Source organism: Cervus elaphus, chromosome 2 (genome assembly GCF_910594005.1).
Source record: "Cervus elaphus chromosome 2, mCerEla1.1, whole genome shotgun sequence".
In the NCBI taxonomy this organism is placed as follows: Eukaryota; Metazoa; Chordata; class Mammalia; order Artiodactyla; family Cervidae; genus Cervus; species Cervus elaphus.
The window spans coordinates 41,835,614-41,957,509 of NC_057816.1; the positions used below are offsets into that span (position 1 = coordinate 41,835,614).

The 121,896-nt window shown below is 41.8% G+C and overlaps 1 protein-coding gene across 1 annotated transcript; it reads right to left on the reverse strand.

The window, feature by feature from the left end:
* Positions 1–41,335: 41,335 nt before the first annotated feature.
* RAB38 (RAB38, member RAS oncogene family) lies at positions 41,336–102,077 on the reverse strand. The gene is made up of 3 exons (XM_043876408.1): positions 101,554–102,077; positions 77,951–78,231; positions 41,336–42,225 (listed from the first exon to the last, which is right to left on the reverse strand). Exons 1-3 carry the CDS (start codon positions 101,753–101,755, stop codon positions 42,073–42,075), a joined length of 636 nt encoding a protein of 211 aa, XP_043732343.1. The 5' UTR covers positions 101,756–102,077; the 3' UTR covers positions 41,336–42,072.
* Between the last annotated feature and the right edge of the window lie 19,819 nt (positions 102,078–121,896).

Genomic DNA, 121,896 nt, shown 5'->3' on the forward strand with positions numbered 1-121,896 from the left:
CTTAAGAAAAAGGCTCTAGAATCAGGGAAAAGAGGTTGGGATTGCTTGTGGGGATAGTAATTTGTTTTATCAAGGGAGGGAACTATTAAAGAATTGTTGTTTATTCATCGATCTGTCCAACATTATCAATACCCTATAATGATGTGACGGTAACATGAATTGTAATAATCACAGTTACAACAACAAACTTGCTAATACTGCAAATGAGGAAGCTGAAACTGAGGGAAATGAAGTGGCCTGCTTCAGACCAGGCAGCTGTGAAGAGGAAAGGCCAGCACAGACATCCATTTCTGTCTGGTTCACACCAGCAATTATGGGATCACCAAGGGTGGACAGTCAGAGATGCTGCAAAAGACCCAAGTGCAAGCAGTTGGCAGAAGCTTCAGAAGGGAAGTGAAAATAGCAAATTAAGCATGAGTTGCAGTGCCGAGTAAAATAAGAATATTAATCATACATATTTGGAAAAAGCATCCCAGATGTCTGGAGACATTAGCCTGTTTGTGTATCGTAAATGAAGACATTGCTTTGTTTAATAATCATTTAAGAATTAAATTGCAATATGTGTTTGCCTTAAAAAGAGGACTGCATTTAACTGGTAACATATTTAACTAAGGCAAATTAGAAACATTGGGGCGATGGAAAGACTTTTTCTCTACATAAACTTAATTGAAAAAAAAAATTCAAATGATATCACATTTTTTATCCTAGCTTGTTAGCAAACTGAAGCCTCGCTGGCGGTGTTTCTGCCCTTTGTGCCTGTGAAGCACTTCTGCAGGCTCCAGAGAACCGCTCTGAACGGTCCAGCGCAGGTGAGGCCTGCCTTCCTCTCCTGTGATGACTGGCAGTGCAAGGAAGACCTGCCAGGCCTCTGCGCCGGGCGCCCAGCGGGCGCCGCACAGAGATGTTGGTGAGAGGAAGCGAGCGGGCGCACCCTGCTTCCACCTTCCTGTGACAGCGTGTCTCATCTCAGAGACTGTGCGTCCACTCCATCCAGTCCACTCTGAAACACGGCCTTTCTGGGGGGGAATTTTTTTTAGTATAGGGGAAAATCTTTTTTAATTGTTTCAAGAGATGTCATAAAAAATGCTTAATGTACTGGGAAAAAATGACATGAAAGGATGTAACAAAGTTGGGAAATATTTCTAATATGTATGACAGAAAAGGACCTATGGTTTTTCATATACAAAGAGCTTTCATAAATCAAGAAGATGATGATGATTAACTCAATAGAAACAAACAAAAAAAAGTATACAGGAAGACATTTCATGTGAAGAAATGCATTGGCCAATAAATATAAGAAAACCATGTTCACCAACACAAATTCTAAAAATTAAAATGAGATGTGTTATTTACTTATTATCTTGATATATATGATGTATGTATTTCAAAACATATATATAATGTATACATATATATATATGACAAAACAGGGTCAATCTTGCTGTTCTAGAATTTTTTTTCTTTTCAAATTCTCACCACCTTGGAATTGTCAGATAAATTTATATTTGAATAGCAACATTTTAAAGAGGAGAAAAGTTCAATAAATAATGTATAGTAAAAAATTTTTAATGAAATAGATTTGGCAATCCAATACTAAATTTGCAGTGCTTCAATCAAATCTGTTTTGTAATTACTTCTGTAAATCTCATCTCTCCAGAAGCATCTCTGAGCTCCTTATGGAAGGTGGTAGCACATGTTTTCCCTGAAAAGCAGCTGTTTAACATAACTGCTCTTAATTAACTTGAGTAAGACAAAAAGACAACATAGAAGAAGAACTGGACTAAGAATTCAGAGACTGTTTTCTAGTGCCAGATTTTACACTAAAAAGGTTGGTGATCTTCAGCAAGTCCCTGAAATCCTCTGGCTTGCATTTGCCTCACCTGTTAAATAAGTGTTAGACAAATTAAAATTTTACAACCTCACACATAATTGATTTCCCCTAATTCTACATGGCCACCTGATGCAAAGAGCTGACTCACTAGAAAAGACCCTGATGCTGGGAAAGATTGAAGGCAGGAGGAGAAGGGGACAACAGAGGATGAGATGGTTGAATGGCATCACCGACTCAATGGACATGAGTTTGAGCAAGATCCTAGACAGAGAAGCCTGGCATGCTGCAGTCCATGAGGTCGCAAAGACACAACTGAGCTGAACTGAAATTTAACTAAAGTCTAACATCTAGGATTTGACCAGCTTCTGTGACTTCATTGTCCTTCTATTACTGTAGACTTCAGTTCAGCTCAGTCGTGTCCGACTCTTTGTGACCTCATGGACTGCAGCACACCAGGCTTCTCTGTCTAGGAGCTTGCTCAAACTCATGTCCATTGAGTCGGTGATGCCATCCAGCCATCTCATCCTCTGTTGTCCCCTTCTCCTCCTGCCTTCAATCTTTCCCAGCATCAGAGTTTTTTCCAATGAGTCAGTTCTCATCAGGTGGCCAAAGTATTGGAGTTTCAGCTTCAGCATCAGTCCTTCCAATGAATATTCAGGACTGATTTCCTTTAGGATGGGCTGGTTGGATCTCCTTGCAGTCCAAGAGACTCTCAAGAGTCTTCTCCAACACCATAGTTCAAAAGCATCAATTCTTCGGCACTCAGCTTTCTTTATGGTAGCTCTCATATGCATACATGACTACTGGAAAAACCATAGCCTTGACTAGACGGACCTTTGTCAGCAAAGTAATGTCTCTTATTTAACTCCCAATTCCCTCAGCAGTTATATGGTGAGAATAATAGTACCTAACTCATAGGGTTGCCATGTGACTTAAAGACTGTCACCTACAATATGCTCAATAAATGTCAGCTAGTTGCAGCAGTAATAGTGATAGTGCTATTAAATAGCTTTTAATGTGACAACCTTGAACTTTATCATGTTTTAATATTTTCCTTCCTCCCTCATTATGGGATCATAACAGGAAAGATAGTTTCAGTGCAAAAGCAAGAAGGAGGAATTACTACTTCCGTGTACATTATTCCTAAGAAATGTGGAAAAGTGCCTATATTGACTCTCTAGCAGGATTTTTGTATCAGACAAGTTTCTTACGAAGTGGACTCCAAAGGCTTTTTTGCTTTCAGATATTTGGGTTCAGCAAGAAAATAAGCATCCCTTTATGAAACACCTACTGTATATTTTGGCTTCCCAGGTGGCGCAGTGGTAGAGTCACAGGAGACGTGGATTCAATTTGATCCCTGGTTAGAGAAGAGCCCCTGGCTTAGGAAATGGCAACCTGCTCCAGTATTCTTGCCTGGAAAATGCCATAGACAGAGACGCCTGGTGGACTACAGTTCATGACCTCACAAAGAGTGGGACACAACTGAGCGACTGAGTACACACACACATACACACACACACTCACACACATGCACTCTCACACACACACACTCTCACACATGCACACTCACACACACACACACTCTCTCACACACATTCTCTCTCTCACACACACACACACTCTCACACACCCACTCACACACACATGCACTCTCACACACGCACTCACACACACTCACCCGCACACTCACACATACTCACTCTCACACACACACTCATACACACTCACTCACACACTCTCACACACACACACTCACTCACATGCACACACACACTCTCTCTCACACACATACACTCACACACACACTCTCTCACACACACACACACTTTCTCACACACACACTGTATATTTAACACTGTTGTAGACACTAACACAAGATGGCAAAGAAAAGAAAGAGGTGGTTTCTGACCTATGTTGTAAACACTGAAGAGATAGAGAACAAAAATAAATAATGGAAGTATAATCCTTTTGCTATGAAGAGAGAAAAAGCTCTGAAATATAGAGTTTCTGGGAGGACTCACTGAAATAAGTCCATTTAGTGATAATCCAATATGTTCAAAAAACCATGCATTTTAAGCATTTAGAGCAGATGACTATGGGATTTTGACAGGTGTTGCCTGAAAAAGAAAAATTTGTATTCAAGTAACTTGAAGGAACTGTGGTTAAACCTTAAACAGATTCTTTTATTGAAGTGCTTATCAGAGCTTTTATTTACTGACGCACAATGATAGTTTTCACAGGAAAACTATAGAGCGCACCGCCTTCCAATCTTACTTAACTACAGAACCATATTTTCACAAATCACCCTTAGTAGAACAAAGATGACTTGTGCACATATTCTGGGAATTGCAACTTAGAAAGATTATACAAAATTGAAAAAAAAATTAAGTTATACTAAATGATTTTCTAAGAATATTTTTGAAAAATTCTGAAAATTTTTATATGTAATATAGATATACTTGCTGTGAAGAATATTTCCATCTAGTATTTTTGTCTCGTTAATCTGGAATGCCCCGTACTTTACACCCCTAGAGAACCTGAACATATTTATTTTCTCAGTCTTCTTAGTATGCAAACAAGTTGACCTTGACCTGGGTCAGTGCAGCCACAGAAACAAATATAGACAGCAGAGTAGAACAACAAGTGTTTCCAAGTTTAGTGGGGAAAGAATACAATATTTGATTATGGGAGAAAATGGGTAACTAAAAATGCCTGAATGTAGCAGGGGTGGGGCGGGGGATAAATTAGGAGTTTGAGATTAGCAGACACAAACTTCTATCTATATAAGAGGTGAACAGCACAGCCCTACTGTATAACACAGGGAACTGTATTTAATATCATTTAATAAGGGAAAATACTGTGAAAATAATACATATATAACTGAATCACTTTGCTGTACACCAGAATCTAATGTAACATTGCAAATCAACTACACTTCAAATAAATAAATAGGACTGAGTCTTGACTCTCACACTCAAAATTGTGTGATGTGTATCTTTGGGAATATCAACACAGCCAGCTAACACATTTTATTAATTCATGGGTGGGTATATTAATAGTGAAGCCCAGATGGGTGGGGTAAGGAGGGGCAGGAAGGGGATATATGTGTACATGTGGCTGATTCCCTTTGTTGTACAACACTGTAAAGCAACTATATACCAATTTTTTTAAATAAACAAATTAAAAAAAAAATAGTTAGGCCTCATAGGATTGCCATGAGGATTGAATGGATGTATGAAGTTAAGAGTGGGTTTTGCCAGAACTGAAAGAGACACGTGTACCCCAATGTTCATCGCAGCACTGTTTACAATAACCAGGATATGGAAGCAACCTAGATGTCCATTAACAGATGAATGGATAAGAAAGCTGTGGTACATATACACAATGGAATATTACTCAGACATTAAAAAGAATTCATTTGAATCAGTTCTAATGAGATGGATGAAACTAGAGCCCATTATATGAAGTGAAGTAAGTCAGAAAGAAAAACACCAATACAGTATACTAACGCATATATATGGAATTTAGAAAGATGGTAATGATAACCCTATATGCAAGACAAAAAAAGAATCACAGATGTATAGAACAGAATTTTGGACTCTGTGCGAGAAGGCGAGGGTGCGATGATCTGAGAGAATAGCATTGAAACATGTATATTACCAATTGTGAAACAGATCGCCAGCCCAGGTTGGATGCATGAGACAAGTGCTCAGGGCTGGTGCACTGGGAAGACCCAGAGGGATGGGAGGGGAGGGAGGCGGGAGGGGGGATCAGGATGGGGACACATGTAAATCCATGGCTGATTCATGTCAATGTATGGCAAAAACCATTACAATATTGTAAAGTAATTAGCCTCCAAAAAAAAAAAAGACTGGGTTTTGGAGAGTGAACCACAAAGGTTATATAGCACAATAAGACATTTCTCAGTTTACATCCATCATGATACAAAGAGAAAAACACCTCTTTGATTTCATCATGTGTCCTTAAGAAAACTTATATTTCAGGTTTAGTTTTCTGTATCTTTTTCTGGGCATTTTAATGAGAAGTTTGGAGAAGTATCAAGTAAGGTGATTGTAAATTTATAAACTGCTGCCTCATTTACAGAAGAAATAACCCTGAAGTGACCTCAGCCCTGCAGAGTCATGGCAGACTGCTTTGTTCTATAATCACCGAAGCACTCAGGGACTTCTGCTGACATTTCTGATTTGGAAATTTAAGCACACAGTTTCTAACAGATGGTGAGATAATAGGTTCACCTGATTGCTAAAGCTCCATCTTAGACACACTCCCAACTCCTCGCTGGCTCTCTGTAGATGGACACGGCAACATCTTTCATATCAGAGGACTTACTGAGTTATCATTTGAATATGTTGCCTGAAACTATTGCAGCCAAAATATTACTTTCAAAATAGTTGGAAATGCACGCTGATGAGAGAGAGGAAGTGATTCCTTTGGATAAATCCTGGGTCTCATCCTCCTACCTAAACATTTTGAAACAGGTATGTTTTCTTTCTAGAGTTTCATGTAACTCATATCCCCAGTAAGAAGTCAGGGTGTTTGTATGTAATATTCTAAAAGCATGTAATAAAAAAATAAAAAAAAACATAAGCATGTTGCTCTGTCTTAGTCTATGTGACATGGTTACTAAGGATAAAATAGTACAGTTTGGATTGCAGAACATGGCAGGATGCGCCAGGCTCCCAGCAGGAAGTGGGGCCTGGTGGCTAAGTGTATAGGCTGTGCCCTTAAACACACCTGGATTTGGCCTCTGCATAGTCACCAGTAAACGTGAACTGGAAGAAATGACCTGAACATTCAGGTTCTTGGTTTTCTCATCTGGAAAGTAGTTATAAAAATTTCTCTTCTGTAGGATATTTTTAAGAAGCTTAACTTTTCCTCTCAATTTTTCATTCCAGTATAAACTGTCTTCTATGATAGAGCCATATTTGATGTGTACAGTTTATGAGTTTTTCAAACGTGTACCAGCTTTCTTCAAGATATAGCACATTTTTTTGGAGAATCAAACGTAGAGAACAGATTTATGGAGTGGGGTGGGGGAGGAAGGAGAGGGTGAGATGTATGAAGAGAGTAACTTGGGAACTTACATCACCATATGTAAAATTTACAGCCCATGAGAGTTTGCCTCATGACTCAGGAAACTCAAACAGGGGCTCTGTACCAACCTAGAGGGGTGGGGTGGGGAGGGAGACGGCAGGGAGGTTCAAAAGGGAGGGATATATGCATACCTATGGCTGAGTCATGTTGGTATTCGGCAGAAAACAACAAAATTCTGTAAAGCAATTATTCTTCAATTTTAAAAAAATTTTTTAAATAAAATAAATTAAAATTTAAAAATATATACAGCACATTTTTATTACCTCAGAAAGTTCTTTTGGGCTCCTTTTCAGTTAATTCCTGTCTACCTCACCCAAAAAGCAATGACTGTACCGATATTTTTATTACAAATTAATTTTTCCTTTAGGATGACAAAATGTGAAATAATGTATATAAAGTGTTTAAGCTATTTGGGGGTATCTGATAAGCATTCAAAAAATTGAGCCAATTATTATTACTAGTATTTCTCTCTACAAAGTGATGGTTAGGATGACACACATAGAAAATGCTAGAAGAGAAAGTTCCAAATTGACAGGGAATGAATTGTATCTAAAAATCAAGAAAAGAGAAGGCGAAAACTTGGAACGAATATCTAAAAACAGGGTATCTTTTAACATTCGTTGAATGCCTTCTAGATACTATGCCAAGAGTTTGTCATTTTAATTTTCACAAAAGACAGCACTTCTCCTTTCCCCGCCCCATGGAGAAATAGAAACTCAAGGAAGTTAGGTAGCTTTCTAGCATCACAATGCACTGCTAAGTTAATAGGGCTGGAAATCAAGCGTCTGTCCAACTCTAGAGCTGCAGTTGTTCTCCTAGAACACCTTGATTGCTATATTAAAGACATCTAAAGGGAAAGGAAAGCAGCATTGAGTCTTAAAATGGCAACATATTAACCTTCATACTTTTCACTTATTATCTCATCTAATCCCCAGAGAGTACTTCTGCCCTCTCCCCCACTTTACTTTTGAGGAATCAGAGTTAAAATTTTAATCTGGCTTCAAATGCAGTATCTCCCCACTGTTTATCAAAAGAGGGAAGACTTTCTTTTAAATTAGGTCCCAAATCTCCCAAAACACTCAACAAAAGGGCCGAATTAAATCTCAGTATTTTAGATGGAAGGTTAAAGAATGTGATACAATACTAAAGTTGGAGAATCCGGTGATGTCAGATCAAGACAGATAAACCCTTACTCATCGTATACACATTTTAAGCCCTGGGTGAGTGTGCATAAAATATCTAGGCGTTGCTGAGTCATACTTACTTTGGATAACACATCGTCTGTACTTCTGCGTGTTTTGTACTATTTTTAAAAATTTTGTTAACTTTTATATGTGGAGGCATTGTCTGATCTTGTGAACTAGAAATAAAACAATCAATATCTGAAGAACTGTTAGAACCTTCAGGAATCTCATATGAAAACAGTAAATTTGAAAGCTAGGATGCAAACTAGGACTGAAACAGAAAATTAGGGATTTCCAGATCCTCGGAACTGTCATTGTATTTAAGCCTTACGTTATTTCCTTTTCCTTTTTTATAACAACTATTTATTTTTGACTGTGCTGGATCTTTGTTGCTGCCAGGGCATTCCTCTAGTTGCAGATAGGACTACTGTCTAGTGGGGGCGCAAGGCTTCTAACTGCAGCGGCTTCTCGTCACAGAGGACGGGCTCTAGGGCACATGGGTTTCAGTGTCTGCGTCTCCCGGGTCCTAGCGCACGGGCTCAATAGCTGTGGTGCAAGGCACACAGTCTGCAGCAGGTGGGAATCTACCAGGACCAGAGACTGATCCTGTGTATCCTGCCACCACCGGCAGGTGGAGTCACTGAGCCACCAAGGAAGCCCTCTTCCTTTTTCATTTAACTGATATTTGAACAAAACCAAATACAGTGACCCTTTTTATATTAAAAGTCAAGAATTTTTCTAAAGCTATTATAGAAATACATTGACCCAAATCAGCACTTTATATTATTATAAAGTGAAAGTGAAAGTTGCTCAGTGGTGTCTGACTCTTTGCGAGGCCATGGGCTATGGAATTCTCCAGGCCAGTGCATGGAATTCTCCAGGCCAGAATCCTGGAGTGGGTAGCCGTTCCCTTCTCCAGGGGATCTTCTCAACCCAGGGATTGAACCCAGGTCTCCTGCATTGCAGGTGGATTATTTACCAGCTGAACCACAAGGGAAGCCTAATAATACTGGAGTGGGTAGTCTATCCCTTCTCCAGCGGATCTGCCCGACCCAGGAATTATATTAGTATAAGCTTCCCCTAAAATGGCAAGTCAACCTTTTCAATCAGGCTGTGCTAAACGAAGTATTGCTGTCTGTATCAAGGAATTATAAAATCAATATATTGAGGACACCAGTTGAAGTCAAAGCATCTTAACTCTGGCACCAATTCATTCTATTGTTGATGAAAATAAATACACTGAGGCAGTTTCCTCAGTTCACAGATCTCTTGAGTAGGGCACTAGGAGGCAACATGGACCCGACCAACTTGAAAAAACTTTTCCAGAAATTAAAAGTATGACTGTCCTCCTGATGATAGGTAATACTTTCTTAAGTTTTAGTATCGCCCAAGAAAAAGAGAGAGAGGGAGAAAATTTTAAAAATAAAAATAAAAACACTGAAGACTGAGATCAAGAATGATATACTAGTCATCTCTGCTTACCAGACTTCAGGATATCAAGATGAGTAAAATGGGCTTCCCAGGTGGCGCTAGTGGTAAAGAACCCGCCTGCCAATGCAGGAGGCAGAAGAGATGCAGGTTTGCTCCCTGGGTCAGGAAGATCCCCTGGAGGAGGGCATGGCAACCCACTCCAGTGTTCTTGCCTGGAGAATCCCAGGGACAGAGGAGCCTGGAGGGCTACAGTCCATAGGGTCACAAAGAGTCTGACGTGACTGAAGCAATTTAGGAAGCACACGCCAAGCACATTAGACAAAAATTCCACTTTCACTCTGAATGGAGAAAGCTGAAAAAGAATGTTCCTTTCACCACCATCCCTCACCAAAAAAAAAAAAAAGGGTGGGGGGCGGGGAAAAAGCAATATACAAAATTACAGCTTCTCTTGAGCCCATCAGATAGCTGAAGTTTCAAGACAGTAAGACCTGGATTGAATTTCAAAGAGTGATAAGCTCCTTCAAGGAGAGACAGGACAGGTGAACTGTGTCAGTGTTTCTAAAACAAGGGAGGAAGAAGTGGATGCTGTAAAACTGGTAAGAAAATGTCAACTAAATTTTAAATGAATTTTTTTTAAAGGCTGAATATGGACTAGCGTGAAAAGTTTAGAACAACTGGGAGCCCAAAAGACTCAGGAGGAGTTCCCAAGGACACATTTAGAATTCTCACAGGCCTTGACTAAATACTCAAAAGAAAGAAGGAACTTAGGGAAGGGAGTGGAAACAGTTGGTGATGGACAGGGAGGCCTGGCGTGCTGCAGTCCATGCGGTCGCAAAGAGTCGGACGTGACCGAGCGACTGAACTGAATTAAGTGAAACAGCCCTGCGCGGTGGTGAAGACGTGCAAGGCACAATTGATCCAGGCCCCTGGAGGATAAGCACAAGACCTCTCCTGTCTTCCGGGACACATTCCCCATAGAAGGCAAAAACCTGGCATCATTGGGAGGGGGTAGGACAGACTTCTCATCCAGACACACATACGTATACACATAGCCCACCTGGACTTGGGCAGAGAGATATTATTCCTCAGAGAGGGATGGAAGCAAAAATCCACTTGTTCACAGTGGAGGGATGGAAAACCCTCTCCTGCACAGAATCTGCCAAGACTTGCTGCTCCTGGTGCAGTGGCAGAAGAAAAAACCATCTAACCTTGGGAAAGGGCGGGGAATTCTCTATGGCTGAGGATCCTGTGCCAACAGAGAGCAGATCTCTGCTACCCCTGCAGGAGCCGCAGGAAATCTTCTGCACCTAAGACAAGCCACAAATGAATGAGTCCTAGGAAATGAAGTGTATCATTAGGAAAGTAATTGTGAATGACGCAACAGGCAGTTCATACTGTCAAACTGGTTCCCGTGTGAGGTAGTTTGGCTTAGTGGTTGAGAAATAATTCAGTCTTGAATCTGTTTCTCTTTCAATAGCTACATGACCTCTCAGTGTCTCAGTTTGTAAAATGGGGATAATTGGTCCACATCAAGGAGTATTGCTGAGGACATTAAAAGAGATTATGTATGGAAAGTTCTTAGAATGCTTCCAGGTATGTATAAATGTCAACAAAAATGGTAACTATTCCTGCAAATACAGATGAAAACAAAATGTTGGTTTGTAAAAACAACTGAAAAGTCATTATAGTAATCGTCCAAATCCTGAATCTCTGGCTCAGTTTTCCGCAAGTTTATCCTGAGAGCTTGAAACATAGGCATTTTACCTGTTGAATTTGACTTCAGTGGTTTAGACTTGCATTTTTTAAAGTGATTGATTTATTTTACTTTTGGCTCTGCTGGGCGTTCACAGCAGAGGCTACTCCCCTGCAGAGCACCGGCTCTAGGGTGCGTGGGCTTCAGTGCTTGGGGCTCAAAGGCTCCAGAGCGCAGGTTCAGTAGCGGTGGCCCACAGACTTGGGTCACCCCGCAGTGTGTGGAGTCTTCCTGGACCAGGGACCGAATCCATGTCCCCTGCATTGGCATATAGGTTCTTTACCACTGGACCACCAGGCAAGTCCTAGACTTGCGTTTTGAGGTGCAGTTATTTAGCTAAGGGTGGGGCAGTACTCTTGACAAAAGAAACTAGAAAGAAAAACAATAAAATATAGAAAATAGCTGTTAGAGAGTAGCAGAAAGCTTCTGATGCAACTGGAACTGCAGGGACTGAAACTCTGGAAGGAAAAAACCCCACTCACCTCTGTCCCTTCCTTCACCCTGGGAGACACCGTTGCTTCTGGGCACAGACTGGAAGCTCACAAGTCAGGCTTTCAGTCTGCACAGGACACAGAAAAACTGGCAAAGTATTTTGAGGAGACTTGAGGGGCTTCAAACCCATTTCTGGCTTTCCCCTTGAGACTTGTGCTGAATCCCAGGCTACACGGGGCTGGAGCCAAGACCCTCATGGAAAGATTCTGAAAAGCTGAGCAGGGACTTCTGTAGTCTCAAACACAGAGATAACATCTCTGTACTCACAAGGAGGGGGGGTAAGGAATATATCAGCTCCCAGTTGAAAATCCGAGGGGAGTAGGGAGAGGCAGGGATAAGTTATTCACCCTTATAGCAACTGCAAAAACCTAGCCTTTCCTCAGAACGGGCCATTATTGGGTTAAGGCCCCCACCCTAACTGCCTAGAAAGAAAAGGGTGAAAGATAACATCATCTGAAGTCTCTGTATTTTTAATAAGCAATCAAAATTCTTTAAAAATTAATAAGACCAACAAAGGACAGTCTGCATAACTAAAAACAATGGAATAATTAAATCAGCAGAAGCTGCTGGAGTGCAGTAATGAGAACTCACAATGATAAACATGACTGAGCAAGAGAAAACGAATGACGGAGAGATTAAAAATTTAGCTAAAAACTGATCTTATGGAAGATATTCAAATGAAAATTCTGCAATTGAAAAGTGTAATATCTGAAATTAAACTGATTGGATTAGACTGAAATGTTGAACATAGGCCTAAGAAGACCTCTTCCCTCTCATTTGTATGCAGTGAGATCCTGACGCTGGGTGTAGAGTGAATGATGATGCACTGACCTTTTCCCCCGTCGCTGTCCTTCCTCCCAGACTCTGCCACTCAGGCTCTGTTATTAATTCAAAAATAAATATGACAGTCTGTGCCGTATACAGAAGGCCCAAGCTGGGTGACCGCAGGTGGAAAGAGCAGCTAAGAGTTCAAGAGGAAAGATTGCTAAGGCCTGGTCTGCACCCTCAGAGGGGACCACTGTATAATGAAGAACCTGAGGATACGCATTAGAAATGCAGGAGAGGGACTTCCCCGGTGGTCCAGTGGCTAATACTCTGGGCTCCCAACGCAGGGGGCCTGGGTTCGATCCCTGGTCAGGGAGCTAGGTCTCACATGCCATAGCTAAGACCCTGGTGCAGCCAAATAAATAAATAAAAATATTAAATAAATAAATAATAAAACCTACTACTTTAAAAAAAAAAAAAAAAAAAAAGAAATGCAGGAGAGTGGCTTCTCATCCGAGCTGTGAGACCTTAGGAAAGACTGTTTTCTCTAGCCTTCAGTTTCATTCTGTGTAGAACAGGAGAGTGGCCCAAATATCTATGTCTGAGATTCCTTCCAGTTCTGAGATTTAAAGCAAGCTGAGCCAGTCAGACAACCTTCAGAAACCTCCAGATTAAGCATAGGAGAGTCTATTCATGGCTTTCCTAAAGATGTTATAAAATCAGGTTTCTTGAGGTATAACTTAAATAAAACACATTTCATCCATTTTAAGTGTAATGTTTCATACTTCTTGACAAATATACATATAGTTATGTAACTGCGACTGCAGTCGAGATATAGAACATCTCCCAACAACCCCAGAAGTCTTTGTAGGCAATGTCAGCCTCCGGTAACCACTGATCTGATTCATGTCAGTGTGGTTTCACATTTTCTTAAATATCATATAAATGGAATCATTACAGTGTGGAGTCCTTTGTGCCTGGATCCCTCCCTTCAACATAATGATTTTCAAATATATTCATGTTGATGCATTTATCAACATGTCAGGAAGCATTTAACAGGAGGCTTCCTGTGTGCTGTTTTGGATCTGTCAGGAATCCTCTGGTCCTTATTAATTCCTGAATACTCAGGAATTAAGAGGAGAGGCATGCCTTTCCCTTCCCCAGGGCTGAGGAATCCAGGCATTTCTCTTTACGGTGATAAGTACCCTCTTCCTTTTTATGAACCATATGGTAAAAAGTGATTGTTTGCAACTCTCTCTTTGATAGGGATCATCTTATGTTTTCTAAGTCTGGAATTTTAATCTTTATCTTTGCTGAGAATAACCACCTTGTAAGACAGTATATATGCCCACGCCCTGTTGATTAAAACACCTTTGCTCGGTCAGAGCTTGGGTCCCCGTGTCTGTCTTTCCTTCTCTCTCTCTTTCTGGCTAATTCCTTGGAGCGCGGAGGCCCGCTGAGCTCACTTTCTTGCCCGGGCTTCTAAGACCCTCTCGAGAAGGCGCCCTGTGCCTTCACCCACTCGAGAGGGCGCCTGGTGCCTACGTGCAGCAGCGCGGGCCCTAAGAACAGGGCTTTATTGGCTCTCCGCGTAAACCAGGGGATATCAGCCTCTTTCTCTCTCTTGCTTCTTATCGTCGACTCTTTCCTTCTTTCACTCTCTCATCGTTGACTCTGGGCCACCAGGTTCTGGTCCATTAAAGGACCAACATCAACAGTCCACTCATTTCGTACATTGGTGAGTAGTATTTCATTCTGTTAACGTACTATGCTTTGCTTATCACTTTGTCAGTAGACAGATAATTGTGTTCCCAATCCTCAATGGAGTTATCATGCATAAAGTGACTCTGGCCATTAATGCACAATTTTTTTAACCTAGACATGTTGTTTTCAATTGAGGTAAATACACTCCAGTACTCTTGCCTGGAAAATCCCATGGACGGAGGAACCTGGTAGGCTGCAGTCCATGGGGTCGCAAAGAGTCGGACACGACTGAGCAACTTCACTTCACTTCACCCTGATGTGAGATATCTGGTTCACATAACAGCTGTAATTTTTGCTTTATGAAAAATCTACTAAACTGCTTTCCAAACTAGCTGTACCATCTTGCATCTCAACCAGCACCAAAGGAGAGTTTCTGTTGCTGCATAGCCTCTCCAGCACGTTCATGGGGTTTTAATTAGCATTTTTTTAATTGCTACTGATGGTCGCTATCTGTTCATATCCTTACATGCCATGTGAAACCTTTGGTGAGATAAATGACTGTTAAAATCCTTTTGTTCAGTTTTCTAATTTTTAATTGGAATTTGTACTGAGATCTTTATAGATTCACATAGAGCTGTAAGAGATCATGTAGAGTGATCCCTTGTACAAGAGTAACTTGCAAAGCTAAAGTGAATATTACAACCAGCATATTGACATTGACATATCCGCCAATATTTCCAGATTTCCCATGTTTTAGTGTGTGTGTGTGTGTGTGTGTGTGCATTTGTGCAAAATTCTATACAGTCCCATCACTGGTGTAGGTTTGTGTGTCTGTCACTCATGTTAAGGTACTCAACAGCTCCAACACCACAAGGATCTCTCCCGATGCCCTTTCATAATCACGCCTGCCTCTCCCACCTCCTCCTTTCCCATGCCTGTACTTGGCAATCCCTAATCTGTCCTCCATTTCTAAAATAACTTTCTAAAAGCTATATGATTGGAATCACATCATGTGTAACCTTTTGTGATTGACTTTTTCACCTCGCATGTTCCCTGAAGATTCATGCAAGCTGTTGTGTGTTTCAACGGTTTGCTCTTTTTTATTGCTGAATAGTTTTCCACAGTATGGCTAACCCACAGATTGGTTAAATGCTCACCTAAATGGCATCTGGCTTGATTCTAGATTTTGACTATTGCAAATACGGCTGCTGTGAACATTCATGTATTTAGGAGCACAGGGAGAAGAATCCCACTCCACTCTCCCATCAGGAGACACCAGGTGACCTTGCCTGATGAAATCCTTCCACCTCCACCGGCAGCATCATCAAGGTTTCTGTCATCTATGTACAGCACTACATCTTATGGAATGGTTGCTTTTAATTGTCTATTGTAGCAAAGACATTTTTTAAAATCACAAACTCGCCCTGCTTCCTCTCCACTCTTGCTTCACAGCCTTGGCAAAAAATTACCTTGAAACAGAACATGGTCTAAAAGTAAAAGCTAAAACTCTAAGTAAACATAGAAAAGCATCTTTATGAACTTGGGTTATGCAAACATTACTTAGGCTACAAAGCACATGAAACATAAAAGAAAAAATTATAAATTGGTCTTCAAATAAAATGAAAACTTTTACTCTTCCCCAAACACTGAAAACAAGGTGAAAAGGCAAGCTCTGTATTAGGTGAAAATATTTGCAATTCATAAAAGTGATAAAAGACTTATGTTCAGAGTATTTCAAGCATTCTTACGACTCCAAAGTCAGAATACAATTAAATATCGGGCCAAGTTAGGGCTGGCAAGAGGAAGAAGTAAAAACAAATACTTACAGCAAGGACCCAATCCAGGAGGTCTCTTACCCTTGGCCCAATGCTGTCCTTCTCTGCTCAGGGATAACATCTCTGTTTTGAAAGGGACAGGCAAGCATTGGAACTTGAGCTTGTTCCACTAATCCCACTGATGTATCCAAGTGACATATGGGCACCCCGGGGTCCATTTTCTCCCATATTCAGCTGTCTCCTGGGCTGGTGCTCTCTGCAACCCCCTAACCCAGAGGGAGGTGGGGAATATGGAGAGGTACTTACAAAGTGCTCCCTTTCCTAATCCATTAACTCCTTTCTTCTCTTCTTCCAACATTTCCCTGCAACAGCATCCCCTTAAGCCACAAGAGGGAGGTGGCCTCTGATGGCATGGAGTCTGGTTATGAAATGAGTACCAGCCCTAGGGGTCATCCTCAGTGGGGGCTTAGGCTCTCAAGCTAAATCCAAGTGCTGGCATAGTCTTTTCAACAACTGATGCTTGAACAACTGAAATCCATATGCAATAGAATGAAGCTGGATGGCATCCTCATATAATACGCAAAAATTAACAAAATATATTATAGATCTAGACATAAGAGCTAAAAGTATAAACACTGTGGAAAAAATATAGGAATAAATCGTCAGGACCCTGCATTAGGCAAAACCTTGTTAGTTATGAGATTAATCACACAGGAGAGAAAAGAAACAATGAACAAATCAGATATCATCAAAAGAAAAACCTTTTATACTTCAAAGGATGCCATCAAGAAAGTAACCAGATAACCCATAGGAGAAAATGTTTATAAATCTGATATGAGATTTTTATATAGAATTATATAAAGAACTCTTTTACAATTAAATAATAAAAGGACGGTGGCTCAGATGGTAAAGAATCTTCCTGCAATGTGGGAGACCTGTGTTTGATCCTGGGTCGGGAAGATCTCCTGGAGAAGGGAATGGCAACCCACTCCAGTATTTTTGCCTGGAGAATTCCATGGACAGAAGAGCCTGGTGGGCTACAGTACATGGGGTACAGAAGAGTCAGAAACGACTGAGCGACCAACACTTTCAATAAAAAACAAGGGGCCAAGTGAACATGGGCAGACAATCCGAATATTTATTTAAGGAAGATATACAAATTGCCAATAAAAAACATGAAAAGATACTTTTTATCCTTAGAAATCAGTTAAATGCAGACCAAAACCACAACAAGTTACCACTTCACACCCTCTAGGGAGCTATAATCAAAAAAGGGAGACAATAATAATTGTTGATAAGGATTTTGAGAAATTGGAAGCCTCCTGTATTCCTGGTGGAAATGTAAAGTGATACAGCCATGTTGGAAGAGAATTTGGCAGTACCTCAAAAAGTTAAACATAAAGTCAATGTATGAGCCAGAAATTCCACTCCTAGGGTATATATCCAAGAGAACTGGAAACATATGTCCACAGAAAAACTTGTACACAAAGTGAAGAAGCCAGTCGTGAAAGACTGCATATTCTATGATTCAATTTATTAAAAAATAAATGTCGAGAATAGGCAAATCCAAGAGATAGAAGGATTTTCCCAGTGGCTCAGTAGTAAATTATTCCCTGAATCCCTCGGTTGGGAAGATTCCCTGCAGAAAGAAAATGGCAATGTTCTTGCCTGGGAAATCCCATGGAGCAGGAGCCTGGTGGGCTACAGTCCTTGAGGTTGCAAAAGAGTCGGACACAACCTGAGCGACTCAACAACAATGGAGATAGAAAGTAGATTAGTGATTGCTAGCGAATGGGGAGGGAGTATCAGTTGAGAGTAACTGCTCATGGTTATGGGGTTTCTCTCAAGGTATAATGACAATGTTTTAAAGCTGATTGTAGTCATTGTCAAAAGACTTTGTGGATATACTGAAAAACATTTAAAGATATGATTTAAAAAATGTCAGCTGCAACCTTATACACTCACAGCCATTGTTCTTGCTGATTTAGACCCTTGCCAACTCTTACTTGGATTATTATAACAGCATCCTAATTTTTTTTCCACCTCCAGGGCTGATTTCAACCCATCCTCCAAACAACTATCAGAAGTTTTGCAAAATCTAGACCTGATGGTCACTCCTTTGTTTAAAACCAACGGTGACTCCAACCGTTTACAACATGAGGCATCCTTAGCATGGCTTCAGCTTGTGTTTCAGACCCAACTCAACAGCTTCTGTTAATATACTATTTACAGAGTAAGTAAGTGCCCTGCCGGTTAACTCTTCCCTCACAACTCACTTCATTTTTGTACACTTTCTGTCTCTGCCAGATGCCCTATCCGCTTTATCTGTCTTGAAAGATGTATTTATCCTTCAAAGGACTCCCAGATACCTTATCTGAGACGGTTTCTCCAACTCCAACTCTCTGCGCTCTTTCATTACTGTTGCCACGGCTGGTTGATCACACAGAACACAGCCTTAATGATCTGTTTTCTGGCTCTTCCACTGGTTAGGAGCCTGGGGAAGCAGACTCTTTCTTTCATACATGTTTGCATCTCCACTCCCTGAGACAGTATAGACTGGGTGTGTGAGTGAATGAATGAAGAGCCAGCTTGAGTGTTTATCCAACACTCTCCCCCATTCCTGGAGAGACACCAACTTCCAAAAACTACTCTCTTCCTTTGTATTTAAAGATTTTATCCTGTGACTCACCATGACTTTCTAATTCCACCTGTGTGGTAATACTTTTTGTGATTTAAATAGACACACGGGTAAATTTTCTAATAGCATGGACTTCATCTTCTTTAGGGGCTTCCCCGGGGGCTCAGTGGTTAAGAATCTGCTTGTAATGCAGGAGATGCAGGTTCAATCGCTGGGTCAGGAAGTTCCCCTGGAGAAGGAAATCGCAATCTGCTCCAGTATTCTTGCCTGGAAAATCCTATGGACAGAGGAGCCTGGCAGGCTACAGTCCACGGGGTTGCAAAAAGCCAGATAGGACGGAGTGCACACACAGGCGGGCATACCTTTAATACTTCTTCTTACTGTGCCTCAACTCCTCATGTCTTCCCTTTCCCCCTTACCCACTGAAACTCCACTGCTAATTACTGTATGAACTCTCACATGCACTCTGATTTCCATTGTCCCTCTTTTCCTAAGTTTACTTTTGCATTAAATTACAATGCAGGTTGGATCCAAGTCACTTCCTACTCTCACTGAACCTGCGTGGGATGTGCGTCTGGGAAAAAGAAGCACAACAATATGAGCTGACTGACCTCATTTTAAATTCACAACCATCAGCTTCAAATGAGTTCTTTGTGCTGGCAGGCTATTATATTTTTTTAAGCAAGTCATCCTCCTCCCTTCTTTGATTTTTTCACACCTTTTCATTTCTTCTCAAACCTTCCTTCACTGCCACCCTGATTGAAGCCAGCATCATCCCTCCCTTGGATTATCACCACAGTGATCTCCTATCTGGTCTCTCTGCTATTGCCTCTGATTCTATAACCTCTTCTCCATTCAGACCTCAGAGAGCTCTTCTTAAGACCTAACTAGATCATGCCACTCCTCTTCTCAATATTGTCTAATCACTCCCTATCTTATTCCAATCAAAAGTCAAGGTAAAAAGCACTGTATCACCTTCTCCCTTCCCACTTCTTTCTTATCTCCTATGCTACTCTTATCCTTTTGCTCAATATCTTCAATTCACACTGGCCTTTTTGAGGGTTTTTTTTTTGACACTCCAAATATGTACAAATTTCAGTGCTTCTGCATTTCCTATTCTTTCCATCTGGAATTTTCTTCTCTCAGACATTTTCATGGTTTAGTTTTGCTTTGAAACTCTGCTTAAGTCTCTGCTCAATGGTTGCTGCATCATAGAAGACTTCTTTGACTATTTTATGCAAACAGGACCCCAAGAAAACATTCTTTCTCCCTTTTATGTGTCCTTATTTTTCTCTGTGAAACTCATTAACATTGAACATCCCATATATTTATTTGCACATTGTTCACTATTAACCATTAGGGTACAACCTCTAGAGAACAAAAGAAAAAAAATGATCCACAGCAACTCAAAACTGCTGGCAACATGTTGAATAAATAAATTGTGCTTGAAGAAAGAATTCTATTACAATAACAATAATGAAATAAAGAAAGAAAGTGAGGATAAAGTGAAGGAAGGAAGCAAGATTTTCTTTTAAATCTGTTTTTTTTTTTAAATAGGTTCTGTACAGAGAATAAATTATCTTATTTAGGGTAACATTCTGTAAATAACTTGATTGATACCACATTTTAAAAGAACTGCCATATGACCCAGCAATCCCACTGCTGGGCATACACACCAAGGAAACCAGATCTGAAAGAGACACATGTACCCCAGTGTTCATGCAGCACTGTTTATAATAGCCAGGACATGGAAGCAACCTAGATGTCCATCAGCAGACGAATGGATAAGAAAGCTGTGGTACATATACACCATGGAATATTACTCAGCCATTAAAAAGAATTCATTTGAATCAGTTATAATGAGATGGATGAAACAGGAGCCTATTATACAGAGTGAAGTAAGCCGGAAAGAAAAACACCAATACAGTATACTAACGCATATATATGGAATTTAGAAAGATGGTAACGATAACCCTATATGCAAGACAGCAAAAGAGACACAGATGTATAGAAAAGACTTTTGGACTCTGTGGGAGAAGGCGAGGGTGGGATGTTCAGAGAGAACAGCATTGAAACATGTATATTATCAATTGTGAAACAGATCGCCAGTCCAGGTTCGATGCATGATACAGGGTGCTTGGGGCTGGTGCACAGGGATGACCCAGAGGGATGGGATGAGTAGGGAGGTGGGAGGGGGTTTCTGGATGGGGAACACATGTAAATCCATGGCTGATTCATATCAATGTATGGCAAAAACCACTACAATATTGTAAAGTAATTAGCCTCCAACTAACATAAATAAATGAAAAAAAAAAAAGAAAAAATATTTTTAAAGAAAAGAAAACATGTATACATAGAAAATAGTTTAGAAATATATATATCCTAAAATATCACCAGAGTGTATCTTTCAGCAGTATGAATGTGGTGAAAATGGTTTTTTATTTCGCTTGTTGGAGAGGGGTCTATTCTTTTGTCTGTTATTCTGTCTTTTTAAAAGAAAAAGCCGAATTTATACCTGTGAAAATTTTTAAACAGAAAAAATTCTTAAGAATAAAATACAAGAAAGAAAAAGGAAATCGGGATCCCCGTATTATAGAAATTCATTGTCTACACAGAAACCTCAAATCCTGGACAATCTAAGTCAAGATGGACTTGGTTTTACACATAAAGCAGACTTTTCTTTCCATCCCTTTTCCCATGGGCTCCCAGTTTGCCCTTCAATACCCCCCATGAAGTGGCTGTCATTCTGGAGGGGTCAGAGTGTTTCCGGTCCAGTTCGAGCGCACAGCTTCTGCAGACTCAATCAGACAGCGCACCTTCAACACCTCTCTGGCTGTGAGTTGGGAACGGAAGAAACACACCACTCCATCTGTGCCCCAGAGAGTTTGTCAGCTTTGGGGGGGAAAACACTGAGTCTGAATTTGCAAAGAAAAGCAATCTTTTATTGTGAGTAACGTATGTGCCTTGTTCTGCGGGAACACAGGGAGACGAGTGACCAGGGGTGGAGATGCAGCCCTCCGCAGGCGCAGCCGGGATGCGCTGGGGCTGCTGCGACCTCGCAGGGCTGCGGGCGGCAGGGCAGCCTCGGCTCTGTCTCTCAAAGGGTGTGGCGGGGAGGTGATGAACACACCAGGACCGAATGTGTTAAATCCTACACACGGCATCGGAGTTCCTTCATGCTTTCATCCCTCTGTTGGCTCTGCATTCTCATAGCCAACCTCCATGTCCAAACTAAGAGAAGCCTGGGTAGTTAGAAAAGGACTGATGAGGTTTCTGAAGGTGGAGGGTAAGTTCTGATTATGTTTCTGAATAGCTGATATCTTAATTATATTCAAATATCAGAGCCTCAGTTTTCTTATCAGTAAAATAAGTGGTTGTCATACGATTCAGCAATTCCACTTCCTAGAATACAGCCTAAGGAAATGAAACACTAACTGGAAAAACTATCTGCACTTTCATTTCAATAGCAACATTATTCATAATAGCCAAGACATGGACACAGTCTAAGTGTCCACTGATGGATGAATGAATGAAGAAGTTGTGGCATATATGTATATATGTGTGTGTGTGTGTGTGTGTATATATATAATATATATTATTACTATATAATAATAATTATTGGAGGAAGGAAGTCAAAAGTACAAACTTCCAGATATAAGACAAGCAAGTACTAGAGATACAATGTACAGTGTAGATGACTATAGTTAATACTGTAATGTGATGTAAAGGAAAGCTGTTAAGAGGGTAGATCCTAACTTTTCTCATCACAGGGCAAGTTTTTCTCTTTTATTGTATCTATATAAGATGCTGGATGTTAATTAAACTCTTGTGGTCATCATTTCACAACATATTAAATCAAACTGTTATGCTGTACCCCTTAAACTTATTCAACGATATATGTCAATTCAGTGATATATGTCAATGTCTCAATAAGACTGGCAAAAAAACAAACAAGCAAAAATATTTTAAATATGTTAAAACATTATTAAGCCTTCTAAATGATAATACGTAAGATTGTTAACTTTAAGATGTTAAGATGCTGGTATTTTGAATACTATTGTGCTGAAATTGACTCTGTTGTTATTTATGTAAATAAAAGAATAATGAATTATTTATGTAAAAAAAGAAATATTTGTTTGTGGACATTGACTATAGTAAAGATCCAAAACACATTGAACAAACACAGTGTCACTTTATCAATACTCCACTGCTCAGGACTCTTTTGCAAAGTCAGCCCCCCTACATAGCCATCAACTTGCCTTTCTTTCGCTGTATCAAGGAGAACAGCTAAGCACCTTTGGCATTTGCCCAGAGCCCGCTCTGAGCCAGTACAGACCAGCAATGTTAGAGATGCAGACAATACACATTACTCTATAATATATGTTTTTTATGTATGTATTTTTTAAATATATAGGTATCACATATACTCATATTTGCAGGGCCTGCCTGACTTCTTATCAGAAATTTGGTATAAACCAGGCAGAAGCACAATGAAAGATGCTTCAGCAGCTAGAGAGAGCAGGATGGAATAAAGAGGCTGTTGTGAAGGAGATAGGGCAGTGTACCAGAAAGACACCCCTTGAGTCAGAACTGTATTTGAACCCATTTTTACTTTTGTGTGACCTTACGCAATGTATCACCCTCTCTAAGCCTTGTTTCCTGTATTTGTCAAACATAAATTTAAATCTACATTGCAAATTTGTGATGACAATTAAGTAAACTAATGTGAGTGGAATGGCCTGTACCCAATAGACACTCAGTGGCAGGAAATATTACTAGAGAAATGGTGGAGATGTAGTTTTTAGCCATTATTCTGTATCTTACCTTGTTGCATGACCTCATATATGTCTCTGACCTCTCTGAACTTCAATTTCGTTTGTAAAATGAATGGCTTGGGTAAAACCCTAAAGACATCGCCACTCTATGTTTTTAAAGCAACTTAACTTTGGGGGAAAATATAGAAAGAACGTTATAGTTTGTGCTTTTGCTAATGTCTTATAAAAGCACCTCTGGGATGCAACGGAAGAGTCAAACCCAACGCCAGTGCTATTAGCGTATATTTCAGCTGACCTCAGTAGGCTGCTCCTATTAGAAGTCTGATTTAACAGTTAATGACTAAGGACATCTTATGCATTATATTTATTCCTGACATCCCCATAATGTCCTAAAGAGAAGAACAGACCCCTACATTGTGTATAAACAGTCCATCTTCAATTTGTGTCTTCTTAACAGGCATGAAACTTAAAAAAAAAATGTAATAAAATAGATTCTTTGTTGAGACGCTAGTTCTATCCTGAATATTTTCATTGTTTTTGTTTTTAACTGAGCATAGAATGGAACAATAGAAATGAAAATCCTTCCCTACTTGTTTGTTTCAAATAAAGCTCTTTAATCATTTTTATTTGTTTTAATGATTATTAAAAGCCAAATAGAATTATAGCTGATCTAAAAAATCAAATGCAATCTCAGTAGAATAAGAAATTTGTCTATGTAATTTTCTCCTATGCAAACTGATTATGTGTAATATATTAAAAGGCTATAAAATGAAAAATAGACTGGGATTAAAACAAAATCTGGTTTGTTATTAACTATTCAGTGACTTTTACGCTCCAGAGTTCAAGGAAACCCTCTTCCTTGTTATATCATTTTGCTTTTCAGTTTTCACAGAATTCACTCCCTCCTCTTGAGTCTCTCAAGTGGTTGTGTGTGTGTGTGTGTGTAACATTTCAGAAATCACATGAAGGGAAGGAGATAGAGAACTTCAAATTGACACAGGAAATTCTGTTTAAATTAACATTCCATTGCCTTCAGTGGGAATTGTCTAAGGAGAGGAAATAAGCCAAAGTGCAAGCATAGCTAAATTAAAACACAGTACAGGGGCCCATGGGCATGTACACACACACACATACACACACACACCCCTCACAAACTTGGAGCTGCCAGCTAGGAGGTTAACCAACGGGATCACGTGGAAAGGTATGCCAGGTGAGTCTCCCCCAGCATTTGCAGTGCTTGACATCCTCTTAGAATAGGAGTGTTGGGCTCTAATCTCTCTAAATCTAAATACATGTTTGCCACAGGAGACCCTTGAACATAGTATCCAGTTATGACTTTTGCCTCATGACCACTTGAATTTTAATTTGTATCAGAATAATAATAGCTAACATGTCCTTAGTTTAAGATTTCAGACACTGTGCTTCAAGTCTGTGTATGCTCAGTTGCTTAGTAATGTCCAACTCTTTGCAACCCTAGGGACTGTAGCCCTCCAGGCTCCTCTGTCCATGAGGATATTCCAAGCAAGAATACTAGAATGGGGTTGCCATGCCCTCCTCCAGGGGATCTTCTCAACCCAGAGATGGAACCCAGGTCTCCCACATTGTGGGAAGATTCTTTACCATCTGAGCCACCACGGAAGCCCCTGCTTCAAGTAAATCCTCTCCTTTAATCCAGTCAGAAACTCCGTGATTAGGAATTTTATTCTTGCTGTTTTATTAGAAAGTATTTAATCCTGGCAATTTAATCCTGATGGCCTCCCTTAACAATAAATCACACACGCCCCCTCCTCCTCACACACAGACACAAATAAAAGAACTTACCCCATCCTCTATCCCAAATCCTCAAGAATGAGGATAGCATAGTCTCACAGATGTCGTAAACTCTGAACTAAGGGCAAAGTAAATTGAGAAGCATTTGCGGAATGACTGTTTTCTAGGAGGCTAACGTTCTTCTGAGGTTTCTGTGGTGGCTCAGTAAAGAATCTGCCTGCCAATTCAGGAGACTCAGGTTCAGTCCTTGAGTTGGAAAGATCCCCTGGAAAAGGAAATGGCAACCCACTCCTGTATTCTTGCCTGGGAAATCCCATGGACAGAGGAGACTGGCGGGCTACATTCCAAGGGGTTGCAAAAAGGTTGGACATGACTTAGCAACTAAATACAACACAAGCATTCTTTTGAGGGAACAAAAGAAATGAAAGGGGATGGTGAGATGATGCATAACCTGGAAAAAAAACCAAGAGATAAAAAAAAAAACCCAAGAGATAGTATAAGAAAATACTTTAAAATGGTATGTTAAAATTATAATGCATATCCCACTAACCCGTGATGTTTCATATTTTATGTCCCACTAATCTATCAAAGAACCTGGTTCCCTTTTTAATCAAAATAGAAGACTGAATATACTGAGGGGAAAACTGTCATGTCTGTATATATCCTGTTTTTAGAATTCTAGTTTATGCCAAGTGAATGTATGAACAACCTCAGTAGTTTCAGTTCAGTTCAGTTCAGTTCAGTCGCTCAGTCGTGTCCAGTTCTTTGAGACCCCATGGATCGCAGCACGCCAGGCCTCCCTGTCCATCACCAACTCCCAGAGTCTACCCAAACTCATGTTCATTGGGTTGGTGATGCCATCCAACCATCTCGTCCTCTGTCGTCCCCTTCTCCTCCTGCTTTCAATCTTTCCCAGCATCAGGGCCTTTTCCAATGAGTCAGCTCTTCGCATCAGGTGGCCAAAGTATTGGAGCTTCAGCTTCAGCATCAGTTCTTCCAATGAATATTCAGGACTGATTTCCTTTAGGATGGAATGGTTGGATCTCCTTGCAGTCCAAGAGACTCTCAAGAGTCTTCTCCAACACCACAGTTCAAAAGCATCGTTGGCACTCAGCTTTCTTTATAGTCCAACTCTTACACCCATAACATGACTACTGGAAAAACCATAGCCTTGACTAGATGGACCTTTGTTGACAAAGTAATGTCTCTCCTTTTCAATATGCTATCTAGGTTGGTCATAACTTTCCTTCCAAGGAGTAAGCTTCTTATAATTTCATGGCTGCAATCACCATCTGCAGTGATTTTGGAGCCCCCACAATAAAGTCAGCCACTGTTTCCACTGTCTCCCCATCTATTTGCCATGAAGTGATGGGACTGGATGCCATGATCTTAGTTTTCTGATGTTGAGCTTTAAGCCAACTCTTTCACTCTCCTCTTTCACTTTCATCAAGAGGCTCTTGAGTTCTTCACTTTCTGCCATTAGTTTGGGGAAGTATATTCTATGGCCATGGATTTAGAACAAACTAAAATAATTCAGCAGTCCAAATTGTAATGGCACTTTTAGTAGCATAGATGTGCTATAATACTGACTATAAAACACAATGACAACTTATTAATTTTAGTAATATTATGGGCAAGCAGGTTTTGCAAGAGCCTGCAGGTTTCAGCTATTAAGTAGACAAAATACTTCTTAGTAAACCCTGTTTTCTCTTAAATTTATTTTTATTTACTGCCATAATACTTTGACTGTTAGAGAGCAAACTGATCTTTCTCAAGGGTATTGCAGGAGAGGGGGAGAGAAGAGACTCACATTTGAATTTAATCTGATCTCCAATGGAAAGTGACATTGCTGTAATCTGACATCATGTTTTTAGTGTCAGCAAAGCCTTCTCTTCTATTCATGTATTTACTACCCTTCCCCCAAATACATTGGAAGACCTTCTGCAGGGGATCTGCTATGCTTGTGAGTATAAATAGGAGCTATAATCACATCTTATTGTGCTCTTTGGATATTTCAAAATATCACTGACAAGAGTAGAAATTGGTACACACTTTCCAAAAGCAATTATAAGATTGCTTTAAAATTTTGCTTAACTTTTGATTCAGCAATTTCACTACTAGGAATTTATTCTAAGGAATTGATCATGGGTATGCATGAAAATTTGTCTTTGTAGCACTATTTAAAGACATCAATCAGTTCAGTCACTCAGCCCTGTCCAACTCTTTGTGACCCCCATGGACTGCAGCACGTCGGGCTTCCCTGTCTATCACCAACTCCTGGAGTTTGCTTAAACTCATGTCCATCTAGCCAGTGATGTCACCCAAGCATCTCATCCTCTGTCGTCCCCTTCTACTCCCGCCTTCAATCTTTCGCGTCATCGGGGTCCTTTTCAATGAGTCAGTTCTTCGCATCAGGTGGCCAAAGTATTGGATCTTCAGCTTCAACATCAGTTCTTTCAATGAATATTCAGGGTTGATTTCTTTTAGGATGGACTTGTTGGATCTCCTTGCAGTCTGAGGGACTCTCAAGAGTCTTCTCCAACACCACAGTTCAAAAGCATCAATTCTTTAGTGTGCAGCTTTCTTTATGGTCCAACTCTCACATCCATACATGACCACTGGAAAAGCCATAGCTTTGACTAGACAGACCTTTGTTGGCAAAGTAATGTCTCTGCTTTGTACTGTGCTGTCTCCATTGGTCATAGCTTTTCTTTCAAGGAGCAAGCAACTTTTAATTTCACAACTGCAGTCACCATATGCAGTGATTTTGGGGCCCAAGAAAGTAAAGTCTGTGACTGTTTCCATTGTTTCCACATCTATTTGCCATGAAGTGATGGACCAGATGCCATGATCTTAGTTTTTTGAATGTTGAGTTTTAAGCCAGGCTTTTCACTCTCTTCTTTGACTTTCATCAAGAGACTCTTTAGTTCCTCTTCACTTTCTGCCGTAAGGGTGGTGTCACTTTCATATCTGAGGTTATTAATATTTCTCCTGGCAAGCTTGTGCAAACTGAATATGAATATTCAGTTCAGTTCAGTCACTCAGTCGTATCCAACTCTTTGTGACCCCATGGACTGCAGCCCGCCAGGCCTCCCTGTCCATCACCAACTCCCAGACTCATGTCCATTGAGTTGGTGATGGACACAGACATTCAGACAATAGCAGGTGGCAACTAGCAGTCTCTGCCACAGAGATGTTAAGTAGATTCTTCAAGGGCACGTGAATATTGAGTCATAAGGCTGGAATCTGAATGTAGGTAATATCATTTCAGTGAGAAGGGGAAGAAGGAGAAGGGGACAACAGAGGATGAGTTGGTTGGATGGCATCACTGACTCAGTGGACATGAATTTGAGCAAACTCTGGGACATAATGAAGGACAGGGAAGCCTGGCATGCTGCAATTCATTGGATCGCAAGAGTCAAACATGACTGAGTGACCGAACAACAAATATCATTTCGGAACGAAAGCACTCAAACTTCATGCTCTTGAACTTCAAGTGTACCAGTTAAGCCAAATGGGTGTGATGATGCTCCTTAGGTAGGCACCTGATGAGCATTTAGGGCACTATTTCTCCACCTTCCTGAGCTCATGACTGCTCAATCATGTTACATTATCCCTCTCTTCTCTTTCCTTCTTTTAGTCTCACAAACACACATCAGATTCTGATACGTCCTTCTCCCAGTACCCTCTCTACCTTCTAGGTATCACTCCCATCTTCCAGTCCTTACCATTGCAAGTCTATGAGGATTTTTAAATCTTCTGAGATGCCTATCATAAAAATATTAGATATTTTATTTTTCCAAATATAAAACTATTAGATGAAGTATTTTTCCCATTATCACCATCTTTTTGAGGTTTCAATGCTTTACCCATTCTCTCTTCTACCCTTGATGATGACTGATTTAGAGAATCTAATATTTACTGAATATCTAAGTATGTATTGAATACTAAACAGCAGGATCTAAGTTGTATTGATCGTGCTGTTTAGTGCTGTATATAATATTTCTTTAAATCTCATCACATTATTATCAGATAAATATCATTATCTTATATGATACATAAGTTCATTAAGACTCTGAGAGGCGTAGCAACTTACACAAGGTTACCGCTAATAAGACAGAGCAAGCATTTGTCATCTCATTTGGCAGAGACAAGCCAAATGTTCACTCTCCATTGTTTTTTTCTCTAGTTCATTCCCAGCTGCTCTTACAGATAGATGGCGTCTTCTAAGTTACAGTCAGTCCACTGTAGGCAAATGTGATATAACAATGTACAGGATTGGCTTGAAAGCATGGTCCTCAGCCTCCTATGTTTTCTTCTTCCCATTTGCAGAAACAAAAGACGTCCAGGAGATGGAGCTCCAGAAGGGAAGAAGTTGAACTAGCTGAATTTCTGCTTATAGAAGAGTAACCTTGTAGAGTCTCTTGATCATGATTTCAATGTCATGATCATTATTATTGTGAAATTGACTTTTTAGAGTTCTTTGGTCTCACAGTTATCATGACTGACCCTAATTAATACACTGTGCCCATTATCAATATATTGCCTTGGTCCTCCAAATCCACCCTGTTTCCCAAGTTTTTTGATTCTAGATCTGGATGTTGTAAACATTTCCCCTTTTCACAGGCAGCACAGTATATGACTTTGTCAGTGGAGGGTGCTAGAGGAATACTGGAGGAAGAATGGGATTCTGTGCCTGGAATCAGCGCTTTTATTCTTGCTTGTATGGTGCACTGTCAGAGGGCAACTTCCTTACCAGCAGACAGGGGTGTTTTTTTTTTGTTTGTTTGTTTGCCAGAAAGCATTGGCAGTGATGGAGAGCAGGTAGTAGATGCCCTCTGTGAGTTTCAGTGGTACCCCAGCAGACAAGTTCCCGGGGACCCGATTCTTGTTCACCAGCTCGGGCATGAGGCACCTCAGTGAACATAACCATCCTATAGGTCTCAGCAGTACCTTCTCCATCAAGGTCTGGATCACAGCCAGAGTCAAGAGGCGGGGAGTGGGGAGAAGGCCAAGTGTTTTCCTTCTTTGGATGCTCTTCCTAAGCCACAGAAGTGATAGCTTTACCCTGCCCCTTTGACTTCAGTATTCTGGTGGGTTCTTTTAAATTTTTTTTTAATTAACCTCTTTCACTAATAATTCCTTATATTAGATATTCTTTGTTCAGTTACTGTATTAGTCGCTCAGTCATGTCTGACTCTTTTCAACCTCATGGATTATAGCTTCTGTCCATGGAATTCTCATCTCTTTGCTCAACGTTAACTGATACATTCACAAAATAAATATACAACTTAAAAATTGGTGCCATCTAAACTATGGTGGTATGAAAATATGGTCACATCAGCCAGTCTTAAGCTTGACAGTTGGCTCTGTCACTTGCTAGCTGTGTGACTTGGGGAGAGTTTTTAAATATCTCTAACCTCTAAAGTTGGGTTGACTCTCATTTGTAAAATTGGGTTAATAATGATGATCTTGTGGCATTATTATGAAGATAAAGTAGCATATATACACTAGTGGGCACAATGTAGTTACTAAATAAGCAGCATTTTAAATAATAATTTACTATGGTAGCTTTTTTACTTATTTATTTTTGGGGGGCTCCAAAATCACTGCACATGGTGACTGCAGCCATGAAATTGAAAGATGCTTGCTCCTTGGAAGAAAAGTTATGACAAACCTGGATAGCATATTAAAAAGCAGAGACATTACTTTACCAACAAAGGTCTGTCTAGTCAAAGCTATGGTTTTGCCAGTACTCATATATGGATGTGAGAGTTGGACTATAAAGAAAGCTGAGCACTGAAGAATTGATGCTATTGAACTGTGGTGTTGGAGAAGACTCTTGAGAGTCCCTTGGACGGCAAGGAGATCCAACCAGTCAGTCCTAAAGGAAATCAGTCTTGATTATGTACTGGAAGAACTGATGCTGAAGCTGAAACTCCAATACTTTGGCCACCTGATATGAAGAACCAACTCATTTCAAAAGTCCCTGACGCTGGAAAAGATTGAAGGTGGGAGGAGAAGGGGACGACAGAGGATGAGATAGTTGGATGGCATCACCGACTCAATGGGCATGAATTTGAGTAGGCTCTGGGATGGACAGGGTGTTGGTGATGGACAGGGAATCCTGGCGTGCTGCAGTCCATGGGGTCGCAAAGAGGCAGACATGACTGAGCGACTGGACTGGTGGTAGTTTTTCAGTTCCTGTGATTTAGCATTAATTTATTTGTCATAGTCAAGTGATTGTGTTCCCCCATAAACTCCCTGTGGTTCTTTGTGTGCTATGTCCAAACAAAGCATTTCTGAATGTAACTTAATCTTTGTCCTCTCATTTTTTTCCTTTGCTAAAGGGGATAACTGAATATCACTTTTACTGAAGTTAACCAGAATTTGAGTCATTTATCAAATTCCTTCTCATGCTTCTTTGGGGAGGGTCCATGATCCCACACTATTTTGCACTTTCACAACATTTTTATTTTCCATGTTTTTTGGACTCCTCTCAGTGATCTCTTTCTCTCTCTCTCTGTAAAATAGAGATTCCCAGAACTTATTTTATGGAATTTCAGTAATAACTGTCTCCTGATTCTTGATTTGCAAACACCATCTGGTTAAAGCATTTTTTAATTTAATGTTTTATTGAAGTGAACATAGTTGATTTACAGTGTTTCAGGTATACAGCAAAGTGATTCAGTTATGTGTATACATACATAATAAATATATAATATATATTCATTCTTAGGTTATATATCTCATTCATTTTAGGTTATTTCAAGATATTGAATATGGTTCACTGTGTTATATAGTAAGTCCTTGTTAGTGTCCTTGTTAGTACCATGTATCTGTTAATCCCAAATTCCAATTTAAATTAGAATTTTTTAAAAAGCATTTTTATATTACTTTCAAAATATTAATTTAAATACTACAAGTGGTATATTATGCCCATTAGAACTTCATCTACAGTAATTTCACAATGGCATCTATTCCCAAAAAGCATTTGTATGCTTTATTTTTAATCTATAAGCCCCTTGTCACTATTTACCTATTTACTTTGGGGATACTGACTATTTAGTTACTATTAACATAAAACATTGTTCTTCCATCAGTCATGACTCTACCTATTTCCCTACTAGTAGAATATTTGAAGTAAAGCCTCCAATGCTTATAAAAATCTCCTATTTAAGTGAGAGCTATTATTTTAAGAAAACTTTAGACACCTGGAGGAATCCTCATCTAATTTTGCTGGGAATGTAAATTGATGCAGCTAGTATGGAAAACAGTAAGGAGATTCCTCAAAAAATTAAGAGTAGAACTGCTATGTGATTCTGGGTATTTATCCAGAGAATGTGAGAACACTAATTTAAAAAGTTATCTTCTCCCCTCTGCTCATCATTGCATTATTTACTGTGACTAAGATATAGAAACTGCCTAAGTGCCCATCAATGGGTGAATGAATAAAGATGTGGTATGCATATATATATGTATAAAATATAATACAAATCATCCACAAAAAAGAAGAAATCTTGCCGTTTGCAACAGTATGGATAGACCTTGAGGTTATTGCACTAAGTGAAATAAATCAGGTGGAGAAATAAGAATACAGTATGAGTTCACTCATTTGTGAAACTTAAAATAATTAAAGAAACACAACAAACACATAGATACAGAGAACAGAATAGTGATTATCAGAGGAGAAGGGGGATAGCGGGATGGCGTGGGTAAGGGGATCAGCTGTTTGATGACAAATGGAATCTAAACTTTTGGTAATGAACATGGTATAGTGTTGGAGAAGGCAATGGCAGCCCACTCCAGTACTCTTGCCTGGAAAATCCTGTGTATGGAGGAGCCTGGTGGGCTGCAGTCCATGGGGTCGCTAGGGGTCGGACAAGACTGAGCGACTTCACTTTCACTTTTCACTTTCATGCATTGGAGAAGGAAATGGCAACCCACTCCAGTGTTCTTGCCTGGAGAATCCCAGGGACGGGGGAGCCTGGTGGGCTGCCGTCTGTGGGGTCGCATGGAGTCGGACACGACTGAAGCGATTTAGCAGCAGCAGCAGCATGCTATAGTGTAGAAGTAAAACTATAATGCTATATTCATAAAACTTATATAATGTCATAAACCAATAAAATTAGTTAAAAAAAAAAACATGGACCAGTACACAAATACGTGCGTACAAAACCAGTTTTAATTGTGTGGTTGTATTTTCAGCAGAGTCTGAGTTTCAAGTGGCAAAAGAGCAATTCAAAATGTCTCAAACAGATGAACAAAGAAGCCAAAGAGGATTTTACTGCTTCGTGTGAAGTGGCAAGTTAAAGTTTAAATCAGGGGTCATACACAGCTGGACCAAGTGCTATCACTTCTGCCTGCCCTCCTCTCTCAAGCTGGCCTCCACATCTCTCTGCGTATTGGAATGAAAGAAAGTGTGAGTCGCTCAGTCGGGTCCGACTCTTGTGGCCCCATGATCTGTAGCCCGCCAGGCTCCTCTGTCCACGGGATTCTCCGGGCAAGAACACTAGAATACTGAAGTGGGTATCCATGCCCTTCTCCAGGGCATCTTCCCGACCCAGAGATTGAACCCATGTCTCCTGCACTGCAGGTGGATTCTCTACCATCTGAGCCACTGAGGCTCATCCAACTGTCATCTGTCACATGTCACATGGCGTGAGAAAATGACGGCAATTTCCTGTGGCCCCCTTTCCTAAAGCACTGATGGGAAGTGGCGGGAGGCACAGCAGAGGACTCTGCGGGTCGGTTGGATCACAGGCTCATCTCTAGATCTGCCACTTTAGCCAGGAGGGATGAGGGCCTTTGCTTTGGAGGACATAAAGGAAGATGTGTTGACTGGAAATCCTGCCAGAATCACGTAATATATGTGGATATTATTTTTTATCATTCTCTTTTCTTATCCATAAAATGTGAAATCACTCTCCCCCAATAAGGTGGTAGTGATGATGAAATGACGTTATGTTTGAAAGTTTCAGTATAGAACTGAGCAATAGATAATAACTATTAATAATTATTATAATAGTGAAATAAAAATGAGGACTCTTTATGTAATGGAAACAGAAACCGTCTTCATTTCTTGATCTGTAATGGTATCTTTTGCCTGTCCCATTACTCTCCCCAAGGAAAGAGCAAATTTAAAGAGCAGGGACCCATGACTTTTATTCCTCATGTTTCCATGACAACAGCTATCACAGAAAAAGGAAAGAAACTAGCATATATTAAGCACTCTGCATTTTAGTAGAGACCTTAACATGTGATCTACTTAAATGCACAGCAACTTCCTCAAGCAGTCATATAACGGTTCAATGAATGCAAATTGATTGATGTTACACATCTGGCATAAGGTAGCTTCTTAAAAGTTCAGTTGAGGATGAAACATACACATTGTATTGTATTAGAAGTAATAGCAACTCTTTGATATTTCACATTAAAATAAAACTTTCATCAGGTTTCTCTAAGCTCTTTTGAAACAAAATTTTGTCCTAATAGAAAGCATAATCTGGGCCAGCTGGAGTTATGAATTTCAGAATTTTATGTCTACCATTACAGTCTCAGTGAGCATATCACACTTGCATGCCATGTGCTCATTCGTATCTGACTCTTTGCTCCTCCTCTGTCCGTGGAATTTCCCAGGCAATAATACTAGAGTGGGTTGCCATTTTCTCCTCCAGGGGATCTTCCTGGCCCAGGGGTAGAACCAGCATTTCCTGTGTCTCCTGAATTGCAGGTGGATTCTTTACCCACTGAGCCACTGGGGAAGTAGGTATATACTAAAGCCTGTGCCTGAATATTAACATTCCGAGAAGCTATCAGTCAGTTAGTTCAGTCACTCAGTCGTGTCTGACTCTTTGCGACCCATGGACTGCAGCACGCCAGGCTTCCCTGTGCATCACCAATGCTCGGAGTTTACTCAAACTCATGTCTGTTGAGTCAGTGATGCCATCCAACCATCTCATCCTCTGTCGTCCCCTTTTTCTCCTGCCTTCACTTTTTCCCAGCATCAGGGTCTTTTCAAATGAGTCAGTTCTTCACATCAGGTGGCCAAAGTATTGGAGCTTCAGCTTCAGCATCAGTCCTTCCAATGAATATTCAGGACTGATTTCCTTTAGGATGGGTTGGTTGGATCTCCTTGCAGTCTGAGGGACTCTCAAGAGTCTTCTCCAACACCACAGTTTAAAAGCATCAATTCTTCAGTGCTCAGCTTTCTTTATAGTCCAACTCTTACATCCATACATGACCACTGGAAAAACCATAACCTTGACCAGATGGACCTTTGTTGGCAAAGTAATGTCTCTGTTTTTTTAATATGCTGTCTAGGTTTGTCGTAACATTTCTTCCAAGGAGTAAACGTCTTTTAATTTGAGAAACTATCAGATTGAACAAAATAAGTGGGTTTGTTGAAACAGAAAATTTCACTTGTCAATGCAGTGAAATACTGTTCGTTTGCTCCTCAGAGGCATTTGCCTTCGTCTTTGACAGTTACTGTGACCAGTCCGTCAGCACTTCAGACCTGTTTATTGGGATTTCTCTTGCTCTCTTCTCTTACAGTACTGGGGAGTTGGGTGGTGCTTGGGGATCCCAGAAAGCCAAGAATATTTTCAGACAGAAAAAACTGAGAGGCATCTAAGTTTAAACCCACGTATAATGCTAGTTCCAACATCTGAACGTGAGTCATGGATGGAGAAGTGATGAAAAAATAGGTAGATGACAATAGTGGTATAAAGGATTCCTGGGATTTCTTCCTGCAGAAAAACACCAGGACTACGCTCCGTGGTGCCACTAATATATTGCAGTGGGGGAAACAATAATCTCATACTGCTTTCTCCCATGGTCCTAATTTTTTTCTTGTCACAGTTTTATTCCTGTGTATGTGCACACTACACGTTTCGCCCATTTAAAGTATGCTGGAATTAGGCTGCTGGTTCGGAGTCCTTGCGTTGCCAGTTGGTTTCTGTGTGAGTTTTGGCAAATTGTTCAACATCTGTGTACTTCAATTTCTTCATATATAAAATGAGGAGATGAATACTTTTGTGTAGCGTTGCTATGGGAATTGAATGGCATAATAAAGTTGCACATCAGTGATTGTCCTATAGTATGTGTTCTATAAATAACAGTTGACACAGCACTATAATGCAGTATATGAGTGTTTGATGATAGCATCAATCAAGAGCGGTGCAAATTGTAAGAAAATTGGCCTCATTTACAGAGACAGACAGGCTTCCCGGGTGGCGCTAGTGGTAAAGAACCCACCTGCCAATGCAGGAGACATAAAAGACCCAGGTTCAATCCTTGGGTAGGGAATGACAGGAGGGCATGGCAACCCACTCCAGTATTCACGCCTGAAGAATCCCTTGGACAGAGGAGCCTGGTGGGCTATGGTCCATTGGGTCACAAAGTGTTGGACACAACTGACTCGACTTAACATGCACCCACAGAGATAGACGAGACTAAAAGGTTGTGTTACAGTGCTCATCTTTAAGGAATGGGCAGGATTTCCAGGCAAAGAAAGGAAAAGAATATTGCAGGCAGCAGGAAAGCTAACTGAACAAAGCAGTCTAAAGTGGCTAGATTCCAGTGTCCCAGGAAGAATGTATGTAGGCACATATATTCTGTTTCCTTAAATACATTTGGAGCTGCAGCCTCTGTATTTAGAAACAAATCATGTTTTCAGAAGAGATATCTTGGTTTGGACATCTGACTTCTTTCTTGATTCATGGTGAATTATTTACATGTTTGTGTCTCCTAGGTGATCATAACACTTTAAGATCTGAGACCACGACTTAGTTATTCACATGTCCACAACAGTATCCTGCCAAGTGTGGGAATACAGTTACTGTTCAATGAATATTCGTCAAGGGAGAGAAGGAATCCATGAATATTCATTTTGCAAACAGTATACGTAACAATTTCCTGTGATGAATGAGGGTTATTATACTTGGTTCTGCTCTTACCATACATATCTTAGACATCACATTTCAGTGCATGTTTAGCTGCAAAAGCGGTGGACTAGCGATTGCATGGTAATAAGGGCTATTGTCTCGATGTTCAGACATGTTAAGAGCCACCAGCAACTGTAACTCAATCAAACATGAAAATCTCTGAACTGGGAGGTGATCTTTGGGAGCATGATAGAAGAGCAGTGAGACTGGGAAGGAAAGGAAAAAAAGGGGTGTGATAATGCTCAGGTTGCCCCTGAGTAAAACTTGACTCAGCTACCCTGAGGGTCTCTGAGTGAATACAGCGAGGCTCAGGTGCATCCCGCCTGAGAGGTGAGGAAGCTGAAGTACTTATCTACCCGTTTACATTAGTCTCAGATGAGGCTGCTCCTGAAGGCATTAACTCTGTAGCACTCGCATCTGTCCAGCGTGCGAGACAAATATGCTTCATGCACCTAGAAGAACATGTTAAGGTAGAATCGCGGGGGATGTCAGGGGATTGCAATGGATTGTTCACTTCCTCTGCTATTGCTGTTGTTGTTATTCTGTCGCTCAGTCCTGTCTGACTCTCTGCGACCCCATGGACTGCAGCACACAGGCTTCCCTGTCCTTTATCACCTCCCGGAGTTTGCTCAAACTCAAGTCCTTTGGATCCATGAGGCCATTCAGTCATCTCATCCTCTGTCGCCCCCTTCACCTCCTGCCCTCTGTCTTTCCTCTGCTATGGTCTACCATAGCCCACTGCACGCATTACCCAGATTCACTCATGTTGCAGGTCAAGTTCATTCTGTCTTCTCACTGATTTTTTTTTTTTTTTTAAGATCACTTGTTATAGTTCCAAAAGAGAGACCAAGAAAGAGAGAACTTAAAACAGGAGGCCTGTAGTCTCCTGCTGTGGCTAATCTTGAAGCCATAACTGATATTCATCATTTCCCTCCTTTATTACTTCCACGCCCTAGACCAGGCTGCTTCTCGTCTGGGTTCATCATGTGGTGCAGTAACTCAGTCTTCGAGCCCTTAGAGGATGAGTCCCTGGTTGCTTGTCCTCATCAAGATGTTGTAGCGGCAATTGCCCTCTCGTTTCTCACCAGGGACACATCAAGACGCAGGCCAGTGAGTCCCATGATTTCCAGACATACTCCTTCCTGCTCCATTATTTAGCAACAACTCTACGGCCTCGTCCCGATCAGGATGAATTACCCTTGTCCACACAGTAACTGCCTTCTCTGACTGCTGGCCCCGGGGCATAAGAGCCAAGAATGATCAGGCTGCAGCCGAAGTTGTAGATTTACTGTGTCCCCTGGTAGAAGTATCAAGAGTTCTAACCCAGCAGAACCTGAAGTTATAAAAAGGGGAAGGACACTTTTCTTTTTCTTTTTCAATTTATTATTTTATTGGAGCATAGTTGATTTCCAATGTTGTGTTAATTTCTGCTATACAGCACCGTGATTCAGTTATAAACATATATATATATATTATTTTTCATATTCTTTTCCATTATGGCTAATCACAGGATATTGAATATAGTTCCCTGGGCTACAGAGTAGGACAGGAAGCCCACTTTCTTAGGTGGATTATTTAAAGGGATAGTGGAAGGCTTTGTGCTCCCTTTGATGCTAGCTATATAGGACTCAGCACTACATATACCATATCACTTAGTAGTAACCACATTTTGAACCATGCAGGGTATCATTCCTAGCAAACCACAAGAGCATATTTACAGTCTCAAGTCTGGTCTAAGGGGAACAGGCACCACTGCCCCTCTCTCTGAAGTTGGCATCCCTCTTTAGGGGATTGTTGGTTTTTTGGGACTTCCCTGGTGGCTCAGTGGTAAAGAACCCAGCTGCAATGCAGGAGATGTGGGTTTGATCCCTGGGTGGGGGAGATCCCCTGGAGAAGGAAACAGCAACCCACTCCAGTCTTCTTGCTGGGAAATCCTATGGACAAAGGAGCCTGGCAGGCTACAGTCCATGGGGTCACAAAAGAATTGGGCGTGACTTTAGTGACTAAACAACCTTATTGTTCTAGTGAAGCGAATGTCATCTTGGCTCTCCCAGGGAACATAATCAGCTGGTAGTTTCTTTGACATTACAAAATAAACACATTATAACATGCCCACCTCTCTGAGACCTTGGAACTCTTCTCCAATACTCTGCCAAGGTGGTTCTGGCATAACCACATCATTTGTTTTAGGCCAGCCTCATTTCCAAGCTTTTAAGGGCTATTCCAGTAGCACGTCAGGACCAGCTCCAGGTGTACTTGCCAGAATGTTAAAAATTAACTCACATAAGAGTGCTCTCCAACAAAGAGATTGTTATGCGATCTTAAGTTCTGTCCTCTCTGATCCAGTATCTCAAGACCAGTTCCTCAGAATATCCTCCTGATTCCTAGTAGCAATCATGAGCCAGGTTCAATAGTTCATTTCATTAATAATCCGTCTCATCTTGAAACATGGATCATACTTTCCCACTCAAGTCATACTGAAATTTGATCCTAAGTATTTGTCTAGAAGCAATGAAGGGAGATGGGAGCAGAGCTTCAGAAGGGAAACATCACCTTATAAAACGTCCTGCTGAGGTGGGGTTTTAACGTGGTCACCAGCCATTCTCCACAGGAAGGGGTAAGGGCCTCTTTATCTGGAGCAGAATTTCAGAAGACTCTCTGGGTTCAAGACTCTTAAGAGCATCTACCTGAATGATTCCTCCCATGCTTCGTGTCTCTTTCCCTATAAAGACCCTGATTTTAGTGGAAAAGCCTTGCTAGCCCTGTGAACTTGGCCTCCTTTATATTTTTCCTTCTCCTAAAATCACATCTTAGGCCTGATTTTCAGCACAGTCTATCCTGTAGCTGAAGGAAGTGAGGGTCACTTTGATTGCTGGTTGGAAGTCTTTAAACTTTTACACCAAATCTCGAGTCAAGTGTTGACTGACACAAGCCTGTAATTTTTTTTTCCCTATAGAGTTTCATGGAAGTTAATGAACTCTGCTATTGCATGTCTTTCCAACACAAGAGCAGTGTAAGATTTTACTTCTGACTATATTCTATCTCAATCCACCTGATGAAAGTCTTAGTAATTATGGTACTATAGCTGGCCAGGGATGAGCTCCCCCTTATTATCCACCAGTAAGGGGGTCCTTGCTACCACCTAGGTAGTTAGTCATTCAATTCAAAAGCTGGTGTCAAGCCCCAGCTTCCTAAATCACTTCTGTTCCAAGTAACTTGGGCAGGTTTTGGTTTCTACCATAAGATCCTGAAACAAGGATTTGAGTGAAAGTAACTTATCTAGAAAGTGACCCAGGAAGCCCTTATAGAAGAGTGAGGCGGTGAGGAAAGGAGAAAATGAAGCTCATAAGGATGAAAGCCAGTAAGGATGAAATGAAGACCATAAAGGATGAGGCAGGTGGGAAGGTCTCCCCTATGGGAACCAAGGGCTATTAACCCCACTGGGGGTGTCTAAGAGACTGCAGAGGGCATGCTCAGAACTGGTCTTCCTGAAAGAAAAAGAACCTAAGGTATTTATCCCCCAATCGCTGCTGTCATTGGTTGAGGGATGCTCTGGAGATATTAATTCACTGGCCTGCCTGCCTCATGGGTCAAGAGTTCCAGGGGCCAGAGAATGCCCTTAGGGAAAGGATCACAAACACGAATAATAGGAAGCGGTGTGGTTGGTATTTATGGAGACAATGAATGCCAAGATAATATGGGTAGGACACCCAAAAAAACACCTGTTACCAAGTTCCGATCTATTATCAACATCAATGAAAACTAATGCCCTTCAAAAGCAGTGGCTACCTGCAGCATACCTGCACCACAGCCATTGTGTAAAGCAAGATATCAACATGCATGTTTTAGTTGTTTCTCTGTGTGTTGGTTGGTTTGGCAGCTTTCCTGATCAAAATATATGAAAATACATTCCTCTGCTTAACCAGAAATTGTGTAGATACACTGCTTACACTCCTGGCCTACATGCCGATATGAACTGTAGGTACAGATGAGATGCATGACTCATCTCAGTTTTAACAGTATCCTTCATTTAAGTGCGTCTCTCACATCTCTTTTTTGAAATCAAATTTTAGAAATGGGTCGAGAGAACAATGGACACCTGGTCCAAAAAAAAAAAAAAGTTCAGAATACTAAGAAACTTGAAGCACTTGCAGAAATAAGGAAACAGCATCTTTTCATGTTTTATTTTTCACTTGTGAAAATATATATAATATATATTACACATACAGAAGAGTCCCACAGCTCGGGTTAGAGAAAGCTAACATAAAGGCACATACCAGGGGAGGTCTTTTCATAAAGTTTTCAGTGAAACCAACATTCAGGGCACGGCAATTGACAATAAAAGCAAGAAAAGCACAGGAAGCCTGTGTCCATGACTCTGAAGAGCTAAATCAGAGACAACTCCAGGTCTGTTGAGAATGGAGGTCATCTCTGGAGAAAGGACGGCTTCTACTTAATAGGCCTGTCAGAGCAGCAGAGGATGTACTGACGTCTGGACAAAGACTCCAGGGGCAAAGTGAAAGCCAGCGCTTAACTTGACAGCTAGTCTGTTCTTGTCCCCTTTCTCTTTCAGACCTGAGGCCCTGGCTGACCCAAAGATGCAAATAATAGGGCCAACTCTGTTTGTGCAGAATTACAGTCAGCTACAAGACAGAATGTTGTAACAGACTAAATATTTTAAAAGCTTGTAAACACTGTGCTGATGCTGTGGGGGGAAAAAAAACATAAAAAGGAACATTTGCTATTTCTCTTGGAGGAAAGAAAGACACAGGCATAGGTCTTTGGCTTGCCCCAGCTGTATCCCCATCCTGACATTTATCCAAGATGGTAGGATTTGAGACGCAATTCATGAGATGATTGGATTCCTCCCACCATATTCCAGCACAGGAGCCCACTAGGATTTGGAGCAGCTGGAGCAGCTGACAACCTTGGTCGATGTGAGATGCGGCTTCACGATGTCAGGCTGAATGGACTCCATCAAGTCACACTCATTGGCAAGTATATGTTTCACCAGGCATCTGGAGGCTTCATCGATGTTGATATTTTCCTAAGGGGAGAAAACAGCTTTTAGTATTCAGTATTCTAGAATAACGTTAGAGCAGAGATTTAAACGAGACAAAGGGCAGTATTTAAATATCTCTTTCTAAACCCTATCCCATGCATCCTCTTTCTATTCCCCTCGCTCTTGTTTATTCCTTCTAAGAACTTACACTTTAGTCTTTTATAAAAGTAAGTATATGGATTTGTTCTGTAAATATTCATTAGCATGTTTTCGATCATTCAAGCTCAACCCTGAGTTCCCTTGCTATGAAAGCTTACGGTAACTTTTTGAGTTCCACAAACAACAAAACCCTCCCATTTAACAGAGCCTTAATAAAAATTCCTCTGAGGGTTTCTAAATCTAAAACAAGGTGAAGTTCTGGTTGTTTTTTTGGTTTGTTTGTGATGTTGTTGTTACCGGTTTTTATACCAGAATTCATTCACACCCCCAAATCAGTGGCTTAAAGCAACAAAGTCATAACTGTCACTCATCCTACATGCATCACAGGATACCTGGCTTTTCAGCCATCAACCTAGGCCAAGAGAAGTTCTATCTCTGTGCTTGTCATGCTTGCAGAAGCAGGGAGGAAAGAACATGGTGAATCGCGCATTGGCTCTTATTGCTTCTGGAGAAAAGTGAAAGGGAGACACAGCATTTATCCTCCCATTTCATTGTCCCATGAAAGTCATGTGATCACGCCTAACTTCAGAGTGGCCGGAGCATTGCAGTCCTGCCATTGGACTGGAAGGCGGAGAGCCAGAATTCATGTCTCTGGGCTTCCCTTTCCTCATCTATGTGACAGTCTTGATGATAAAGCACGTGCTGTGTGCTTAGTCGCAAATATCAAATGTGGGATATCATATCCGTTCACAGGTAAGACAACTTAAATTTAGAGAGATTAAGAGACTCTGCCCAGAGCCAAGATCATACAGCAGAAGGGTTTGAGGGCCAGAATTCACAACCAGATGTTGCTGACATCAAAGCCTGGCTCTTACCAAGTGTTATTCCTTTACAAGTTTTCAAAATCAAGAGCAATAACACAAGTTCTTACTACAATGTTAGGATCAGTGGGTGCAAAATAAATCTTAGATCCTTTCTCTTTCATAAAGCAAGTTTTAAGCATTAAAAAGGGCCCTCCTGGATAAGCAATATAAGTTAGATTTGACAGTAGTATTTTTTAAACCTCCACTCCTATATTAACTTGCCAGTAAAATAGGGTTCTTTCATTTTAATGTGTAAATTGGCAAAATCTACTAATGAAGAGAGTGAAGTGTGGACAAATGATGAAAATCCATCATCCTCATGAGAAAAACAACTAAAACTTAAGCCCAATTAGTGGCAGCCTTGTAGAAAAAGACAAGATGATGCCAGTGAAATGGTGAGCTTTAACACATTAGCTGGTGTCAGGACTAGGATGTGAGATTACAGAGGATGGGGCTGTCAACTAAGGAAATCATTCAGAGCCAAGGAGTGACTGTGCCTACTTTTATTTATTTATTTATTTTTTCAGGTTTTATTTTTTTCATTTATTAGTTGGAGGCTAATTACAATATTGTAGTGGGTTTTTTCATACATTGACATGAATCAGCCATGGATTTACATGTATTCCCCATCCCGATCCCCCCTCCCACCTCCCTCTCTACCCAATCCCTCTGAGTCGGAACAGGGTAGCAGTTCATGATGACTCACAGTCATTCAATCTATGTTCTTTAGATTCCTCCTAAGTAAGAGGCATACAAAGACAACAGTAAAGTCTGTCCTTGTAAGAACTTACACTAGCAAGGTAAATAGCAGAGGTATAATAAGGTTGAAAAGGGCATCTGGGACCAGACTACTATGAGCCTTGAATGAGAACTTGGCCAGACAGAGCCACTGAGATTACTTTTCAAGTGAAGTGTCGAAAAACACAATCCAATACAAATCCATTACTAGACAAAACTATATAGACCCATGGGTGGTGGTGGTTAGTCATCCAGTCATGTCCAACTCTTGCAGCCCTATTAACTGTAGCCCACCGGGCTTCTGTGTCCATGGCATTCTCCAGGCAAGAATAACAAAGTGGGTTGCCATTTCCTTTTCCAGAGTATCTTCCTGACCAAGAGATCGAACCTGAGTCTCCTGAATTGACAGGTGGATTCTTTACCACTAAGCGAACAGGGAAGCCCTGGACCCTTAGTACTCTTTTTAATTCCTTAATTTATCAGCGAGCACTTGGGAAATACTTACTATGTGTATCATGGTTGCCATGGCATGTCTATTTCAGATTGGAACCTCTCAGAGGAATCCAGGAAGCACTATAATGACCACATGCATTCTACAAACAAGCACAGTATATAGTACTCAGAGCACAAGCCTGAAGCCAACCTCTTATCTCAGCTCCCACTTTCTGGTGGTGTGACCTTGGGAAAACTGGTCACCACTCCTCACCTTAGTTTCCTCATCTGTAAAGGGAATCTACTTTACAGATGATAGTAAGTTAATACATGCTAATACTTACAACATGCAAGACACTTAGAACAGAGAAGAGGATATAGCATACATTTAATAAATGTTATCTACATCTCAGCTCAGTCACTCAGTCATGTCCAACTCTTTACAACCCCATGGACTGCAGCACACCAGGCTTCCCTGTCCATCACCAACTCCCAGAGCTTACTCAGACTCATGTCCATTGAGTCAGTGATAGACTTCAGTTTGGCATCAGTCCTTCCAATGAATATTCAGGACTGATTTCCTTTAGAAATGACTAGTACGATCTCCCTGCAGTCCAAGGGACTCTCAAGAGTCTTCTCCAACACCACAGTTCCAAAGGATCAATTCTTCAGCACCCAGCTTTCTTTATAGTCCAAATCTCACATCCATACATGACTATTGGAAAAACCATAGCTTTGAGTAGATGGACCTTTGTTGGCAAAGTAATGTTTCTGCTTTTCAATATGTTATCTTGGTTAGTCATAACTTTTCTTCCAAGGAGCAAGCATCTTTTAAATTCATGGCTGCAGTCATCATCTGCAGTGATTGTGGTACCAAAAAAAAAAATAAAGTCTGTCACTGTTTCCACTGTTTCCCCATCTATTTGCCATGAAGTGATGGGACTGGATGCCATGATCTTAGTTTTCTGAATGTTGAGTTTTAAACCAACTTTTTCACTGTCCTCTTTCACTTTCATTAAGAGGCTCTTTAATTCCTCTTGACTTTCTGCCATAAGGGTGATGTCATCTGCATATCTGAGGACTGATATTTCTCCCAGAAATCTTGATTCCAGCTTGTGCTTCATCCAGCCCAGCATTTCTCATGATGTACTCTGCATATAAGTTAAACAGGCAGGGTGACAATATACAGTCTTGACATACTCCTTTCCCAATGTGGAACTAGTCTGTTGTTCCATGTCTAGTCCTAACTATTGCTTCTTGACCTGCATACATATTTCTCAGGAGGCAGATAAGTTGGTCTGATATTCCCATCTCTTGAAGAATTTTCCACAGTTTGTTGTGGTCCACACAGTCAAAGGCTTTGGCATAATTGATAAAGCAGAAGTAGATGTTTTTCTGGAATTCTCTTGCTTTTTCAATGATCCAGTGGATGTTGGCAATTTGATCTCTGGTTCCTCTGCCTTTTCTAAAACCAGCTTGAACATCTGGAAGTTCATGGTTCACATACTGTTGAAGCATGGCTTGGAGACTTTTGAGCATTACTTTGCTAGCATGTGAGATAAGTTCAATTGTGTGATAGTTTGGGTAGTCTGAACATCCTTTGGCATTGCCCTTCTCTGGGATTGGAATGAAAACTGACCTTTTCTACTTCTGTGGCCACTGCTGAGTTTTCGAAATTTGTTGGCATATTGAGTGCAGCACTTTCACAGCATCAACTTTTAGGATTTGAAATAGTTCAACTGGAATTCCATCACCTCCACTGGCTTTATTTGTAGTGATGCTTCCTAAGGCCCACTTGACTTCTCTTTGCAGTATGTCTGGCTCTAGGTGGGTGATCACACCGTCGTGGTTATCTGGGTCATGAAAATCTTTTTTGTATAGTTCTGTGTATTCTTGCAACCTCCTCATAATATCTTCTGCTTCTGTTAGGTCCATCCCATTTCTGTCCTTTATTGAGCCCATCTTTGCATGAAATGTTCCCTTGGTATCTCAAATTTTTTGACGAGATCTCTAGTCTTTCCTGTTCTATTGTTTTCCTTCATTTCTTGGCATTGATCACTGAGGAAGGCTTCCTTATCTCTCCTTGCTATTCTTTGGGACTCTGCATTCAAATGGGTGAAAGTAAAATTGCTCAGTCATGTCCAACTCTTTGCGACCCCATAAACTATACAGTCCATGGAATTCTCCAGGCCAGGATACTGAAGTGGGTAGCCTTTCCCTTCTCCAGGGGATCTTTCCAACCCAGGGATCGAACCCAGGTCTCCCGCATTGCAGGCAAATTCACAAGGGTATATCTTTCCTTTTCTCCTTTGCCTTTAGCTTCTCTTCTTTTCTCAGCTATTTATCTACATATTCTCCTCATTTAATCATCAGGAAAGCATGATAATGTGTATGTTCTATTCCTTTACTTTGTAGCTGAGGAAACTGTGATTAAGAAGGGGTAGGTGGCTGGCCCAGAGCCAGATGTCAGTCTAAGGAGAATAGTAAAGACTAATATTCGCCATGATCTTTACAATATACTAACTGCAAAAAGGCAAGATGTATAGGATTTAGGGCACAGCCTTTTCTCAAGTCCCCCTAAGTATTTTCCCCAAACAAATAAAGGAGCACAGTATAAACAGGGCATGCATTTCCAGCCTTAAAAGGGCAAGAAGTTGTAGTCAGGTCTCAGGCAAGTCTGCTCTGCACTGGCCATCCTTCTGTCTTTCTGAACACTCTAAAAGTCACAGCCAAAGTCTAAACTAGCAGAAGGGAGAGCAATACAGAACTAACCTCCCTCCCCCTTTTCTGTGAAACATGGGCATCAATAATCAAACCCTGCCTGATAAAACTAAGGGTTTGGACCTTTGGGGCAATTATATTGCGATATAACTGACTGTGCTTCTTGGCAGCCAAGAAGACACAGCCAGGCCCACATTTACTAGGTGGTTGTTAAGAAGCAACTGTTGGTTTAAGTGCAAAATACTACCTGGGAATTTTTATTGACATTTATTCCAGAGAGTTTTAACAATATTTCCTGGAGCATCTTTCGCGGTAAAGGTAACTTATCCATCCTATGACTTCCAAGACACATACCCTGAGAGTGACTCTGGCTGTGGTTTCCTTACGTGTTTGCAGTATGACAAAGTGGTCTATCGTGCTGACTACTTTAGGCTGACGTGTGCTCATCTTCACATCTCTGCTCAGCATCTTTTCATTTATACCAATAAGCGTGCCCCGAGAAGTAGGCTTAAAATGCCCAACAAAGCATTTTAGTAAAAATAAATGGTAGTAACTACCATGGTATTATTGAATGTCTACTCCATGCTGGGCATATAGCAGGTGCTTTACTCATGGACACATTGTTCACATTCAATCCTCACAAAAATCTGTTAAAGAACTAATAGCCATATTTTAAAGGTAAGGAAACTTTAGCCTTTACCAAGGTTAAGTAACTTAACCAGAACAGAGTAAGAGCTTGGTCAATCTGTCATTCCAACCAAATAGGCCTAATTCCACTTTCTATCATGCTCCCATATATGACATGACCATATCTCCAAGATTTCTCCAAGAAATAAAGTAGTTTTATTTCTAAAGCAGAAGTACATAATCCTGGCTGCATATTCATTCAGCGAGTTCAAGAAAATTTGTTGCCAGGGCCTTCCTTCCAGATATTGGTCTGGGATGAGGCCCAGCATGGGTATTTTTTTTTTGTTTTTAAGATTTTCCACTTCTTTGAAATTGCCTTCAGATTTGAGACACACTCATATCATTAAGAGACACATATCATATCATTAAGAATGTCTTTAAAGATGCTCCTTTCATTTCAATCATGAACTCTCTGGAAATAACATTTAGTGCAGCGATTTTAAGCTGCAGTGATTTTGATCTTCCCAGAGAGAAAGGCATATAAATCTAACTATCTGAGGTCTTGGGTACGTGTCAGTTTTTTTAATTAGCTCTTTAGAACATCTGTCTGGTGGCAAATTATTTAATCTCTGACCCCCTGGTGCCAGAGAGCAAAAACATCCTAGCAGAAAGCCTTCACTTCTGCCTCGTTAGAAGCTGGCAGAGAATTCATCCTCCTCTAATCTTTCCAAATACATCACCCTCCAACAAAACACCAAGTGTACCAGGCGCTCTGAGGTTAGGGTACTAAATTCCCCAGCTCCGTGAAATTTTAATTAGAGCAGATGGCCCACCAGATAATAACGCCAGTGCAAGAAGTCTTACGCAGAACAAGTGCTTTGAAAATACTTTCTCTAAGGAGATCCAGCGCTTGTTTATGGAGCACATAAGTGCCAAACCTTCTGGAGCTCCCACTGACTGTAGGTCCAGTCTAATGTGGGGCAAGCACAGTGGACACCTCTATTTCTGTCTGTACAGCGCATTTTCTTCCCTCACCCCCACATCACTCCTCCTTTCTTTGGGCAACGACTTCCTCCCACTGGCAGTCATGAGCTTCTCCTGAGACTCCTCTAAACTGAGCCCTACATCTCAGACCTTGTTCTCAGAAGCTGGAATTTCATGTAATCTTCACAACAAAGCCGAGATGGGGGGTATTGACCTTACTTGATAGAACAGGAAAGTGAAGTTCAGAGTGGCTAAAATGACATTGTCAAGGTCTCAGAGACAGTAAGGGGCAAAATCTGGCTTCCAATCCGATCCTCAAAGGTTCTATATCGTCTCTTCTTCTCCTCATTGAAGTCTTATAGTTCCTGGCCAACAGTTTGTAAGGGCCCAAGTGAGGGTCTACCTCAATCCAGGGCCCATGGTTTTGCATTTTGCCACATGTTCTTCATGAAAGGAAGACAGATCTGAAAGTTACCAGACTTTAGTCTATCTAATGGGCACTGGGAAGGGTGGGTGGAGACATACTGTCACTGATTTCAACACAGGAGAGAGTCCCATTGTCAGCAGGGACATGTGGGGGAGGAAGAGAAAGTTCACAGATAAGATCAGCTCCAAAGACCGTGTCCCTCTGACAATAACTCTCCTATCCCCACCGTCACCCAAGTTCAGCCCCTGTCCTTCACACACTAGATGTCAAAGTCCATCTCACACCCTCTTTCTCCCCACTTTCCTACAGTCCCAGGGCCTCCTACCTTATAGCCCTTTCTCCTTATCTCCCTCCCATCCCTCTCCCAGCACCTAGAGCCCCACTCCAGCCATGGCACATCTCCAAGCTTACAGAGAAATACCCAGTGTTAAAGAGAAAGGGAAATTAGACATCACTAATTCAGCCTGACTATGATGCATTAGGAAATTAAGGCAACAGAGGAGGGAAGTGACTTGGCTGGCATCACACAGGCTACCTCTTAGTTCTCCAAGCAGTGCCACTGGTAAAAAATCCACCTGCCAATGCAAGAGACTTAAGAGACACAGGTTTGATCCCTGGATTGGGAAGATTTCCTGGAAATGGCACCCCACTCCTGTATTCTTATCTGGAAAATTCCCTGGGCTGAGGAGCCTGGTGGGCCAGCTACAGTCCATTGGGTTGCAAAGAGTTGGACAGGATTGAGAGACCAAGCTCTTAGCTTGCACAATAGTAAAGAATTTGCCTGCCACACAGGAAACACGCGTTCAATCCCTAGGGCAGGAAGATGCCCTGGAGAAGGAAATGACAACCCAATCCGGTATTCTTGCCTGGAGAATCCCATGGACAGAGGAGCCTGGCAGGCTACAGTCCATGGGCTCACAAAGAGTCGGACATTTCTACCACGATTAAAGTTTTCCATCCTGACATCTCTATGTGCCAAGTCAGAGAACTGAGACCAGAACATTGTTGTCCCTGGAAGTAATGGAAAGAGAATGAGGCTTGGAGTCAAACTTGGCAACTTGGTTGCCATTTACTGCAGGGCCAGGGAAAGTCCAAACCCTGAGCCTCCCTTGCTTAGTGTGAAAAATGCAGCTAATGACAACTGTAGTTCATAAGGTACTGTTAGGATTAAATGATGGAAAAGGCAATGGCAACCCACTCCCATACTCTTGCCTGGAAAATTCCATGGACAGAGGAGCCTGGCAGGCTGCAGTCCATGGGGTCGCTAAGAGTCAGACATGACTGAAGTGACTTAGCAGCAGCAGCAGCAGGATTAAATGATACACACACAGATGAAGCACCCAGACATCACATATATGCCCTTGGATGAATACATGTTCCGTTTTTGTATCTGCCTCTCTTCACCTTCTCCCTTTAAGTCATTCTCCAGTGATCACTTTTCATAAGAAGTTGCCTCTAACTCCCCTAGGCTGAGATAGTACCCCTCTCTTTGGGCACCTATCGTGAGTCACTATGATGGCTGGTTTGTCTGTATTTTCACCACACAGGAGGCTCCTGGGGGCTTACCGCTATAGCCTAATGTGCCCACAAGTAGTAGGCACCTGGAGGATATTGGGTAAGTGAATGAACGAATGAATTCATGGACCAATCAAGGGGGCCCTCAGAAGAGCAACAAGTTCAGGTTTCAACCTGGAAATAATTTCAGATGTGAGTTATTTCTGCAGGGGGTAAAAAGGAAAACATATGTACAACAGAACTTACTTCACAAGTCAAACTGCCTGTTCTTACCTTGCGTTCCAGCTACGATTTGACATGATTATTTTTAGGTAAAACGAAGGAAGACTGACTGAACCAGTTTATAAAAATTGAGCTGAACTGCTAAAGGCTTTGTAGTAGAGTGGACCTATGTCAGAGTACTGACTTTTCTCTCTTAAAAATAACTCTTCATATCTCGTTGCTTCAAAAACTGTTTCAGGTGACCTATGCTATTTAATAAGTAGGTGAACTTAGACAACTACTTAATTTTTCTGGACCTTACCTACAATTTAGAGAGAATAACACCCACTTGACAGAATTAGCATGATTAGAAATATCTTATTTGGGGCAAAAGTAGAAGGTGGGTAACATTATGTATTTTAATGACTCTATATTATACACAATTATTTTAATATTATCTTCTCCTCTTAACAACTTTTATGAAACTGAATGGAAGGTCAATTCTAGCTTAAAAATTTATTTAGTTTATCTTTCTTTAAATATGCTCCTTTTGTCCAGCCCTTAACTCACTTTTTATTAGAGAGTTTGAAATCCTTGATTTTTCATCAAGTATTGTTAGAATGAAATGTTCAGAGTTGAGAAAACTGAAAAATTGTAAAGTTGAGAATTTTGTTGTGTTTGCAGGCCAAGCTGAGGACTTAAACCCAGGACATTGCTGGGTTTAAGCTCTTGACAGCTCTGATAGCTCCGAAGACAAAAGGGAGGAGCCTGGATACATAGGAGGTTTTGCAACAATAATCAGGTAGTCAGAACATCAAAAAAGTACTGTTAACTAAGGAAAACCAGATATCTCAAGTGGAGGAATTTAGCGTTTTTCTATGTATGGGAAAATGCAAGGGTCTGGGCTCAGTGAAATTATTCCTTTGATATGCACATCAGCTGTCTGGGGCCAATATCCTGGGCTTTTTCACTCTGAGTCTCCTCAAGGGAGGCTGCAGCAGCTGACTGCTAAATGGAGGGCATCTTATTTCTACCTTGATATCCCTCAGGGCTCACGGTGCAGGTGGCTGTAATGTGGCAGTTTGATGGCTGCAACATCCTTTGTTTAAAAAAATGTTCTCTTATAGAAAACATAAAGAAACAAGTGAAAACATACAGAAACAAGTGTATGCATGCTAAGTCGCTTCAGTCACGTCCGACTCTTTGTGACCCTACGGACTGTAGCCCGCCAGGCTCCTTTGTCCATGAGATTCTCCAGGCAAGAATACAGGAGTGGGTTGCCATGCCTTCCTCCAGGAGGGCACGGAGGAGCTTTTAAACATCCTCTGTTTAGAATAATACTCTCCTGGGAGAAAACATACAGAGAAAAGAACTATGAGTAAAAGTGAATGAGTAAAAACTGAATCCATCTATCCATCACCTTTTTATATCAGGAAAGTCATGATACTAGCTAGCTACCAGAACTGTGGTCCCAACCCTAGAATCTATGTCTACTCTTTGCCACTAATCCCTGATGTTTAACTCCTAAATTCCTCAGTCAGATATCAAGTCATTCTTAGCCTGGGCAACCACGCTGAGGCAGTACTTTGCATGTGCTATATAACTTTTTCTCTTCCTGATGTGGAATTACATTATCCTTTTCTTCCTTCTACACACTTGTAATAGGGAAAAAAAAAAAAAAAAAAGAAGTGATACATCAATTTGAAGTTCCTATCATGCAATATTGAAAGATCATGTAACTAAATGAAATAACTCATTTTCCAGCAAATAATCATTGAGCATTCTCCAGGGACCGGGCACTATTCATCAAAGTCTTTACACTCTGTGCTTTCTTACACTACAGAGTCAGCCAGGCCGTGACTGTCTCGTTAGCCCAGGCCTCTTCCACCCCTGCTTTGAGATGAGGATGGTGATATGTTCCTTTCTCACCCTCCGACTCTGACATTTCGACCTGAGTCAGCCCTGTGTAATCGCCTCTCTCCTCTGATCACAGGCCTTCGTTTTCTTCCCAAGGCAAGCGTCCTCCATGTTCCTGGCAGATTGTCTCCTGACCACTCTCATTAAAGTGCAGTGATGGTCATGCCTCAACCCCATTCCCAGCTCAAAAACTCTGGGTTGGCTCCCATCGCCTGCTCAGAGTCAGCGCAGACCTTGACAGTGAGAGCCAGCCAGCTCGGCCACCACTCGACTGCTGTCTCCTCGCCTCTGGTTCTCCTCACTTGGCTAAGTTCCAGCTGAGCTAAGCCATAGGCCATTCGCTCCGTGTGTTTTGCTTGGATTATTCTTACTCCATCTCTATCTGCCAAACACAATTCATTTGGAAGAATATAGCTGCTGCTGTCTACTTGATTCACAAGGATTCCATTGGGTTCTGCTTTGAATTTTTGGATGAAATTCAAGTACGCTACCCAGTTTTAGAATCTTTTAGTTATTTTCGATGTTTATTACTTGTGCATGTATTTACTGAAGAGGAACAGTGCGGTAGACAGACTCACAGTATACTAGTTATGTCAATGCTAGCCGGATAACCTCAGAGCAGTCACCATAAGCTCACTCTCCTCATTCTGAGCCTCAATTACTTTACCTATAATCTGTGATTAAAATAATGCCAATTTCGCAAGGTTGTTGTGACTATGTATAAGATGAGATGAGATGTTTGAAAGAACTCAGGAATAGTTTAGGCATGCAAGAGCCCCTGAGAAGAAAATACAAGGCTTTGGAAACAATCCAACATGGCATAGTAAGTTTTATATGAGAATGTTTGAAGGGGCAAACATACTTCTTTGTCAGAGGAAGATATCTTAAAGCAGGCTCTGCAGTTTTGTAAGGTGGTACAGGCAGGAAAAAAGCATCTATGGTTAAATAATTTTAGGCATGTTAAGTTAAAAATAATTCAAAATATTTATCACAGTATTCCTCAGGCAGATTCAGGTTGGGAGGGGAGGCTTGGAAAGAAGCAAGCTGTTCCGTTTCCCTCCTCCCATCTCCAAGCAGAGAATGAGTGTGCAGGATTTTGTGAACTTATCTGATCACAGAACACTGATCTCAAGCTCTGTCTCACAGGGCTGGTGTTCCTCTTTGCACAGTTTGGCAACTTTTGATTGAGAGCAGTGATAGAATAAATGGGAGTGGCTGTGGCTGGCTGCTGTAGGGCTGGGTAGATAGAGACACTTATTAACTGATTTTGTGTTATACTGGTGGCTTTTTTTTAACCCTTTCCTAGGTAGTGTTACCTCTATTTTTGCCTTTTTCCATTTTTCTGAGCCTCACCTGAAAAGAAGTACATGCTTTTGTTTGTCTGTTTTTATTTGACTGGGCCAGTTCTTAGTTGCAACACTCCAGTATCTTTAAATGTGGCACACAAACTCTTAGCTGCAGCAAGCAGGATCTAGTTCCCTGACCGGGAATTGAACTCAGGCCCCTTGCATTGGAGTGTGGAGTCTTAGCCAGTGGACCACTATGGAAATTCTGATGTGTTTTCTTTTGTTTGTTTGTTTTTTGCTTTTTGTTTTAACATGACTTTAACAGAGGAGGGTGACTTCACACTCGTAAAAAATTGTAAGCCATGGGCCTGGTTTGGAATGACAAAGTCCTCAGATTATTCCCTCTGGTAAGTCTTCTCTGACCAACACCTCACCCCACCCTGAGCAAGGTAGGGCTGGGTAGTTCTCTTAGGTGCATCCATAGCAGTTCCCTATTGCAATTCTAATCATGCACAATTGCACTGACTTCTAGAAATTTACCTTCTCACCAGATAGTAAAATTCTTAAGAGAGAAAGTGGCCCTTTATGCACTTGGGAGTGTTACCAGCACCTAACAGAGGGCCTGTTGGCACGTATGTGCTCAACAAGTATCTTAAGAATGGACTGGCCAGGGAAAGGGAAAGAAAAATGGACTGATACCAATTAAAAATCACAAAAAATACTGTGAGCTGCTCTATGTTGAAATCTGTTATAGTAAAGTTCCCCTTAAACTCAGGATAGCTTTAGACAAGAGAATTAAGGGCCCAGGGTCCTCACCTTGATGCTGCTACAAATTAGCTCTGTCATTATAAACAGATCAAGCCTCCTCTCTGATGTCAGTTTCATCAGGCACAGGAGGAGGGTATTTATACTCTGCCCTTTTTATGGCAACCCACTCCAGTACCCTTGCCTGAAAAATCCCATGGGCGGAGGAGCCTGGTAGGCTACAGTCCATGGGGTCGTCAAGAGTCAGACACGACTGAGCAACTTCACTTTCCTTTTCTTCTCTTTTTTCCGAAAGGACTGAAGATGACTCTTGAGACCATCTCCAGCGCTTGACTGGTGTAGTTAAACTCATGCGAGTCCTAAGAATAATGTTCCCTTAATGGGAAAGATTTCTCAAATTGAAACTCTGAGACGTTCATTTACCCAGTCATTACCAGCATGAGTGTGCTCCATTTACATGATTAGCCAGAAGTTTTTGGTTGCAAAAATCAGAAAGTCACTGAATTGCCTAGGTCCTCTGGAGGCTAGCTCCCAGGGGAAACAGAATTGCTGAAAGAATCGGTCCACACCAAGACCCTTAGAAAATGACCTTATGCTCTCAAACACTGTCAGGCTGGCTTCTTTTTCTCTGTCCAGCTGTTTTTTTTCCCATATAAAGAGGGAGAGAGATTGGAGTTCCCTGGAGGTCCTGTGATTAAGAACCCGTCTTCAATGCAGATACAGGGGAAAGGGTGTGATCCCTTGTCAGGAACCACAGCCCACAAGCCTTAGGGCAATTAACCTCCCCCTAACCCTTCCCAGCAGGAGAAGCCTGCATACCTTAACAAAGACCCAGCACCGCCACCAAAAAAAAAAAAAGAGGGAGACAGCTGCCCACAGCCTCTGGGTTTCTATCCATGTAGCTTTGCCACTAAAGAGAAAGAGCCTCCTTCCCTCAAACTCAGTTGGAGGAATCTTGGGGGAGAACACTGATGAGTTTGGCTTCAGTCTCGTGTTCACACTTGAGACTAAAGCACCTCTGAGTCCAGGAGAGAAGGGGTCCTAGGAGTGACCCTGATTTAGGTCATGTGGACACTTAGGGCTAATGACTGTTATTTCAGAGACGGAATACATAGGAGATGGAAACCTACATGTGGACAACCTGTAGGGAGAGCTGAAAGGGAATGCCTGGGGTAAAAGCGCAAAACACGACTGAAGAGACTTAGCATGCATGCATGCATTGGAGAAGGAAATGGCGACCCGCTCCAGTGTTCTTGCTTGGAGAATCCCAGGGATGGAGCAGCCTGGTGGGCTGCCGTCTGTGGGGTCACACAGAGTCGGACATGACTGAAGCGACGCAGCAGCAGCAGCAGCATAGACAATGGAATATTACTCAGCCATAAAAAGGAAGACATTTGAGTCAGTTCTGATGAAGTGGATGAACCTAGAACCTATTATACAGAGTGAAGTAAGTCAGAAAGAGAAAGATAATCATTGTAGTCTAAGGCATATATACAGAATCTAGAAAAATGGTACTGAAGTATTTATTTAAGAAAGAAGAAAGTGAAGTCACTCAGTCGTGTCCGACTCTTTGTGACCCCGTGGGCTATAGCCCATCAGGCTCTTCTGTCCATGGGATTCTCCAGGCAAGAATTCTGGAGCAGGTTACCATTTCCTTCTCCAGGGGATCTTCCCAACCCAGGGATCAAACCCGGGTCTCCCGCATTGGAGGCAGATGCTTTAACGTCTGAGCCACCAGGGAAGCCAGAAGTATTTATTTACAGGGCAGGAATGGAGAAACAGACTTAGAGAATAGACTTATGGACATGGGGAGAGGGGAGGAGAGGGTGAGATGTATGGAAAGAGTAACATGGAAACCTACATCACCATGTGTAAAATAGATGCCAATGGGAATTTGCTGTGTGTCTCAGGAAACTCAAACAGGGGCTCTGTATCAACCTAGAGGGGTGGGGTGGGGAGGGAGATGGGAGGGAGGGTCAAAAGGGAGGGAGTATATGTATACCTATGGCTGATTCATGATGAGGTTTGACAGAAAACAGCAAAATTCTGTAAAGCATTTATCCTTTAATAAAAAATAAATAATTTTTTTTAAAAAAAGCACAAAACTGGCCACAAAAGAATCACTGCAAAAGTCAGGAAACCTTCAGTGGTATTTATTAATACTATATTGTCTTATGGACATTTGCAATCATCTATAGCAATGCAGATATATGCATCGATTTTTTAAACAGATACAAGCAATGTACAATTTGTAAAAGAAATAGAAAATTATTTTTCCACAAAGTTGTCCATTGTCAGATACATATTTAGTGGCATCTGATAACTTCAAAATAGGCAGAATAAGTGGGAAATTGAGGCTCCCATATTGGACATACAAAAAGAGAAAAACAAAGTTGAAGCATAAATGACCTGACAAGAAGTACCTCTTCAGAAAGGCATAAGTAGTTACTGAGTAATTTTTTCTGGAACCAAAAAAAAAAGAGAAAGAGAACAAAAGAGGCTACTTGGAGCTTAAAACAACCTCAGTTCTGATTTTCTGTTTGTTTTTTTAATAGAAATCTACTTAATTAAATAGATTCAAAAGGACAATAACTTTTCCATATACAGGATGCTTCTGCTTCAAATGTAAACTTTAAATTATTGACTTTTTCCCTGAGAACCACTTAAGATGTATTACATGCTTTCTTACATCTTAAAATATTGTTCAGAAAACAATTTAACTCTTTTTTTACTGATCCTGGGTACCTTCTTTTTTTCTTCCTCCTCCTGCTGGTATTGTACATATGTAACTATAAGTCTGTAGCTAAGTAGCCAATTCTATGGATTGACACTTTATGGATAAATATTACTTAAAGAGATAGGATGGAATTCTTTTTAATATATACAAATTTCTGACTAGAAAGGAGACAGACCAAATCTTAACACTGAAATCTATTGGTACTTTGATTACAAATCATTTTAATCTTCTATTTTATAACTCTAGCTGTTTTCTAAGTTCTTCAAAAGGGGATATATTTTTAAATACTCACATCCAAAGGTGTAGCACAAAGAAAATAAGAGTGATTAATTTTGAACCATGAATAGTGTAGGAAGGCCTAATATCTTTATTTCACCCCTGAATCCCATACAGCGGGGAGGAAAGAGTACATCTATAAATATTTCATGAACTTTAAAATAGAAAAAGATGAGAATGAACAGAAAATTATGTAGGTTTTCCTCACAGATGGAAAACTATCCATAGGATTGAGTCTAGAAAAAAATAAGATCAGGACGCTGAGAAACATGAATTCCAAGTATATGATCACAGGTGACCCAGTGAAGAAGAGAAAGGAGAGAGGTCTCTAAAAGGACCAGCTGACTGCAGGAATATCTCAGGGAAGATCAGGTTTAAAAATACCACCTACGAAAGATAGAAGGGAAGTGAACTCAGAACAGATCCAAGGGTGGTCTGAACTCATCCAAACGGGGTCAGGAAGCTCAAACTGAGTCTAAGAACACGCCTGGAGGAAGTGCTAAAGGCAGAAAAAGACAGTATTGGGGTTTATTCAGAGCAAAGTAGTATCACAAAGGGGCAGGCTAAGGCTTGAAGAATATGGCATGAGGCAAATAGATGACACAGAGAAGGCAGAGCTAACACACAAAAAAATTAATTTTGTTTTTTTTTTCTGTAATAAAGATTTCGGATTGAATGATCAGAAGACTGCCTTCTGCATTATGTTTAGTATAACACCCACCATAATGTCCTAAGGACGAGGTGGCCGTAGGTTGGAGGCAAAGTGAACTGGGTAAATTTAATTGTCTCAAATGGTGCCTGAGGACTACTAATTATTTAATTACACTAAACAAGAATAGTTTTTCAGGTAATGACACAAAGCTCAAACCTCTGATCTCATAAAGAATTAACCTCATTTTTTTATTAGAAGTTTTGAAGAAGTCATAAAAGACATACTTAGCAATTTTTTTTTTTTTTAGATACAAAGGTAAAAAGCATACTGACATGATGATGAGATTGGGATTTTAGAGTGTTCTCATAGAAATACGAAAACGTCTATCCATTGTTGGTAAGTATAAATTAGCTTAACATTTTGGAAAGTAGGTATGAAATTATGTAATAAGATCCATAAAAAGTCCATTTCCTTTGACTCAATAATTCTACTAAATTCTACTTTGCTGACAAAGGTCCATATAGTCAAAAGTTATGGTTTTTCCCATACTCATGTACAGATGTGAGAGTTGTACCATAAAAACAGCTGAGCACCGAAGAATTGATGCTCTTGAACTGTGGTGCTGGAGAAGACTCTTGAGAGTCCCTTGGACTGCAAGGAGATCCAACCAGTCCATCCTAAAAGAAATCAACCTTGAATATTTATTGTAAGGACTGATGCTGAAGCTGGAGCTCCAATACTGTGCCCATCTAATGCAAACAGCTGACTCATTGGAAAAGATCCAGATGCTGGGAAAGATTGAGGGCAGGAGGAGAAGGGGACGACAGAGGGTGAGATGGTTGGATGACATCACCGACACAACGGACTTGAGTTTGAGTAGGCTCCAGGAGATGGTGATGGACAGGGAGGCCTGGCGTGCTGCAGTTCATGGGTCACAAAGAGTTGTACATGACTTAGTGACTGAACAAGACTAAAAGTCTAATAAAATAATCTTAAATGTATAAAATATTTTACATAAAAAGTACTGATCATGACATTATTTATAATAGTGAAAGCTACCCAAATGTAGGGTTTTTCCAATAGTCATGTACAGATGTAATAGTTATAATGTAAAGAAAGCTGAGCACCAAAGAACTGATGAGGATTAATTATGAGCTATTACAGTGTATCCTTATGGTGGAACATTATTCAGTTATTAAATTATATTTGCAAAGAGTTTATCACAAAAAAGTTCATAATTTAAGTTGCATAAATACGATGTAGTTTAACAAATATGATAATGTTAACAGTGATTAATCCTGTGTGGGAGCTTTTTTGTGAGGTTATTTTCATTATTAGCTTCCACTTTTCCTAAACTAGACAAGATTTGTTTTCTCCATTTGGCATTTCCATTCATGCCCTGGCTATTGTATTTATGCAATATGCAACATCTCCTCTTCCTTTCTGATAGAATCCTAATTACAAGTAGATAGAAAAACTTGATTTCCCTGGTTTCCTTGTGCTAAGGGTAGTTGTGGGTAATGACATATAAGCAGAAGTCAACTGGGTGAAGCTTCCAGTAGAACTTGTTTTTTTAACATCAAAAAAGATGGAGAGGGCACTCAGTTTTACATGCCGTTTGCTCTTAAATTTTCCAGAAAACTTGTGTCTGCCTGGAAACCACTATGACAGGCAGAAAATCGAAGAGAATCATGAGAGTTCTACCTCCTGGGACACAAGACCACTGAGTGTAGACTGGACCTGTAAATATGGTGGAATAGTCAGCCCCTTGGTTACGTTGCTTTATATAAGCCTCTGTCACAGCCAACTGGAAAGAGATTCTTCTGCCGTATTGTGAGAAGGCTGTGGCTAGGAACCCCAGTCAGTCTCTAGAACCTAAGAGCAACCACGGCCAACTGCCAACTGTCACTGATTTTAGAGTCTCTTCCAAAGGTAGAAGGACATGACCCTAAGGGAAACTGACATTTGACTTTGATAAGCAAAGTAGTAGATTAAAAATGAAACTGGAATCATAGATTGAAGCCTCAGAATAAGATCTAGTAGACATTAATATAAAATATTACCAGGTGTGTGTGTTAGTCACTTAGTCACGTCCGAGGCTTTGTGACCCCGCGGACTGTAGCTGGCCAGGCTCCTCTGTCCATGGGATTCTCCAGGACTGGATTGCCATTTCCTTCTCCAGGGCATCTTCCTTACCCAGGTATTGAACCCGGGTCTCCTGCATTGCAGGCAGATTCTTTACCATCTGAGCTATAAGGAAGTCCTATGACTAAAATGCTACACTTTGGTTCAAATTATCAATAGCTTAAATGCATAAGACTTTATTTGACAGTCTATTATTTGCAGAAAAAAAGGGCAGGGACGTTTAGATGAACGTGAGTGCAACATGTGTCGACTGTTTGATCCAGCTGTTAAAAGAAATTAGCACAGGACGATACTATCTAAAATAGAAATGTGACTTAGGCAAGGTAAGTTAAAGTTTCATTATCCTATGCTTCTACGTCTGGTATGTTGATAATAGATCTGGTCACTACATTAATAAAAGGAAAAAGGCATATGGACAGATTAGAGAATATTCAGGTAGGAAAACCAGAATGGTAAGGGTTCTTAAAGCTATTTCACATCGACTATAGGCAGGAGTTTAACAAAGAGAAGTCTTACAAAAGAGTGAAAAAATCTTTTTGTGCTGGGGATTTGTAGCCAGCCAAATACATAAATAGACGCTGGAAGCATTCTAAATTTTAAAGTACTATACAAATGTTAAATATCATTATTTTGAACTTTCTTGGCAAATAACAAAAGCAGACTTTTGATCTACGTAATGAACGTAATTTACAAGGTTTCTGAATATTTTGGCCCTTTCAAGACCTGAAACAAATTTGAATAAGTACTCTTAAAGTTAGATTTAAATATCTCCAGCCAGCCAAAAACCTAGCAGAAGGCATGCTTCAATCATATCCTAGACACCTCTGACCTATGTTAGAACTACTGGCAACTTAAAAGAAAGTGCATGGTTGTTGGCAGAGAAGGACACCATCACTTAGTCATCTTACTTGTCTGCTTTGATTTTCAGACCCACTACCTAGCAGAGACACAGTGAATAAGTCTAATTTTTGGTGATTTAGAAGGAGCGGGAGAGCACCAATGCTGTGCAATCTGCTTTGTGTTTTGTTTTTCTCTCGTCCAACATCTTCCCACTGCAGTACTAAGAGCAGCCGCACAGAAAAGAAGATGAAAGCCCAGGCTACCTAAATGTGATCTTATTAGGACTGTGCCCTGAGAAATCCACTGTTTTCCAATCTTAGCTCTTCTGCGAAACACACAGTTCCTCTACCCCTTCCTCTCTCTGCGGCCTCATTTTCTTGTCAAAATGTTGGGAGTACCCAGAGATCAGCCCTTGGCCCTCTTATCTGCAGCCTAGATGTTCCTCTTGAACTCCAGAATCATACACAACTACCTACTTGACAGGTGCTCTTAGATGTCTCCTAGATTTTCACACACACAAAACGGAGTCCTTATAGGTCTCCCTATGGCCCATCCACACCTCAGGACCTCCGGCTCAGACAGTGGCAGCTAGACTTCTCCAGCTGCTCAGAACAAAAACTGGGGAGCCATCCCCAAATGTCCTCTTTCTCTCATAGCCTTCATCCAACTCATCAGTTAATCCTGTCTGCTGTTGTGTTCAGAAATGCATGTAGGCCCTTGCTTGGTGATCCGGTGGTTAAGACTTCAAAGCTCCACTGCAGGGGACGTAGGTTTGATCCCTGGTTAGGGAACTCAGTTCCTGCACATGTGGCCAAAAAGTTAAAAATAAAATATATTTTTTAAAGCATGTAGAGTTTGATTATTTTTCAGAATTTTTCTTCCCTAGATATGCAATAGAGTCCTAGCTGACTTCCTGCTTCCAATCTTTCCTACTATAATCCAAGCTCAACGTAACCACCAGAACAATGGTCTAAATCAAATCATAGCACTGATCAAAGCAGATGTCTTCTCATCTCACTCAGAGCAAAACCCAAAGTTGTCACAAAGCTTTAAAGACTGGCCACATCACCTCTTACCTCATTTCTGTCAGCCTAGCAAAGCCCAGTTACCGGGTCCTGCCGTAGTGGCTCTACCCATGCTAAACCCTCTTCCATGACCATTCCCCTCCCAGAAATCTAAACGATTCAATGCTGGCCCTCCTAAAAATGCCTAGTGAAATCTTCCCTAGTCACCTGTCTAAAACTGCTTTCCTCTCTGAATCCCCATGCATACATGTGACTCTAGGCTCCTTTTCCGTACAAAGGAACCCCCTAGCACTTAGCTCTACCAGACAAACTTATTTATCTTTTATCTTTTAATTACACTGCAATGCAGGCTCTCAGAAGACAAGGATTTGATCTGTTTTGCCCAGGCCTAATCCTACAGCCTAAAACAGTGTCCATCACATGGAGGAGAGGTACTCAGATTCTCTAAAGAATAAATAAAGGAAACTATAAAATGAGTTAGATGACAAGATGATTTTGAAGTACTCCAAATCTAATTTTTCCTGGGTTTCCATGCAATGGTAGAAGACACAATGATGTGATAATGGGGGTCTGAGTATGGGTTTCTATTACAGTGGTAACACAGGACCCCTTGAGATTTTGATAATTTAAATTTACTGCCCATGTCTGGCCTGCTTTACAAAAATCTGAAACATGGAACTATACTTATAACCACAGGAAACAATGATACTTCTCTTTCCCAAGAAACCCTTCCTTTTCAAAGGGACTCACCAGGGAGACCTGCCACGTGAGCCTGCTGAGGCAGCAGGTAAAACCGGAATTTTATACAATGTTTCAGAAACATACTATGCAAGCGCTGCTAGGCACCCACTGCGGCCACCCCTCTCTTTCATTTCGGGAGAGAACATGAAAGCTAAATGACTTGCCTCACGATTCACAAAGATCATGCTTACATTAGAGAATTCAAAGTGACCCAAGAATTAGAAAAGGTCTCAATAGAATTTCCTTCCCTTGAAGCAACCTGTGACAGGCAAATTTATTCTCAAAAGATGGCTCCACTTCATTTAGTTCAAGGACGTGGATTTACAGCTCTCGATCTTTCTGTCCATGGCTTTGCTATATTATTCCAGGAACAATCTCATCCCTTGAGATCACCCTTGGACACCCCAGGCTAACCTCATCTTTGAACAGCACTCTGCACGTTAGGTCAGTGAGCAGGCTGACTAAGCAGCAGCCGCTGTTGCTTCCTGCTTCTGTCTAATGGACTATTGATCTCCCCCTCCATCCCCTGTCCCAGCAGGTTCTCCCAAGAAATCAATACCTCACTAGTCAGCGAAGCAGAGATGGAACAAGGCCGTGGGAGGGCAACGCTGCCGCTCACGGATCTAAGGGTCCTTCAAGGATGGCAAAGGACCACAAAATGGGAACAGACCAAATCAACACAAAAAAGCAGGGAACACATGGAGGAAGAATGCAGACATGTCTCCGCCACAAACCCGCTCGTGAAACAAGGAAGCAACCCCTTCCAGAGGTTTCTGACAATGGTTTGGAGAGAGGAGACAGAGCCTTGCCCACGCTTCTAAGAGTAGAAAGGTGGGAAGGAAGGCACCAGGTAGATCCAGAATCAACCAGACCAAGTTTAAATCCTAGCTCTGATGCTCCTTTGGGCGAGAGTCTTAAATCCTGCTGGACTTTAGTTTCCACGTGTCTCTATTATTCTTTAGCTTTTTATTTTCTCCCAGAGTGTAGCTGATTAATAATGTTGTGACAGTTTCGAGTGTATAGCAGTGATTCAGTTATACGTGTATACATGCATCTACTCTTTCTTAAATTCTTTACCCACTTAGCTTGTTACATAGTATCGAGCAGAGTTCCCTGAGCTATATAGTAAGATCTTGTTGGTTATCCATTTTTTATTATAAAAGTTTATTTTTAATCCGGAAGAGTAGAAATAGGAAGTTTTAAACCCTTCCCAAAGCCTGCCATTTGTAGAAGTTTAATGTGCAGTATAACTTTCCAGATTTTCTAAGTATATATAGATTTCTATTTTTACATAGGGAACATACTAATTTTGAAACTCCTTTTTTTTTTACTTGACAATATATTGAGGATATAGCAGTGTGCACATGTCAACCCCAAACTCCCTAGCCACCCCTCCCCTGCCCTGCTTCTCCTCTGGCAAGCATAAGTTCATTCTCTAAGTCTATGAGTACATTTTGTAAATAAGTTCATCGGTATCATTTCTTTTTAGATTCTGCATATAGGGGATGTCATACTACTATTTTTAATAGTAAGTCTCCATGGTATTGTACTGACAATTTTCTGATGGCTGATAAAGCTAGGTAACTGCAGTAGTGACACATTCTTACTTAGATATTTGAGGATAAAGATAATATTTGTTTTTCTCTGTCTTGACTTACTTAGCATGATGATGTCTAGGTCTATCTGTGTTGCTGCAAATGGCATTATTTCATTATTTTTATGACTAATATTTCATTGTGTATATAAATACCACATCTTCTTTATCCATTCATCTGTCAATGGACACTTTAGGTTGCTTCCATGTCTTGGCTATTGTAAATAGTGCAACATTGTAAATCAAGTATATTTCAACAGCAAATTTTTTTTTTAAAGATGAGAAACTCTCCTTGCTTTTTAAAACACCCAGGGATTCCTAAAATCGGTTTCCTTATGCCCCTCTGCACAGACCTGTTAAAAAGATGCTCCTCCCAGCAGTCTCCTTGGATCTTCCTTTGGGGACTCTCTTATCCTTGCTGCTGCTGCTAAGTCACTTCAGTCGTGTCCGACTCTGTGCGACCCCATAGACGGCAGCCCACCAGGCTCCCCCGTCCCTGGGATTCTCCAGGCAAGAACACTGGGGTGGGTTGCCATTTCTTTCTCCAATGCATGAAAGTGAAAAGTGAAAGTGAAGTCACTCAGTCGTGTCCGACTCTGTGCGACCCTGTGGACTGCAGCCTACCAGGCTCCCCCGTCCATGGGATTCTCCAGGCAAGAGCAGTGGAGTGGGCTGCCATTGCCTTCTCCCTTATCCTTGCTAACTCAGAACAAAAACCAAGTAAGCTGCCTCATTCTCAGGCAGCGGTAACACCTTCTCCTTCAAGCACTCTCACAGCCCCGCAGAGTCCACTGGTATTTCTGGAACTTCCTACTATATTGTAATTATTCATGAGTTTTCTTCCAGGAGATTGAGAACGTCTTAATGGGAAGAAACTGTGCCCTTCATCATCAGGGCCTCAGTGTTTAGTGCTTGATATACAACAGGTCTTCAAGGAATATATCAGGAATGAATGAAGGAGTGCAAGGGCAAGTATAAAACAGCATGTGCATATCAAAATCACCAAAGGACTGTTTTCCAAAAACACACATCCTCTGCCCCTCCGGGTATTTCTGAGATTAGGGCCAAGGCACCTGCAGTGTATTTCAACAAGCTCCTCGGGTGTTCCTAATGTACGACTCTATTCAGGAATCACATCACTGGAGAGAGTTCTAGCCTAGATCTGAAGTCTAGGCCTCATTTCTTCAATGAAAATTGCTAAAAATCCTCTCTGCAACTCTGTTTATTAGTTAAAAAATAAAAGACAAATACAATTGTGTGTGTGGCTCAAATGACAATAGCTGAAACCAGTGAGAGGTACATGAGAATTTCAATGAGGACGAAACTTCTCGATGCTGGTTCTGGGGTATGAAGGAGGAATATGCTGGCTAATAAAATCCACAGGCTGATGGTAGATTCTTGGGCAACGCTAGTGGAATCACCAAGCGAAAAACTCTACAGTTGCTAGTTTGGGCCCAAGGCACTGGGGGGGACGGCCTCCCTCGACTTCGGTTTTCGCCTCTATCCCCCCTTCACGCTGTGGGGCCCTGCAATCTCCCTGCCATACAAAGTGTCCAGGGAACTTTCTGGATGAAAAGAGTTACATAATGTGGTATGCTCCTGGGAAATACAGCAGCAAATTAATTTTTCTGCTTCTTCTTCACAGTTCTCTATGGACAGAAATACCCCCACAACAGGCTGGAGAAAGAATAATACAGAAAAAAAAAAAAGAATCTTCTGAATAAGTGCTTGAAAAGCACTGCAGCAAAAAAAATTCTGTTCCAGCCAATAAACACTGACCAAGTGATCAGTGTTCACTTGGATGGGTAACTAGGAGGATTTCACAGTGCAGCGTGGGAGACAGGTCCATAGAGAAAGAAGTTCAACATAATGGTAAGAGATAGGAGAGACTATCTGAGAGTCAGTAGCAGATGATGCTTGAGCTGAGTCCTGCAGGAAGAGTGGAGGACAGGTCAGTTAACTGTAGGAAGCATGTTCCAGGAAGAAGGAATTCCAAAATGTGAACAGGGGACTTGATGCAGCTCAGTATCACTAGGGGATAAACAGAGGTAGGAAGTAGCCAGGGAGAGACTCAGAGAGGCAGAGAAGAGCATCACTATGGGTTTTGGGGGGTTTTTTTGCTCAGGAATTTGGGCTTTCTGAAGGATAAGTAACCTGGTTCTATGGGTGTATGGATCAAATATCTGGGTGAATGTGAGGTCTCCCATGAAGATGATCTAATTTGCAGAAGAGCTAATAAATTTCATTTCCAACACGTTGGATTTGAAGAGTTGTCGAGGTAAGATCCAAGCAGAGATCCAGAGGGACCTGGAAGTCTGAGGTTTGGAAAGAAGCCATGTTGGAGGTAGACATCCAGGAAGAAAGCTGATTTCAGAAGCAGAGTCTGGTTGTATTTAATCATTCTTTGAGTCAGGGAATGGCAGCCATGGTTTACTAGTGAAAATCAGAGACCAAATAGGACATATCTGTCATGGTCTGCACCCAGGCAATATTTTCAACCCCAAAGGTACTGGATTCTACTTGCTTTTCCCATCCTGCTTCACCTACACTTTTCCATACCTCTCACCTCTGCTGCAGATCAAGCTCCAGAGAGGGTAGAACCTTAGGAGTATCCTTCCTCCTGGAAATCCTGAAAGACAGGCCTTTTTCCTTTAAAAGATTTTTACAGAAATCATTATGATGGACAGATAGGATAGGGTTTTTAAAGGTGAAAACGTGGAAATCTGACAAAGATTTCAGATTCTCCCTGCCTTGAATTTTGGCGCCCTGTCCTGGCACCAGGAAACCCATCAAGTCCTTCTGAACTCTTCTACTGTCCTTTAGAACAGAGCTGACACGTCCTTCCTTCAGCCTCCACTCTTCCTCGAATCAAGCCCATCATTTGCCAGCTTCCAGGTCCTGCCTCCACACCATGAAGAAGCGCAACACACTCCCAGGGGCAACACCTCTCAATACAAGCAGAGATCCTCAAAGGGGTGGGTGGACAGTAACATACTGTCGACAGAGGGGTTGTGCAAAAATCCAAGGGGAGAGTTTCGTTTGACAAAGCTCCCTGTTCCCTTTCTGGGTCTGATACTCTATCCCAACATAAAATTCCTGCCCCAGCTGAATAGAACTTTTTCTCCAGAAGTCCTCTGATCCTAACACATTTTTCTAAAGATATCATTAGAAAGGAATTAAGCAATTGAAGGTGCCATAGGCTGCTTCTAGAACAAGCATCCTGAAGAAGCCTCTGAAACTGGGAGCGATTTTTGCACACATGTGTATTTTTTTTTTAAGAGAGAGACCAGCCATTTGTTGCATACTAATCTTCCAGGCATTTTGCACTTACTATCATTGATTGACAACTCCATTTTTCATATGAGAAATAGAGGCTCAGCGTGATTAAGTGTTTGGCCCAAAACCACACACCTCTGGGTCCAAGGCGAGAGCCTGACCCCTACCTACATGGCATCCACGCCCACACTCACCATACTCTGCCCAAATGCCCCTCTGTGCCTCTCAGAGTCCTTTCTCAGGTTCAGAAATCCACGGTGATCCTACAGCCTGGATCCAGCTGAGGAAAAGGTGGTTTTTCTGGGCTCCGAGAGACACGGCCTCTCAGAGACTCGTAGCCTGCCTCAGGTCTGTAGGCAACACCCATTGTCCGGAGGGAGGGCTGAGCCACACAGTGTGAGCTGGCCCAGCAGAGGGCCACCTCCCAGTGGCAGACACGTAGGTGGCAGAGATGGGGTCCCTTAAGGAAACATCTGTAGAGGCTGTACAGTGTGGGTAGGAAGGGAACAAAGACGTGGAATGTCTGGAACTACCTAAGACAAAGACCAGAGAAGGACATCTGAAGCAGAAGGAATTGCATGAAAAAGCAGAGAGATGAATACTGGGAATACTAAAATTCAGATATTAAAGTAGTAGGTGGGTGGGAAACAGAGAAGGCAAAACTCCACCATGTGTCAGACCATGTCCCTTAGCATCAACCCCTCAGGCAGAGAATCCTTAAAAGGCTACAGAAGCCTCAATAGTTTCTTTTTTAAAATTTGATTATATTGTTATTTATAAATTTATCTTTGTCATTGTAAAAGCAACATAATCACACAAAAAGATGAAAACCAGAAACATGAAAACAAGATCACCCACAATCTCACAACTGTTCTCATTTGGAAAGAATCATCTCCTAAATTTTTTCATACCACTGCCTACCTGGTAAACACACAAAACTCAAAAGTCCACCTACTTGATTTTCCTTAAGAGAAAACTGCCAACCAACAGTAACTTGTGTTCAATTAGTGCCTTTTTCTTAGAGAATTTAGAAAATTCTAATATAAAGCATGGTATGTGGGGTTTCTCAGGCTCAGGGCTATTGAAATTTGGGGCCAAATCATTCTTTTGGGGAGTGTGTTTGAGGGTGTGAACTGTGCACTGTAGGATGTCTATAAGACATTACGGAAAAACCCGAACGAACTTTTTGGCCAACCCAATACTCATCTATGTGTCCCAGTCTCTAGTCAACCATGTATCAGTTGCTCCATAAACAGTTATTATATAATAAGGCTAGATTGGAAAAGACTATAAGATAGTGCAGGGTGGTGGCTGGCTGTACCGTTAGCAGATCTGGTTTGAAATCCCAACTTTACAACCTACCAACTGTGAGGTCTTTAGCAAGTCATTTATGTTCTCCAATTTAAACTTGAATCCCTTCATCCATAAAACAAGAATAATAAAGGGACTTACAAGACTCTTTTAAGGATGAGCTATTGCATGTAAAGCCACAAGCACAAAGAGAAGCAGCTGCTGTTGTGAGACATGAGGAGTGGAGGGTCAGATCAGATGATAAATAGTTCAGGCTTTGAAAGCCACAGGCTGCTGTTGCAATTACTCAAGTCTGCAGGTGTAGGAGGAAAGCGGCCACAGGTGACAAGGGCACCGGAGAGCAAGGCTGGGCTCTGATACCCCTGCATTTACTATGGAGGGGCAGCCACATCTGGCCCGCAGGTCATCGCTGGCTGACCCCGGCTTTCAGGTGTCCAAGTGTGAATCAAGAAGTACAGCCTATGGAAGATTCTTGAACTGGACTATGAAAAAATCAAAGTGATTCCTTGGGTAGGTTGAATTTTTAGCATCATGCTGTATAGCCTACCTCAAGCGAGGTCTGGAGTCTATAGCACTTGTCTAAGCATGAGGCAGGCAGGGCCTGTACTCTAGGTAATACAAATGGGAACCCTGCAGGAGAGGGTGACAGATGCAACTCCTCGCCTCCCACACACCCAGCTGTGGTCATAAGCTCTGAGGGTCTGTCTTTATTTTCCTACAGTGTCTTAGTCTTAGTTGGATTTCATATTACCTAGCAAATGGTTAGCATAGACATAGAAAACCTCAGGAGAACTAATTAGCTACAGTTAAAAATTAAAATGTTATTCTTAATTTATACTGACTCCTAAACAGACGAGTTGCTTGAATTTGAGACTCATACTTAAGCTACTCTGAGTTTCAAGCAATGATTCCATTTTTCATGCACGGCATTAAGAATCTGTCAGAAATGATGATTCAAACAGTTGTGCTCCAGACTAGTGGTCACTGTATGAAATGATCATGACTCTTAACCATTGCCATCATTTCCTGTAAATGATACCTTCTAACTTTGCTCTGGTTTTGGATTTTCAGATTGGGCCCTTCCTTTTATGCTCATAAGTACAACCAGCTTTAAGAAGATTGGCTAAAAATGCTGGGTTAAACATGCTGTACCCCAACCAACTCAGGGGAGGCACAGCCTACAACTCCAAATAGTCTTTGGAGACTGATGCCTAAAATGTGGCTTATCGACTTCCCATTGGAAATTCTGACAGCTTAAGAACAGGCACCTAAAAGCATGCTCTGAGCCCAGAAAAGGTTTAATACACATTGTTCACAGCACAGACTTGAACAGTCATTCATTCGATACAAATTGTGTCGAATCAATGAATGCACCAGTGACTATCAAGAATTTTTTCATGGATTGACATTTAAAAATTTCGACTAAGCCAGACATGGCTTGCTTACTACTCAATTGAAAAATAAAAGGATTTTAAAAAAATAATGTCCTATACTCAATTCATTAAAAAATGAATTAGACTAACCATCTACCCATACCCAAGCTCAACGATGCATTTCTGGTTTGTATAAATGCATTGTATTTCTAATTACATATTTTCTAAAAGCCTATAAAAATAAATGATGTGTGATCCTACTCTTTAAGCAGTTTCTAGAAAATGAGCCACTTAACTGCTGCTTATTTCAGCTTTCAGAGCAATTAAACAATAATAATGATAATAAAAGCTTACTAAACAATGAAATACAGGGATGTCCCTGGCAGTCCAGTGGTTATGACTTGGCCTTCCAATGCAGGAGGTGAGGTCTTGATCCCTGGTCAGGGAGCTAAGATTCCACATGACTCAAGGCCAAAAAACCAAAAGGTAAAACAGAAGCAATATTGTAACAAATTCAAAAAAGTTTTAAAAAAATACAACAATGAAATACAGAAAACTTTCCCTTTACAAGACAATTCTAGGCCAGCATTTCCTTACTGCTGTTGCTCAGTCGTGTCTGACTCTGCGACCGCACGGACGACAGCACGTTAGGCTCCTCCATCCTCCACTATCTCCCGGAGTCTGCTCAAATCCATGTCCATTGAGTCGGTGATGCTGTCCAACCACCTCATTCTCTGCTGCCCTCTTCTCCTTTTGCCTTCCGTCTCTCCCTTTCACAGCATTTCCTTTACGTGTTCTATTAGTTTGCGAAGTGTTCTATATGACCAAAAATCATTCATAGACTGATGCCTGAGACAGTCCCCTTTTGGAGGAGATAAAAAAAAAAAAAAATGCCACTACACGTGTGACACGCCATCATTTTAGAAATCCACACTGACTAGAGACATATCTTGGTTTTGAAATCCTAATATACAGAGTAACAAAAAGTGTCTGTTAGAATCAAAGAAATAAGGTAATAACTATATAGCTTTAGAGAAATCGCCTAGGTCTCATCTCAATGTTTTTTTTATAATTGTAGTAACATTAATACTTACTCTGTAGGATCATGCCAGGATTGAATGAGTCCATACACATAAAAAATTCTACACAAAGTTAACACACAGCAGACAGGAAGAACCTAGACATTGTTATTACTAGAGATTCAGAATGCACATAAGATATCAAAGGCCTGAGAAATCCAACAGCAAAGGGGACAGTGAAGTTGGTTTTCTCAAATCCATTTGATCATGTTCATTAATTTGAATTTTCAAGACTCAGAAGTCAATGCTAGCTAAACATGAAATCATTTATTCAAGGCTTGTTGGGTTGCTTGCAGAATTATTCCATATGCTACAGAAACAGTAGTCTAGAAAAACCAGATTGAGCCTAAACTTCCAGAAACTCAGATCCCATTCAGAACAAGTGTGATGAGAGCACTGCTACCAGCCACCACTGAACACCAGGTCCTGGAATCTGCAAAGCTCTGAGGAACTCAACTTGAATGCAATTGTTCCTGGGACCGGATCTTGATTCTGCATCCAGCATAGGACTCAGCAAACCACACTCTCCCCCAAGAATGGAAGTCTGTTCTGCCACCACCCTCCCCAGAGTGGGGAAAAACGGGTTCCACATTGCACCTCCATCCTCTAGTTGCTCACTCATGAATCAGTCTGTAGATGGAATCTAGGTCATATGTCTGTTTTCTAGCTGCAAAGAAAGCAGAAGAAGAAAGTTTTATGGGCTCTCTCTGGGGAGGTGAGCCTTCTCTAGCGAGAAACTCCCCAAAGATAACAAATGTGTTTTCAGCAGTTACTGGAAAATGCAGGAAACGCAGCAGTTTCCAAAACGCAGGGAAAATAGGTGTTTCGCTGCACCATGAAACCGCTATTTGTTGTTCAGTTGCTAAGTTGTGTCTGACTCTTTGTGACCCCATGAACCGCAGCATGCCAGGCTTCCCTGTCCTTCACCATTACCTGAAGTTTGTTCAAACTCATGTCTGTTGGGCTTGTGATGCCATCCAACCATCTCATCCTCTGTCATCCCCTTCTCCTCCTGCCCTCAGTCTTTCCCAGCATCAGGGTCTTTTCCATTAAGTCGGCTCTTTGCACCAGGTGGCCCGAGTATTGGAGTTCCAGCTTCAGCATCAGTCCTTCCAGTGAGCATTCCTTGAATACTCAATTTTCTTTAGGGTTGATTTCCTTTAGGATTGACTGGTTTGATGTCCTTGTTGGCCAATGAACTCTCGAGAGTCTTCTCTTCCCTCTAAACACTACTAATGTCTTACAGATAATAGTAATGGGTATATTCCTTCCCTTAGCAGGCCACACATCAACATTTCGATTTTTAGTTTTAGGGAAGAGACTAACATTCAATAGAGTTTAATGTTAGAAAGTTTCTTCTAGGGTACCCATTGATCTTAGAATATTCTGAGATCGAGGGTGGGCCTGATGGTCACTATACATAGGATAGAAACAGACAAGGAAATCTGCCAGAACTAGAGCATGCCGTGGAGGCTGCATGAACAGAAGACACTGCAGTTCCTCCTGAGGTTGTTCTTGTCACCACTCGGGTAGGTCCCACCAGCCCCATTATTTCCCATCTACGTGGCATTTTCCTGGTGTCCTGTTTCTGAACACAACTTCATGGGAACCACCATGGCATAAGAGCAAGATGGAACAGCCTGGGAGGACTCAGATGTAGAAACAGACCCTCCTTCTGAGTGCAGCTTTTGTGAGCATCAGAGCCAGCAACAGATGATGACACCACGTGGGCAGGTGGGCTGTGGGGACAAGTGATTGGGACAAGGCGGGGTATGTGTGTGGTGGGATCAGACACAAAACATCCAGGGACCCCTGGGTCACTTAATCTCACGGGAACTCTAAAAGGTAATTGGATCTGGCCATAGAGTGAAGCCAAAGGAAGTAGCTTTGGGGATTCAGGCAAAAAGCATCAAGAAGGCTCCAGGTAATCAGCCATTGATATGGGCCCAGAAGATAGGATTCTCAATCCTGGGAATGCTCTAGCAAGAGCAGGCCATAGCCCTCATTCTAAACAGACAAATCTACCAAAGCATATTATAAACACCGGGCTTGGACACAAAAATGCGTAAGAGCCATTATTAGAAATAAGGTATGATGTGGACAGTGAGATGCATCAGAGCTCCTGACCTGCAGGTTGACCAGGTAAATTAAATTACAGACCAGAAACAGAGGTGTTAAAAATAATTGTGCTAGGACCCCAGGCATAAATCAGGAATGTTCCAGAAAATGGGACATATGATCACCCCAGTTATATGTTACCTGGCCATGGTGAATTCCCAGGCAGAATTCAATTAAACATGGCTAAGAAAAGAAGAGAATGCAAAGGTTGTATACTAAAGAAAACCTGACTTAGGAGACAGCTTTTCTTTCTTTTCGGTATTTGGAGAGATGGTGTGAAAAACCAAAGATGCTAGCATACATTTATCTTTTTTTTTCCCTCTCTTAATTCACAGCCAGAGGGTACCATGCTTATTCCAGCAATAGCACACGACATGAAAATTCTTGCAGAAAGTTTCTTGAGAAGATTGAAGAGCAAGAGGGCAAATTTACTTTGGCAGTGGGGTCAGCAGCAGTAAGCAGACTTGTCTAAAGAACAAGCTCCTCTAACATCCTGCCAGTTTCAGCTTTGGGCATGGTCAAACTGCTGGTGATGCCCACAGGATTTGTGCAAGAGGCGGGCAGGAGAACAAAGCCAGAGGCTGTGGACGTTAGCTCATTAGAAGTTTTGGAATCATTAAAAAAATGAAAATCAGATGTTTATCACCAGACTGATAATGATGTCACCCAAGAGGACTCACGTTGTTAGGAGAGACACTTTTCTAAGACAAAGATCTTTATGGGAAATGTTCCCGGATCCCAAAGGTAATCAAAGAATGGATTGGTGGCTGCCTCCAAATGCTGCCATCTTAGCTTCAGGCAGACGGTCTGAGCTGGGCCTCTGTTTTGTAAACGCTGAAATACTAAGCTCAGAAAGGAAGCAGAGCTTTATGAGAGATCTTAAAAATGAAAAGACTTTGGGGAACAATTTGACTAATCAAGGCTGCAGTACTGTTTCTACTGCAGGATTGTTTCCGCACATCTCGGTGTCAACTCTGAAAACTAGCCTGGCTCTGGGAAGCCATCGTCATTATTAAGACATTTGGAAGGACGGTTTCAACAGCAGTATGCTTGGAGGGGAGAGAAGTGTAGGCTCCACCTTCTACAGTGAGGCCTTGTATCCTCTTGGTCATATTAGCAGTTTAGTGCCCTTTAGCCTTGGGAAACGCCCTCCGCCCTCTCTCTGCACAAAGCTTCTCTTCAAAGTTTACACTTTCAGGGATTTGGAGGATTAGAAATACAGCATTGAAGTGTATGGTGGGTCAGCCAGGCCTTAAGTTAATTAACATCATGCCCTTAAGTAGTTTGACACTGCAATCATTGTGCAAGGAATGTCAGCGTGAAGTGAAAGAAACTCCTTGTCCCACAGGACATTTCAGCCCTCCCCACAAATTCATAGGCCTCTTCCTTCCTTTTCTCTTATTTTTCTGTTGGTACTTATTGGCTACCCAATATATATTGGATATATCCATATATTTTTACTTAGGTTTTGTTGTTATTGTTGTACATGAAGCCAGGATCCTGTTTCATAAATTTCTCTGTTCCCAGTATATGACAGGTGTTCCATAACATTTGCTGAATGAAAGAATGATGGATCTAAATATATCCTTATATAATATGAGTCATTCAATATAGATTGCCCTCCAGGTGTAAGGTAATTAATTGAGAAAACGGGTTCTTCAAAATTCTGGTCTTTTACCCCTGTACCTGGAGGCTTCTGGGCTAGAGACTCTTAGGAAAGAAAGGAATTTGAAGGAATATTCAAGGATCTGTGGAATGAAGTTGAGTATGGGGCTAAGGAATTGGTAAATGGATGCATTCACCCACATTTTGGAATTTTTTAAAAAGTCAGACTAACACCCAATGACCAGGCTATTAAAAATGTACGATTTCTGGGACTTCCCTGGAGGTCCAGCAGTTAAAACTCTGCTTTTAAGACTCTGCTTCCAATGCAGGCGGCATAGGTTCAATCCCTGGTCAGGGAACTGAGATTCCACGTGCCACTTGGTGTGGGAGATGGTGGGGGGCGGGGCGGGAGATAGTGTTTCTTAGATATCCATCACTTAATCATATCCACGAGTATTACTTGGCTGACCTCTCTTTACAACAATAAATTCTTGAAACAAACAAACCAACAAGGTTCAATAAGAGCCAGGAAATAGAAAACAGTTACTGAGTCCCAAATCTAAGGAAAAAAATCCTAGAAAAAATAAGGAAAGCAAAGGGTTTTAAAAGGAAAGAAGGGGGAAGCACATACAAGCACTCTGAGGCCTGAAGAAGGAAAACAAGGAACCAAGAAGAAAAACTTTCTCAACATAAGGCCAAGTTAGAGACAGCACTGGGAGAAGGCGGGCACTGAGACCCTCCACCAAAGACTGAAACAAGAGGTCAGACAAGAGGCATCACCGCCTCGACCTCCCGCTCCAGCGCCTCCCACCCCAAGCAGTTGTTTAGTCTTCCTGCTCATGTTTTCACTGTAGTGATAGCCTCACATCAGGTTTTTCTCAGTAATCTCTACAGCCATGCCCTTAGCTCAAGCCTTTGTCGTTTTCCCATAAGAATGCAATAACTACCAAGTCAATCTGTCTTTCCGAGTCCCCAAGGGCAAACCTGACCACTCTTCCCTCTGGTGTAAAATCCTGCAGAGGCTCCTCCTCAGCCTATTTCCTAGTGGCTCAGACGGTAAAGTGTCTGCCTACCACGCGGGAGACCTGGGTTCAATCCCTGGGTCAGGAAGATTTCCTGGAGAAGGAAATGGCAACCCACTCCAGCATTCTTGCCTGGAAAATCCCATGGATGGAGGAACCTGGTAGGCTACAGTCCATGGGGTCGCAAAGAGTCGGACACGACTGAGCGACTTCACTTTCTTTCTTTCAGCCTATTTAAATGATGTCCATTCAAGCTCTATTTCCAAACCATGTGTTCAAAGGTTCACAGCAAGGCCTAAGTGTTAATTTCCCTCAGTGCAGAGACGATGCCTATCTTACTCAAAGATGAATACCAAACAATTAGCAAAGTGCCTATACTCCACAAGTATACAGTATGTGTATTCCACAAATAAATTAGTGGAAAAATTGTGATTTCCAGCTATGCAGAATGCAACCTTAGTAATGTAAAACATATATATATATATATATATTTATATATATCTGCACATAGGACATATCAGAAAAAATATATTGAACCATTTACTTTTAATTTAAGATTTTTAAAATTTTTTCCAAAATGTATGATGAAACTATTTTCTCTCTGAAACTGAGACGCAGAGACGAAGGGAGCAGATTAAAAGTTGTGCCCCTGACACATCAGATAACAGCGTGGGGTGCAGAGGGGAGGGTCAGCCTCTCACCAGCTCACGCTGGATTCTGCGTCTTCCGGCCCTGGCTCGGCCCACACTTCCTGCTACTCGCTGCCATCCGGAGTGTGAGCAGCGCCAAGCCACAGTATGTTCCTTACAGGCGTATTTGCCACCCACTCTCTCACCCCAGTACTCCAATATTCCCAATGTGCTAGTTCTGTGTTTTGGCCATCTTTTCATTTCTAGGGCAAAGCACAGTTCCTGATACACAGTGAAACATATTAAGTGTTGATGGAGTCAACTAGTACTTGAATAAAGCACTGACACTGAAGCTGAAGCCTGTTTCTTTCATTGACTAAAATCATTCTTACCTACCAGGGCTGCTGCGAGGCCTAAATGAGAAAACACACAAAAATCCCACTGACATGGCATACGCACTCCATACACGAACACAGCTGTTGAATACTGTCAGTGTGATCATCCACAGGTTGCTTTGCTGGCCACAAACACCTTAAATCGTGGGTCACAGTTGTACCCATCCCCTTGAAATAAGAAAGAGCTTAAGGCAGTTTGAGAACTACGAATCGCTAAACAAACATACACTATTATTATGATAATAATGATGGTGATTATATGCCATTTTCTTTGTGAATCCTGCCTACAATAAGTTTACCCTTTAAGGTCACATTACCTTTGCTGATGTTTCAAACCATCCCACGAAACCATGCTCCTTGCAGAACTGGTCCATCTTGAGGCCATTGTTCAGTAGCACATCCTTCCCCTGGTCACATTTGTTGGCCAACAAAACCACTGACACTGGTTTGCCGTTAGGGAGACTTAACTTTGAGTCCAAGTCATTCTTCCATTTTGTCACTGCTTCAAAGGTAGCTGGTCTGGTGACATCGAAGACGATAAATGCACCCATAGCTTCTCGGTAATAGACCCGTGTCATGTTTCCAAATCTTTCTTGACCTATCACCAAAAAGAAATAGAAATAAAAAATTCGTTTCTGTTGTAAACTGAATCATATATTGGACCCTAATAAGGCTTCCAGAATGAGCAGATCACTCCGTAAAGTGTTTCATTGCTTATCTATAAAAAATGCGCTAAATATACAACCAGGAAGCTCCTGTTTTTTGGTTGTTTTTTTTTAATCCCAAGGGGATTCATTGATGTAATAAGTAATTATTGAAGTATCCTTGAACCATGCAACATTCCAGAACTGTGCTAATACAGTATACCCCTAGCACATATGCCTACTTTGGTTTAATTAAAATGAAACAAAATTTAAAATTCAGTTCCTCAGTCACATTTCAAGTATTTGATAACCACATGTGGTTGTGGCTACAGTATTAAACACCCCGATAGAGAACATTTTCATTATCATAGAATGCTCTACTGGACAGTACTGTTCTAAATATTTGGAATACAATGATTAAACATGAAAATACCTCCCATCATGGAGTTTACATTTTAGTGGGACAATTAGTACTAATTAGATGATTATGTTACAGAGGCATCCACAGTTAACTCCTGTTAAGGATAATAGTAATAGCTAGCATTTATTGTCCATTCACTAACCATCAGAAATGTGATTTCCATAAATAATCATGAAGGTACGATTATTATTCCCATTTTAAAGTGAGACCAAGAGAGGCTAAGTAACTTCTTCAAATTATACAGATGCAAGCTTAAGAAGTTACAATCCAAAGTTGAGCTTTTTGAATCCAAAGCTCATAGTTATTTACCAACAATGAATACCCTCAGTTAATAAACCATGGTCTTGTACTGTCTCTCCCCTGGGTTTATGTACCAGGAGTGTCCCATTCAACTCAGCTGAACAGAACACATGTTCATCCATTGATGCCAGTTTCTGAGTTACCTGCTAGGAATATGACAGTGAACTAGATGACCTATACCCTTAACTAGTCTGCAATCTATTGGATAAGGAAAGCCTTCTGACGTATAAATATGTAAATAAATAAATGGATTGGTCTTATTTAGACCAATCAGCTAGAATCAGTTTTGCTCTGATTCTTAATTTTCTAAATGAAATATTAGCAAGTTTCTTAAACACAATAAGTTTAGCCTTCCTCATCTGCAAAACAGAAGTAATAATATGCACTTCACAGGGCTGTTATGTGGATGAAATGAATTGATGTATGTAAAGCACCCAGCACTGTCCCTTGCAACTAGCTGGAACTTGAGTTTTTCCTCCCTTTCTCCAGCATGTTAAAAATTATAACAGACAACATGACAAAGGTAGTGAAATCAGAGTTCTAGACCAGAGTTTGTGAAAGCCTATCACAGGAATTTGAGCTGATCAACAAATATGAAAAAAATCCTATTGCTTGTACCTCTGTCCACAGGTAATTGCTGAAGACGGGAGATACTGAAGGCTGGGTTTATGTTTTCTGAACCCCAAATTCCAGAAGTGTATGACCAGGCAGAGTTATTTTATTGTGATTTGGGAATTTGTTCATGTTCAGAGTTTTATGAAGTTTCAGAAATTAAAACAAAGTCAAGTGTGTATAGAATAAGCCAACTTTTCTTTAAAAAAAATGCTGACCCTGGCATGTATCTGTAGGTCAACATACCTCTAAGGACACTTAGCATTTGAGTTCAAGGTTTTGTGACGGTGAGTTTTAATTCAAGTTACCAAATTCTTTCATAGGTCATGTTCACACTGGCATTAGCACTGCAGATTGTAAGAGGAACTGACCCATAAGCACTTAATGAAAACACATGAAGGTCAAGGCTTCCTCACCTAGCGTGTGAGCCTGTGTCCTCAAGCACGTTATCACTGGAAAGAAGAGCACTTTGCCAGGGCCACCACATGACCGTCCTAAAATATTCCTTACTTGGGTTATACCAGCACTCTAAAAAATTCCCCACAATCATCTAGTCAATGAAACAGAGTGGTATAATACTCCTCATATGACCCAAAGCCCACAGATGAACTTTCATTTTCCCCAAATGAGTTCTAAATTTCTTTTATTTCCTTTTTCTGTTGTTTTAGATCCTCATGCATACAGTGATTTCCTTTGATACTGATCAGGGAGGCCATGACATTTCAGGAAGACAGGGGAAAAAGGCCCTCTGTGATCGCTCGGAACTCTGAAGGCCTCTGGGCTTTTTCAGGATGTCTTATGATCCCTTTCAGAGAAATAATCAGATGAAGGGCAAAGTCATGGGTTATTCAATAATCTGCTTGTCCAGGGTTTTCATAGTACAGTAAGGCAGCCTTTAAGAAGAAAGATTTTACATTTCAAATATATGGCAAAGGATCCATACAAAAAAAAAGAAAAGGAAGCACACACTGCATAGACTTATACCTGCGTAGGGATTGTGTGTATGTGTATGTTTGAGTTTGTGAGGGTATGTGTGTCAGATCAGAAACCAGAAGAAAAAGGCTTGTTTCTAGAAAGAAAAGACCTTTGTATATGGAGGTCACTGGGCCAGGAGACTTGGCAAGTTTGTATTTTTGGCATTCCAGCAAGAGGTCACACTCAGACCAAGGGCTTTCCAGCACTCATTTTATCGTGCCTTTGTCAGCTGACAGCCCTCTCCGCTGTTTCTTAAGAAAAGAATGAGAACCATGTGATGCTTAGTGAGTGCCTACATGTGGACCGAGTAGAGACCTGATGAATCCATCACAGGTGATTTACTTTTTAAACAAAAAATATAGTTCAAAAAAAAAAAATGCCACTGGGGTCAAATCACTCATTTGACACACATTTATTGAATAGATGATATGGTCCAGGTTCTGTGATTTGTGCTGCAGATACAGAATTTTTGTCCTCAAGGAACTTCTAAGCCAAGAAGTGTCATACTGGAGGCCCAGATTGAAAATGAGTTGGTTCTCCACGTAGGTCCCCATTTCTTGTCGAACATAAACACACACTCCATAGCCATGTAGGCGTGGCTCATGATTCAGTTTTCAGCTGAAAGGGATATTAAATGATGAAGCAATCAGCCAAATCACAAAGGTTAGTACAATGGATGTGGTAAGAGTCTGGATACCCTCCCACATAAATCACTAAGTCGAAGGGTCAGAAGATGGCAGGCGGGAGTGGGGCGGGTAGGGGGAGGCTTCATTTTAATCCCCTGTTACCTGTGCAGCCTTATACAACTATATTTCTCTCCAAAACTCAGTTCTCTCATCTGTAAAATGAAGTTGTTCTGGCCAATCTCTAAGTCTGCTTTCTGTTTTCATGCCTGCTAGCCCTATGTTGGGCTTCCCAGGTGGTGCTAGTGGTAAAGAGCCCGCCTGCCAATGCAGGAGACGTAAGAGATGCGCGTTCGATCCCTGGGTTGGGAAGACCCCCTGGAAGAGGGCATGGCAACTCACTCCAGTATTCTTGCCTGGAGACTCCCATGGACAGAGGAGCCTGGCGGGCTACAGTCCATGGGGTCACAGAGTCAGACACGACTGAAGAGGCTTAGCACACATGCACAAAGCCCCATGATAACACCATGAAATCAAGGCCTGGTTCTCTCTTCCAACAGCCTGCAATGGCCCGTTTGCTGTCATGGATCCAGATAAAAACATACACCAGCAACACTGCTATAGTGTGTATTTAATAACATTTTTCACCTGGTGACTATTTAATAGTAGTATTTAGATGCTCTCAGCATAACCAAGCAGTGAATCTTCTAGACAGGTATAAAAATAACAAGAGGATTTTCTAATACCCAACTAGCTGTGTGACCTCAAATTAGTCACTTCATCATTCAGAGTCTCAGTTACCTCACGGGTAAAACAAGGAACTGAATTAAACACCCAAATTAAGTTCATTATCGCCTCTGGCCAACCCCGTTTGATCAGCCTCCCCGACATGAAGACATCCAGTTACCTGCCTCCCACTTTCCCTGTGTTCCCTGTGCTGGTTCCCAGAAACATCATCCACACCGCCACCAGAGTGGTCCCTAAAGTCACCTTCCAGCTGCTTCCTCAAGCCCACATCCCACCCGCACTTCTAGTTCAAGAGGGGCTCTTGGCTTTGCCCCTCTGTTCCACCAGCACTCTCACTGCTCCAGGTCAAGCCCTCATCTGGACCCCTGAAAGCTCCTGAGGTTCTCGGCATCTCATTATCACCTCCATTTCCCCTTAAAATAAATATAAATATAACTAACACAGGTCCTCAGACAGTTGCTGTTCTGGCAGCACAAGAAATCACCTGATGGGTATATATAAAGGAGATGAAATCACTACCTTGAACAGGCACACTCATGTCCATTGACAGAACAATGGACAAAGAAAATGTGGTTCCATGCTTTAAAAAAGACACTCAAATGAAGACTACATATTTGGAGACTGTCTCCAACTACCATTCCAAGCTCTTCTCCCATCCCTTCCTTCCAAGCTCCACAGCCAAGCCACGCCGGATGACCTGTCCTTCCCAGAACACATCCTTCATTACTCTCTGGCTTTCCTGGCCTTTTTTCATTGCAGCTCTGTTCCCAAAGTCTGAATTCCTTCCACAAATCCCCTCTCACCTTCAATCACAGCCTGTGTGTCCTATCGGTGTGCCCTGAAACCTCACACAACCCGCCGGCTGGAACCCTGGCTCCCTTTTTCACGACCCCACGGCATTTTCTTTATCCTGGTCCATTCACACTTACCGTGATGTATCTTCATGCTTCTGTCTCCAACTTGGCATTTCCAAAACCTGGAGAGCAGGCTGGTCACATTTTATGCTGTGAATTTGAAGTTTATTTCTCCACTGTTTGGATATAGTAAGAGCTCCAAGTATGGTGGTAGAAATAAACTGAAATTAAAATTCTTCCTGCCTCTAAAATACAGCATTATCTCATATTCATGAGCCAGTGCCACCTACTAATATACTTACTCTATATTCTACTCTTGTTTTCAGTAAATAATCAATAGATGTTCATCGATGGAGAAAATTAACATTATTCCAACTGGGTTATGTGCGTATCTTTGCAATGAATTTCAGACTGGAATGTTGCACTTTCACAGTGATTCTCATCTTAAGAAATAATCTCATCTTAGGAAATAATCTCATCTTAAGAAATAATCCCTTGGAATCAATTTATTCCAAATATATATTTTGCGGGTCATGGCAAAATCAGAAGGGTTAAAAGTATACCATACCAAGGTACACTCTTTATTTCTAGAGAGAAATGGTATGAAAAGCAGGTAGATAAAACCAAAAGTAAACATGAACTTTGAAGAAGGATCTGGAGAAAAGAAAAAAAAAAAAAAAAAAACCTATCCAGTTGCTACGCAGATTAAATGGCCACTGAATTGACCGTGGTATAAGCAGGTTTTGAAGGTGCAGGGAAGCCCACCGACAAGGACCAGAGTCAGACTATTGCTGGAGAGCATGGTTTCATCATCTTTCAAGAGCCCATCTGACCCCCTGGCAGCGGTTCTGAAACTTTTTCATCATCTCTCCTCATTTCTTTGCTCCACCAAACCAGTGACAGAAAAGTGTCAATCAATCACCATTTTCCCAAGTCACTTAGGCTTCTATTCTAGAATTAACCTTGGGTAATTATCCCCTACAAAAGTGCCAACCTCTTTCCCTGGCCAGAGCCAAGTTTCTGCAGCCCCCTGACACACACTGACCCGTGCACCTAGTAGGTGGTCAGCAAGATCTTCTTACTGAGTAAAGAAATAACCCCTGACTCTTCACTCCCTCCCAGTGATTACTTTCAGGCTTACCAAGTCTTTAACAATCATCCTCTGTCATGTCATTGGCAATTATCACTTTCTTTCCACTCCCACTGAAATCACTTTATTTAAGTTGTGTCCTACCACTTTACTATTTTCATTCATCTAACAAAAATTTCTGAATGCCAATGAATTTCCAGGCACTAGAAACATGCAATGAAAAAAATCAGCAACTAAGGGGAAAAAAAACCATTAAAACTTGTTGCCTTCCTGGCAGGCAGGTTCTTTACCACTGAGCCACCAGGGAAGCCCTTATGAAGTTTACATTCTAGTAAAAAGAGATCCACAGTAAACAAAAACAGTAAGATACACATAATATTACATTGTCTGGTGAAAAGAACTGTGGAGAAAAGCAGGGACTTCCTGGTGGTCCGTGGTTAAGAATCCACCTTGCAATGCAGAGGACATATGTGGGTTCCATCCCCGGTCAGGGAACTAAGATCCCACATGCCGCAGGTCACCTAAGCCCACGTGCCCCAACTACTGAGCCTGCACTCTGAAGCTAAGACCAATGCAGTCAAATAAATAATAAATAAAGCAGCAAAGGAGAATTGAGTATGCTAGTGAAAGTTGCTCCATCGTGTCCAACTCTTTGCAACCCCATGGACTATACTGTCCATGGAATTCTCCAGGCCAGAATACTGGAGTGGGAAGCCTTTACCCTTCTCCAGGTGATCTTCCCAACCCAGGGATCAAACCCAGGTCTCCCGCATTGCAGGCGGATTCTTTACCAGCTGAGCCACAAGAGGCCAGGGTAAAGCAAAGCAAGATGGAAAAGGAAGGCTCAGTGAGAAGGTATCATTTGAGTAAAGACCAAAAAAAAGTAAAGGAGCAAGCCGTTAGGATGTTGAGGAGAAGAGGGCTTCAGGCAGGAGGAGCGGCAAGTACAAAGATGCTGAGGCTCAGAAGGGTCTGGCAAGCGTGTGGAGAACATGAGGAGACGGTTGGCTGGAGAGAGCTGAGAAAGGAGAAGAAGAATGTGTGACGAGGCAGGCGGATCACAGGATCCAGACTGTTGACAGTTTCAGGCCATTATCCTGAGGCTACCTGCTCCGGATGAAAGAGGAAAGTTCTGAAAGACTGCACAGATGGGAACCGTGAACCGATAGAAGTAAATGGATACCTATGGATGCTGCATTGAGGGATGACACACAGGAGTCAAGGCTGGAAGTGGGGAAGCCACAGTCCAGGCAAGAGATAGTGATGCTGACCACAGGGGCAGCGGTGAAGATGGTCTAGACTGGCCATTTTCCAGATAAGTTTGGAGGTAGAGAAGATAGGTGAACTATAACTTATGAGATGACCCAGGCAGGACTACCAAGATTTTGACCTGAATTACTGAAAGTGTGGAGCTGCCATTAGCTGAAATGGAGCAGGTTTTGGGAGGCACAGGTTTTACGGACGTCGACTGGGACTTTGACATGTTAGGTTTGAGATGTCTGCTATGCAGATGTGGTGAGTAGGCAGCTGGATACGTGAATCTGAAGTTGCAGGGCCGAGGTGGTCAGGATTGTAGATTTACTTGTATTTTAATTTCTGTACACCTCCGCCAGAGTTACCATCCAAAGCCCTGTTGTCACTCTATGATTTGCTTAATTAAATCTACTGCTACCCAAAACAGGTGCCAAAATGGGAGACTGGGCTGCTCACATGTTATGTGACCCACACAAGATTTAAAGCAATTTGAACAATTTCCCAACAGTTACAAATTGGAAGATAAATACAAATATTGGAATGTCTTGAAAACTCAGAATATGCAGAAATCTGTGGTCAATATTTTATGAATTACTATGTTGAGTTCATTTGAGCTGATCAGTACCAAGCACTCAGTCTTCTTTACCTGTTTATTTTTTATCATTACTGAGACTTAAATTTTTGAAAACAGTTTTAGGGTCACAGCAAAATTGAGTGAAAGGTATAGAGATTTCCCATATACTCTCTGCCCCGATATATGTATAGCTTCCCTTGTTATCAATATCACCCACCAGAGCGATACACTAACAGTTATAATTGGTGAACTGACATATCATAATCCCTCAAATTCAATGGTTTACTTTGGGTGAATTTTTAGTGTTGTATATTCTATGTCACTGGACAAATGTTTAATGACATGTATTCATCATTACGGTACCATCCAGCGTACTTTCATTGCCCTGAACATCCTCTGTGCTCCATTATTTCACCCCTCTCCCCACCCCACCTCTGGCGGCCACTATTCTTTTTACTGTCTCCATAGTGTTGCCTTTCTCAGAATGTGATGGAGTTGGAATCACATACTGTACGGCCTTTTCAAATTGGCTTCTTTCACTTAGTAGTATACATTCCGGTTCCCTCCATGTCTTCTCATGGCTTCATAGCTCACTTCTTTTTAGTGCTGAATCACATTCCATTATCCGGATGTATCAGTTGAACCATTCACCTGTGTGTGCGTTCAGTCGCATCTGACTCTTCTGTGACCCTGTGGACTGTAGCCCACCAGGCTCCTCTGTCCATGGGATTTACCAGGCAAGAACACTGGAGTGAGTTGCCATTTCCTTCTCCAGGGGATCTTCCTGACTCAGAGATCGAACCCGAGTCTCCTGCGTTGGCTGGCAGATTCTTTACAGCTCAGCCACTGGGGGGGCCCCGACCATTCACCTTCAGAAGGACATCTCTGTGGCTCCCACCTTTTGGCAGTTAGGAATACAGCTGCTATAAACATCTGTGTGTAGTTTTTGTGTGGACATAATTTTTCAACTCCTTTGGGTAAATACCAAGGAGCACAATTGCTGGATTATATGGTTAGCATATATTTAGTTTTGTAAGTAACTGCCAATCTGTCTTCCATAGCCAAGCACTCAATCTTAACGTTAAAAAAAAAAAAAAAAAAGGTGGCTAAGATACTATTCCTTTCACATTGTTAGATAAAACTGCCTTAAATTTATATGTATCTATATCCATTTTATTCAAATAATTATAACAAACTATTTGGAATTCAATGAAATTTATATAATTTTATTTTAAAGTAAATCATTGCTATTGATCCACTTTTTTTAAGTCTCTTATACATGCTTACATAGGATCCCATGATTGTTTCTTTGCCTCAAAATACTCTTCAACACACAGCCTCATTTTTATACAACCATCGAGCTGTACGTGAAATTTTGCAGAGAAACAAAATGGGAGCCAGGATTCAGGGGAATTTTTATGCCCATTTCCTAGGGAAACAGGGAACAGAAGCATGAGTGGTCCAGAAGTGAGAACCAGTTTTTTCAGAGATGACCTTAGGAAAGATGAACATGTGATTGCCAGGCAGAGAAAAGAGTCCATTTACTTTCCCCCTTGGGCTCCTGTGGGATTTTTAAGGTTGCACAGCTTGATCTACAAGTCAAAGGCTAATCCTCAGACCACGGCCTGGGTCCTGCCCCAAACTATGCCTTGCTGGGCTCACTAAGTTCTGCCTCTTCCTTTCATTCACCATTCCACGGCCTTCCCATCCTCACTGGAACATACACCATCTCTGACTCTCTGCCTAACTAAATCCTACCTGTTCTTCAAGGTTGTACCAAACCCTACCTCCTTGGAGCTTTTTCTGACTACTTGGCCCCAGGCTCAGCTCTTTCCTCCGCAATATCAGACAGCGCTGACAATGCACCACTGGCTTGCCCGTCCAATCAGGCGTGCCGCAAACTCTGCAGACTGTGTCCCCAGTTACACTGTAGTCTCCTCAAGCCCGCTGTAGAATTCCTCTAATACTGATCCCTACTGATGCTTTAGAATCATGGTGCTGGGGAAGACTCCTGAGAGTCCCTTGGACAGCAAGGACATCAAACCAGTCAATCTTAAAGGAAATCAACCCTTAATATTAATTGGAAGAACTGAGGCTGAAGCTGAAACTCCAATACTTTGGCCACCTGATGTGACAAGCTAACTTACTGGAAAAGACTCTGATGCTGGGAAAGATTGAGGGCAGGAGGAGAAGCGGATGACAGAGGATGAGATGGTTGGATGGCATCACTGGCTCAATGGACATGAGTTTGAGCAAACTCTGGGAGATGGTGAAGGCCATGCAAGCCTGGCACGCTGCAGTCCATGGGGTTGCAGAGTTGGACATGGCAACTTAACAACAACCATCTCTCCCTCGCACGTGTACTCTGAGAAACTCTTGGTCTGTGCTCACAATGGACTTGCGAAACAGAATGGAGTTGGTAACACAAGTATTCTTTACACAATAAAGTAAGGATTAATAATGATTTCTTATTTGAGAGAGGGAGCCCCATCAGAGAGAGGAGTGGGCTGAATAAAGCAAGATCTCTAATCCAATTCATTGACTTTCCATGACTACTAAACTCCTGCTCACTCTCAAAATCCACTCTGAAAAAAAATCTGTCCCCAGTTCAGAACCGCCTCTCCACAGTTTCTTTAAAGATGCTTTTATAAATAACTCACAAGGGACCCTGGACTCTAAGGGTTTCACTCTTAAATAATTCACAGATTCCTTCCTAGGTAAAATTCCCAAATGTGTGCCAAGGTGCTCTGGGGGGCCTCAGTGAACTCACAGGGGTGCAACTGGAAAATTTTAAATTTCAAGGCAAGCAGTGGTGCTCAAGATCAATCAGACACCTCAGGAACTACTAGATAGAGGCAGTTCACAATTTCAACATTAGATTGTGCTACATTCCCTTTGATGTGCTCATATCTTTTTGAAGCGGGCATTTTTGCAGTTTGTGTGATAAAAAGCAAGATCATGTGAAAATCAATAAGAAGCAGGAAATAAGGGTGGTGGTGACCACTCTGACTCAGTTTTGAGATGCTCTTCTATGGCCCAAAGCAACACATGTCCCTATGGTAAATAATTATAGCTACTAAAAATGAAACAAAAATCATTTTCTTTTCACTGTGTCCTCCATTTTTCCCAAAGGACTATTATATTATTAGGCTATAATACTTATTAAATTGTTTGGTGCTAATTACTTAACAAACTATAGTCAATATCTTATAAGTTTAATGGAAAATAATTTATAAAATAACATATGTGTATATGTATAATTGAGTCACTTTACTATGCACCTGAAACCTTGTAAGTCAACTAGACTTCAATAAAATATATATTACAAAAATAATAAAAAATAAAAATTGATGAATATATATAAAAAATCTTTTAAAAAAAACAGAGCTTTTAAGTATTTCTGTTGGCCTAAAAACATCATGAAAAAATTATTTGTACTTTGATACTAAAGGTTCTATGAGCTGAGGAGTTTGAGAAACTCTGTTGTAGCTTCTTAAGTCTAGTCTAGAGGATTCTTTTATTAAGTTTAAAATGCACAGACACACACACACACCCTTCTACCACCATCAAGACTTAATTTTTGTTCCAATACCATCAAGCATCAGTTACTCTTATCTTTATTTTTCAAACTAGAGTCTATGTCCCTTAAGCACTGTGGTTTTCCTGTCTAAATATAGCATATTTAGATATTTCTTATTAAGTCAAACCGACCCCATGATCTAAGCAATGATGTATGCAAAGAATTCAGCTCATTCAATTCTTAGCTCTATCCAAAGTAGAAAGGTTAAAAATATTCCTTTAAAATAAATACTATGCATTTTCAAAATGCAACTTAATCCTTGATATGTGAAAACTATCACACTGTCATATTACCTCACAGGAAATAGTAGAGCAGAGCAGTTAGAAAATAGCTGCTGCTTCGTAACCAGGAAAATCTCAGTTCATATCCCAACACTACCTTTTACCTTCTACGTACCTTTTGAAGACTTTTGTGTGTTTTTCTGTTTTTTAGCCCTTGTAAGCCTAGATCTCTATGATTAGGTTAGTGACAGAACCTATAAGATCAGTTCCTTGTGAGCAGTAAATAAAATACTGCATAAAAAATGCACAGCACCATGCCTGACACCCAATAAATGGTGGTATTAATAATACCTTATATTACAAGGGGAAAACAGTCCTGTCAACAAGTAATTTAAATCATTTGTTGTCAAACTTCACCCTATAAATTAGGTTGAAATGTGTTTGAATCCCTCACACAATAGATAATTTCTTGATCTCCAATAGGCGGAGGTAGTATACAAGAAGCTAAGTTGTCCATTGTCCTTCCTGAGAGAGCACATTTACACAAGGCTGATGAGGAAGAAAGATTAAATAATGAATCAGGATAATACAAGACTACAAAACATAATAGTTCAGAGCAAAAAGTAATAATCCCGATTTCTCCCAGACATTTGAAATGATTGACTATCCTCTTCCTGAACTCGCTTGCCTTGGCATCCAAAACCTGCTTCTGCTTTATTCTCCTCCACGGTACTTTCTCTTTCTCCACATCTTGGCTAACTCCACAGTGATTTCATTAAATCATGAGACAAATCATTGCAGCAAGCTCTTCTGAAAACCAGAATGGATATCTGGAGAGGTACAATAGAACTCTAATAAGTTGCTAAAAAGAGACAAGACAGGAGGGAGTGGAGCTGTGTTGATTCAAGGAAGGACGAATGACCACTGGAAGGAGAATTAGGGAAGTGTTTGCACAGGTCCCTTTCAGGCGGGTGTTAAATATCAGATAGGGTTTGGGTATGTGGAGATAAAGGGAAGGGCACATGAATTAGTAAGAAGAACAGGAGGAGAGGTACGGAGGCGATAAATACGGAGTGTGATAAGGAAGAGGAAGGAGTCCATAAACATATTGAGCCTATAATGGAGCACTGGGGAAATTAAATCAGGCATGTCTTTCGAATCCAAACTGTGGGTGCGTTTGGTTTATCTCAACGCCATACCACCATCTTCTCTTCTTTATCTCTTTATTGTGAACTCTCAAAGCTGAGCACCTACTAAATTCATTTATTCATGTGCCCCAGGACTAAGACAACGCCAAAACATCCGGTGTTTAAAAAGAATTTTTTAATTCCTCACATCTCATCCCTAATAAACCAGAGAAGCCATCATTCTTGTTCCAGTTCTACCTCTGGCTAGCTCTCTGAGCCTGAGAAATCAATAGCAACCCCCTTTCAGAGCACAGCTTCCTCAACTGTAAAATGCAGGATTTGTTTTGACGACCCACAGGTGTTAACTCTGTGAAAATTACCTTTATTACTTCATCTAATCTATCCAAAAATCATAAAGGGAAAATACAGCTTTGTCATTTGACCTCCAAATAAATGACGTTTCACTTTGAGTCAGGAAGGTTTTGTTGAATGAAGAAGCACAGTTCTTAGGAAAGCTCTTTAAGGTCTCTCCCTAGTTTTTATGGTGAAAAATAAAGTGGAATGCCACCTTAAGAAAAATGATTGCTGTACTTATCAATTCTAGAAGGCAAGCATTTTTCTGTTAGTGTTCAGAAAATTAAAGTCTTTGAAGCATGAAAAACTTTTGTTTGTAAACAAAAAGTTTCTTTTGTTTATTGAAGAAATGTTTAGAGCAATGATGAAATAGTGACTGAAACTTTTTATTGAATAAAACTCACTAAACACAGACTAGAACCAAGCTCTAGGGTTACAATTGGGAAGAAAAAGCATCTCAATGCAGTGTTAGAGGACTTCTAATCTGGGGTAAGCATGGGATATTATGGGAGCAGATAAACAGTATTTTCCTCAGTCACCTGGACTCAAAAGAGACTTCCTGAAGGAAGTGAGACGGGTGAATGACAAGAGGCCTATAGGAGCTCTTTAAGAAAAGAAAGGGGAAAGTGTAGTTAGCCAGAGATGACTGTACGGGCCACAGTATAAGGGGAACGGTGGTTGAGCTGAAGCCACAGTAAGATATCCAGAATGGTCAAGAATCACAGGGACAGGAGATGGGACTAGGATGGGTAACAGTGACCAGATCAAGAAAGGCCTTGAACTTCATGCGAAAATGCTTAGTCTCTCGTTCGGAAAGTGATGAGGACCCACTGAAGGATGCCACACTGGAGAACCCCTCACTGGAGCCAGAAACCGGGTTAAGAAGCTTCACCTCGTGGACTGCAAGCTGATGGGTGGGAAAGCTGGAGGAAGGCATGAGCTTTAGTGCAACGCTGCAGTGGTTCAGACGAGTTGTGAGGAAGACATGGCTACTGAAAGGAGGGGTAAGAGAGAGCTATTTTCTAAGACAGAAAAGATAGGACAGGATTAATACCTGAGAATAGAGAACTAAAGGGAGCGGGGAATGGTGAAGTTTAAACCCTGAGGTATTTTCAGAGAGTAATTTAAGATCATATAACTGCTCAAGCAAGCTCTCAAACAACTGGAAAAAGTTAGTGGAATTCAATAATTTGGACTTCCAGGCTAGAGTCTCAGACTTGACCTTGTCAAGTTGATGGAGACTACTCTAGTATCCCCACCTAGAAGATGAGGATCTTCCCTTCACAGAATAAACCTATTTCCACCCAAGGAGCAGTAGGGCCACCATATCCATCTGGGAAGGTCCATCCCAGAATCAAAGAGAATGCAATGTTAAAAAGATTATCAATGGGTTGAAAGCTTTGCAGGGTTTTCCAAAGTTAATTCTCAAGAAGAGGGAGCAACCAAGTCTAAACATACCACAAGACAACTCTCCTCAAAATTTTTCAGTTGAGCAATGACTGTAGTATCAACCCCACTGGACATTTAACACCAAACCCACTTTTACTGAGCACCTACAGCATACCAGGCACATGTTCTACCTACCCTTGGCCCAGGCTCCTCACCTATAAAACTGGAAATGAAATTACCTATTTGCCAGAATCATGGTTCTGTTTAAACTGCAAAGATTTACTCTGATAAATTGATAAATGTACAGAATGATCACTCTTAACCACTGGCAGAGCAAATGCACCCTTTCATAATTTGTCTGCTGTTGCCTCTCACCACCTCCCTCCTACCCACAGCCCTCTCCTCCAACCATGGCAATGGCAGGGGCCATGATTTGACTTTCTTTAGCACCTGACATTTCTCCTTCAGAGACTTATCAGAACAGTCAGTAACCATCTCCATGATTATATTTAAATAACTTTATGTCCCCTGTGGAATATCAGATTCCATACCAATGCCTATTTCATTCCCTCCTAAAAACCCTGTGCTTATCAAATGAATGAACAAATTTTCCCAGGCAGGATCTTATACTTCTCAAATTCTCATATTGTAAAATGACTTTTAAAGTAAACACATTAAAATAAAACAAAATACTTAAGTATCATTTTGACCCTCACAGAGGGTAATTGTGTTCTGACAAGTCCACAGTGAGACAGATCCCGGGTTTCCTTTTGATCAGGTCAGGCCTCAAGGACTCCACTCACTTCTGACCCCATTAACTTCTCCCTCAACAGCTCTAAATTTAGAATCTGTCCTCTTTCTAGTCATCATCTTTCCAATCATCTCATCCCAAGGACTTTAGTTCCTTTCACCATGATGTTTATAATCTGCAGGCAATGAAGACCCACAAAGCGATATTCTGGGAAGATAAACTTGACCTTAGTCCACACAAGAGCCGGAGGAGGGGGAGGCTAGAACTAGCCAGGCGGTTATAATAGCAGGACAGGCAGTAACAGCGCTGGCCCCGGAGAGACATAATCACCATCTGACCTGGAGAGGGAGAGCATGTAAAGCTCAGAAGAGAAGGAGAAAAGATGGCAGGGGCCTCAGGTCTTAGTGACTGAGTGAAAAGCAGTATAGTTCAGTACACTAAGAAGATCAGTATGTGGAGAGATATATCTGGCTAAGATTTACAAAGACATCATTTACTACTTTCATTAAGAGGGATGACATCTATATTCTTTGCTGTTGTATTGTTTTTTCTTTTATACTTTCCATATTTGCTACACTGAGCATATATTACTTTATTACTAGAGAAAACAAGCCATCTTGCCTTTTTATGCAACTTGGCTATGACATATTGATCTTGCAATATATATGAGATATCATAAAGGCAATGTCCAGTAGGAAGATGAAACTGTAGGTCTGAAGCTCATGAGAAGGCAAGGTTATAAGCACAGTTTGGGAGTCATCAGCACAGAGTTTAAAGCCACAGGAATGCATGAGTTCCTCAGGAGACAGAATTAAAAAGGGCCAGAGGATGAACTTTTGTCTCAAGGTGTGTGGCCTTGAAGTCCCTCCCAGGGAGTCACTGGTGCTTGGAAAGAGCTCAGGAAATCACCCTCGCCAGAGGCTTTGTTTAGTCTGATCAGGCTTAATCTCAGAGCAAGGAAGGAAGTGGCGAGGACAGGACCCCTTCTGTATCACCAGAGAATGGAGTCATGTTTACCAACACAATTTACCCACCATTACAGTGTATTTGCTTTCACGCTATTGTGCCCACTAAACCATGAACTTGTTAAGGTCTTGTTCAAGTCTTTATTCTTGTTTCCCCACCCAGCACAGTGCCTAACACACACACGTGTGTGTGTGTGCATGTGTGTGTGTATTATTCTGACTCTTTTTGACCCCATGTGCTAGAGCCCGCCAGGCTCCTCTGTCCATGGGATTCTCCAGGCAAGAATACTGGAGTGGCTTGCCATGCCCTCCTCCAGGGGGTCTTCCTGACCCAGGGATGGAACTCGGATCTCCTGCATTGCAGGCAGATTCTTCACTGTCTGTGCCACCAGGGAAGCACCAGGCATTTAGTAGACACGTTCGCAGAAGAAATCAAACACACACATAGGAGCTGCTCCCCACATTCCCTCCTCTCAAGCATTTTAGCTCTCCTCAGTCAGGCTGCTCTGTGCCCACTGTCAGAACCAGTCCTCTAAAGCCTAGATTAGAGAACGTGTCCCACAGGCCTAACGCCCATGTGTCTGTGATGCCCAGAGAGTCTGACGACCTCCTTGTAAGAAGCCCTGAGGTGTGTTCCCCACCCAGCCCTCACCTCATGTCGAAAGTTCACTGTTCTGTTCAATGTACATATTATTTACTTGTAAGCACATACCACGTGAACCCACATGGTATTTAGAAACTCTGTAATTAGCCAGGCTAGAAACAAGACAATAATTGCCCACTAGAACATGGCCCAGACTTGCCATGCATTTTTATTTTTTTGCCTGACACGGTGGTTGCCAAATTTAGCACTCTCTACGTTTTCAGATCCATCGCATTAATATTTAAGACACTTCATCTAAAACTTCCTGGAGAATTTGTCTTTTAGAAAGAGATATACAAGGGCTTCCCTGGTGGCTCAGTAGTAAAGAATCCACTTGCCAATGTAGGAGCCATGGGTTCAATCCCTGATCCGGGAAGATCCCACATGCCGCAGGACCACTAGGCCCGGGGGCCACAGCTATCGAGGCTGAGCTCCAGGCCCCGGGGCCACAACCACTAAAGCCCTCTGCCCTGGAACCTGGCCCCCCAAGAGAGGCCACCACGGTGGCCCATGCCCCGCAAGCAGAGCGTAGCCTCTGCTCACCACAGCTAGTGAAGAGCCTGCACAGCAGCCAATAAATAATTTAAAAAAAAAAGATATTGAAGAGAAAGTGAAGTCACTCAGTCGCGTCTAACTCTTTGTGACCCCATAGACTGTAGCCCACCAGGCTCCTCTGTCCATGGGATTCTCCAGGCAAGAATAGTGGAGTGGGTTGCCATTTCCTTCTCCAGGAGATCTTCCCAGCCCAGGAATTGAACCCAGATCTTCCCAACCCAGGGATTGAACCGGGATTTCCCGCATTGCCAGCAGACGCTTTACCGTCTGAGCCACCAGGGAAGTCTCAGTTGAAGTCTCTATTGAAGAGAGGTCAAGTCCCAAACCCTTCCCTCAGTTGAATTTTACAATGTGGAAGCACTTTGCAGACACTGAAATGAGAGGGCACGGTGACCCAGACGACTCTGAGGGCTACCGGGGCTCTGGGCTCTGGCCTCTAGACCGGGGCTACCTCCCACTGCTCCTCTGCCTGTCGGACAATTTGTGTCCTCCAGGGCTCCGTCACATGGCTTAGGTGGACAGATATGCCCTGCGGGGAAATATTTTTCCTACGTGTTGGATTTTAACTATTTAGGGGAATGTATTACTTAGGAGAGTCTTGCCTTGAAACTTTCACATGGGAGAGAAGGATTCTCTACATCACCTGCCAACCTTATTTTCTACTGTATTTGTTAAATCTGGAATAGAGTTTTCCGATGACCCACAGATCTGGTCATTTTTCTCAAATATATGCATCAAAGATGGAGTTAAACAGACCTGCTGTTCCTGCTCTCCTCTGCTACATGAGAGCTCTTGTGATCTTGGGTGTCTGACTCTTGATCTAATATAAAATAGGTTTGATACCACCTGCTCTGTCTATACCCTCCTGCTGAGAACAAGCAGGAAAATGTATGTGAAAGAAGTTTGCAATAACAGTTAAAAAAACGAGAGTAATAGCTAACATTCAGGCACAGCTTTATACGAATTAACCCATCTCATTCTTTTAATTCTAAGATGCAAGGTTTGCCGTTGTCCCCAAGTTTTAGACAGGAAACCAAGGCACAGAAATTAAGTAACTTGCACAAGTCACAAAGCTAGTAAGTAAAGTTGGAATAAGCTGTTACATACTAACTGGGCATGTTAATACTGGAGTGGGTTGCCATGCCCTCCTCCAAGAAATCTTCCCAACCCAGGGATCAAACCCAGGTCTCACACTTTGCAGGTGGATTCTTCACCATCTGAGCCACCAAGAAAGCCCATGAATACTGGAGTAGGTAGCCTATGCCTGCTCCGGGGGATCTTCCTGACTCAGGAATTGAACCAGGGTCTCCTGCATTGCAGGCAGATTCTTTACCAGCTGAGCTACCAGGGAAGCAGCTGGGCACAGTGAGACCATATCAGAGCTGAAAGAACAAGAGACGCTGCATGCAGGAGACATCACAGGAAAACAATTGTCATTTTAAACATGGGGACTGAGATCCAGCAAGGTTTCATGATTTGCCCAATGTCAAGTATTACAGTTTTAGAATATCTATAATTTATATTTACTAGACTACATCTGAAGTATTATATTTCTGAATTGCAGGAAGTAGAGCAAAACTATTAGGAACCTAGGTGCTAGATTCAATGACCAAGTTTTAAGTTCCAGCACTACCACTTAACCAGCTATTTTACTGGGAAATTAAAAATGACGGATGCACAGATAATTGTAAGAATAAGTGTCTAAAAGATGTTAGCTACTATTACTATCACTGTCCTAAGTCCAGTACCTGGTTCCCAAAGCACAGCAAGACTTGTAGACAAAATTGTGTTGTTCTCGTTGAAAGTGCTAATGGAGTCATCAAAGTGATCAATACAATACCTCAGATGTGTTCTAACAAATATATCATTAATTATGGACTGTAAATTATGGATATTCTAAAGGTGTAATTCTTGACATTGGGCAAATCGTGAAGCTTTGCTGGATCTCAGCTGCTCGTCTTTCCACTGGCAATTGTTTGCTTTTCCTGTGATACCACATGTTCACACGATGGTGCCTCTTGCAGCCTCTATCTGCTCTAACACGGTCTCTCTGTGCCCACTCAGTACCGAGCAGCTTATTCCCACTTTGCTTACTAGCTTTGAGACTTGTGCAAGTTACTTAATGGAATAGTCAAAGCATCAGGTTTTGGAGAGGAGTAGCAAAGGAGAGTCTCAAGGGTGAATGTTTTCTTTTTTTTGATTATAAAATGAGAACACCCTGTAACTAAGAATCAAATTTTCAGAAATAGATTTTCTTTCATTTTTTGAAACTAGTGCTTTTGTAACTGGGTGGAAATTCTGACTCTGAGTGTGTGTGTGTTTATTAATTTGTACTTATTTATTTATTTATGACTGTGGTCTTTGTTCCCGCTTGGGCTTCCCTCTAGCTTTCATGAGCGAGGGCTTCTCACTATGGCGTCTTCTCTTGTTGCAGAGCCTGGGCTCCAGGGAGTGTGGGCTTCAGTATCTGGGGCACGAGGCCTCAGCAGCTGTGGCTCCGGGCTCCAGAGCACAGGCTCAGTCGTCCAGCACACAGGCTTGAGCTCCACCACATGTGGGATCTTCTCAGATCAGGGATCGAATCCATGTCTCGGGAGGATTGCAGGCTGATTCTTTACCACTGAGCCATAAGGGAAGCCCAGAAATAGATTTCTGTTCCATTTCTTTCCATTCTCTGCACTGTGGTACCATCCAAAAACATATTAGCAATACAGGAAAGAAGGCAAGGATAATCTATCTACTAAATAAGCCATGCCCTTAAAGAGGAATTGGGTATAACCCCAGTGGGTCAACTGTGCACCAGGCCCTCACAGGACTATGGTTATAAAGAGCATGGCTTGATTCTAAATCAAACAGATCTGAGTCAAATTCAGCTCTTCCACTTATTAGCTAGGTGGCCTTGGGCAAAATTACTTAATTTCCCTGACTCTATCAAGAGTTTCCAAACCCAGAGCTAACTCAGATGCTCTTCTATGGTGGAATCACTGGGATTCAGAGTCCTCTATGGGGTTTGTGGGATTCATCTCAGTGATTTCAAGGTCTACTTCGCAAATTCCTAAAAGGTACTTTCTGCAGTCTTTTTCAGAAGCAGACTGGCCAGTCTAAGTGACCACAAGACAAAGATCACGGGAATTAGTTGAACAAATAGGACCCGACTTGGCCCTGAACCAAATGGATATTAAAAGTCTAATTGAGCAAAAGATTCCTTTGATAGCAGATTCCTCTGATATCCTGTCAGGACAGGGCATGTTTCCTCTATCTCATCAACACCTGTAGCAAGCTCAAAGTGAGTATCACTACCCGTGCCTATAAGACACACGCCAGAAGTGAGCAGCAAGGAGACAGCATTCCCCACGGTTGGACCGACAGGCAGATCTAAAGACGCTCTAAGATACACTTAGCTGATGGGGTCTGACTGGGCCGCTGCGGCTGGGTTCCATACGCACTCACTCTTCACAGGACTAGCTATGGAGCTTGAAACATGTCCATTCTACACTCCAATCATCCTCCCCCACAAGGGCCCAGCTCCCCCCCAACCAGCTTTGCCTGCTGCTCAACTTCAAAGCCGGCTTCCTGGGTAGCTCAGTTGGTTAAAGAGTCTGCCTGCAATGTACGGGGCCCCAGTTTGATCATTGGGTCAGGAAAATCCCATGCAGAAGGAAATGGCTACCTACTCCAGTATTCTTGCCTGGTCCCATGGACAGATGAGCCTGCTGGGCTGTGGTCCGTGGCATTGCAAAGAGTCGGACACGACTGAGTGACTAAACCACTACCACCAAGAACTTCAAACCCAGCCCACAGGGCTCTTTGGGCTGGAGGCTGACAATGACAGGTTAGCATTAAACATCAAAGCTCTGGGAAAAATAAACTTCCCTACAGAGATGGTGCACACCACCATATCTACAGAACTGACTTTCCGAGGCTCCTTGCATTTCTTATATACACAGACTTCTGTGACTATAGCCTCCATGGCAACTTCAGAACTGAAGGAGGTATTTCTAAGCTTGGGAATGGAATTGCTCAAGACAGCATGTTGTAATATGGATAAAGCTGGGAAATGGTGCTGGGTGTTTTAGAACAGGTTATATTCGTTCATCAGGAATTATCATTTAATAAGATCTAATTAGCACATTTATATCATGTCCTTCTTGCCTAGCATTTACATGTATTCAAAAAACAAAAAGTAGCTACTATAGCAACAATTCCTGCAGTTCTCCTAGGGAGTAAGTACTAATGGGTTCAGTCAGCATTTGTTGGTTTTCATCTCGTTTTCTCCTTTGTTGGGAGACAGCATTCTATTTACAGATAAGGAACGGAGACTAGGAAGTTAGGAAACTTACTTAAAATTGCTCAAGACATACGGGGTGAAACAAGGATTCAGATGGAAGCATTTGGACTGGAATTTAGGCTCTTCATCTCTATACCCTAGCATACTCAGGACACTGAGACTCACAGACATTATGTAACACGTCTGAGGTCATATCCTTATTTGCTTTTCACATTAAAAATTAAATTACAGCTACACCCCTGTTCAAAGAGTAAGCTAATTCTAAACCTGGGTCCTAGAGATGTCAATGCAACACCAGAGCTCATGGACACTGAACGCAGCAGAGCAAAGTGCCCAGACTCAGATGATTTTCTAGGTATAGAGCCCAATCAGATGGCGGCCAATGGCATCTTCTGGTCTCTGTTAATCCCTGAGCTACCAGAGCAGTTAACAAGGACACTGAAGGCATGAAGCTGTTCACCTGCGAAGACTTTTATCATCAGGCCTGACAGCTCCTGATTAAAGAGGCACTGGAATCCCCAGAATGAGAAATGCCCTTCACAAAACTTCCCACATGTGTTGTCGCTTCAAGCCATGATAAAGCTTCCAGTCAAAAGCACCTGCTAAAATGAACCTATTTTCTGAAAGAGAAGTGGCTGGTTTGGGTCCAGCACTTGTAAAGGTTCCTAGTGCCACAGACTATGAAATAGACCGAGGTGAAGTGCTTTGATTGTTTGAAGGGGTTCACAAGGAATCCCTGGGGCCTGAAAATTTCTGAGCAGGAGGGTCCCCAAGTTGTCACGGTCTGACTGCTTGCCAACTTAACGGGGAAGTGGCTGAGCTGAAGGGGCTTGTGGGGAGCAAGTTGGTGAGCAGCAAGCCGGATCCGCAGTGAGGGGTTGGACACGCCACAGTCTGGGTCCAGGGACTCTTTGCACCTCCACCTTAGACTAACGCCCCAACTCCTGGTACAAACCCTGGGAATCAAATTCTGATTTCAAACATTGTAAGAGGCTCCTCGTTTCCCAGACCTCTCAGTGAAAACTTTAGGAACAGATCAAGAACTCTGTGGCGAATGTCATAGAAAGGGGCTGCCCTGGTGCCTCACACGGTAAGAAATCCGCCCGCAATACAAGAGACCTGCCTTCCATCCCTGTGTTGGGAAGATCCCCTGGAGAAGGGAATGGTTACCCGCCCCTATATTCTTGCCTGGAGAATTCCATGGACAGAAGAGCCTGGCGGGCTGGAGTCCATGGGGTCGCAAAGAATAGACCCTTAGACAAAAGTGACCCTAACAGGAATATATATACTCCATCTCCTTTTCATAGACGAGAGAGACAGAAGGACAAGCAGAAACAGTGAGAGATTCACCCGCAATGCAGACACAGAAAGGTCCTTGGCTTTCTCAAAGCAGAGAACCTCCAGCTTTCTTGACTGAATGGTAGAAAAGGGGGTGTCGAAAGTTGGAATAAAGGGAGCAGTTAGGAACAGGAATTGGGAAACGCCTCTAGTCCGGAACTCTCCAGGTTCCCGCTGTGAGCCGGTCTAGGGGCTTCCCCTCGGGGGTCCCGGCACCGGGCTGGGAAGGGCGGGACGCTTCGGGCGGCATCACCCGCAGGACTGCCGGTGCCCGGAAAGTGAGCTGGGGACCCAGAACCGAGTGCAATTCCGGAGGGTCTCCCTCTGGGTCCCGGGGAGGCCCGCGCTGAGCCCAGAGATCCCAGGGGAGGCTGTGGGAGGGAGAGAAAGCAGCCGCCGCAAAGCGCCAGGGAACGCACGTGAAGTTGCCGCGCGCTAGAAAGAAACTTTTTTTGTTTCTTCTGAAACGCAAGTTTGCAGTCCACCCCGAAAAGTCTCTCGCGGCGCAGCGCCGGGGAGGTAGACCCGGGTCTCCGCGGGGCCGCGAGCCGCTGCCCTGGCCCGGGAGATGGTCTGCGAGGTGCCCCCGCCCCAGTTCCCGGCCCCGGGGCTCACCGGCGATGTCCCAGAGCTGCAGGCGCACCACGGTCTCCGGGTCCCAGTGGAGCACCTTGAGCGCGAAGTCCACGCCGATGGTGGCCCGGTAGTGCGAGGAGAAGTTCTGGTGCACGTAGCGCTTGATGATGCTGGTCTTGCCCACGCCCAGGTCGCCGATCACCAGCAGCTTGTAGAGGTGCTCCTTGTGCGGGACCTGCATGGTGGCGGCCCGCCCGCCGCGCGGTGCCTGCTGCGGACCCGGGAAGCGCCGCCGGGGGCCGGGCCGGAGAGACTCCCGGAGCGCGAGTGCTGGCGCGAGGCGGCGGCGGGGCGGGACGCGGGCGAGGGCGGAACTCCTCCCCGGCCGCTGCAGAAACGCCCAGACGCGAGCCCCGCGGGCTGACCTCCCTGCCCACCCCGCCCGCGCGGCTCGGGGGGAGACCCGAGCGATTCCTGGGCCAGGGAGACTGGGGAGGCTTACGCGCAGATGCCCTTTTGCAGAGGTTATTCGTTACAGCCCCTGACAGTTTCCGAAGTACTTTCTCGCCTGTGATCTTGGCCACAAAAGCTGGAGGTGTGGGTTTCAGTTTTCAGGTTTGGCAAGTCAGAGTGTCTAAAAAGTTAAGTGAATTGCGGGGAGACGGTCGGTAACCGGTCTGGCTGAACACAGGACTCTTGAGGTCGTGGGCTGCGCCACGGCCCCGCAGGGTAGAGAGAGTTTGGAGGCGAGGCAACGAGTTTCAGTTTCAGGAGGCCCGCCAGCTGGGTTTGGGTCCGGCACTCCTGATTTTCCAGGTGAGTGACCTCACACTAGTCATCTGAGCTGCCCCAGCCTCTTCCTCCGTGACCTGGTAATGGTAATCCTTTGATGCACCAGCTTGGGAGTGTGAATGCTGAGCGCCTTCACACCTATTCAACTATTAATGGTCTGAAATGAAGTGAAAGTCGCTTAGTCGTGTCCAGCTCTGTGCAACCCCATGGCCAGAATGCTGGAGTGGGTAGCCTTTCCCTTCTCCAGGGGATCTTCCCAACCCAGGGATTGAACCCAGGTCTACCACATTGCAGGCAGATTCGTCACCAGCTGAGCCACAGGGGAAGCCCAATTAATGGTCTAACCAAGAGGATAGTTGGGCTGTAAGTGCTGAGGGCATCCATGGCTTAGTTTCCTCCTCTCCTCTACTAAAAGCTCTGAGCAGCATTGAAAGACAATTTAGACAACTGGTCAGATTATGTTACATGATAATAAGAGCAAGCATTGATCCAGCACTTGCTATGTGCCAGGTTTTATACACATGTCATTTAATCATCCCAGCAGTCCTAAAAATAGATATGATTATTCTTCCCATTGTACAAATGAGGAAAACTAGACATTTTGGGTGTGTACTCACAGTCCTATAGACTAGCTCACATATCCTGAAATGTTCAGGTCAAGTCTCAGTGTCTTGTGATACCTTCCAAAAATAATATCAGCTACAGTGATTACTCTTCTTTTTTCTTATCTCATGGCACATTAACTAAATAATAAAGAACATATTATAGTACCCTAACCTCTAATATATATATATTTCTATTCCAGTAAAGGGCCTAGGCATTTTAAGTAACGTACGTAGGGGCAAACAGCTTGTGATGAAAAAGCCAAATTCAAACTTAAGTCTTCCAGTACTAATTTGAGAATAGACATTAAAAAAAAAAAGTGAATGAAAATATATCATGAACAGATCTATGTGAATAAATTAAAAAATTTAAGCAACATGGGCAAATTCCTTGAAAAACACAATTAACAAAATTGACGCTCCCCGCCCCCCCCAAACTGGAAAAGCTAAATCATTCACTCTATGTGGATTAGAGATTGGGTCTGCATTTAAAAATTAATTTAAAACAGTAAAGCTTTCATATGTTAAACTTTAAGAAAAGAAGTAGGAGCTAATGGTGGAAGAAGCAAGGAGGGAGTGGCAGTCTGAGCCATCACGTGGGCCAGCCTGATCCAGCATCACAGGCCCCAGCGTGTTCTCCCAGCCGGGTCTGGCTGAATCATCCTCACCTGGTCTCCTTTGCTCACCCGGGCCTGTCGGAGCATCAGATTTACTGTGTGTAGCAGGCTGACCAAGATTCAGGTTCTGGAGTTTATACACTTGAGGGGAAGAGGGCTGTTTACATCAGAGAATGCAAAATTGAGGACTAGGTCCTGAGGTTTCGACTTTGCTTCGCTGCCTCTCTGAGGACAGTGGCCAGTCACGGTGAGCAAGCTCCTTGGCTAGGCAGGAAGTATTGCAGCTTGTTTCCAGAGTCACTGAGTTAGGTCTCATGACGGTTCTTCACAGCAGGAAGAAATGACTCTCAGTTTACAATTATTAAATCTTTCAGGCTTTAGTGGCTTGAAGGGCTTCCCTGATAGTTCAGTTGGTAAAGAATCCACCTGCAATGCAGGAGACCTGGGTTCGATCCCTGGATTGGGAAGATCCCCTGGAGACGGGAAAGGCTACCCACTCCAGTATTCTGGCCTGGAGAATTCCCTGGACTGTATAGTCCAGGGGGGTCGCAAAGAGTCAGACACGACTGAGTGACTTTCACTTTTCCCTTTCACAGTGGCTTGATGAGCACTACAGTTTAGCAGTTCACAGGCTAGAATTCTGAAAGACCCTGTGTCAAATGACAGAGTTGGGTTGCAAGATCTCTGCAGAGTACCTCTGACTCTAAAATAGTATTCTGGGTCTTCTGGATGTATTCCGGCAAGTGACAGCCCAGGTTTCTCACCACCCCCAGCGCAGCACCCGAGAGGTGGAGAAAGGCTGTGCAGAGGCCTTTTCAAACCAAACCTTGTGCCGTAGTTCTCTCCTAGTTTTGGGGCTGTGGCTCTGTAAGCTGCTCAGCTGCTGTATATTTCTCCCCCAAGACAAGCACTCTCCAAGCACATTTTTTGGAGGGCAAATGTGTCTGTGCTCCCTTGCTTTCCTTTGAACTTATTTGCTTTGCTTAGAAGTAGGTTGCAAACAGGGACCCAGGTAAGTGCGGATAGAATACAAACTAGTCAGGCTAGAGCTTCTTTAGATTGCAAGGGCCTAAGCAAACAGGCAGACCACCCTTGTCTCCCATCCTCCCTCTCCCCGCAGACCACCAGACTTCCTGAGACCCCCGTCTGCCTCAGACTGTCCACAAGATGCCCAGCCTTACCCTGACAAGCCATTCTCCCTCCAGAAAGAAGGCTCTGCCGCTGTGCCACGCGTAGCCTCCTCCCAGCAGCCGCCGGGCACCGTGGAAACCCGCTTTCCGCAGTAAATCTCAGAGCATCTTTGGGGATGTTTTCACACTCTGACTACCCTCAGATTGCTAAACCACAGCTTACCCTCTCCTGAAAAACAGAAAAGCAGGTGACTCAAGTCTGTAGAAGGTGTAGGAAACCACAATGGGCTTGGAATTCAAGGATGAATGGTGTCGAACACGGCACAGAGTCAGATTTCTCTAAGACGCTGCTCCCTTGCTGTCCAGTGTGGGAACAAATTATTGCACATATTAATTGGAAAAACTAATTTAACCAATCGGAAATGGCTTTGCAAACACAAACTTGAAACCTTCATGCTTCCCTCCCAGGCCTGCCGTATTAGGTGAGCCCCTATGAAGTTACTTTATTTGCTTTGAACAGTAAGAGAGCCATAGGAGTTATTCATTAGCTTATGTGGTTTTTAATTGCTGCTCTGAAGAAATATGTAAATGATTGTAAGGCAGGATGCCAAATATTCTGTTGTAGGACAGATAAAGTGATTTTTCTTAGATTAACACAATCTTCAAAGACATGGACTTTATTCCAAAAGGCCTGTTAGAGGAGACCATAAATTTTTATCATCCAAACTGGGACTCTTGAGAGTGAAAGGGGTCACTATTAAGAATTACACCAAACCACAGGAACAAGCCAGGGCTGTCCTAAAGAAAGTCCATTCCTGATGCAGAGGGTTAGAGTTCTCAAATGAGATATACAACTGAGAGTGGCATTTGAAAAAAATTTCCTAAGTCACTATTTTAATAAATAGTTTTGCCAACTTAAAGCTGCAGTTCATTTCTCTATTGTTTTCAAAGAATTTGCTTTTAATCTACTAGGCTGGTCTAAAACCTGTGTTAACTTGCAATGGGAGTTATGTCCCGTATTGATTCAGGGGTGCAGCAGTTATCTAGAAGTATGCAACACTATTTGGGCTTCCCAGGTGGCACTAGTGGTAAAGAACCCACCTGCAAAGTAGGAGACACAAGAGATGTGGGTCCGATCTCTGGGTGGGGAAGATTCCATGGAGAAGGAAATGACAACCCACTCCAGTATTTCTTCCTGGAAAGATCCATGGACAGAGGAATCTTGCAGGCTACAGTCCATGGGGTTATAAAGAGTCAGATACAACTATGCACGCACACCCTATTCCGATTGCAAAGAAAGGGGGCTGACTGTATACTTTACAAAGTCCTAAGTATGCAGGGAAATATCTAATAGAAGAGGGGGAAAGTGCCTGCTTCAAAGGTAAAAGGATATTATCTCATACTCATTCAACAACTCGAGCAAAGAGGCAACACAAGTGAAAACGGCATGCTACGTGTTTGTGGGAGTGATCCTACCCAGCATGTGTAGCGAGGATAAACCTAGCAGTGTACCTCTGTTCCTCCTAGAGACGTGAAGAGCTCATCCTCCTATGAATGAGCCCCTCGTTCATAACAAATGGGGACCCAGGGACTGGGAGGGTCTGACTCAGAGGGTAACTCAAGAAAGTTGCTGACACAGCATCAGGGTCAAATCAAGGTATATTTTTGTGTAAAACACTGTGACAGAATTTTTGAGAGTCAGGTTGAGGAGTCGGGTCTCACATATCTAGGAGAATATTTAGAACATAAGCCCCTGTCATCAAACTGTGAGCATCTTGGTTGCAGTGTCAGTTGCACACACACACGGCCCTCTGCTTCCTTCTCAGACCCCTTGGCTGGCTTCTCCCCTTTTCTGCTGCCCACCACTCCAGAGGGCAATTCTCCACCCTCAGGACCCAGACTTTGCTTGCTTGAGGACACTCCCGTGATAAAAGAGCAAAACTGGCTAGAGATTAAACTCAGCCATCAGACTGTCTTCTTTCATTTTCCAGCCAAGGTCTAGTACCAACCAGGTGTAGTACCTGAGTAAAGTCATCTAACTTCTGTAGGCTTGTCCCCTCGTGTATAACATGAGAAGAGGGACTTCCCTGGTGATTGAGTGGTTAATAATCTGCCTTCCAAAGCAGGGGACCTGGGTTCAATCCCTGGTGAGGGAACTAAGATCCCACACACCCAAGGGGCAACTAAGCCCAAGGGCCACAGAGAGAGTAGCCCTTGGGCTACAACTGAAGACCTGCACAGTTAAAAATTAAATAAATATTTACTTAAGAAATAAACTAATTAAATAAAATGAGGATAATAATTTCTCCCTCCTACAGGAAGAAGCCTAAAGGAAATAATACAGTAAAATGCTCAGCACATTGTTTGACCCAGGAGATGCGCTGAAAATGCTGCTCAACTATCAAGTGCCTGCTGATGGTCTCTGTGTTTGTGCTAAAATCCCCAACCCCACTCCTGCCTTCTGCACCCTTGTTCCAACTGCATTTTGGGCGTTTCTGCCAGGCTTTCTGGAAGACATGTTCTGAAGACCTCTCAAATGCAACATGTGCAGGGCTGCAGTCATTATCTACCCCAACAGACTTGTTCCTTTTCCTGTATTCCTGGTTTTAGTCATTGGTTCCACCCTCCCCAAAGCCTACCAAGCCTGGACACAGCCACACTCGACTCCTTCCTCTTTATTGCCACACATCCTAGCACCCGAGTCCTCCGATTCTATCTCAGGTTCATAGAGGTGCTGTTGGAACATAGAGGTGAAGACCTATTCAATATTATTGCGGTCAAAGGATTATGCAAAAGGAAGAAATCAAGAGGGAAAACATTTTGCAAATGCAAAACAGGGAAGATTTTTGCCTGCCTTAAATGTCTGACATTTAAGGCAGGCAAAAAGGGAATACACTTTATACTTTATATATAAAGAGCTCTTGTAAATTGTTTTAAAATAGCCAAATAGATAAAGAACAGGAATATAAATAAACAACTGAAGACAACTGACCACACAAAAAGTCAATAATAATGTAAATAATAATGTAAAAAATTATTTTCACAGTAATAGGAATAGAAAAACAATAACAAGAAACCATTTTTCACTTTTCACACTGACATATATTCTTTAATATTAAAAATATCTAATACCAGTGAGGATGCAAAGAATGGACATTAGCATGATCCTGGTGGGATTATAATTTTAAAAAAAGCTATTAGAGAAAAATTGGGTTATATGTATCAAAAACATTAAAAATGCATGTGCCTCTTTACCTAAAAATTCTATTTATAAGAATTTATGAAAATCTATCATTAGAGAAGTTTATAAAAATTTAACTCCGTTGGATACATATTACGATGTTGTTTATCATAGAAAACAACTGGCATTCTCTAAATGTGCATCAGGTGAAATATTACAATGTTATAAATATGTGATGATATATTATACAACATTTATAAATGATGTTTAAGAAAAATAATTATCTGGAAAGATATTCACAATATTTTTCACAGCATTTTAAAATTGGAAGAAAATTACAAAATATATACCCAGTTTGTTCAACTATCAAGTGTCTGCTGATAATCTCTATATTTGTACTATATTTGTACTAAACCCAGTTTGACATAAAATACATAATTTCCATTATACATACACACAAACACACATAAAGATATAGAAAATCATACACTGATATGTTATCAGAGATGATGTCTAGATGACAAAATTACTGCTTTGCTTTATTATGTATTTTTCTACTTTTCTATATTTCTGTTCTCACAGGAATCATTATTGTTTTCAAAAGAAGAAAACAACATTAAGAAAAAGAAATGAATGTGCCCTGAATGGATCTTAGAGGAGGCTTCCCAGCAATCATCACAATGACTTTTTCTAGGTCTCTCCAGGAAGTAGAGTATCAGCGGTTTAGGTTTCGGTAATTTTCCAGCCAACCTTTTCTCATCTTGATTCCAGTTATCTTATCAGTGCTGAGAGGCGTGCCTTCCCCAGAGAACCAAAGCTCCATTTCCGGGGCAGCGAGGTCCCCACGCCGGGCTGGAGGCCAGACGGCGTCGGGAGCCTCCCCGCAAGGTGCGTGGCGCGGAAGGAGACTGAGTCTCCCCCAGGGGCGGCCTCCCAAACCTTGTCGTTTTTCTGCCCCCTTCCTGTTTGTGCCCCCGCTTTTCCACTCTGGGGCTTCCCTGGTGGTCAAGAATCTGCAGTGCGGGAGACCTGGATTCGATCCCTGGGTGGGGGAGATCCCCTGGGAACGGCGACCCACTCCAGTATTCTGACCTGGAGAATCGCAAAGAGTCGGACACGACCGAGCGACTTCTCTTTTCCACTCTGACGCCGATTCTCAGATGCTCCCCTCCAGACTCGCTCCCATTCACCCTGTCCTTCAGCCCTTCTTGACGTCTCATCAAGGAGCAGTTTCCTAAGGCTGTCTCCCTGACTGCATTTTGCCTGCATGGACCTGCCACTATTCCCAGATCAATCCTTTTTGTAAAGCACAAGAAGCTCAACCTGGTGCTCTGTGATGACCTGGGGGGTGGGAGAGAGCGCCAAGAGGGAGGGGATATACGTATACCCAGAGCTGATTCACTTTGCTGGAGAGCAGAAATGAACGACACTGTTAGGCAATTATCCTCCAGAGAAAATATATATGTAAGTAAACAAATAGATTCCTTCAGTGGGGCATTCTTCCACTCACAATCTCTGAACTTATTTTATGTGTGAGAGGCAAACATTCTATCTTATTTAACCCTTTGTTGAGTTGTGTTTTCTGTCCTACGCAGCCAAAGAAAATTGCAAATGATAAGCCTCCTCGAGTAAGACAGGACAAGGTCGTCTCCCTCCCAAGCACGCTTATAAAACAGCAGTTTATGTATATGCCGTCTCGGCATGTCCCATCCGCATTCTTTTTGTAGATTTCTTCCCACTCTATAGCCTACCAGTTCTGTACCCTACCAGCCCCTGGCACAGCCCCTGCCTCCCTCTAACTGTGGGCTCAAGACATCTGTCAATCGGGCTATGGTGGGACATTAAATGTCCTGATTGGCTCAGACAGTAAATGTTTTAATGATGATGGAAAACATGAACAATGTGAAACCATGTCTTATGTTACTGCCAATCACTTTGGCCACTTTGGCCACCTGATGTGAAGAACTGACTCACTGGAAAAGACCCTGATGCTGGGAAAGATTGAAGGTGGGAGAAGAAGGGGATGACAGAGGATGAGATGGTTGGATGGCATCACCGACTCGATGGACATGAGTTTGAGTAAGATCCGGGAGTTAGTGATGGACAGGGAGGCCTGGCGTGCTGCAGTTCATGGGTCGCAAAGAGTCGGACACGACTGAGCGACTGAACTGAACTGAATCACTTAGAGTCCTGGGTGCTGTACACTCCCTGTTTTTTTCTACAAGGAACTTAAACATTGCTACCAGCTTCTGCAGAAAGCAATGCAAAGGGGACAGGGGCAGGGTGTCCAAAGACTGCTGCTCTGCAATTTTTAAGAACTATGTTCCATTTGTTACTCTGCCACTAACTCCCAAGTTAGTCTGGTCACTTGATCTCATACCCCTGGAACCTGCTTTGAACGGCTTCACCAAATCTTTCAGACTTTCTCAACAATAACTTTCTGGCCATGTCCGTTAAGATTCTTAAATATAGGCATAATTATCCAACAAAGAGTAAATGCCATTTAAACATTTATTCCACTTGTAAGAATCCATCCTAAGGAAATAATCAGACAGTCTTTCAAAGATTTTATGCACTAGCTATTTAATGCAGCACTATTTTTAGTAGCCATCTGAGTACCAATCAATAGAAAATTGATTAAAAAGACAATGTCATATCCATAAAATTTAATATTTACAGCCATTAAACATCATGTTTATGAAGACTATTTAGAGCCATGCAATGTTTAGGATACAATATTATTCTGGAAAAAGCAAGATATAAAATTGTATATGAAACATAAATGTGTACACATTCATATATACATATGTATACTTAACCCTATTTTGCAAACATATGTGTGTGATTATACATATAGCTGGAAGGAAACTTAAAATATGAATGATAGACTTATTGGTGATTTTTCATCTTTGTGCTTTTCTAAACTTTCTATAATATACATATATTGACTTTAAAATTGGTGAAAATGAATATATGATTATCTTGGAACACTTAGGATTTACTATTTATTTTTGTTTACTTTTGGCATTTTGAGATTTTACATAATATACCTTTTTTTAAGTCCCTAAGTAATTTCTGACACCCAGATACTCATGTACTTGATTTTCCAGAAGCATTGTTGCATTATTTCTTAGACAATTTTTTTCTACCTTTTTCTAACTAAACTAACTCTAGACCAGCATTATTAAGACTTTTTAAAACTGCTGTTTTGTTCTTTTTGTCTCATTATTTTACTTTCTGGAAGATTTCCTCAACTTACGTTTCCAAGTCTTCCACTGAGAGTGTTTTATTAGTTGATTATTTTCTTAGCAGTTACTTGATTTCCAAGAAATGTTTAGATCTATTTATCTACTTTTTAAAGAAATGTAACAGCTTCCTGAAACATAACTATACAGCTTGATCAATTAAGTTGATTTTTTAAATAACAACCTCATAGCAGCTTCCTAAAAATCATTGGAAAATTTACTGCCTGCCCAGCACTTCTCAACCCCTAGTGCACCACACTGGAAGTGTTTAAATACCACTGGAATTGTAAGTTGCCTATAGATTTGCAAGTCCTAACGTGCCCAAGCCCTAACCGTAACCCAGGTGTTTTGTGAAACAGATAATAGATGGTCGTGGGAAACAGGAATTCTTAAATTGCATTACTGAATGAAGACCCTTTCACTGAGCTGAACTCAATTAGGGGCAAACTGGGAGACAGGATAAAATGACTTGTTTCTGTTGTCCCCCAGTAATCCCTGCCCCCACACCCCCTCTGCATCTAATGACCATCTTTATTTCAGAAAGTTGGTTTAGGTAGAACCAAAAGGAAAGACAGACAGTGTCTCAGTGAGGAGAGAGGGGAGTTTACTTTTGTCATTGTTCTTTCCAAAGGAAAAAACAAAACCAAACTCTTAGCTCTGGTCTGTATAGACGAAGTCTACCCACTAAAGGTGTTGGAATACCTTTCTGTCGATCAGGGTTTCAATCCCAGACCTGTGTCAGCAGCAGAGTTCCTGAGTCCACACTGAGTGGTGCGCGCCTCCAAGTTAGTGGTGCGCGCCTCCAAGTTAGTGCTCCTTGGAGAAGAGATGCTCCTTCTGACAGCTGGGATCGTCTTCCCCAGGGAAGGCGTACTATTGCACAAAGCGGCCTGTGCTGCAAGGAACAGAGACACGAGGAGGGTCGGATGCCCCCCGGACTTGTCCATTAGACTTCCTGAAGCTGATAATCCCATAATAAATTCCCAAAGAAATGGTACCAGGACCTCCAGAAGTCTCAGGAAGATCAGGATCGTGTGACTCTAAAGCTCCAGGCCCGGATAGACAAGTGTTTACGGCAGTGGCAGCTGTCTTGCTGCTACTTCCTCCATCTGATGAAACAATTCTTCAGCCAAGCCTTTACCACTGACTCATTAAAGCCGAGTTCCTCCAAGGTGATTCAATCTGGGCATATGGTCTTGATGAACACAGCTTCCAACATGCTCAGCTATTCTGGAATAAAGTTTGTGCGTCTTCAGTGAGCACACCTTGGCTTTGCTGACTTGAGGTCCTTTGGGAATGCAATAATTCAATCAGCTGAATCCTCTGAACCAGTGACTCATGAGTCCCTGTTAGCACCTCAGTTTAGGGATCATTGTTGTTTTACAGTTTGTTAATTTTCTTCCAGGTAGGAGAATTTTACATAGCCAGGAACTTTTCACGCGCCATTTTTCAAGCAGCTCCCTTGGAAAATACCCATCAGACAAGCAAGGTCCTGAAGCTTCCCCATCTCCAGCCCCACTGGGGTCGTGGCCTCTCTGCCCCATGGCCCAGTCTTCCAGCTCCTGGTATGCAAAGCTGGCATTCTTTCCTGCTAAAACAGACTCCTGAGGCTCAGCCTGGGAGATTAGACAGCCCCTTGCCCTCTGGAGAAAAGGGCCAAATAAATAATAATTGAAGATGAAAGGGATTTTCACAGTTTCAACTAAGGCTAAGAAGATTACATGTATTCTAACCCTAATCACAGTGGTGGCTTTATTGCATCTGGGTTCACGGTGAGGTCACAAGTCACTGGCAGCAAATAGGGGCTTTGGGAGAGTAAGAGTTATGCATCAGTGTGCATTGTCTGCTGTTTGCTAATTATCTAGTGCTGCCTGGTATTTATTATACAAGAAGTTAGCAGAACTAGGAAAAACAAGATTTGCAACACTGGGCTGACAAGCATTATTAAAACGGTTATAATTACAGGTCCTAGCAAAGGAAGGAGTGGTCATTTCGGCTGAGAGAAGGAGACATACATAACAGATCCTTGCTATTGTTGTTCAGTCACTAAGTGTTGTCTGACTCTTTGCAACCCCACGGACTGATCCTTGGGGCATGCTAAATCTGGAGGCCAACAATAACTCCTAATTTTGCATACATGATTCTTCAAATTCCACCAAAAGGATAAATTACTGGGTCAAGTCTCAGCTCTAAAACTCACTTGGAGTATGACCTTGAACTGTCATTGAATCTCTCTGAGCCTCAGATTCTTTAGCAGTAAAATGTGATGAATATTATCACCCTCCCTGGTTGTAAAAATCAAATCAGATAAATGACTAAGCAACTGTTTAGGAAATTGAAGAGATCACTATACAAAAGTCGGTTATGACTTCTTCCTATTGCCCATACTATAAGAGGAAAAGAGCTCTGCTATAAGACTAAATACTATAAGACTAGCTATGAGGTTTATCCTGTAGGGCTAAAAGAACTCTAGAGCTCATATATAAATCTAAAAGACAAAAAGAACTCAACTTCCCCCAAGAAAGCATCACAGAGCCCTGCCAACTAAAAGTGATCCCCCAGCCCCTCTGAAAGTCTAAAACACATGCTGCTTTTGCATCACAAAGACCTGAGTTTGAACTGTGGCTCTATCACTCTCTACCTGATAATCATGGGGAATCACTGGCGCCAAACTGCCTGCGTTCATTCTGCTGTTGTCGTTTGTTAGCTGTGTGACCGTGGGCCAGATACTCAACCTCTCTGTCCTTCGGTGTATTCCCTGTAAAATGGACATAAAACTAGTACTCCCTAGTAGGGTTGTTCTGAGTACTAAATAGGAGAATGTAAAGTATGTAGAGTAGGTGCTCAAAAATCTAAACTATTATTCCTTAATAAGCAATAGTTTTCTGAACTTCCCTTCACCAATCTGTAACATACTACTGTCCATTTTATGAAGGAACATAATATAATTACCAAGAAGAAAATTTATTTTTGGAGAGTTACTAGTAAGTCATAAATGCTTCTGCTAATACATATATTGAATGTTGAATTTTCATTCACCACTCTGAGACAAATAGTAGTTACATTCCTAAAGGTTCATTTTCAGGAAGTTTGGCAAGTATCAAAAGTAGAGAAAATAAACCAGCCATAATTTCATCATCTAACACAATTACTGCCAACATTATATTGTGTGTCATTTTATTATTTAATGTTATTCTTAAAATGTATATTTAATATGTAGGTATATAAATATAGTTATAACAAACTATATATGTACCTTGATTTCTTAATTCTACTTTTTACATAATGAGGATTTCCCTCATTTCAAACATTACGGAAATAAATTTTTTTCCCAATCATAGATTGTTGTCCTTTAAAAGTGTATCTAAGATGAGGCTTAGCAAATTATCACTTTTCAACCCAAATAGAGCTTGTTAAGTATAACATCACTAGAGTCTTAATGAGTTTTTTCTTGACTTTTATCATATTGTGTAGGAAGTGATATATCACAGGAAATGGCATGTTAGGAAAATATCATTTCCTCTTCAAGAGATAATAAAACATCTGGCTTTTAAAAAAAAAATTAAATAAGTAGTAATAAAAATAGTTTTCTTGGGCTTTATAAAATTACCTTTCATATATTTTGGGAATTCATTCAAAATGTGAATTTCACAAAAAAAATCAATGAGGCCTTTGAACATAATTTTTAGCATGTGCAAATTTTCTACATCTAATTATACTTAGTACTTGGCACTCTTTATCTTGAGTGCATCAAAGCATTTCACACATTTTAATAAAGACAAAGCTTTTTTAAATTAAAGATTTAATTTGGGAGATAGACAACAAATAAATTCTACAAAAATATCCTTTTTAAGATGCTACCTATAATATATGATAATATATGATATAATCAAATTCTAGAGCACTACAATGAATACTCTATTTCAAGATGAAGATATAGCAAATGGAATCAAACAAGCCTATTTGTTTTTATTGTTCACCTATTATAATTATTTATTAAAATGAAATAGATCCAAATAATAATTTTTTATCAAGTATGGTCAATTAGATAAATAAGTAGCTTTAAAAACTCTACTAAATTCTCATGCTTTTCTGTCTTCCATTAAAGTATTTTGTTCTGTCATTATTTTAGCTTTTGATTATTATTTTGGATGTCTAGTTGCTCTCTACAGTAACACCTCTGTGACATGACTGAGAAGTAGCACTAGATATCAACCCAGCTGGACAGTGATGTGTTACTGTCCAACTTTTGGAGTCAGAATTAAAAAAAAAACAACTATGCAGTATGTAGGAAGGAAAGAAAGTACATATCTCATAAGTGATATTTTTATTTATAGTCTTGACGAGATACTTAAAGGGCATATAATCTGCGCTGTTTGTGCTGACGAGTATTTGTTGGAATTTCAGTTTAAACTCAGAGGATGGAAATTTAGCCATTAGCATGTTTAACTGAAAAAGACAGTTAGAAAATTAGGGTGTTGGAAAAGAAGGAGGGAAAACAGAAAATGAGAAAGAGAAGAAGAGAAGGTGAAAGTAGAGGGAAGGTGAGAGAGAGAAAAGAAAGAAGAAAGAGGGAGCATTTATCAAGCCCCTATTCCGTGCCAAGCATTTTCACTAACGCTGTATCATTTAGCTATTAATCTAACCTTGAAATAATGGTATTATCCACACTTTTACAACAAAGAAATTGAAGCATAGATAGGAGAGTTTAATTTCATAATTAACACAATTTGTAAGTAATTAAGTTGGAGGTTAAACTCAATAGTATCTAACTTCAACACCTTATTTTCCCCCTGTAATATCACAGCACCATTCTAGAAATTGCCTAAATGCTCTGTGAGCTTTTCTCCTTTCTGATCTATGGAAGTTGCTCAGTCTAGCTTTTTATCTAGCACAGTGCAGACTGACTGATATGCAGTGGACATTCAGTAAATATTTGTTGGCTGAATTGATGAATGAATGAATGATTCCCAAAAGCAGAAAAAGGAAATGGGAAAATGAGTTTCTCTTCTTAATAAGGAAATAAAGGGAGGCAGACATCAGTGAGCTTCTCTGCTGACAAAGGAAACGAAAGGAAGCAGACACCACAAAAAGAGAACTATGCTCAGTTTTATTTTGGCCTTGAGAAGTAAGATTGTTTGAATTTAGTTTAAGACCTGAGTTCAGATTGGGTTATTACCAAGAAGTGCGGCTAAGACTCAACTGATCTCTCAGCCGGGAAAAGCAAACAAACAAAAACCTGAAGTCAAGTCTGAACCAGTGACTAAGCTGTGGTTTTTCTTCTGCTCTTGAGAAGTTCAAAGATGTGGGCGTAGATTCTGAGCCCTTGAGACGTCGTATGGACTTCCAGGTGGCTGAGTGGTAAAGAATCTGCCTGGCAAGCAGGAGATGCAGGTTCAATTTCTGAGTCGGGAATTGAGGTCGGGGTTGCTATTTCCTTCTCCTGGAAATGGCAGCTCACTCAAATATTCTTGCTTGGGAAATTCTATGAACAGGGGAGCCTGGTGGGCTATGGTCCATGGGGTCACAAACAAGTTGGACATGACTTAGCAATTAAACCACCACCCATGGAGCATCACACATCATACTTCTAAAATGAGATCAACTCTCAAATAAACATGAATCCCAAGCATTTCTTCAAACCTGGAATTAGCCAGCCTCCAAACTCTCGTGTTATGTATTTTGAAGCCTCATCCCATGGACCACGTTGAATCTCCCAGGATGCAAGCCTGATACATCAGATGCTTCGATGGGAACCCAAACATTAGACATTCTAACTGTGCTTTACACAAACAGATAACAGGGAGGTATCACAGGGTGTTTGGTTTGTTAGTTGATGTTAATGGAAAATTCTTCTGGAAACTGTATTAATTACAATACTTGGCATAGCAAGTCGTTGAAAAGCCCGCTAAAACTCTTCAGCAGTAAAAAGAATGTTAGCTAACATCACTGAAAAACCCAATGCTATTAATACAATGAACTTGATTGAGTAGCTCAAGGATGTCAAGAAGGATTTCACTTTTCTGATCTTCCTACTCTACCTTCCACAGTTTTTGTTTACGTGCAGAAACTGGTTAGCTGCTCACCAGAGTTTTTTGCTCTTTCTCCTGATGAGGCAAGTGGACTGTATGATTTCCTAGCCTTCCTTACAGTTAGGTTTGGTCATGTGACTGTGTTGTGGCCAAGAAGTGGCATAAATCTAATAGCTTGTGGAAGGATAAGGCATGCAGAAGCACAGGCTGTGCATGGTCATGAACTGATATTAAAGATATTAAAGATATCTTGACCACACATGACTCAGACACAGACAGGCTCCAAAATTTCATGAACAGAAAAGAAGTATGAAATCTATGTTCCCCCTGAGAAAGGACTGCTCCTCAGGACAGAATTTCAGCTGTCACCATACCGTAAAAGTGAATAGCCCTGGAACATGTATATTACCATAAGTGAAATAGACTGTCAGTCCAGGTTGGATGCATGAGACAAGTGCTCAGGGCTGGTGCACTGGGATGACCCTGAGAGGTGGGATGGGGAGGGAGCTGGGAGGGGGGTTCAGGATGGGGACACATGTACACCCATGGCTGATTCATGTCAGTGTATGGCAAAACCCACTACAGTATTGTAAAGTAACTAGCCTCCAATTAAAATAAATAAATTTTTTAAAATATCAGGGATGATAATTAACAAGGAAGCACCTCCCAGAGGAAGGAGCCAGGGCCTGCAGAAAGCAAAAGATGAGAATATTCTTTCCGGAAACTAGAATAAAAGTCTAGTCAAAGGACCTGCCCTATTTGTTAGGGGAGAGGGGCCTCCCCGTGCCTGCTGGCAGAGCATTTATCAATGCTGTGGGCCACAGTAGAATCCCACTCTTTTCCTTTGTCTGAACAGACTCTGCTCTAATATAATACTTTATATTGGGTGAGCATGAGAGGCAAATAATGTTATTTTTTTGTTTGTTTGTTTCATATGCTGCAAGATAATGAGAGGTACTATTCAGACTCAATGGAGAAGAGCAAGCATCACTTGAAGGTCATAAATACGTGGGTGACTGTCTTCCTTGACACAGAATAAATGTCTTCTATTGTGTGGAAGGAAGAGTAAAATAGGCATTTGGTGTCCATAAAAATGCAACGTGGCAGAAACTGGCTAGACATTCACCAAAACCCATTTCCTTTTTCTGTTTGACTATAATGTCCCATTAGCCTTTCGGTCAGATGTGGCCATGTGATCCATATCTGGCCAGGGAGACGTCACAGACACGAGCAATCCCCCGTCAGACCTGACTCATAAAAATTACCCACATGTGATCCTTCGTGCGTTTTCTCTTTCTGCGGCTTGACGGAAAAGAGCAGAGATCCTGCAAGCTTTGTGTTGAGAGCCGAGTAGCCAGGGGCTGTGAGGAGCTGGGGTGCTTCCACTTCTAACTGAGATGGAGTTAAGAGACTAGATTTACCCTCCTTCCCGAAGCAGTCAATGAACAGGACAAGATATTTGAAACAATGGTTTTCAAGGCATTGGTCATAGACGTTAGGCAGTGAAGAACAGTGGTCATTGAGAAACTAAGCAAGATCAGCCCCATCCTTTCAACCCTGGAGAGAGAGGTGCTGGGACACGGCTCAGAGAGTGAGATTTCAGGCAGGGCCGAGCACACTGCCTGGAGGAGGAGGAGTCAGAGACGGGACTCTGGGGGTACCTAGGCAGCTAGAGTTCACAGGATAAAGCATCATAAAGGATAGAACAGACAGAGAGCCCCTGGGGAGTGTGCAGAGGGTACCCCTTGAGTGTTCAGCACAGTACTGATCGGCAAGTGTGAGGAAACTATTTGAGTCTGGAAAAAGAATGTTCTAGAAGGAACACTACCTGGAACTCACACAGGGCTGAAATTAGTGTCTCTTCTCACCAGCAAGGGCTTCCCTGGTGGCTCAGAGGTTAAAGAATCTGCCCACAATGCAGGAGATCTGGACTCACTCCCTGGGTTGGGAAGATCCCCTGGAGAGGAAAATAGCAACCCACTCCAGCACTCCTGCCTGGAAAACTCCATTGGCAGAAGAGCCTGGGGAGCTACAGTCCATGGGGTTGCAAAGAGTCAGACACAACCAAGCGACTAACACATACACTCAGCAGCCAGGCTCAAAACACTCATAATTCTTACGAGTATTAAGTAGAGTTTTCAGAGGAGTCTTGTCTCAGCAGTGGGACTAAATTAGCCGGAAACTACATGCTCTCTCATTGTTCCTAACAAATATGAAAAGTAAAACCTGAAAGAATAAAACTGTTTCTAACTAACATAAGACCATTCCAGAACAAAGCTCAACAATGTTTATTTGCATGCATGCTCAGTCATGTCTGACTCTTGGCGACCCCATGGACTTTAGCCCACCAGGCACCTCTGTCCTTGGAATTTTCCAGGCAAGAATACTGGAGCAGGTGGCCATTTCCTACTTCAAGGGATCTTTGTGACCCAGGGATTGAACCTGCCTCTCTTGCGTTTCCTGCATTGGCAGGTGGATTCTTTACCACCTGGGAAGCCCCAACAATGTTTATAGGAACACAAAAACCTTGTTGCATGCTGGCAATTTTTGATTAGATGTCAGCAATAAAAAACTTAAACGATGTAAGTTAGGAACAAACCTGTATTGTATTTGAGCCATTTCTGTGTGTTTGTATGTTATACCTAATAGAGCTTCCTATTGGGCCTGGTTGCAAGATCTCATGATCCTATGAGAGCAACCTGCATTAACTAAGGGTGTCTCTTTCTTATTTACGTCCAATAAGACCGAGTGTCTTTCTCAGTAGCTTCCATAGAGAGAGAATTTTATTTCCCAAATCCTCCATTAACGGATCACGTTTTATTAGTCTAAGTTGACTCATGGTACAGTATCTAAGTGAATGATGGTCGATGCCACCATAGACAGCTGTGCATGTTACACCTTGAACGGGGGTACTCAACCAATGGAAAAAATGCAGGTTGAAACCAGCTTGTGCTGTTTACCAGGCCAGGCAATCTGGTGCTGGGCTGCATTCACCTAGAGAAGGGGCCACCTTTCTCTCGTTCGCACAAAGCTACCACACAGCCTTGTCTTGTAGACCCTGATCCTGGCGATCAAGCAGAGAGACTCTAGGAGGAAAAGGGAAGAAAGCTGCATGCTACCTAGGGATCAGGGGAACCAGAACACGAGACATGGTTGTCAGTATGACTATCATTCATTTATAGGTTTCAATATATCTTTTCAAATATCCTAAATGAAAGGAATCTCACTTCTCTGAAATCTTATACAATTTTGTCTTATAAAACTCTCTTGGAATGTTCAACATTGTCTACCTTTAATTATAATTAATTGCACACATGTAGGGCTTCCCAGGTGACTCAGTGGGTAAAGAATCCACCTGCAATGCAGGAGATGCAGGAGATGTGAGTTTGATCCCTGGGTCTGCAAGATCCCCTGGAGGAGGGCATGGCAACCCACATCAGTATTCTTGCCTGGAGAATCCCTGGACAAAGGAAAGCCCATATGGTCACAAAGAGTTGGACACAACAGAAGCGACTGAACACGCAGGCATGCACACATATACCAAGCCGTGGACAGAACAAAGAGAGCCAAGGATTGGAGGACTCTGTGTCAAACCTCTTGTAGGACCAAAGGAGACAAGGGATTCTTTTGGCCAACACAGGAAAAGCTGGTATAAGGAGAAAGAGTTTGAGCAAGTGTTACATTTTGAGTGGGAAATACTTAGGCGGCAAATGCTACTATGCCATCTTCCCTTTTCTCGAGACAAGAAATAAAAGTGATTTCTTCAGCATACAGTGTGTTGTATCCAACAATGACCAAGACTGAGAAAGTGCCTTGATGGATGCAGCACCCAAGCAGGCTTCATAGACACAGCAGTGACGTTTCATTACATCTGGGAGACCAAACACAGAATAAAATAGATCATCTAGCAGCTGTCCCAAACTTTTTTGGCACGAGGGATTGTGTGCTACCATGCAAGACAATTTTTCCATGGATGGGGTGGGCGTGGGGGATGTTTTCGGAATGATTCAAGTGCATGACATTTATGATGCACTTTATTTCTGTTATTATTATATCAGCCCCACCTCAGATCATCAGACCTTCGATCCCAGGGGTTGGGGACCCCTGCAGAGAACCAAATTAAAAATTAATTCTGTTCCCCGGTTTGTTTTTGGATGTATAATCAGTTTGGTGCTGTGACAGCTGAACGTTGCCATAGCATCATGCTAACAGGTCCTGTTGAACTTACACTCTTCTGTGCCAGAATAGTCAGTCCAAGTTGCAAGCAAACACATTGGGCAGGCCATTTGTGTCAACCCACCAATTTATACACGTTCATTGGCAGTATGTATGGTTGTAAATATGAAATGAAGAAATATTTAGAATGGTCCTTAAAATTTTCCAGTGTTGTATTCTACAATGCAACATTAATTTAATTGGCCCACTAAAATCATGTTTTGGTAGTTACAAAAATGTTCTATTAAAAGCTAAATTAAAATGAATGGGATAGTGAATAACAATCAAAAAATAATCTGAGCAGTTCAAAAGAACAAAATTAAATACACAGAAAGTAAAACAGACAAACAGCCAACAAGGACCTACTCTATAGAACAGCAAACTATACTCAATATTATGTAATAACCTATAAGGGAAAAATATGAAAATGAATAGATATATAAAACTGAATCATGTGCTGTACCCCTGAAACTAACATGACATTGTAAATCAACTATACTTCAAGAAAAAGTAAATAGAAAAAAAACACAGAAAGTAAAACAGCAAATGAGAAAGTGCATATTTGTAC

Bases quoted from the DNA above. Each gene is read 5' to 3' on its own strand.
- RAB38 (XM_043876408.1), bottom strand. From the start codon at position 101,755: ATGCAGGTCCCGCACAAGGAGCACCTCTACAAGCTGCTGGTGATCGGC. The intron at 78,232-101,553 runs GTGAGCCCCGGG...TTTTGGTGATAG, and splicing joins GCAGCTCTGGGACATCGCCG to GTCAAGAAAGATTTGGAAAC. The intron at 42,226-77,950 runs GTAATGTGACCT...TTCTCCCCTTAG, and splicing joins GGTTTGAAACATCAGCAAAG to GAAAATATCAACATCGATGA.